Source organism: Canis lupus, chromosome 38, assembly GCF_048164855.1.
Source record: "Canis lupus baileyi chromosome 38, mCanLup2.hap1, whole genome shotgun sequence".
NCBI lineage: Eukaryota > Metazoa > Chordata > Mammalia > Carnivora > Canidae > Canis > Canis lupus.
In genome coordinates, this window is record NC_132875.1 from 21,688,628 (window position 1) to 21,828,476 (window position 139,849).

The 139,849-nt window shown below is 45.8% G+C and overlaps 4 protein-coding genes and 1 long non-coding RNA gene across 10 annotated transcripts; 4 read left to right on the forward strand and 1 right to left on the reverse strand.

The window, feature by feature from the left end:
• The first annotated feature begins 4,684 nt into the window (after nucleotides 1–4,684).
• On the forward strand, nucleotides 4,685–24,738 carry PM20D1 (peptidase M20 domain containing 1). The gene is made up of 13 exons (XM_072815110.1): nucleotides 4,685–4,914; nucleotides 7,491–7,577; nucleotides 9,231–9,463; nucleotides 9,878–9,964; nucleotides 11,025–11,158; nucleotides 11,451–11,570; nucleotides 12,275–12,350; nucleotides 12,721–12,782; nucleotides 13,018–13,096; nucleotides 14,965–15,036; nucleotides 20,596–20,764; nucleotides 23,120–23,219; nucleotides 24,275–24,738. The coding sequence occupies exons 1-13, from the start codon at nucleotides 4,767–4,769 to the stop codon at nucleotides 24,396–24,398; spliced, it is 1,491 nt and encodes a 496-aa protein (XP_072671211.1). The 5' UTR covers nucleotides 4,685–4,766; the 3' UTR covers nucleotides 24,399–24,738.
• Nucleotides 24,739–36,226: 11,488 nt separating this feature from the next.
• On the forward strand, nucleotides 36,227–62,142 carry SLC41A1 (solute carrier family 41 member 1). 5 transcript variants are annotated; one of them, XR_012025814.1, is made up of 13 exons: nucleotides 36,227–36,591; nucleotides 38,296–39,325; nucleotides 47,324–47,431; nucleotides 48,483–48,554; nucleotides 49,193–49,337; nucleotides 49,482–49,628; nucleotides 50,272–50,419; nucleotides 51,297–51,376; nucleotides 52,234–52,368; nucleotides 52,696–52,844; nucleotides 56,039–56,489; nucleotides 57,193–57,236; nucleotides 57,654–58,589. XR_012025814.1 is itself a non-coding variant. In XM_072814540.1 (11 exons), exons 2-11 carry the CDS (start codon nucleotides 38,951–38,953, stop codon nucleotides 62,043–62,045), a joined length of 1,461 nt encoding a protein of 486 aa, XP_072670641.1. In that variant the 5' UTR covers nucleotides 36,227–36,591; nucleotides 38,296–38,950; the 3' UTR covers nucleotides 62,046–62,142. The 5 variants fall into 5 exon arrangements, 3 of the variants coding, with proteins under 3 accessions (XP_072670641.1, XP_072670639.1, XP_072670640.1); XR_012025813.1 differs by having other exon boundaries at nucleotides 56,039–57,236; XM_072814540.1 differs by lacking the exons at nucleotides 56,039–56,489; nucleotides 57,193–57,236; nucleotides 57,654–58,589 and adding an exon at nucleotides 61,944–62,142.
• Nucleotides 62,143–64,285: 2,143 nt separating this feature from the next.
• On the reverse strand, nucleotides 64,286–70,250 carry LOC140626812 (uncharacterized). Its single transcript, XR_012025815.1, has 3 exons — nucleotides 70,116–70,250; nucleotides 64,943–65,025; nucleotides 64,286–64,842 (listed from the first exon to the last, which is right to left on the reverse strand). It is a non-coding gene; the product is annotated as an uncharacterized lncRNA (long non-coding RNA).
• Nucleotides 70,251–70,636: 386 nt separating this feature from the next.
• Nucleotides 70,637–78,319, forward strand: RAB29 (RAB29, member RAS oncogene family). The gene is made up of 5 exons (XM_072814542.1): nucleotides 70,637–71,160; nucleotides 73,979–74,050; nucleotides 74,925–75,106; nucleotides 76,009–76,130; nucleotides 76,458–78,319. The coding sequence occupies exons 1-5, from the start codon at nucleotides 71,037–71,039 to the stop codon at nucleotides 76,567–76,569; spliced, it is 612 nt and encodes a 203-aa protein (XP_072670643.1). The 5' UTR covers nucleotides 70,637–71,036; the 3' UTR covers nucleotides 76,570–78,319.
• Nucleotides 78,320–86,455: 8,136 nt separating this feature from the next.
• NUCKS1 (nuclear casein kinase and cyclin dependent kinase substrate 1) lies at nucleotides 86,456–119,993 on the forward strand. 2 transcript variants are annotated; one of them, XM_072814530.1, is made up of 7 exons: nucleotides 86,456–86,738; nucleotides 104,480–104,529; nucleotides 106,933–107,038; nucleotides 109,671–109,726; nucleotides 111,870–112,022; nucleotides 113,026–113,175; nucleotides 114,509–119,993. In XM_072814530.1, the coding sequence occupies exons 1-7, from the start codon at nucleotides 86,722–86,724 to the stop codon at nucleotides 114,706–114,708; spliced, it is 732 nt and encodes a 243-aa protein (XP_072670631.1). In that variant the 5' UTR covers nucleotides 86,456–86,721; the 3' UTR covers nucleotides 114,709–119,993. The 2 variants fall into 2 exon arrangements, with proteins under 2 accessions (XP_072670631.1, XP_072670632.1); XM_072814531.1 differs by having other exon boundaries at nucleotides 113,029–113,175.
• Nucleotides 119,994–139,849: the final 19,856 nt, after the last annotated feature.

The following is a 139,849-nucleotide window of genomic DNA, read 5'->3' on the forward strand; positions in this document are numbered from 1 at the left end:
TGAGTACACATGAAATGTTTACAGAAGTTGATCACCTTATAGGCTCTAAATCATTTACCTCTCAACAAATTTCGGAGAATAGGTATCCTTCCACAGTCTCTGGCCACAATGCATTGAAGCTACAAGTCAATAACAAAAAGATAACTTGCACAAAAAATAATGCCTTTAGAATTTTTTATTTTTTTTTTAATTTTTATTTATTTATGATAGTCACACACAGAGAGGCAGAGACATAGGCACACACAGAGAGGCAGAGACATAGGCAGAGGGAGAGGGAGAAGCAGGCTCCATGCACCGGGAGCCCGACGTGGGATTCGATCCCAGGTCTCCAGGATCATGCCCTGGGTCAAAGGCAGGCGATAAACCACTGCGCCACCCAGGGTTCCCGCCTTTAGAATTTTTTAAAAGATATTTCTAAATAACTCAGAGTCAAAAAAGAGATCATATGGAAAATTGAAAACAGACTGAAACAAGAATGAAAATGCTGTGTATTAAAACTGTGCAGGGAGAGGTACCTGGCTGGCTCAGACAGTAGAGCATGCAACTCTTGATCCGCCCCCCCCCCAATTGGGTGCAGAAATTACTTAAAATATTCAAAAAAAAGAAAAGAAAACAGTTGAAAATTAATAAACCAGATGTTCAATCATGTAGTTAGGAAAAGAAAACAAATAAACTCAAAAAAAGAAAAGGAAAAAAGATAGTAATGATAGTATAGCTATCAATGTTTATTGAATGGTTACTATAAGCTATGCACTCTTCTAAGTGTTTTATGTGTCTTAGCTCTATTAATCTTCCCAACAACGCCAAGAGGTACGTACTATTATTATCCCCATTTTATGGATGGGAAACTGAGACTCAGAAAAGTTTTAATTAAGTTTCACACTCAACATGAACATGAAGGAGCTTAAGATTTCAAGCCAGGGAATCTGGCTACAGAGCTTAAGCTCTTAACTACTACAAAGTTGAAATCTTAAGTGAAATGAATAAATTGCTGATAAAATATAATTTACTAAAATAGAATTAAAAAAAACAGAGGGTGCCTGAGTGGCTCAGTCAGTCAAGCATCTGCCTTCTGCTCAGGTCATGATCCCAGGGTCCTGAAACCCAGTCCCTCAGTGAGGAGTCTGCTTCTCCCTCTCCTTCTGCCCCTTGCCCCTGCTCATGCATATGCACACACACACACACTCTCTCTCTCTCTCAAATAAGTAAATAAAATCTTAAGAAAAAACAAAACAAAACAGTAGAAAGTCTGTTAACTATTAAGTAAGAGAAAACACCAGGCCCAAATTACTTCATTTTTTTAGAATTGTTAAAAAAAAATTAGATTTCTGGTCCAATTGTGTGTGTGTATAACATATATATAATGTACAATATATAATATAATATATATAAGTATATATATAATATATTATATTATATATATATCTGGTTCCCCAAGGACTCAGGCTATTTCCAGCTCAGCTCTCTGCCCTCCCCTGGTACAGAATGCACCATCATGGTCCAACATGGTTGCTAGGGCTCCAGCCATGAAAGTCTGAGCAGGAGGGAGGGATTTAAGAAGAGCATGTCCATGGGATCCCTGGGTGGCGCAGCGGTTTGGCGCCTGCCTTTGGCCCAGGGCACGATCCTGGAGACCCAGGATCGAATCCCACATCGGGCTCCCGGTGCATGGAGCCTGCTTCTCCCTCTGCCTGTGTCTCTGCCTCTCTCTCTCTCTGTGTGACTATCATAAATAAATAAAAATTAAAAAAAAAAAAAAAAAAAAAAAAAAGAAGAGCATGTCCATAAAACACTGCCTTGAATCAAACACGTGCAACACTTCTTATCCTCCATTCATTAAATGTAGTTATACTGAAAAACCTAGCTGCCAGGGTCTGGGAAATGTGGTCTTGCAGCTAGATAGCCATATGTTGAGCTAAAATTCAGGATTCTTGTTACTTAGAAAGGAGAATGGGTACTGGGGTCAGCTAGAAATTTCTACCATATTGTCTAATGAGATTTCTGAGGCTGCTATACATTTGATACCAAATCCAAAAAGGACATTATTAAAAAGAAGAGCTACAGGCCACAATCAAATTCATAAACAGAATTGCAAAAATCCTAAAAGAAAACCCAGCAGTGGGCTTATCCAAGTAATGGTTTTTCCCAGGGTGGTTTACATTTTTTAAATTTATCAATGTGATTCACTACATTAACAGCCTAAGGGAGAACCGTGTTCTGCCTGACATGGAGGCATTTTTTAAAGGTCTAATAACTTTAAAATAAAAATATAAATAAATAAATAAATAAATAAATAAATAAATAAAGATATAATAATTAAGACAGTCATATTAGCATAGAAATAAACAAAGAAACCAATACAAAAAAGTAGTCCCATAACAGGCCCGTTCACGTCTGAAAACCTAGTAAATGACACAGCTGGCACTGCAGATAGCTCAGGAAAGGACAGAATATTTAAGGAATGGTGTTGGGGAAATCAGTTATCTAACTGGAAAAAAAATAAAATTTGACCCTGACCTTATATCATTTACAAAAAGTCAATTCCAGATGGAGTAAGAACTTTTCTGTAAGAGTTTAAACGTTTTATTTATTTTTTTTAAGATTTTATTTATTTATTCATGAGAGACACAGAGAGAGAGAGGCAGGGACACAGGCAGAGGGAGAAGCAGGCTCCACGCAGGGAGCCTGACATGGGACTCAATCCCGGGTCTCCAGGATCACATTTTGGACTGAAGGTGGCACTAAACCGCTGAGCCACCCGGGCTGCCAAGTTTATGTCTTTTAAAAGACAACATATTAAGGGACGCCTGGGTGGCTCAGCGGTGGAGCATGTCTTTGGCTCAAGTCATGATCCCATGGTCCCGGGTTTGAGTCCCACATCGGGCTCCCTGAATGGAGCTGGCTTCTCCCTCTGCCTCTCTCTCTGTGTCTCTCATGAATAAATAAATAAAATCTTTTTCAAAAAATTATACATGGAGTTTTGTGTGTATGAAATTAAAGACTTTATTAACCTTGTAAAAATAAAAAATAAAAATAAAACAGACATACACCTTATATGTGAGTATTGGAGGGCATGAAAAAACCGTGAATAACCCATCAAAATACTATGAGTGAATGTCTCTGGATAGTGATTTTTTTATTTTTCATATAAAAGGCAAAAGTTTAAAACTTTTAAAAGATGACACATCAAAATTTATTTATGACCTTGAAATAGAGAAAGATTTACTAAGCAAGGAAACAAGAAGGACTAACAATGTAAGAAGTATGAGTTGTTTTCTTTATACTTTCTGGTATTCTCCAAATAATTCACAAGGGCCTAAGTGCTATATTAATTGTACAATCATAACAGTTTTTAAAAGTATAAACATTGGGGATGTGGCTGAGTTAGCTGAGAAATCAAGCATCTGATCTTGATTTCTGCTTGGGTTATGATTTCAGGATGGCAGGATCAAGCCCTAAACTTCTCAGGGAATCTGCTTGGGATTCTCTCTCACCCTTTCTCTCTGTCCTTCCACCACTCCTAAAATAAATAAATAAAATTTTTGAACAGTATTGACATCAGCAGAATTTTTAGTACAAAGTGGCTTAATGTCTATCAAACTTTAAAAACTCATTTCAACTCTAATGTTCTATACCTTAGGCTGAGTGGTGAATACAAAAATGTTCGTTATATTATTCTTTACACCTTTCTGTATGTATGAAATGTTTCATAATAGTGTTTTTTGATTGCTATTGAAAAGTAAATATATGATTGTAGTTTTTTGTTTGAGGCAATTATTTTTAGTAGGAGGAGGAGGAGGACTACTGAAAGGGAGCAAAGTACTCCCTCTCTGAGTTTTGGCAAACACCAGGAATATGAATTTGCAGCTTTGGTCATGAGTAGCTATGCAGCCCTACTATTGTTTTTTTTTTCTAGAGAATTCTAAAATATGTGACTGGTGGCCTATTAAACTGCATCAAGGGATCTAAAAGCTATTTTTTTTCCTGGTTCCAATAAACCTCATTTCATTCTCTGCGTCCTAAGGTTTTATTTTTCCAAAATGATCCTTTACTCCGAACAGCTATGAAATTTCAGTTTATGAAATACATCAAAATCATTAAAACAATCTTTCTCAAAATCCTTCAAGTATTTACCCCCTAAAACTCTGGTATCTGCAGAGCGTTGCAAAAAAATGCAGCGTTTACATTAATATCAGAAACACTTCCAGCGAATTCCTAAGGAGGAGCAAGCCCTCCGAACTGATCATTCAAAGTAGCGTCTATAGATAAAGTAATACTGTCTCAATTTCAGGTTCAATAAAGCCAGGGACCCAGAAGGCTCCGCCCCCCACCCCCACCCCCACCCCCACCCCCGGACCTGGGGGACTGGTCATCAAGCCCTAAACTTCAGAAGTGAGAAGCAGATTAAAGACTGATACGCTTTGCTGATTTTATTTAGCCTTTCCCCCCTTTTATGAGACGAGTCCTAGAGCAAGGGATCCTGAGAACCTCAGAGCAGCAGGTGAGGCCCGACGTGCACCCGCAGCGCTCACCTTTGCTCCGCTTCTGCCTGCCCCGCGGGGAGAAACAACAACTCCCAAGAGGCCCTGCGGCCCTGGGCGGGGCCGTCCCCTCATTGGCTGCTCCGCAGCTCCCGGCAAGCGGCGATTGGCCAGGCCTGGGGAGGGGGCGGGACTAAGGCAGGGGCGGGAATTGGAGCGCGGACAGGACCACCGGCGCGGGCTGGCGGGGCAGGTGCAGACCCCGCTGCAGACCGAGACGAGCGTATGGCTCCGCAGTGCGTCTGCGTGCTGGCTCTGGCGGCTGTGCTGCTGCCAGGCGTCTCCACCATGTCCACAGGGAAGGGCCGGGAGCGGCACATCCCTTCTCAGTTCAACCAAGGCGAGCGCTTCGCCATGAAGGAAGCGCTGAAAGGTGAGCCGGGTCCCTTGGCCCAGCGATGCTCGGGTATAGGTCGGTCCCTCTGCCGCCCACTCCCACCGCAGAGGGTCCACTACGGGACCTGCGGCTGCACCGCACTCCCCAGCCCGAGCCCCAGCACCTCGCGCCCGGGCGTGGGGACGCCACTCTTGTCCCAGTGCTGGCTTCTGGGCCCTCCGGTGTTCCCTGCCTCGCCAGGATCCTGCCCGAGCTCCACCATCTCCCCGTTGCCTTGGCCTTCGCCAGCCCAACCCCGGCTTTGCAGTAGCTTTTTTTTTTTTTTTTTTATGATAGTCACACAGAGAGAAAGAGAGAGAGGCAGAGACACAGGCAGAGGGAGAAGCAGGCTCCATGCACCGGGAGCCCGATGTGGGATTCGATCCCGGGTCTCCAGGATCGCGCCCTGGGCCAAAGGCCCGCGCCAAACCACTGCGCCACCCAGGGATCCCTGCAGTAGCTTTTATTTGTACCCTTAACCGTCCAAAGTGTTGACTTCTGTTAAATCAACGCGATATCTTAAGCCTGAATTATCTTTTTTTTTTTTTTAATTTTATTTATTCATGAGAGACACACACACACAGAGAGGGGCAGAGACACAGGCAGAGGGAGAGGCAGAGGGAGAAGCAGGCTCCGTGGGATTCGATCCTGAGACTCCAGGATCACCCCTGGGCCCAAGGCGGCACCCAACCGCTAAGCCACCCAAGCTGCCCGAGACTAAATTATCTTAATCTTACCTACAGTGGAGGGAAATTGAAGCTTAGGTCAATTGAATGACCTTCCCTAGGGACCTCACAAGCAAGGAGTGAGCACTGGGTGATAACATCTATCACCTGTAGGATCCACCCAGCTCCAGGGAACTCCACCAGGAGATGCGTGAGATGTTCCAAATTTCCTCTTCTAATTAAAAGACATCTCTCCCCTAGACCTCAAACCAAGGTTAAAAACTCATTTGCCTTCTCAGTCTGCATTTTCCAGGAGAAAAGAGGAAAGGTTCTGTTGCGTACTAGGTCCTATGGGATAATGAGATCCTCCTCACCATTGGGCTTAGCTCCAGTCTTTTCCCCTTTCATTAAATAATGAATTAAAAGAAACTGCCTACATAAACATGTGCTGCCAGAGGCAGGGATCAAAAGCTAGCCCTCGTGATTGAATATAAATTGTGCATGTGCCTGAGGGATTGATTGGTCTGGAGGCAGAGCAGAGCTTTCCCAAAGCATAGAACAAATAGTGAGTTCTCTGAAAGCCAGTAGGCAGCTGCTCACCAGTGTCTTTTCACCCAGGAGAAAGCAAAAGCTTTCTTAATTAAAGAACCCAAAGTAGGGACCTTATAACCATATGGCTATATGGCCTATATATGCTGTACGGCCTATATATATACCTATATAGCCACATGCCTCCTGCTCCAACTGTGAGCAGGAGGCAAAACATTTGAGTTCAGATTTTGAGTTTGTCTCCTATAGATTCATCTTTCTGAACCTTGACTTCCCCATCTATGTGGTGGGCTGTGATGTAGGGTTGATCCTGAGCAAAACTGATTACAGAGCTAAGTTCGTCTTTCAGCAGCCCACCCTTGACAAATGCACTGCCTAGATGCATTTGTTCTTCCTAGTGTGTTTTGGAATATCTAATCAAACATTCTCATAATTTATTGCATTTCCTCTCCCATTGGTGTTTGCATTTAATAATGAATCTCTTTAAAGTGTAAAGCCAGGACTCCTGGGTGGCTCAGTGGTTGAGCATCTGCCTTTGGCTCAGGGCCTGGTCCCGGAGTCCCGGGATCGAGTCCCACATCGGGCTTCCTGTAGGGAGCCTGCTTCTCCCTCTACCTATGTCTCTGCCTCTTTCTCTCTCTGTGTCTCTAATGGAAAAAATAAATAAAATCTTTAAAAAAAAAAAAAGTGTAAAGCCTTCATGGCTCAAAGGGATAAACCTAATAGCAATTCAGGAACTGAGGCATCTGGGTAAAGTGGAGAAGATTATTGAGGACTGAGGAGTTGGTTTGGGAACTCCTATATCCACCCCTTCCCAGGCATCATGTGCCCAAAAAGCTGGCATTGGCTGAGAAATCAGCGAGACTCTGGATGAGCCAGTCCATGAGGAATAAGCCTACTCTCTGCACATAAAGCCTCATTCATGTAGGGACCCAGAATGGTGGGCTCCTCTGGTTCATTGAAAGGATAATGGTTTCAGAGGCAGAATGAGGCTTAGAAACAATTTATAGCAGCTCCCCACTTAGGGTCAAAGTCCAAAATTTACTCCTGTCCACCTCCCCCCACCCACATCCATCTTGGACTTTAAGACCCATATTAGTCTAACCAAACCTGAAAGACCTGGGTTTATAGATCCCATTTCTGCTGCTTATTTCAGGACAGCCCTGAGCAGCTCCCCTCACCCCTCTAGGCTTGTTTTCCTCCCTTCAAATTAGAGAAAATAGCAGTGCCTACCTCCTAGGATTGTTCTGCCTCCCACAATAAGATCATGAACGCAAGAGAACTCTATGCACAGAGGGCTGTGGTGAAACCAGTGGTTGTTATCAACTGTACTCTCCCATGGCTCTCTGTCTCTGACAGGTGCCATCCAGATTCCAACAGTGTCTTTCAGTCCTGACGACATTAACACTACAGCCCTGGCCGAGTTTGGAGAATTCATTCGTACAGGTCAGCCACAATCTGTGGAAAGGGGTGGGAGCACAGTTCTCTTACAAAGTGATAAAGAAGCTTCTTTTGTTACTGACCAGAGGACAGTAAAAATTTCTGTGGGCGTATTTTGAGTTTATACACAGTGGGGAGGAATACAAGCTCTCTAAGAGTCAGAATGGAGGCAGGGTAGAGACTATAGATTTATTTGGCCCTTGAAACACTAAGGCACACTGTTGGGTTGGAGTTTGAACTCTCCCGATCTTTGCCCTAAATATATAACAGTCAATAAATATATAATCAAAAGTTAGGACTAGGGATCCCTGGGTGGCGCAGTGGTTTGGCGCCTGCCTTTGGCCCAGGGCGTGATCCTGGAGACCCGGGATCGAATCCCACGTCAGGCTCCCGGTGCATGGAGCCTGCTTCTCCCTCTGCCTGTGTCTCTGCCTCTCTCTCTCTCTGTGACTATCATAAATAAATAAAAAATTTAAAAAAAAAAAAAAAAAAAAAAAAAAAAAAAAAAAAAAAGTTAGGACTAAGAAAGGAATTAAAAGGCACAGCATAAAGAATAGGGTCAGTGATATTCTAATAGCCATGTATAGGGACAGATGGTAGCTATACTTGTGGTGAACAGCATAGTAGATAAACCTGTCAAATCAGTAAGTTGTGTACCTAAAACTAAGGTAACATTGTGTGTCAACTATACTCAAATTAAAAAAGAAAAAAAAAAAAAGATAGGACTAGGAATTCCTTCTTCCCGTGCAAGCTTCTGGAACTATACTCCATGCTCCTCCCACCCCTACCTCCATACACACACCTACACACCTATGTACACACTCCACCCATGCAGGCCCTTCCCCTGATTCTTTACAGGCCCGTTTCTGCGTTTCGAGGCAGTCAGCGACTTTGAGCTGTCATATCAGCTCCTCACCCCCATGTGAGTCCAAGAAGGGATGGGTCAAGAAGAAAAAGGAGACTTGCAACTCCCCACTCCCTGCATGGAAAGCTCCTGGAGAGTAGTGAGGCCCTCCTCCTAAATAAAAGAAAAAAACAGCCCCTCCAAAGTTATCTGGGGTTGGAGGAGCTGGCCTGGGCACATCAAGTGGCCCCCTCGCTAACACTGTCTGTAACCTGAGTAATTGACCCTGAGAGAATCCACACCCACACATGTAAGTGTGGCCTTGTGCTAGACAGAACAATCTTCCCTCTGTATGACACACACAGGAGTATTTTTTTAATCTCTCTCTCTCTCTCTCTCTTTGTAATATAAGGGTCATGTTTGGTTCCAAGTAATTTGGATATTGGGGACTAGTATATTTAAAATTTAACACACACTCGTCATCTGTATAGTCCTGCAGCAGATACTTGTGATGTGCATGTTACAGATCAGACCAAGCCAGATCTTGATCTATTAGCTGTTACCATGATGGAATCTTGATATGCACATTGTCACGTAGTAGTAGCACATTTAAATATGAGGAAGAGGAATTTTAGAGATTGTCCGTGCAAATCAGGAATCAGACTGGCTTTGTTCCAGAAGGCTTCCTATAGGACACTACACCTTTTTAAAAAGGGGTGGGGGGACAGGTGGACATTTTCTATCAAATCGTAAGAAAACCAAAGGAAATTGTTAAATCTGACTTTCTCTCTCCTCTTTCATCCCTTTGTCTCCAGTCTTTCCTACAATTTTCAAAACTAGGTTTATCCAACATGAAGTCATAGGAGAGTACAGCCACCTGTTCACTGTCCAAGGCTCGGACCCCAGCTTGCAGCCCTACATGCTGATGGCTCACAGTGATGTGGTGCCTGCCCCTGATGAAGGCTGGGAGGTGCCTCCGTTCTCTGGGTTGGAGCATGATGGCTTCATCCATGGCCGAGGCACACTGGACAACAAGAACTCTTTGATGGTGTGCAATGCCTTGTTTTCTCTGCTTTGGGGCACTAAGGATTCACCCAGGATGGGGATGTTCTGCTGACCCCTGGGAGGCGGGAGGTTATGGTAGAAAGAACCTTGGCTTCAGGAGATGTTCCAGCTATCACTTGGTTACTATCCTTTTCTGGGTCTCGATTTCTCAACTATGAAATAAGGACTAGAGTACGTGATATCCAGGGACCCTTTCAGCTCTGACACTGATACATTTATGCTTTTCTCCAGGTGGTAAAGGAGCTTATGCTTCCTCACATCCCATCCCCCAGGGGCCACTTGAATTTGTTCTCTTTAAAGAGAGCCTGATGCTAGCTAGCCCCACCAGCCCTGATGCAGGCAGCTGAATGTTACTGATGCCTTGATATTCCCTCTTCCCTTGTGCTTCTACCCCCAGGCAATTCTGCAGGCCCTGGAGCTCCTGCTGATCAGAAACTACATCCCCCGAAGATCTTTCTTTATTGCTCTGGGCCATGATGAGGAGGTACAACCTCTTCACCCCATAAACCATCTCTAAAACCCCTCTTTAGGGTGGGAGTGGAGGGGTGCAGTCTAGTCCAGTTTGCTCCCCAGCTGTAGGGCCTCCAGAATATGGTGTGGTGGTTTGCCAATTCCTATGGGTATCCACACGCCGGAACTATCTAAGGCCCTTGACCAAAATGCAGATTCCCAGACCCGGTGCCACAAATTTGAATTTGTTTTTAAAGGTTTTTTTATTTTTATTTTTTAGAGCAGTTTTAGGTTCACAGTGAAACTGAGAAGGTAGAGAGACTTCCCTTATGCCCCTACCATACATGCACAGCCTCCCCATTGTCAGCATCCCCACCAGAGGGGTATTTGTTACAACTGAAGAACCTACATTGATACATCATAACTCCCCACAGCCCTAGTTTACATTAGGGCTTACTCTGGGCATCCATTCTGTGGACTTGGTCAATTGTATAGTGACATGGATCCACCATTATAGTTTCATAAAGAGGAGTTTCACTGCCCTAAACATCCTCTGTGCTCTGCCTATTCATCCCCCTCTCCCTTTCCCAATCCCTGGAAACCACGGATTTTTTTACTATGTCCCTAGTTTTGCCTTTTCCAGAAAGTCATATAGTTGACTTTCCAGAAAGTCATCCAGTATATAGCCTTTTTCAGATTGGCTTCTTTCATTTAGTGATAGGCATAGATCTGAATTTTTAACAAACTCCCTGGTATTATCTGAGGCAGCAATGACACTCTGAGAAACATGGGTGTGATAGTAAGAGAACCAACAGGGAGCAAGGAATCAATGTTTTATTTCCAGTGATGTCACTTACTTTGACCCTGGGCCTGTCACTTCATCTGTGAAATGAGGGCAGTTTGGCCCTTCCAGCTGTGACTCTCCAGGGTTCTGTGAAGCAAGACTGTCTAGGCCCCTTCCTCTCCCTCCCTCACCCCGCAGGATGGAGACAGGGCAGGGAGATTCTGGAGCTCCTAGCTATGTTCAATGGGTCTCCATTAGCTATTAGAGGTCTGTCTGAGAAGGACAATGGCCATGGGTTCAATGTCTGCAGGTGTCAGGACAGAATGGGGCTCAGAAGATCTCAGCCCTGCTACAGGCAAGGGGTGTCAAGCTAGCCTTCATTGTGGACGAGGGTAACTTCATCTTGGATGGTTTCATTCCCTACCTCAAGAAGCCCTTTGCCATGTGAGTACAGTACCCTATCCCCCACCTTAGAAGGTGTTCTCACCACACTTCAGATGACCGCAGCCTGGCATCTGTAAGCCATACTGAGACAACTCTTTATTTTACTCCTCTGGCCCTGAACTCGGACCAGTTTTGGGCTCCCCCTTCCCTTTCTCTTCAAGTGTAGATTTTTTAAAGCATTATGAAGCCAAGCTGCTAGACCAGCAGACCACTGTGCAGGTGGGCTCATGGGCTCATGGGATAATTCAAGGTGGGAGGAAGTCAGGAGGACCCTCTCTGATCTCTGCTGCAGGATCGCAGTCTCAGAGAAGGGTGGGATTAACCTCAGGCTGCAAGTAAACATGACTCCAGGCCACTCCTCAGCTCCCCCCAAGGAGACAAGCATTGGCATCCTCGCAGCTGCTATCAGCCGGTAAGCAACATGGGCCCTGCTCCCTTGCCAGACTCGGGATGGAGGACCTGGCCCTTTCCCACTTTGGGTTTGAAGAGGCTAAGCTTCCTGCCCTGAAGCTGGGCTGAGAAACCACAATGGGGGCTGCAGGAAGGACAGAGCCACCAGTACCCAGGCAGGGGTCAGGGGTCAGAAAAGGATCTACCCATATTGTAAGCAAGAGCTGGCCCATAAAAGCTAGGTCAGGATGTAAGGGCTGCAGGCTGTGGGTGAGCACAGCAAGGTCTGTAACAGCAAAGCTTACCTCCAGCTGGGTTTTCTTAGCAAAGTGGGAAGAAGAACTATATTAATTCAGTTAAATATGGGTATTCTCTACCAATGTTTAAGGCTTTGTGCCCAGTGATGGGCATATAGCAGTAGAAAGAAACAGACAGCCCCTTTCCTCAAGGAACTCACAGTTACAGCAGAGACTGATAATTCTGCTACAGTGTGGTAGGTGACAAGGAGTGGTGCCAACTTGGCCTTGGTAGATAGGGACAGCATCTAGAAGTAATCCTGCTTGTGTTTTGAGATCTCCAAACAGGTGGATCGGTGGTAATAGAAGGTAAATGGCAGACCTCCTGGCCAGACCTGCTGAAAAACCCTGTCTCCCTTCTTCTTCCCTTCAGATTGCTGATCTTTAACTGGGGTTGGGGAAAGTCCTGAGAATTCCCTTTCTCTTCCAGCCTGGAGCAGACACCACTGCCGAACATGTTTGGAAGTGGGCCATTGAAAACGACATTGCAGGAACTGGCAAATGAGGTAGGGAAAGGAGCCTCACTACCCCTGGTCAGCTGTGGAAGAGAAAGAAAGAAGGGCAGAAAAGTAGTTTCCAGAACAGAAGAAGAGCCCACTGCTGACCCGTGCTATGCACATGCTCACCTATTTTCAGCTAGAGGCTGAGCCGAGACATAGGATCTGACTTCTTCCCGGGGGTGTTGGTGCTTCTCTGAGACCCTAAGACCTGACACATCCAGGCACCCTTCGGGAGCCGGTTCTCAATCATCCTTGAGGCTGCCACTGAGGGCCCTCGAGGCAGATCTAAAGCAGGGAAAGACTTGAGCCTCAGGTACAGTGACCCTGTTATGCTGACCCCTCAGAAATCCTGATGACCTGGTTTTTTGCTTTTCAGTTCCCTTTTCCTGCCAATATTGTCTTGAGAAACCTATGGCTGTTTGGGCCCCTTGTAAGCAGGTAAAGTTTTATCTTTTCTTCTCTCTCATCCTCCAAACCAAACCTACTCAGTCCCCTCTCCCTGGCTTAGCTAATCATCCCTTAGCCACCAAATGCTACATCTAATCCATATATAGGATGTCCCTCCTAGTCTTAAAGGTCTTCAAGATTCAGGAAAGTGGGTGATCTTCCAACCCATTCTTTCTCCACATTGGAAAGTTGTTCCTAATGTCTGACCTTAGTCTTTTGGCTTTAGGTTAATGGAGAGGAATTACATAACCAATGCACTGGTCAGGACCACGATGGCACTCACCATGTTCAATGCAGGAGTCAAGGTAACATCTCCTAGATCATCCCCTACACCTTTCCCTCCCTACACCCGCCCCTCCATCCTTTGGCTTTATTTCCTGGCCCCTTCTTCCTTCTCTGATTATAGTTTGAATAATAGGAAGGCCCAGGGCTGAACTGTACAGTGCTATCAGGTGGGTAATCCTCAAGAGCAAGTGTACCAACCGAGGTCTACAAACCCTCTGAAATTGCTGGCCAGATTTTGTACATGTGCCTTTTAGGGAGTGTCCATGGCCCCTCTCAGCTGCCTTGTGTCTGTACTCCTTAAAAAAAAACCATTAAAGAAAATTATACTAGTATGAAGGGGAGTTATTTGGAAGTTAATTTTTGTGAACTATACTCATTCAACTTGTTACATATTTACCTAGCATTTTGGTCATGTAGCCTAAGGTTCTAACTTTCCTACCTATCAAGGATCTTTTGATTACTCTTTATCACACTTTGGAAGATTTATTCATCTAACAAATTTAATGACTGATTAATGTATTTTCCCTTCATGCTCCCCTGAGTCAAAAGAGAGAAACTCACTCACAATTTATAAAATCTACATATACAACATCTAAAGGCAGATATTAGTCATTTCCCAAAGCACACCAAATACTGGGTAGTCTTAACAAACATGAAGTTCACTCGTAGAAATAAATTTTGAGTGAATTATTACTTTGATAGATTTTTCTTTTCCAAGAACTACTTTTTGGCAAATTGGTCTACTTCCAGTTGGATTGGCCACTAAGGGGCATCTCTGTTTAAAGGAACAAACCACAGCCACAGCCACACTGGTTAGCTTGGGCCTATGACTTTCTGAAATCTTGAGAGAAGTGAGACTGTTCCCAATGACTACCAGCACTACTTTAAGGAATGCCACCTTTACCTAGCATACAGGATGGCCTTGTGGAGGTCTGGTCATCTGGAGCCCAGGTTGAGTACAATGAATGGCACCTCAATTCCTGCCATAACTTAACTGGACAGAGTGTCAGCCAGACCTGAGCTGTCTTCACCAGCTGTCTAGAGTGTTCACTGAAATAATAATAATACTGTGTCCTTGCATGTGAATGTCATTTTATCTGTCCATAAAATTTTTATCTGTCCATTGTCACATTTGTTATTCCATTTGATCCTGTTCACAGCCCTCCTGGTACCATCATCCCCATTGCCAGTCGGGAAACAAAGACACAAACAGGTCATAATTATTCAAAATCACACGGCTAATTTGTAATAGCCCACTCTCCTGCTCCTGGTCTAGTGCTTTTTTGCACCAAACCAGTTCAAAGAAAGATTCAGAGTTGGAGTCCGTTCTATTATGGCCTCTGAGGAAAAAAATCCACTCAGAGTCTAATTCTCTTCTCTGATTAGTCTTGGGTTCTTCCTGATCAAGCAGAGAACAGAATCAAATTTTGCAATTAGAAGTGGGAAATCACTATCATCATCCCCTTCGGGGTTCAAACACACCGTGACGGGGGCCTGCAGAGGCTCTGGGTGCCCTGGCCTGAGTAAGCAGTAAAGTGCAAGAGGCATATCCAGGGCACACAGTGCCAGTGGTGCTGCATGGGGCCAGAAGAGAGAGGTCTGTGTGGTCTTGGAGAAAACAGTCTTGCTCTGAGAAGTTCTCAGTGAAACCCACCGGGACCAAGAAGCATGGAGATCTGGCCTAATGCACAGACACACCTCTAGTTCTGAACATAACCACTTGTCAAGGGCCCAGAGGAGACAAGGGCCAACTAAAAATGAAGCCCTGGACCTTTCAATCAAATTGGCTTCCTCTTTCTCTACTGGTGGTAGTTGGCCTTTGGGGGTGGGGTGGGGCAGAGGTTGGAGCTTATGTGGCTCAGGCCAGGGTTTGTGATTCTCTCTCCAGATGAATGTCATCCCCCCGATGGCCCAGGCCATAATCAACCTCCGGATTCACCCTGCACAGACAGTCCAAGAGGTAGGTGACATCTGTTCCCAACCAGTGGTTTGGTATCAGGGATGTGTGATCCCTAGGATCTGGGTATAGCTGCATTCCCAGGGCTGGCCAACCACCATTTTTCAACCAACATTGGTTGGTTTATTCAATAACATTTGTTCAACCTTCTTCAGAGGCTTCCAGGAATCTGGCTAGGATAGGAGATCTCTGGTTTGGGGGAACTTGGAGTCTGACAAATGATAACAATAGTAGCAGACATGTCCCACAGGCTTGCTTGGTGTGTGGCACTGTTCTAAGATATATGCATGCTCATTTAAAGCCCACAACCATCCTATTATCATCCTTATTTAACAGGGAAACTGAGGCACAGATCAAAAAAGCAGGTAAGTGACATGCCCAAGATTACGCATGTAACAGTCTAGATCCAGAACCACCACACCAGACCACAATCAAATTGATTAGGGATGAACAAATTGCTAAAGGACCAGTGCAGAGAAAGGGACTGTCACTACCTCTGAGGGTCAAGAAAATCTTTTCTGACCACTAGAAATCTAAGCGGGGATGTAAAGGACAGATAGGACTTTGCTAGAAGCCAGGTATTCAGAGTCAGGCTAAGGTCAAATCAGGCTAAATAAAGAGGACGACAGACCAGGCAGATATGGCAATGGTGAAAATGGAGTAGTAGCGTGGGGTTCAGAGCCTTGTGAACCATGCTGAGGAGTTTGGGCTCTAATCTGTGGACAGAGGGAACTTCAAACGGGGCCATGATGTCCTTAGATGTGTTCTTAGGGAGATGGTGCTGATGGCAATGCAGAGGAAATGCCAGAGTAGGAAGAGACGGTTGTGAAACTGTTAGAGCTTCTCAGGCAGTGGACTGAGTGGTGGTGATGGGGTGAGGAAAGGCACCTGCCACGGTGGGAGACTTGGGTTCAGCAGAATGTAATGTGTCATGGGTAAGGGGAGAGAGAAAGGCAGGATGACTCCAAGGTTTTTAACCTGGGTAGTTGGCCAGGTGCTGATGCCTTTAGCCAAGATGGAGCATTCAGAAAGTAGAGCAAGTTCAGAGAAATATAATGGTTTAGGAGTTTGAGAAGCTTATAAATTATAAATAGGCAATTATAAATACATCAGGTCTGGAGAGAGAATGAACTAGAGATACAGGCTGGGGTGTTAACATAAATGAAACCTCTAGAGTCAATAAAATCCCACAGGAAGAATGTGTAAAATTAGAAAGAAAGAGGATCGAGGACAGAGCCTGGCAGTGGCCTGCTACAAACATCAATTTAAAAATGATTAAAATCAGTGCGTAATTGCAAACTGTGATGAGTGCTATGACGAAGAGGGACCGGGTTCTAGTGGAGAATGTAAGGGGGAACCAGACCTCGGATAGGGTCAGATAAGGCTTCCCCGGGGAAGTGACACGTGAGCTGAAAGGTACAGGATTGAGCAGACACGGTGCAGAATGTTTGGCATCTGCAGGAAAGGCTAGCTTACTTAAACAGCAGGTTGAGCTAAATAGGAGTTCAGGAGACAAATGTAATCCTTCAAAAAAATGATCTCAAGAGGCAACCCAACAACTATCGAATGACTAATAACATTCCAGAATTAAGCAGGGTTAAGGGCAGGTGGTATTCCCTGAGTCTCTGATGCAGATCCTCGAGGGTCAGCCACACTTAGACTTCTGTGGTCTTTTCTCCCTAAATTCTTCCCCCTGGAGGGTTTTGTTTGTTCTCACATAGGGTGGGAGGCACACCCCTCACTGCAGGGGGGCCGGCGGGGGATGGATTGATGGCCTGCCCAGCATCACCCAGCATTCTGGGGAAGCTGGGACCGGTGTGAGCCCTGGGCTCCACTGCTTTTCATCGAGTGCCAACCTTTGTCCTCTCCCTAGAGGATCATGGGGCCAGGAAATCACTGAATTCCCCCCATTGAACTTCTTTCTACCAGTTTTTTTCCAGCCTCATTCCAACTCCATGCCCTTTCCAAGGGCTGTTTTCCACCAGCTGGGGCTTTCATCTCCCCAGCTTCTGGCACTCTTCCCTCCTGTCTATTCCCCACCAGAGTGGCCTTCCTTCCCAGTCTATCTCATGAAATCCCTGAAAGCCCCGGGCCCATCCTGCCCACCTGTCCAGCATCCAAAAGCATGCAGCATCCTTTGGTTCTGATCCCTCCCTTGCCTCGTGCCCAGTTCCATCATCAAGTTCCATGGGCTGGAACTGCTGGGCTGGATCCTGTGGGAGCATGAACAGTTCCCAGAACTGTCTTCCTCCAACTCTAAGTGGTCTCTCCCATGTTGTGGGTGTAGAGAGGTCTCCATCACCTATGTGTGAGCAACAGTCTTCAGAAATGTCATAGACTACCCTGTAGAAGGTTCGTCCTGAATGGGCCTCAAGGAGTAAAAATCAGGCCACTAGAAGATGTTTCAGGAAGCCCCCACTAGAAGGAGAGTTGGGGAATATGGCACCTTGGATGGTCATGAGCTTCTCAGAGGGTGGATGACGTCCACCTCTCTATAGAGTATTGTACCAAAGATTCCTTCCTTTCTTCATTCATTGCTTCACCAAGTGTTTACTGAGTGGCTGCTATGGGCTAGGCATTCTTCTAAGTGCTTGGGAAAATGGTGAACAAGACAGACAAGATTCCTATCCTGATGGCACTTATGTTCTAATGGGTAAGGGACAGCAATAAGCAAGTGATCAAATACAGGAACAAGTTGATTTTTTCAAGAGGTAAGTACCATAAAGAAAATCATAGGATGATGTGTCACAAAGTGATTGTGGGGTAGGCATGGAACAGCGAGTCAGTCCTCTGAGGCGACATTTACCCTGCAACCCGACATAGAACAAAGATCTAGGAATGGCAGTAAGGGCACTGGCCTCTAGTCTCAACAGAGGTGAAATGGTATGTCTCATATATACCATAGCCTGTGGAGGATATAAAAATATATCAAATTAAAAGGGGAGGGGGAGATGCCTGGGTGGCTCAGCGGTTGAGTATCTGCCTTTGGCTCAAGGTGTGATCCCGGAGTCCCAGGATCGAGTACCACATCAGGCTTCCTGCATGGAGCCTGCTTCTCTCTCTCTGCTTGTGTCTCTGCCTCTCTCTGTATCTTTCATGAATAAATAAATAAAATCTTTTTTTAAAAAAAAGGAAGGGGGAGAGGGGTGAGATACTACAGGAAGCCATACATCAGGTCATTATAGACATTCATAGCCAAGTTGCTCAAAAGCAGAATGGATTGTAACTTAGCATGGTGGTGAGCCTTCTGCCATGGAAGTATTCAAGCCCAGGCTGGATGACAGTCTGTCCTGGGCATTAGTGAGAGGCCTTGCCTTACCACAGGATGGAGGCTGGACTTGCTAACTCTAACTCTAAAGACCTTGCCAATTTTTTTGGTATCCCTTGTCCTGGCCTTCAACACATTTATCATTCACTTGAGGGAAAAACATATTTACACATAAAACAGAGGAAAAATCGTAACATTATGGTAATGTGCTGTAAGGGCTGTAGAAGCTCAGAGTGATGAGACTGATGTGCTCTAAAGTAACCTTTGAGGTCCCTCTTACCATTCATGAATCCCATCCTTGTGCCCCTGATTATTGCCCAGGGTGGCTCCTCTATTCTAAGCAAATAACTAGCATATGTTGAGTGTTTACTATGTGCCAGGAACCAGCCTAAGTACGTGACATATGCTAATTCCAGTAGTGGTCACAACCACCTTCCCAAGCAGGTGCTACTGTTATCCTTATGTTAACATATGAGCATGCTGAGACACAGAGGTTAAGGAGCCTGCTCAAGGTCACACAACTATAAGTGGCTGTCCACGGCACGAAGTGTGCTGTCACTCCTCGATTCTTGTGCCTGCCCGCCCCCCTGATCAGATCTTGCCTCTTCTCCATCTGTTTCATGTCCTTCCTTTGAATTTCTGCTCAAAGTCCACCATCACCAAGGTGATGAAAGGAATCCAAGGAGTCCATCTTAATGAACACCATCCTCTTTCAGGCCCTACTCCACCCCACCTCAACCTGCATGTGCTTTGGTGGTAGTGAAGCATCATCCTTGTGAGAAACCAGGTTCAGGTACTCAGCCCAGCGACATTAACTGTACAATCCTATTATACAGTTACTTCATGAGATAACTCCCACTGTTTTTATTAGTTCATATCTTTTAAATTTCTTGCATCCAACATTCATTGCATGCCTTTTATGTTCCTGGGGCGGAAAACACAGAAGTGAGGTAGCCCTCCTCTTGCATCAGAACCTGGCCTGTGAGTTAGCAGGAAACCTGAGCTCTTGTGGCTTCCAACTGAGGGGGGATCCTATCTGTGTGCCCTCTTCAGTTTCTGGGGGCAGGAGTATTCAAGTAATTTGGGATAACAAAAAAAAAAAAAAAAATTGGGATAGCAGGCCCAGTCCCAACCCCCACCTTCTATGGTGATGACTAGGAATCTGCCAGTTGTTTGAAGATATAGCAAGACTATGTACTAATTCTTGAATTAGAGGGTTTAGGGCAAACATGCTGGAATGAAAATAAGCTCCGATAAGTGAGTTATGCACCACCACCACCACCCCCAACTAATCCAACAGCAAGGAATTTGGTTTGGCTCAATGGTGGTTTTTAAGCCAGAAATAGGCCTCGTTTCCTTTCCAGTCTCCACTCCTAGCATGTTTCTAGGTGACACTGCCATAAAAAGAGGTACTCTTGAGTTAATGCCCCCCATAGGAGTGGTCCTCAGCTATGGGACACCCCCCTTTCTAAGGCAGAGGCAGTTCTAAAGCACCTGCTGATCAGATGGGTTGAGACCAGTGCTGGGGCTTTCCCTGGGTGGCAGGGTAGGCTTGGGGGCCACTCTAAGCCAGCCTCCCAGTCCATTTCCACATGTCTCCATGGGACCTGATCCTCAGGGTCTGGTCTACGTCCTGCCTGGGACCAGGACTTGTGCTGGATCCAGCTCTAGTGGTTTCCGACTGAATTTTCTAGGAGCTTCCTCAGGTTCCTTCCTGAGGAAAAGAGGCAAAGAGAAAACTTGAACACCAGTCCCCCCAACTCCTGACTTTTTGCCTGTGTTGAGCTCATCTTCCTGGCTCCAGGGCAGTTGGTTACAAACAGGAAGCAGGGATGCCCAGAGAGGAGAAAGAGGAGTGCGTGACCCTTTCCTCAACTGTCTGAAACTCCCAGGTTGATGTGAGGTCATCACATCGATCAGCCTGCCTCAAGATGTCTGTGTTCCCCGCTTCCTGTGGTGTCTTCTGCATTCCACCTAGCCCATGACTCAGCCCAAGAGGAAGGACACACAATTTCCTGATTTCTCCAATTCCCCACCTGCCTCAAGGCCATAAGGCAAGCCTCCTGAATGTTTAACCTAAACCTACTATGCTGTAGATCCCTTGCCAGAAAGACCCACCTCTTCTCTCTACTACAGCCAGTCAACTGAAGTTGAGGTCCCAGGGCAAAAATGAGCTCCCCTGTAAACCCCCAAGGCTCTGCCTTCCTGGAGAGAAATCAGGACTGTTTCAATTCATATAGTACTTGGACAGCAGATAGTTAAGAACTCAAACTCTCTTTGTTTGCTCCCTCAAGGTCCTAGAACTCATTAAGAACATTGTGGCTGACGACCGGGTCCAGTTCCACGTGTTGACTGCCTTTGACCCCCTGCCTGTCAGCCCCTCTGATCATCAGGCCTTGGGCTACCAGCTGCTCCGCCAGACCATACAGTCCATCTTCCCGGAAGTCAACACTATTGCCCCAGGTAATGACTTCATCAGCTGTGGCTGGAGGGAGGTGGGGGCTGGAACTGTTTCCTATCTAATGTCTACTGCCCCACCTCCACCCCAGCTGTTCAGCCTGGAAACATCTGGCTGCTTCCCCTCGTGATGAAACTGGAACTGTATTTTCCCCTTGGAGTGGAAGTCAGAAAGCAAACAGGAAAAGAGCAGAAACAATAAATTAGGTCAGTCATGCCTGGGTCCTAGCTTAACCTAGACCAGCCTTTCTGGCATGGAGGACAGGGTCAGCCCAGACCCCCACCCCCAGCTCCTCTGGAGGAGCCACAGAAGGGGCCAAGTTTCTCCTAGGCTGGTTCTGATCCTTCCTGGGACAACAGCTCAGCAACAGAGCTCAGAAATGCCTCCCCCCCTGTACCATTTGCATGAACCCCCTTCGTCTCTCCCAGCCCAAACCAGTTCCAGCAGCAGTGCCTCTGTGCCCCTTCCTTAATCTTCCAGCATGCCTTCCAAACCTATGTTGGGTAGACAGTGATTCTCCAACTTGAAAGTGGAAGAGGATTACCTAAGGAATTCACTAAAGTGCAGATTATCTGAACCTACTCCTAAAGATTCAAGCTAACCAGATCTGGAGAGCACCCTGGAATCTGCCTCTTTAACAAATTCCCCCAGAGGATTCTGAGACTAGTTGATGGCTAACTGCAGTTTGAGGATCTCTGGTCCATGATGTAAGGAGAAAATGCTCTAATGCTAAGCCTTGTGTCCAGGTTTTTTTAAATCTAGATTTAATCATGGATTCCTTCATTTAAGATTTTATTTATGTATTTGAGAGAGTGAGAGCAATAGCAAGTGTGGGGAGGGAGAGGGAGAAGCAGACTCTGCACTGAGCATAGAGCCCGATGTGGGACAATCCCAGGACCCTGAGATCATGACCTGAGCAGAAATCCAGAGTTGAGCATCAGAAACTTAACTGGCTGAGCCAGCCAGGTGCCCTGGATTCCCTCATGTTCTAGGTGCATACTTCAGCCCTGCCTCTGTGCTGGGCATGGGCCCGTAGGAGCGCATACAGTGAAGCTCTGCATCCATAAACTCAGATGTGAAAATGGCAGCCTTGGTTTTTAATCAACTTAAATCTGGCTTTAAGCCCCACTCCTCAGGAAACTCAACCTCCGGAGCTATTGAGGCCTCCAAGCACCACCCCATCACCCTCCTTCTGTATCGGGCCCTCGAGATCTTAGGTGGCAGCATAGCACGGGAGCCCCTCGGCCAGTGGTCATCGGTCCTTGCAGTTACCTCAGACATCCATTGCCTAGCTAGAAGGTCACTTCAAGTTGGAGATTTCCTCTGATTCCCTGGCCTGTTTGAAGAGTGGGATCTTTAACTCTAGACCTAAGACCCACCTCCCTGAACATACCAGGCAGCCATCCCCTCTGAGGCCTGCCACCTCTTCAGACTCCTGCCACAGAGCAGGGCCTGGGTCTCCACCATCCAGGGACCCTGGCCCTCTAGGTCCCTGATTCTTCTTTCTTGGCCCTCAAAAGCTTTCTGCACTACTCTCTCCCTTCTGGGGCACCCACCATAATCTCATTAACAGAGTTAGATCTTTACAGAAAAAAGATAGGCAGATATCAACTAGTAGAAACCCCCAAAGCAAGGGCATAGTTACCCATTGGAAACCAGGAGTGGAAAATGGAACAAAACACAAATTAACATCTCAGATCATCCCACCATTCTTTAATTGGTGCTTGAGGGGGTCTTTTCTCAGAGAACACTCCCAGTGAGGACAAGTCCTAGCCCTAGCTGGTGAGTGGGGTGAGTGGCTACTACCTTCAAGAGAGCATGATACTGGAGAATATCCTGGGACTTCCTTAACCTGAAGCTTGATTTTTAGAAGACAAAGTCAGCCTTCAGAGGATGAAAATAATAGGAAATTGTGTTCTGCTTTAAGAGGACTGCATTTTATAGCAGTAAAGCTCCCTGGAAGGTGTTTATTTCTGATCTAGGGTGATATAAAGAGAACCAAGGCAATAAAAAACTGATATCTAGATTTCTGGAGAGCTAGATTTCTGAAATAGCCCAGCTAAGGGTATAAAATGAAGGTATTGGCCTCCCTGGTCATCATGGAGAGAGGACACTTCAGTCTGGATCATTCAAGGGATAACTCACTAATACACTTGGGAGGAGGTTTCATGCTTCTGGCTGAAATGGTGTTTTATTAAGGTTTTGAGAATGGGTAGCCTGAAGGACAAAAATTCATAGCTGCAGGCTCCCAGGAGGGGCCAGGTGACGTTCTTATGATTTTCCAGTCAACCCACCTCCAATCACTACCTTGGCTTGATGGCTCACATAAAGCCCCATTCCTCTTGATTTTCCCTGTGTAGGTATTTGTATTGGCAACACAGACAGCAGACACTATACGAACCTCACCACTAGCATCTACCGGTTCAACCCCGTCTACCTGCATCCTCAGGACTTCCGTAGGTGAGTGGAACAAGTTTGAACAGGAAGGGTGAAGGAGGAGATACATCTGACCTATCCCCACCCCATTCTCCTACCAGTCCACAGAATGGGGGGAAGCCAGGGTTTGCACAAACAAAAATGAAGACATTATTGAACCCACTGGCCAACTTTCATCATTGCCAGAGTCTTGCCACTCCAGAATGTATGGGAATTGGCCACTGTTTCTCTGGGATGTAAATAATCAGATGATTGGAAAGAACCTGATGCAAGTAGGACCTTTGGGTATGATCCCTCCCTTTGGAAGAATACTTACCCTCTGGACTTCATTTTCTCCCCTAAAAAAGGAGACTCCAGATTTCTCAATTACCACTCAGTGAAATGCAGACCCATATAGGTCAAAGGTGGACACATGCTTTGAATTCTCAGAAAAAAATATACTATAGGAATCTAAGACATGATCACCAATTTTAACTGCTATGTGTGAATTACTACTTTGTGGGTTCTTCAGCATATTTGATAGATCTTAATAACAGCTTTTACGGATTTTGCTTGTTTTTTTTTAACTGAGGTAGCAGGTTGCTACTCTTCATTTCTTTTATCTTTGAGGTTACTTACATGTGTGGTGTGTGGAGGCACATTGTGAGCACAAGATCTGATGGGAAGTTTCTAGATGAAGTAGAGGCCCCACAGGGACCCTGAGCAGTCACCTCCCTTTCTTTTTATGTCCCTAGTAATGTAGGGGCCAGGGACTCTGGCCTAAGAGAAATAGAATTAAAAAGATAATTTCCCCTCTGAGGGGAAAGTATCACATAGATTTCAGAGCAGGAAACAAATGTGAACTCCCCAGGATTTTATTATTATATTCCTGCACTTTTTCTTTGCCATGGGCCGGGACCCTGGAGAAATGACCTACATGTCATCTTCTTACAAAAGGCCTCCCCCACTTGCCCACTTCTTACCCCCTAGAGACTCAAAGGCCAGTGGCTTCAGGGGATGTGAGGTAGGGGGTACTCAGTAGTAGCACTTGTTCTACAGCAATTGGCTCTCTCCTCTCTTTCCCAAAATCTCTCACTCAGCATCCATGGAATCAATGAGAAAATCTCAGTCCAAGCCTATGAGACCCAGGTGAAATTCATCTTTGAGTTTATCCAGAATGCTGACACATACCAGGAGCCAATTCCTCACCTGCACGAACTATGAGGTCGAGGAGCCAGCTGGACTAACCGTGCCTACCCGGGGCAAAGCTAATGTCGATGAAACTTTGGGTCAAAACCACATTGTGATCCATCACCCACTTGCCTTACTCACTCCTGAAATCACCAAAGAACAAGGCCAAGGGTAGAGAAGGGCTGGCAGGAACCTCTTTTCTTCCTTCCTCCAAACATCTGCATCCCTTGGCTGACCAACATTTACTGCCTTGTCAGTATCCTAGAAGTTACTGGGCTTGTTTGTCTTATACGGGTTATTTAACTGCTCCTTGTTAAGGCCTGACTTGACAAACAAAGAATTAGAAAATCTCAACTGTTTTTACCTTCTAGAAGTGTTTAATTTAGAGCATGCTTGCCAGGCTGCCCTCTCCATCACTTACAAATTTCTTTTTGCTGTAACTTCCTTTCTCTTCCTCCCCCTTCCCTTGGATTATTTAGCTGGCCCTTCATCTCTCCTCTCCTGCCCCTGCATCCCTCGCCCTGCCCTCCCGTTTATTCTAATCTAGAGCAGAACTTAGTTATATTGTGATACTACTGTAATTACCACAACACCTGGCCAAATAAAGCGGGCTATGTGGCATCAAGTGGTCACTGAGAAGTGAAACTGAGGCAGGGGGCTTTTCACTGAGAAGTGAAACTGAGGCAGCCTCCTGGTTCTGGAGGCTGGAGCCTAGAGAAGAAAACTATCCTTGGGCTTCTCCCAAGGACTCCCTGGTCTTTGCTCCCTCCCCTGTCCTGTTCCTGCCACCTGCTGCTGCTGACCCACCCCTGGAGGCACTAATCTGTGGAAACATTTCCCTGGCATATCCTATGGGCTGAGCTCCCAAGAGAAGGGCACTCATGATCCTGGCTTTCAGTGAAGCCCAGGACCAGCGGGGTTCTGGCCTTCGCCTCAGGTCCTGGTTCTGACCTATCAAAGGGAAGTGGCAGGTATGGTATGGGGGAGCAAGGAGGAGCCTGACTTGAGGGGCTGTGTCCCAGGTGGTGAGCAGAGGAGGGGCAAGCTTTGCCTCCTTAGAGGACAGCAGAGCTCCTGTTCTTTTCCTCTGGAATCCAACCCTGAGCATATTCAAGTCTGCTTAGTAGCTGCCAGGTAGGGGGCATTGGAAGGCAGCCTTTCTTGGCTCAAGGCTGGGAGCTGCGAGCTTTGTGGGTCACAAGGGAGTTGGAGTCAGAGAGGGAGACACAGAGGGCGCTGGGACTTGAGAGACTCCCTCTTTTTTGCCTCATCAAAGACTTTTCATGCCTTCCTTGGGATATGTCAGCAATAGGCTCCTTTTCGCACCCCACAACCCCCATGCCCCCAATTCCTTACCTCCCTCCCATGCCCAGGCCCGTGGCTGTGAGCTATTCCTTGGAGCTTATGCTTAATGGAAAGTGGTAGAAACACAGTGTGGGGATTATTTGAGCCTTTTTGCTACTCCCCCTAAGATTCACATTCCTTCCCTCACCCTCCCTTTTTTGGCCAACTCAGAACTTATTCAGCCTTTGTTAGAGAGTGAGCTGAAGAACAAAAATAATCCTTCACATTCATGCAGAGCTGGACAAAGTGCTTTCCTACACCTTATTTCATAAAAGCCCCATGAAGAAAGTACTATTACCCCTTCTTACAGGGGAGAAATTGGTTCTCAGAGAGGTTATACACCTAGCTGGGAGCAGATTCAAACCATGTCACCTGGCCCCAAATGCACCATCATTCCATGGTCCTAAATTAATAATGGAATCTACTTCCCATCCATTATCTTACTTAATCCTCACAATAGCTCCAAGGGGTTATTGCTCCTGTTTTATAGATTAGGCAACTAAAATTCAGAAATTAAGTAATTTGCCCAAGGTCATGCAGGTGTTGGGAGCAAAGTCTCCCTGAGTTCAAAGCCTGTGCTAACAGTACTGAAGAGGAAGGAAACAGACTCAGAGAAGTCATTGGCCCAAGATCACAAAGCTCTCAAGGGGCAGCCCCAAAATGTAAATGTCAGTCAAAAATCCCCAAGTCCAGTGCTTTTTCAGTTGTACCACACTGCCCACCCCAAGAACCTGTGCTGTGTAGCTTATTCATTCCGATCCAAGGAGATCCCAAGGACAAAGGCTGTTGTACCGTTGGCTTTGGTTCTTAGCTCAAGCTCTCTCTGTTCCCCTGGCTGACCTCTCTCTAGTCACACCTCTCCCTCTGTCTGCCAGCATTCCTTATCACACCAACCCCAGCTTCTGGGTTCAGAGTTTGGGGACAGCTGGGTCTCTAATAAACCATGGGATAACTTGGGGAAGAATGAGCAGGGGACCTTGTCCCTATTGGGTCTCACCACTCTCTTGTACTGGCAGACAAGATAGTCTTTCCAGCCTCTGGAGTGGGAAGGAAGGCCCTTGAGAGGGAACTGCTCCAAATCTCAGTTCCAAGAACACAGACCTTTCAATCCTGTGGCCCCTAAATGCTTCTGGAAAGAATGGTCAAAAGTGCTGACCAGACCAGGACAACATGAGCCCTGGGACTCTGGGCAGAAAGGGGCAATAAATCTGGAACTTCCCTCCACCCCCACCTACATCAATCTACCACTCCCCAAATCTACCTTGAAAGAGCTCTGGCAATAATCACAAGTATGCCCTATATCCCCATTGAGGACTTCGCTCAAGCTTCTTACTCACACCTTGCTCCCTGAAGACAAAGTAGTCATAAGCAAAGAGGCTGGGAAAGGAGTAAAGTCTAGCTGGAGTCCCTTGATGCTGAACCCAGGTTGCTAAAAACTTGGCCATTTTAGGTCCAATATCCTTCTCCCCGAGAGGAGATAACATAGAGACCCAAAGGTCCTACTGAAGAGCTGGACTCTTCATTTTTTTTTTCTTTGAATATTGAAATCTAAATAATTCTATAAAAATGAAACTATTTGCAGTTTTACTGTTCAGCGTCCATGTAGCTTGTCAATAAAAAGGTATCACACTTCATGTATATTACATTTAGACCTACAAATATAAAAATGTAATATAAAGTGTTTAATACCAAAAAATATCCCTCAGCCACCATGTGCAATGTTGTAAATACTACACTAGCTCATGATTACCTCCAGAACCAGAAATTGGAACTCAAAGAGGAGCGAGAAAATGGACACTCAGCACTACTGAGAAATAACATTTCATGCAGGAATCTATTGCAGTCATGGTATCTGAGAGGAAAGGTTTGACAATTTTCTTTTCTCTTAGCTAAGCACTTTGACAGCTCAGTTCCTCCTTGTACTCCAAAGCCATGTGTGTCTCCAAAGTTTACAGTGACAAAACCTACAAATCTTCAGAGCATCACATTTAATTTTTTTTTTCTTAAGACATAGGATGAGCTATGTAGAGAAGGATTTATCTGCAGCCTGAACTGTGTTAGTCTCAGGAATATGTGTGTAGGGTGACAGATTGCTCTGTGCCAACACTGAATCCTAAATGACAGAAACATCCTTATTGTTATTTTTTTTTAATGTATGTATTTGAGAGAGAGCACGAGTGGGATGGGGTAGACAGAGAGGGAGATAGAATCTCAAGCAGACTCCATGCAGAGCATGGAGCCCAAAGCAGGGCTCCATCTCACCACCTGAGATCACCACCTGAGCCAAAACTAAGAGTCTCATTCAACCAACTATGCCACCCAGGCACCCCAGGTTGTTTTTTTGTTTTGTTTTGTTTAACTTTATTTTTGAGTAATCTCTACACCCAACATGGGGCTTAAACTCAAAACGCCAAGATCAAGAGTAGCATGCTCTGTCAGCTGAGCCAGTCAGGAGCCCCCGACCCCTAGGTTTTTAATAGATTTCATTATTTTGTTGTTTCCTCAAAAAGTGAAATGTAGAGTCACCATATGACCCAGAAATTCCACTCTTACATACCCAAAAGAACTGAAAAGGAGTACTCAAATAAAAGTTTGTACAAAATAGGTTATAGCATCACTGTTCATAATACTCAAAAGGTAGGAACAACCCAGATGTCCATTAACAAATGAATGGATCGACAAAATATGTTATATCCATACTATGAACTATTTTTCAGCAATAAAAAGGAATAAAATACTGACACATGCTATGACATGGATGAACCTTGTAAACATTATGCTAAATGAAAGGAGCCAGACACAAAAGGTCACCTATGGCGTGGTGAAATGTATTTTATATGAAATGTCCACATATAAATATATAAAATATGAAATATATATATAAAATAAATATATAAATATATATTTATATATATTTTATATAAATATATATATATTTCATATATAAAAATATATGAAATGTCCACAATAGAGAAATCCATAGAGACAGCAGACTAGTAGAGCTGGGAGAGGGAAGTAAATACTTAATGAGTAAAAGGTTTCCTTTTAGGGTGCTGAAAATGTCTTGGAGCTAAAGAAAGCTGATGGTTGCACAGCACTGTGAGTGTACTAAATAAATGCCAATGGATTGTATGGTTTAAAATGGTTCATTTTTGGGATCCCTGGGTGGCTCAGTGGTTTAGCACCTGCCTTTGGCTCAGGGAGTGATCCTGGAGACCCGGGATCGAGTCTCGCCTTGGGCTCCCTGCATGGAGCCTGCTTCTTCCTTTGCCTATGTCTCTGCCTCTCTCTCTGTCTCTCATGAATAAATAAATAAAAACTTTTTTAAAAATTAAAAAAATAAAAATAAAATGGTTCATTTTTTTAATGTGGATTTTACCTCAATAAAAAAAAATTTTTTTGAAGTATTTAAGAGGTGGAGTCAACGGATGGCACTTGGTGATTGGTGGATACTGGGGAGGTAGGGTACAGGAAAGCATCAAGAATGACTTCCAGGTGGCTGACATGAGCAAATGGGAGGTGACTTCATTTACTGAGACAGGGGAAACTGAAGAAGGAGCAGATCTCTAGGAGATGACAAGCTCCATTTTGGATATGAGGAGCTGGAAGTGCTGAGACATCCAAGCCTGGAGCTCAGAAGAAAAGTCTAAGACCAGGATATTTAGGATTCATCAACCTGTCACTATAAATTGACACTACGAGAGTGGATGAGATTCACTATCTGAGGGTCTGATTGAGGAAGGAGAACTCAATTTGTAAGTTTAAATTAAAACGTCAAAAGACGGGGTAGCCCTGGTGGCTCAGCGGGTTTAGCGCCACCTTCAGCCCAGGGCCTGATCCTGGAGTCCTGGGACTGAGTCCCAAATCGGGCTCCCACAATCCAGGATCCCACAATCTGGGATCGAGTCCCCACATCGGGCTCCTTGCAAGAGGCCTGCTTCTCCCTCTGCCTGTGTCTCTCATGGATAAATAAATAAATTAAAAATTTTAAAACGTCTTTTAAAAAATTAGAACATGTCTGCAAATAGCACAGAAATTTTAAAATATAAGGCATTAAAAATTAGTCTAAATTTAAAAATATAAAGTATCTATGCTCAAGGACCTTGCTATCTACTTGGAAAAACAAAACCAGCACATCAAACAAAAAGTCCATGTAAAATAAGTGTTAAGCTGTGTAACCGATATCATCAGAAAGTACCACGTTGTCTTTTCCCGCTGTTCTCCCCAACATGCGACCAGCTATGTATTTAAAAACCTGTGACCGGGGGATCCCTGGATGGCTCAGTGGTTGGGCATCTGCCTTTGGCCCAGGGTGTGGTCCTAGAGACCTGGGATCGAGTCCCACATCAGGCTCCCTGCATGAAGCTTGCTTCTCCCTCTGCCTCTCTCTTTCTGTGTCTCTCATGAATAACTAAAGAAAATCTTTAAAAATAAATAAATAAAAAATAAAAACCTGTGACGGGATGCCTGGGTGGCTCGGCGGCGGTTGAGTCTGCCTTCAGCCTGGGTAGTGATCCCGGGATCCTGCCCGCAGGGGGGCTGCTTCTTCCTCTGCCTGTGTTGTGTCTCCGCCTCTCCATGTCTCTCACGAATAAATAAGTAAAATCTTTTTAAAAAATAAAAACCTGCTGTTCCCCCAAAATGCCACATTCTCCCTGGCCTGCCTGCCACTCCGCTGTTTTCCTCCAACTAGAATGCTTTTCTCTGTTCTGGATTCCTTTGGGCATTCACTTAGGAGTGGAATTTCTGGGGATGTGGTAACTCTATGCTTAACTTTTTGATGAAACAACGAACTGTTTCTACAGCGGTTGCACCCTTTTCCATTCTTACCAGCAAATGTGCAAGGGTTTCGATTTCTCCACGTCCTCGCAAACCTAGGCTTATTTTCTGGGGTTTGCCTTTTTTTTTTTTTTTTTTTTTTTTTAATGGCCAACCTAGTGAGTGTGACGTGGTGTTGCATTGTGATTTTCATTTTCATTTCCCTAATGACTAACCTACATAGCTTTTAAATATACCTACCTTTCTCCAATCCACGGACTTGTTTTTCACCTATTGTGTTGCAACAGCCTACTTCATAGGATAATCATTATGATTAAATGAGTTAATAAATCTACACAGGAAGATTCAACGGAAGCATCTTCATGTCTTTGAAGACTTCCAGACCCTTCCCAGACAAAGTTCAGCGTTTCCTCCTATGACAAATGTACATTTTTGTTAAAGCTTCCCAGGAGGTTCTAATATGCAGCTGCAGTTGAAAACCACCCGGCTGGGGCATCGTTCCCCAAACTGGTCAGATCATGGGAATCATCTGGGGCACCAATTAAAAGGGTGGATTTCCTGGCCTGGCACCAGATTCCGGAAACAGAATTTCTAGAAGAGAGGCCTGGAAATCCATATTGTAAAAGAAGTGCCCACAGGTGATTCCTATGACCAGGCCCATTTAGGAAACCCTGGGCTATTGGATAATCAAAGAGCAGTAAACACGAAGGGCAGTTGATTTGCAGATTAGTATCCTCTTGAATCCTGGCTCTGGAAAGATAAAGATTATCCATATCTGGCTGATGACCTACTGTAGGGATGCTGCCCTGAGACTAGCTCCCCACTGGCATCCACGGTGCTGAAGACTGTCCATCTTTAACCCTTCACAATTAGGAGTGCCCTCACAGGCTAAAAAGGCTAGACTTGAGTATGTGTCCCAAAGAGAGCCTGACCTGCCCCTTCCATATGCCTAGTCCTTGATGGTGCCTCTTCCTTTTTGGTGGAATCATAATATTCCTAATGTGCAGGAAGTGTTCCAATTGCTATGTTATCACTAATCCTCACAGCATCTCTGAAAAAGAGAGTAGTGTCTCCATTTTCTAGATATGCCTCAGAGACATAAAGCTTATCCCAGATCACATGCCTAATATGGCTGAACATGAATTCAAACCCATGTGATTACAAAACTGGGGCACATGCCACTCTGCAACACTTCCTCTCAAAGATTACTACTGTATCCCCAGTTACGGTTCACCAGGCGGTTTTGCTTGCCGCTGGGGCTTCCCAGTGATACCCAGTGATTTCAGAACTGAAGCTTTGAAATAGTTGGAATCTTCCTGCCCAGAGGAATCCAGAGAGGTATCCAGGGGACTTCGGAAAAGGGGAGCTCAGTTATAGAGAAGCAAAGGCAGTGGTAAGAGCAGCTAGCCCTGAGCACAGATGGCCACACTTCCCTATCCACAACCCCCCCCCCATCACTACATCCTCCTAGAACTGAATGAAGCCGGAAGGGGATATCACCTCAGCTCTGGGCAGCAGGAAAGAAGTTGACCTCTGGAAGAGAGATAGCAGGGGAGGGGTTATGGTGAGGGGAAAAATGGGAGGGGGCACACCTTCCCCAGCAGAAACAAAAGATAGAAAAGTTTCCAGCCATGTCCGGCTAGTCTTGTGACTCTACCATGCTGGTTAGAGGATCCAGGATGTACAGGGCTCTGGAATTTTATGATGTTTCAGGATAAGTATCCAGGTAGTCCATGGAGAAGCCATTGGTAGACTTCAGCTGTCCCTGAAGGAAGGCCTTAGGAAGACCTGAGGGTCTTGGAACATGGAATACCTAAGGATTGAGGCTAAATGAACCCCATATTAGGAAAATTCCCAAACAAGGCTGAAGCAATCTGCCCCACAGAGATGTTTCCCTCACAGGCTCCTCCACAGTACTCTGTCAGTGAACAACACCTCCTCCTTCCCCCCAGATCCTTCCCCCACCACCAAAAATCTCATACTCTAAGTGAAAATAACTGTGGTTGCTCTACGAACACCATTTCATGACACACCATCTAGCTCCTCTCCAGCCAGTCTTCTAACCCAAAATCATTCTATGTAGAAAATTCTGAGGCCACCACTAGCCTCATTGTCTTCTAGGAACCTAAGAAAGGGGTGCTGCAAGTGTGTTAGGGTGTTCCAAGGGAGAAATCCTCCTCCTATAGGGACTTCTGACCTGACCTGGTGCCTGCTGTGGCTAAGGGAAGAAAGGAGAGGACACTGGGGAGAAACACAGTGACAGAAGTGCTAGAGACAGCAACAGGCCTGGGGGAAAGACTTCCTGGAGAAGGGACTGGCGGTGATGTAATCATCTTCCATCTTCAGGATGGACATTATAAGCCATGAGGAAGTCAAGGCCAGATCTGAAAAAAAGAGTTCCCCTTGGAGAGGTGGGAATGAGACTTGGCAGCCAAAGTCCCAAGGCAGCTCCTTCAGAGAGGGAAAAGTATGTCAAAGTATAGGAGCACCTCTCGGCTAACAAGCTCTAGAAGTGGACATGTCTCGAGGCAGTAAGAGGCCCATGTGAACTTCGGGGGTTCTTGCCTGCTGTGATGCTCACCATCTTCCTGAGTGTCTCTGAGCATGCACCCCCCAACTGAGTCCCTCCTTCTGAAGCATCTGGCTGGCTTGCTACCTGCTGGTAGTTCCTGTCTTTTCATCTATGACCTCTGCTCCCTACATCCGTGGTTCTTTCTTCACAGATTGTAGCTATTTCTGCTCTTTGGGTAGGGAAGGCCTGGGTGTCTTCCCCTTCCCAAGGTCACATCTGGCTGGGATGGAAGGAAATCTGCTCCCTCCAGCCCCTTTCCATGTCTGACCCTAGGGATCAGTACAATGCAGGGCAAACTACCTGGATGAGTCTTAATTATCTCATCCATTATTCATTCAAATTCTGAGTCCTACTAAGGCCCAGGAACTGAGAATTCACTAGTGAACGAATGGACATAGAGCTCACAGTCTTGTCCCAGCAGCCCTGGGGCTTCAGAAGACCCCAAAACCAAAGCCTTCTGTATTTACATACTCATAGAAATACTTGCAATACCTAAAACCAACAAAGGACTCATATTTGAAATATTTAAAGAACTACAAAGCAGTAAGACAGAAAGCCAAATACAAAATGGACCCCCCCAAAATGGACAAAATACTTGAACAGATATCCAAATGACAAAAGATATGAAAGGGTGCTTAACCTCATTGGTTATCAGGGAAATTAAAATTTGAACCACAATGAGATGCCACTACACATGACCAGAATGGCTAAAATTTTTAAATCTTTTTAGACTGACAACACAAAGCGATGATGAAAATCTGAAGCAACTGGAACTCTAACACACTGCTGGCAGGTATATAACTAACATGAGCACTTCAAAAAAGTATTTAGGAGCATTTGCTACCACTAAACATATGATTACTCTATGGCCTAGTAATTCTGTTCCTAGGTTTATAACCAACAGAAATATGAACATGAGTGTACCAAAGGACACAAACAAAATTGTTATAGCAGCATTATTCTTAATAACCACAAACTGCGAACAACTCAAATGTCCACCAGTGGAATAACAGATGGGCATCTGAGTGGCTCAGTCGGTTGAACATCTGACTACTGATCTCAGCTCAGGTCTTGAACTGAGGGTCATGAGTTCAAGCCCTGCGTTGGGTTCCATGAGCATGGAGCCTACTTAAAAAGAACAAAAAAAAAAGCACAGAATAACAGATAAACAAATTATAGTATGTTCATTTAATACCATACAGTAAAGCAATGAAAATGAGCCGCTGCTACCACGTGTGCGTGAATTTCACAAACACAATATTGAGGGAGAAAAACCAGATGCAAAATGATACCTAATGATACCTACACAAGTGGTTTCAAAACCAGGCAAAACTATTCTGTGGTGTTAGAGGTTACCTTTGGTAAGGAGAGTGGGGTAGTGGCTGGGAGGGAAAATGGGGAGGGCTTCTGAGATGCCAGTTAGGACTTAATTCTTGATTTGGGTGTCAGTTATATGGGTATGTTCACTGCGTCATAAATTGTTGACCTGTACACTTAGGCTTTGTGCGTTTTCACACATGTATGGTATACTTTGATTAAAAACAACAACCAAGCCCACAGGAGAGGCGAACTGTTTTCAGGTGGCTAAAAAACGGAAGGTGGAGAGGGAATATGGGGAGGTCAAGATTTCATACACAGCTGGCTGAGCTGTGGCACGATTTAAAGCAGCAGGGAAGACTGTTGCATGGAGCAGGACAGGAATTGTCTCCGGCCGTTGACTGAAAAGTCTCCAGACACACCACCCTTAACTTCCCACCTAATCCTACACCCCCTATTCAATAAAGGATCCTTCTGGATGGAGCCCACTGTTTCCTAGTCTAGCAGCTACCACTGTCTCCAGGCAAAGAGACCCAGTATTTAAAGCCAAATTGGGATTCTAAGACACTGACATTTCCTCTAAGACTGCAGGCCCTTGATGCAAATGTCCCAGCCCCTAAACCAGAATCATCCTAAGTACTAGAGTGGGAAGTTCCGGTGGCCAGGCTGCACGTTTGTCACCCCCTGTCCAAAGGAACTGCCTGCTCAGGTTGCTGTGTGTGTTCGCGTGTGTCGGAAAGCGCAAAGGGCAGCCACACAGCTTCAACCCCAAGGCTGTGTTCTCCACTCTCCGGGGACATCTCTACTCCAAAGCCCCATCCAGGGGTCTGGAGTCACGCTCCAAGCTACAACGGCCCCTGAGCCACTTTCCCAGTGGGAAAGGGCAGGAAGGAACCACTGGTCACAGGTTCCACTGGCAAGAGGGGAAAACTTGGGGGTGGGTGGCAGTTCCTTTCTGGGGCGAGGTCACACCCCCTGCACAAAAACATCCCAGAGAGCGCTGGTCCTGAGTTGGCGTTGGAGGTGGAGATACCCCAGGGAGGAAGTGGCAGAGGGCGAGATGGGAACACCCCTCTGCGATCCCACAAGGTGCGTCAGGGAAAGTTTCGTTTAGCCCGCGATGGGGACCTGTCTCCCCTGTGCTGCCCCCGGGACCAGTGGGGCAGAGGAAGCCGGGTTCCCCCCCGCCCCTCCCTCAGGGGGTGCCTGCGGGACCCTAGGCGCGCGTCTGACCTCGTTTCCCTCCCGCCCGCCCATCCCCACCCCTTCCAAAACTGGGACGTTATTAAGGCCGGTGGCGTCAGGGCTGGGCCATTGGCTTGCAGGAGCGCGGGGTCCGGAGGCAGCGCGAGGGGCCGAGCCCACAGGAGCGGGCTGTGTCCAAGAGCGAGGTGGGCACGCCGTGTCCGGGCGCCGAGCGGGGGCGGGGGCGGGGGCGGGGACGGATGCCCGAGCCCCCGAGCCCCGCGCCCGGGTCTTCCCGAGGGCCAGGCTGGAGGAAACGCTCAAGACGCGCGAGGAGACGCGCCCAGGCGCGCTCGCCTGCAAAGGGCAAGGGGGGGCTCGGGGCGCGGAGCAGGCGGCCCCCCGCGAGCGCCCGGCGGCGGGAACCCGGGGCGGCGGCCGCCCGGGAGGGCCCCGCGAGCCCCCGTCCCCGCCCCCGCCCGCAGCTCCCGTCGCCCCGCGCTCGCCGCGGCCCCCGCGCCCCGCCCCCCGGCCCCGAGCGAGGGAAAGAGGCGGGGCCGAGGCTGAGCCCGCCCCCTCCCCGGCCGCGGATTGGCTGCTGCGCCTGCCCGTCCCGGACCTATTTTGGATGCGGGGGGGCTGCCACCCAGCCTGCCCCAGATCACGTTTGCCACCAGCAGCCAACCAGCCGGGCCCGAGTCCGCGGGCAAGAAGCGATTGGGGCGAGCGAGGGCGGCCCCGCGGCCCCCGCCCGGGTCCCCCCGCCCGGCCGAGGCCGTATATCCTGCCTCCGCGGCCACCTACCCTCGCGGGCGGAGCGGCGGCCTCGCTGTACCGCAGGGGCGAGATGTAGCGAGCGGGGCGCCGCGGCTGGACGCTCGCCTTGGCCGGGGGTGCGGGGGGCGCGCCGGGGCCGAGGAGGATTGCGGAGGAGGAGTGATGAGAAGAGGGGGAGCCCTGCACCCCCCGAGACCACGGGTCCCTGCTGCCACTCGCCAGGCGCCCCCTTTCCTCCCGAGCGAGAGGCAGGTCAGTCCTGCTGGGGCTGGGGCGGTGGGAGGCGGAGGGCGGGAGCCCTGGCGCGCAGCGCATTTGCTGAGTCCGAATGCGGGAGAGGCGGGGGGAGGCCACCCAGCTACTCCCCCCCCAGCTGCTCCCCCCCCACCGGGTCTGCAGATACTGAAACGGGTCTGTTTTGTTCCCTCCTCAGGGCATCCTGGTTCACTTTTGCTTCTTTCATCCCAGGGCCTTAGGCCCGTCCGAAGTCTCTTTGCTGGAAGGAGTGGGGTGAGGGACTGACCGGCCTCCCTTTCGGGTGAGGTGGCCTGCCAGGAAGACAGGAGGAGGGAGGGAGCGTCAAATTCTAGCAGACGCTGCTGGCATAGGGGCCGTGCACTCTCTCCTGCCCCACCCCCCCATCTCGTTCTGGATCTCGAGGGAGGGTCTTTGAGAGAACCGCAGGACTGTGTTTAAGGAGACTGCAAAAGGGAAAATCTGGATGTATGACCTGAGCCTATAGAAAGAGAAAACAGTTCCCATGGGTCAGTTACTGGAGTTTGAATCACCCTTTCCCAAACTGCAGTTGACTAATTGTGTTTGGAATACCTAAGTACTTGTTCATCCTACCTAAGGAAATTCTCTTTTTAAGAAAACGTATTATTTTTTTTTCTTTTCCTTGTAAGAACTGTTTTGGTGAAATGGGATAGAGTGGGATCGGGGCCTGGGGATTCCTTAAACAAGAGAAGTGGGGCCTTTGCAGCTAGACGCTTGCATTTGGGAGCAAGTGTGTTTTGGCTTATGCTGCTTTGTTTTGGTTTTACTTTTTTTTTTTTTTTTTTTTAGTTGCTGCTTTTGTTTTTTGTTTTTGTTTTTTAGAATTCCACCATATCCAACTCTCAGTAACCCTGGGGAACGGGGCGAACCTAGGAAACTGAAATGTGTGCATAATAACCAAAAGTTCTACCCTCTTCCCTTTCAAACTGAGATAACTCCCCTGTCCTATCTGACAAATCCACAGGGCCAAGAGCAGGGGGAGAGAAGTAGAGACAGAAGCCTGGATCCCAGTCAGCGCCTGAGCTTTTTGTAACACTGCTGACTCTCAAGGGCAGGAGTGGGTAGGCCTCTGGCTCTTGGCCTTGGTCTGGCAGCCCTGCCCCATTGCCCAGGGAGTCCTCCTAGTTTTGTTGTATTTCCCCCTCCCCCATGGGCTAGGGCATTTGGGGGTCTGGAGTCGTTCACTTAATGATCAGATTCTCCCTGTTTATTTGCCTCGCACAGCTGTCTTGTGACTGTAAACAATCACTATCCACAGTGGAGTATCTTTGCTGTGTGGCAGGGAGCTTGTGACTGAATTCGTAACTGACCCCACTGGGAGACCACACTGAAATCATCCTGGGTTTTTAATGATCATTCAAGAAGGGGTCTCCCCAGGACATCCCTGTCCACACCTGGTCACCAAGAAGACAATGTCAAGGTCTCCCAGGCTGGCCCTGTCTCGCTGCTGTTGACAACAGCGGTGATCCCTGCCAGGCAGTGGGCTGCCAGTTGGGAGGACCACAGGGCTAGTGCCTACTGGGCCTCCAGATGTCACAATGCAGGCATGGGTAGTTTTAGTGAAAAGGAGCAAGAGAAAAACAAACTCCTTATGCCTGTCTTGTGGGAAAGTTGTCTTGGTATGAGCTGTCCTTTGCCATGTCATAGCATTCTTTCTTGTCTCCTTCCTTCCCACATCAGGTGTTCCACACAGATTCTCGTAACTTGAAGGACCAGGGATTTAGGACAGGACAAGGTCTTCCCAGGAAGGAAGGAAATCTCTGGAGGAAAGTGGAAGGACAGCAGACACTGCCCTGGGACCAGCAGAGCCCGAGGAGCTGTGGGAGGCCAAAGGAGCCGCAGCCCTAGGCCGGGGCTTACCTTCCAAAGGATTTGAACTCAAGCTACTTTTCATGAAAGAAGGGCCACCTCAGAGGGCACCCCAGACTTGGCTGGGCTCTTCTACTCTGGATGCCCCCTGCTCTGAGGAGCCTGCTGCTCACTCAGAACCAAAGAAGAGAAGAGGCCAAATAAGCTTCTTCCCCCAGCACAGTGTTGGCCGGCCAGAGTCAGGCATCTGGACCCCCGGTGGCTGGCTGCGGAGTCTGGTGGGGAGTTTCTTGCTTCCCTCCGGCTCGTAGCTTCAGTGCTTGATGGGGCTGCCTGTCGGTGGACCAGTTTTTGCAGCACCTGGTAGGAGCAGAGAGCCGTGGGAAGAGGTCCCGCGGCGCCCAAGCCTGGGCTCACCCCAAGACTAAATTCTTTTCCCGACTTAGAGAGGGAGAGAGAAAGCAAAAAGAAACAAAAAAAGAGAGAGAGAAAGGAAAGCTCCCCCTTCCCCTCCTCCCTTCCCGTCATGTCCTCTAAGCCAGAGCCGAAGGACGCCCACCAGCTCAACGGGACTGGCCCTGCTCCCTCGCCCTGCTCTTCAGATGGCCCCGGGCGAGAGCCCTTGGCCGGGACCTCAGAGTTCCTGGGGCCTGACGGGGCCGGCGTGGAGGTGGTGGTGATCGAGTCCCGGGCCAACGCCAAGGGGGTCCGGGAGGAGGACGCCCTGCTGGAGAACGGGAGCCAGAGCAATGAGAGTGATGACGTCAGCACCGACCATGGCCCTGCGCCGCCCTCTCCACTCAAGGAGACCTCCTTTTCCATCGGGCTGCAAGTGCTGTTCCCCTTCCTCCTGGCAGGCTTTGGGACTGTGGCTGCTGGCATGGTGCTGGACATCGTGCAGGTAGGACCTGGGTAGGGCGGCTCTTGACCTTGAGCCCGGGGCTACCTTTTCCTCCTGGGCAACCGACTCTGGGAGCGTTCTCTCCACCTCCCTGTGAGAAGCAGCTGCCGCTTCCTAGAACCATTTCCCTTTGGATCACGTCCTCAAATTCTGCTTGGTCTAGTTACTTTCTACAGAAGCCTCGAGGAACCCCAGTAGCCCTGAGGAGGCGGTCAGGGCAGCACTGCTGAACAGAAGCAGAATTCCAGAGCTGAGGCTTGGAAGGGGAGAGCTGGAACAAGGTTGTTGCCTGCCATCCCTCCCGGGGCACTCCTCCTGAGCCCGTGTCAGTAGGAGGGACGCTTAGATGGGACTCCTCTTTATGCTTTCTTTTCCCTTCACTTGGGGTTTCAAGGATGCCCACAGTAAAAAGCTCAGTTTCAAGCCTCCCCTGCATCCCCCTGCTGGGCAGGAATTTGTTTGGCTGCCAAGAGGGTCTCAAATTAAGTGGGAAGGTTCTTAAAGGCGTTTTGTGTTGCTTATCTGCCTGTAACCTTGGCACAGTCTCCTTGGGGCCTGGGGGTGGGCACATGCTATCTGATGCATGATTTGGGCAGGAAGTGGCACGGGGTGGGCAACCTGGTAAGACCCAGAAGTGCTAATTGTGTGGAGTAAATGGGGACAAAAGGCAACCAGGCCTGGGCAGAACTCTCTCTCCTCTCTGCTTCTTACCTGTCTTTCATGAACCTGCCCGGGGCAAAGAGGGCTCTTTGTGAGGCTCTTGAGTAGAGTTAAGGATGTGCTCACTTCGGCAGCACATATACTAAAATTGGGTAGAGTTAAGGATGGGAATTGGCAGGATCCGGAAGCTGAGAGTCTGGGGCGTGCTATGTCGCAAGCATACTGTAGGTTTGGACTCAGAACCTTCAGGTCCAAGAGATCATTCAAGTCTTGTTTCCAGGTAAAAGGTTTTGAAGTGCAGTAAGGCACGCTGAGTGTTTTACCCGCAGGCACTGGGTTTATCAAAGTTCATCATTAGCAGGTATCAAATTCCTACTGAGTGCTGAGCTCTGTCCTAGGTACTTGGGGGAAATACAAAGATGGGAAGAGATTGGGCCTTGGCCCTTGGGACCTCCCAGTTGGTCTCTAACCATGATATCTCCCAGAAGGACATGGAACTCAGGATCATGCCAAGCCAACCCTACAAATGATGCATGTGGTGATGCAGAGTCCTGTTGGTGGATGGATGTCTCCATGCCGGTGTCCGGGGAACTGAGTGTGTTGCTTGTAGCTGGTTCTGTCAACGGTGTCCACCTGGACCACTTTGATTTGAGCCCTTAGAAGCCTGTTGATAATGAGGATGGTGTTTACGTCCTGCCAAAGTGCCTCATACTGCATTCCCTTCCCCCGGCCTACTGTCTTCAGGGTTGTTCTTCATGGTAGTTGGGAAGCCAATCTGCAGCTGGGAAGGCAGACTTTGAATTCCTCCCCAGTGGCTGTTTCACTTTCTAGGGCAGTGAGTGGCGGTAGTGGCCGGAAGAGAAATGAGACTGAAGTAGCAGTTTCTCCACCTCTTCCATCCCTTTACTGTGGCTTTGGTTCTCATTCTTAGGAGTGTTTAAGTTCTGGTTTGGTACTTACAAAGGGGTGTAGAACCAGGTTCCAGTTGTTCTGTTTTCTGGATAATAATAATGGGGTTGGGGAGCATTTGTTGAAGCATGGGTCTTCTGTAGACCCATGAGGTAAGAACCATAATCTTCTCCATTTTGTAGATAGGAAACCTACAGCTTAGACGGATTAGGTAAATTGTCCATGGTCATCTGGACTCAGAGCCTTAACCTCTTGGCCTATACCATGCCCGTGGTCGCCAGTTGGTTAAAGACTCAGGGAGGAGTCTGCTCTCCATCTTCCCTCAAAGAAAAGGGTGGATCAGAATCTGGAACAATTGGCGTTATATTCTAAAGTGAACAAGAACAAAGATTCTTAGCAGGCCCCAACCCCCACCCCATTCCCATATACTCAGAGAATTCCAGAGCTGGAAAAGGCTTCTGAGTCTTGCCCCACCCTCATCGCACACCCATGAGCCTGAGACATCGGTAGGTACACTTGGAGCCTGCCCAGCATGCCCACAGAGGGCCAGCAGTTGCCCTCGGTGTGGCACTTAGGCTCACCCCAGAGCTAGGGTCCATTTGATGTGAATGACAATGGTTTGTTTGTCCTGGTCCCCCTCCCCCAGCCTTCCTGCCACAGCTGGGTTGAAGCAGGCCTTGCAGATGGCTACAGTGATATCAGGGCAGGAGGAGGATGCAGAAAGACCAGGACATAGGACCACAGGGAGAGTCTGATTCCACAGCCAGGGAAGGCAAAGGTTGTTGGGTGGGGGTGGCTGACAATCTCAGATTCAGGAAGAACAGGATGATTTCTAGGGATTCACACTTTCATCCCCCTTCATAAGGTGCAATGGCCTTCCATGGGACAGAGCCGGAGTGGCCTAAGACTAGGGCCATCTGGAGCAGATGGCTGTAGAGTGTCCCTAGCATCTCAGAGCAAATGAGCAGAAGTCCGAGTTGGTGCCAATGTCTCTTTGGTCCAGGGCTCCCCATCTTTCCCTACTACTGCAGAAGACTCAGTCTCTTTCTGGAAGGTCATTTTTGTTGCCTCTTATCTGCTCTCCCTCCCTGCTCCACCCCAGTCAACGTGCACAGCCAGCCTCTGCAGTGAGATAAGGGCCTGGTGTACTGACCAAAATTAGAAAAAGGATACATGGACTACCATCAGCTCCAATGTCCCACCATGTCAACGTTCCTATGACTTCTAGGAAGGAAAGCAGGATTGGGCCCCACATTGGGACTGGAAGGGGTTGACTGTGGTTGGGTATGGATTTGCCACAGGTGCTCTGTGCCCTGCATCAGTGGTGTCCAAGTCTGGTCCTAGGCCATTGCAGGGCATCTCACTCCTCTTTGCCGTCAGCCTTTTTTTTTTTTTTAAGTTTTTAAAATTGTATTTATTTATTCATGAGAGACACAGAGAAAGAGGCAGAGACATAGGCAGAGGGAGAAGCAGGCTCCCTGTGAGGAGCCCGATGCAAGACTCGATCCCAGGACCCTGGGATCACGCCCTGAACCGAAGGCAGATACTCAACCACGGAGCCACTCAGGCACCCCTGCTGTCAACTTTTTGAGGGGTAGGGTTGGCAAGAGGTGGTGGAGCAATCTTCCCTGGAATTCCCAGCTGTGTTAAGATAAGCAGGACCCATAGGTCCTTATTTTAACTCACTACTACTTGCTGAGGATCTCGAGGAAAGGAGACCCCTTCCCCCAAATACCTCCTCCTCCTGCTCTCAGCTCTGCTGTGTATATGGAAGAGTCCACCACAATGAAAGTGGAGTGGAGGGCAAAGAAGCATTCCTCCTGGCTGGCCTGCTCCCAGGGCCGCTGGCACTCCTGGGCAGGATGCTCAGATCCCATCTTCCTTGACCACCTCCTTTCTCACACTTTGTGCAGCCCTGGATACCCAGGTACTGCCCTGAGGCCCTTGTCCTTGGACACCTGGGACACCTGCAGAGGGGGAAAGCCTCAGACAGGTGATCTGACTCAGTCCTCACCCTGAAAGATCAACTCCAGCCCAGCTTCCAAGGTCTTCCCACATCCTGGTGCTCAGGGGTTTTTTGTCTTCTTAATGTCTTGACTCCAGCTCTTCCTGGCTGTGCCTCTCCTCCCTGCTTCTACCCCCTGGAAGGGAGGAGAGCTCAGAGCAGAACACTCAGAAGCAGGAAAGAGTGAGTATATGAGGCTGGAGAAGGTAAGGGACAGAAAAGGCAGGATGGAAAGATAAGGAAGAGGTAATGGTTGAGCCACTGAGGTACAAGATTTCGGGTGATCACTCTGAATCAGGATTATTTTGGAGTGTGGAGGGAGCAGTCTCACTTCTAACCCCCAGAGAGCAGGGACCAATGAGCAGCCCCACTCCCTGGGAGGGACAGAGAAAGATAGGGAAGAGGCACTGCATGTCTGAAAAGCAATGCTGTCTGTAGATGCCCTCCCCCTGCCAAGTGGGGCAGCGCTTCCTGGAACATGGCCTTTTCTGTCCCCAGCAGAGCAGGAAGGCGTGGGTGAAGGCTTGGCTGACAGGTTTGACTTCAGGGGCAGGCACTCCCAGCCAGGATGAACAGGATGGGCCTGAACTAGGCCAGAGGAAGAAAAAGAGACACTCACTGCCTGCCCCTGCCACACTCTACCCGTTCAGGGGCTGCCCGGCCCCCCAAGGTGGTTCCACAGCTGTGAGGCCACCCCCCACCCCTGCCCCTGCCTGAGCTGCCTCTTTGAGAAGGTTCTGTGGGTGAAGAAAGTATGTGTGTAGGAATTGGCTACTCTGACCCAAGTGCCAGCTCAGGGCTTTGCTAGGCTGGTGGTCAGGGGGTGTGAGATCCCAGGCTGGATTCTGTGTGGGCTGGGAAGACTTCTGCAGAGGGGCTGTTACCGTGGCTGCTCGGTTCCCTTGCCTGTCTGTCTCTCAGCTCATCACAACTGAAACCCCGTACCTTCTAGGTCCTTCTAACGTGTGTACTGGAAGGCGGAGTGCTTTGGAGTGCCAATAGGGGCAGCCAGAGGGGTTTAGCTGAGCTTCCTACATTTGTTTCTCGAATAATCACAAAGACAAACAATATCCCTTACAAACAATTTAGACTGTATTCCACGCATACACTTGAAGTATTTCTTGCCCGCCTTCCTTACCGCCAGCACATACACGTCACGTACGCCGGGCAGGAGAGCCAAGCTCCGCAGAGAACTGGCAGCTTGGATGCTGGGAGGGGCGGGTGGTTTGGGGGGAGGAGGGGATATGAGGCTGGGCTCCCAGAGAAGCTCCGAGAGCCCCCCAGTCAGCCACCTCATGAGGGGAGGGGAGCAGAGGGGCCTTCTTCCCCTCTCCGGAGATGTTTGTCCAGGTTAGGTGAGAAAGGAGAGGCAGAACCGAGCGTGGCTGGCCCCCGGGGATCTGGAACCCCAGGGGTAGTAGCAGCCATGTCCAAGAGTAGCAGTGCCTGAGTTTGAGTTCCTCCAGGGTGGCTGGGGCTCACTGGGGCTGCCTTCTCTCTGGGGACCCCGCGAGTGAGAAGGGACTCAGGCATCCCTCCGGCATCTGCAAGGGGCTGGCTCTTCCTTTGGGTACCTCAGAGCTCGGCAACTGTTGCTGGGGGAGAAGGAGCAGGGAGACAGGGTTCTTTCCCATCCTTAGTCTTAGAGAGGGGCTCCCCTAAAGAGAGTCCTAGGCCCTCCCCCTGTCTGGGGCCAGACCAGGAGCTAAGGTCACGATGTGCTCTAGGCCTGGAGAGATATGCCCTCCCCTGAGATCCTGGCACTGACTTCTCCACACCACACATGCACACCCCCCCCCACAAAGAGCACTCTGACAAGAAAAGAGAAATCCAGGGGCACCTCGGTGGCTCAGCTCATGATCCTGGGGTCCTGGGATGAGGCCCCCTGTTGGGCTCCCTGCTGAGTGGGGAGCTTGCTTCTCCATCTTCTCCCACTTGTGCTATCTCAGTTGCTATCTCTGTCTCTCTGAAATAAATACAATTTTTTAGAAAGAAAAGAAAAAAGAAAAATCCTTATCTTATAGGCCTTCCTGGTGTCCAGTCTCCCCGGGTCTCTGGCCCTAGCCCCAGCCCTCTCTGATACTTCTTGCTCATCTTTATTATTTTTTTTTATTGTGATTAAAAAAAACACACACATAACAAAGTGTATCAGCTTAACCATTTTTAAACGTGCAGTTCAGTAGTTGTTAAGTATATTCACACTGTTGTGACGCAGATCTCCAGAACTTTTCATCTTGCAAAACTGAAACCCTATAACCATGAAACACTAAATTCCCTTCCAGCTCCTGGCAACTGACCATTCTACTTTTTTTTTTTTTTTTTTTAATTTTATTTTATTTATGATAGGCACACAGTGAGAGAGAGAGAGAGGCAGAGACACAGGCAGAGGGAGAAGCAGGCTCCATGCACCGGGAGCCCGACATGGGATTCGATCTCCGGTCTCCAGGATCGCGCCCTGGGCCAAAGGCCGGCGCTAAACCGCTGCACCACCCAGGGATCCCTCTACTTTTTATTTCTATGAGTTTCACTACTTTGGATACCTTATATAAGTGGAATCCTACAGCATTTGTCTTCCTGTGGCTGGCTTGTTTCACTTTAGTGTAATGTCCTTCAGGCTTATGTATGTGGTAGCACAGGTCGGAATGTCCTTCCTTTCGAAGGATAAGTAGTATTCCATGGTACGTTTATACCACTTGTACGTGTCCATTCATCTATCAGTGGACACTCGGTTGCCTATACCTCTTGGCCATTGTGGATCATGCTGCTATGAACATGGGTGAGCAAATATCTCTTCAAGACTCTGCTTTCACTTCTTTGGGATCTCTACCTAGCAGTGAGATTGCTGGATCATATGGCAGTTCTATTTTAATTTCAGGGGGCCCCTCTGTACTGTTGTCCATAGATGTTGCAGCATTCTCCATCCTCACCAACGGTGCCCAAGGATTTCCGTTTCTCCACACCCTTGTTGACACTTGTTATTTTCTGGGGTTTTCTCATAGTCGCCATCCCGATGGGTATAAGGTGATCTGTCTCATTGTGGGTTTGATTTGCAGCTGTGGGTGCTATCCTCCTTTGACTGTGGAGTGTCAATGCTGGAACGGCCTTCAGAGACCATCCGACTTGGCTTCTGAATCGTCCATTTTACAGTCAGGAGCTTGATGCCCTCATAGTGTGTCTGAGGTCCCCACGCTGGTCCAGGTGGAGGAACATTGGGGAGGTAGCATGAGGCCCATCCCTGTGGTCTCCCTGTACAGACCTGAGGCTCCCAGGCCAGTGTCCTCACACCTGCAGCACTCTGCCTCCTGACCACGACACCCTCGTCACCCTACACACACCCGCCCGGCCGTCTGCCCCCTCCTCCCTCTATTCCTAAAACAAATGAAGAACAAAGAAAGAAGTCCATGTGGCAGTCAGCACCAGAGAGGGAGATGCAATCCCAAGCTTCTTTGCGAGTCTTCAGTTTCACTTGCAACTAAAGTAGCTTTCAAATAGCCAACCCTGGCTCCTTTGGATTTGTCCCTCAGCACTCACTAGCATGGTGCCCTCTGACACTCCTTTTCCTCATTCACAGAATGGGGAAAAAAATATCCCCCATCTGAGTGGATTGTTGGACAAAATGAGAAACTATGTGTAGAGCACTTAACCTAGCACATGGTTGGCACTTACTAGCTCTTACCTGAAGGAGCTGGTGGGAGAGCCAGGCCTGATGTCCCAGGACTAGAACTCATGTCACCTGACTCCTAATCCAGTGCTCATCCTGCAGGACACTCACCTCTCCTAACCGAGAGCTTGGGGGAGAAATGTGGGGTGAGAGATGGCAGAGGAGGCCTAGAAAGCCTCTTACAGGCCAGCACGCAGAGGTTTGGGGGGCCTGGTGTTAATTCAGAGCCTATTGAGGAGGAGAGTTGCTGTGGCTGAGGCCCAAAGCCCTTGGACACAGAAACCAAACAAACTCTAATCTCCTCAGCCCCAGCCCCAGCCCCATGGAGCCCAGCTCTCAACAGCTGAGACAACACCACCCAAGGTTGAGGCCACAGAGAAACTGGGCTGAAGGCAAAGAGGTTGGAGATTGCTATTTGAGGGGGGATCACAAAGGAGTTCTGGGGTGTAAGCCAGCCCCGGGTGGCGGCTGTGTGGGCCCTCACCTCCTGTCCCCTGGCTGCAGAAAGCAGGCAGAGGGAGTGGGGCCAGGCAGGGGGCTCCCTCCACATCTCCCCATTTCTGGGTGGCGGAAAGGGGGAGCTTTGCTATTGGAGCACCATGGTCTTGGTTTGGGTCCAGGGTTCTTGGAGAAAAGGCGGCTTGTGTGCTCATGCCCTGCTGATTCCATTTCCTCCTCAAGCCCCTGATCCCAGACTATCTGTTCAATGTGATGCCAGCCGTTTGGGGCACTGAAATTCCTGGGTTCTGTTTTCACCTTGTAGCACTGGGAAGTCTTCCAGAAGGTGACAGAGGTCTTCATCCTGGTGCCTGCACTGCTGGGGCTTAAGGGGAACCTGGAAATGACCCTGGCATCGAGGCTGTCCACTGCAGTGAGTGTCCTGGCAGGGAAGCACGGGGCACACAGAAGCCTCGGGGCAGCACAGAACCAGACTGGGAGATCATTCTGGGCCTTTCCCAAGCGCCCAGGCCTGGAGTGTGGGGCTGGGGTGGGAAGGTGGAGGGAGATCCCAGGCTGGGTGTCCTGCTCCTGGGCAGGGGCTCCCTGCCTAGAGTGGTTCCCAGGCTCGGTTTCTGGATGTCCCGGCCGTTCCTGGACTCTTGCCTCACCCCCTGCTCTGCAACCCGCCTCGTGACTGTTTGTGCAGCTTTGACAGGCGAGCATCACGCTGGTCCCTCCACCTGCACAGATGGGGGCCTCCTCTGATCTCCAGCCCTACTCTGCAGCTGGGCAGGAGCAGAGCCAGGCCTTCCCAGCCCCCCATCCATCCCATTCCCTCATGGCAGCTTGCTCTTCATTAAGGGAATAGACAGAGAGAGGGCTGCTTATCACTCCCCCTTCCCACAGCCACGATGGTCGAGAGACTGAATCAGATACAGGGGCCTGGGGTGGGAAGTGGGAAGCAATAAAACTTGGGAGGCCAGGGGAGCCGGGTGGCAGGGATGTCCCACGTGGCTGCAAGTCTAGAGAAGGCAACAGAGAGAGTGGCAGCCTGTCCAGCCCACCCCAGCTTGCCCTCGCACCACCTCGCTTCTCCCCACACCATCTTGCAGGCCCGGTCCCGCACCAGCAGCTGACCTTCCCTGACCTAGAATGGCAAGCTGGCTTCCCGGTCAGGGACCAGGTCATTCTGACCCGTGCGGGAACGGGCTTCCCAGATGAGCAGTGCCCAGGGTGGAATCTGCCTCTGCTCGCAGCTGTCCTGAGAGGAGGAGGAGGAGAGAGGGGCCTGCCCTGGGAGCCCTCTCCGCGCCCACCAGCTGGAGGAGCTCGGGCTCCTTAGCTCCTTCCTTCTCCTGGCCTCCCCGATGCCACTTGACTTTCCCTGGTGGTTATGTCCCGGTCCAGACCTCCTGATCCAGGCAGGGTCCTAACAGCCTTCTCCAGCCCGGAGCTTCAGGCCCTTGCTCTCCCTCTCTCAGGCCAACATTGGGCACATGGACACGCCCAAGGAGCTCTGGCGGATGATCACCGGGAACATGGCCCTCATCCAGGTAAGAAAGCGGAGACCCGAGAGGGTGGGCTAAGCTTCCCTCTTCGTCAGGAACCTTAAAGACTGAGTACAGCCCCAGCCGGCTTGCCTTGCAAGCGAGGCGCCAGCGTCCTGCCGAGCTGGCTTCTCCCGCAGCAGCTCTAGGAGGTAACCAAGTTTCCCAGGAAAGCAGCCAAGAAGGGGAGGGCCCCAGAAGGCCCCATGTCAGCTCTCGGCTCGCAGGGGTCCACTGGGCTCGAGTTCCCACAATTCAGACTCAGGAGTGCTGGAGTGTCCTTGTCCGCTGTTGTTCCATCTCCGTGTGAGGTTCCGCAGGTTCCAGACTGGGAGTCTTCCCCCTTGAGGCCCAGGCCTTGTCTCCTGACTGAAGGCTCGGGCTCTGCTGATTTTCACCCCAATCCCCAGAGGAACGCTCGTTCAGCCAGTACCACGTCCTGGGCTCCCGCGGGGTGCGCTGCCCAGTACTAGTGTCTGGTGTGAAACTAAATAAAGACATCATTCCTGAAAGACCACACAGTTCAGCCCAGCCTGCCTCCTGGGACTGCTAAGAGCCAGGAAGAGAGCTGGCCGAGTACTCGGCAGCCTGCACTAGGGAACCCTCTGCCGCCGAGGCTCTCTGAGTTACCACTCCCACTGCAGGTGCAAGCCACGGTCGTGGGCTTCCTGGCATCCATCGCAGCCGTCGTCTTCGGCTGGATCCCTGACGGCCACTTCAGTATCCCGCACGCCTTCCTGCTCTGTGCCAGCAGCGTGGCCACGGCCTTCATTGCCTCCCTGGTCCTGGGTAAAGAAGGAAGGGAGGGGCAACGGAGTAGGGAGGGCCACCCTAGGGGTGTCAGCTGTGCCTGGCACCTTCAGTCTCTCCTTTTGTTTGTTGATACCCCTTTATCTCTTCTCGCCCTGCCCGGCCCCTCCCCTTCCTCCCCAGGTATGATCATGATTGGAGTCATCATTGGCTCGAGAAAGATTGGAATCAACCCGGACAATGTAGCCACGCCCATTGCTGCCAGCCTGGGTGACCTCATCACCTTGGCACTGCTCTCAGGCATCAGCTGGGGACTCTACCTGGAGCGGGGTGAGACTGAGGCCACCGAGGGTGTGACCAGGGTGGACTCCTGGGTGGGATTAGGAAAGATGGCAGTGAGTTTGCAAATGTGTAAGGATTTCCTCGATGTTCTCAACTATCTGGTTGGAGCAGTTTGGTTCTAACACCCCCCCCTCCACCCCCTCCCCACCCCCACCCCCACCCCTACCCCGAGCTTCAAGACATGAGGCTGAGGGGCAGGCCGCGGGGGCACCGGGGAAAGTATCTGAGAAATACATTCCTGCCTGGTCCTGCAACTCCCACTTGCCTTAGAGGAGTCAAGGTGAAAGGGTGACAGAGAGGAGCTGAAGCCTGGAATCTGCTCGCAACAGGGAGAAGGAGGGGGGGGGAGAAAGTGATTTCTGGGGATCAGAGCAAGGAACGTGGAGGCTGGCCTCTGCCCCTACTAAGCCCGGTGCCTGGGGAGCTCGCAGGTGGGTTTCCTCATCTACACAATGGACAAGGCTGGCCCCACCTCTCTCCCGGGCTTACGGGAGGATCAATGAGGTTATGTATTTACAGGCACCTAGTGTGGCGTTCCTGTGGATCTGCCGGCATGTTGGCGGGCCGAGCCGGGGGAGGCCTGAGCAGGGAGCCGCAGTGCTTACCTCCCTCTGATCTCTGCCTCTCTCAGATGACTGGCAATACATCTATCCCCTGGTGTGTGCCTTCTTCGTGGCCCTGCTGCCTGTCTGGGTGGTGCTGGCCCGACGGAGCCCAGCCACAAGGGAGGTGTTGTACTCGGGCTGGGAGCCTGTCATCATTGCCATGGCCATCAGCAGGTAGGCTCGGGTCCTTGCTACACACCCTCCCTCACGCCCCTCCCTGCCACAGACTCCCCGTGGAGCCCCAGGGAGAGGAAATGTGGTACAGACCCTAGAAATGCCTTCAAGAGTGTTGGCTCCATGTCCTTCTGTTACATGTGACAGAAGCCATCCGAAATGGGTCTCCTTGAAAAGCAGAATGTGCTGGCTTAGATAGTTAAAAAGGCAAAGCTGGATTCAGGGACACAGATGATCCATCCCATCAGGGCTCTGGCATTCTGTATGTCTCGGCTCTGCTTTTCCCCATGATGGCCCGCGGCTCCGGGTGCATACTTATTTCCCTTACTCTTACTGACTGTGGTGAGAAGAAGTCTCTCCGCAATTCCACAAAGTCCCACTCCAGAGTTTCACTGGCTCTTAGCCAGTCACAAGGCTGTGCCTGCATCACTGCGGCCTCGGGGAGGCAATGCTGTGATTGGATGGGGCTGAGGCCTAGCCATCACCGGGGCATTGTCGTCCGAACCATAGTGACTGAATTTGAGATAGGCAGTTCCTGAGGAGGAGCCGGTGCCGTTACCACAAGGGGAAGTCAATTCAGTCCTCATGGGGTGCTCACCCTGTGCTCCTCATACCAGCCTGCAGGGGCAGGTACAGGAGGCAGGGGCCTGACTCTGTGCCAGCATCTTGCTCTGGGGACACCGTGCCAAGTCTGAATGTTATAAGCAACAGCTGGTCTGGAATAGGAGGCCAGGACAAGGAGTCAAGGGGCCCTCCCCTCCCCACCCTAGGAACACTTTGCTTCCCTTCTTCCCCACGGCCAGATGGGCCCGTCATCCCTGGAACCGAGTCACAACCCTTTATTGATCTTTGTGTCACTTTGTTTTTGTCTGTGTAGTGTGGGAGGCCTCATCCTGGACAAGACGGTCTCAGACCCCAACTTTGCAGGGATGGCTGTCTTCACACCTGTGATTAATGGTGAGGTCTTGGCATCAGCTGCCGGGGAAGGGGAAGAGGACAGGAGAAGAGGTTATAGGGGCCTTTGTATCAGTCAGGATTCCGGCAGCAAGAGTATCCAGCTCAGGTAGTTCAAGACTTTACCCAGGGGGCTGCTCACGGAGCGGGCAATAGAGGAAGGATCCAGAAATTAGCAACAACCGGAAGCCACTGTCCTCAAAGGTCAGGGGGCGAGAAAGTAACGTTATAGGAGCCTAGAGAGAACACTCCTCTGCCCCCAACAGGGGTAAGATAAAAAATACCTGAGCGCCCTCTCCTTCCACCCTCTCTGACTGTGTACTAGCACCTCCTGATGAACAAACCCGATTAAAAGCAGCCAGCAAGGGAGCCTGGGTGATGCAGTCTGTAAGTCAGCCTCTCTGAGCTCAAAGAAAGGCTGAGAAGAGCAGGGAATAGGTCAGGGAGGGAGTGCGGAGAGGGCAAACAACTACAAGCACGGTTCCTAGAAGTACCAGAGTCCAGAGCCCAACCTGATACTTGAACTTGCTTCCTGGAACCAGCACAGGAGCAGGGGGTGCCCAGGTCTGCTCAGAGCTGCGGAGAGGGGCTGGGCAAGGCCAGGTCTTGTTGCCTCGGCTGTGTGGGATGGCAGGTGGCCTGAGTCGGTGCTGCTTCCTGCATCCTCAGCACCCTAGGGGCACGTGGGACTGCCACGTCTCAGTACAGGGGAGGATGGAAGCAACCTGGAAGACTCTGGAAGTGGGGGGGTGTTTGTGTTCCTTCTTAGAGTCTCGCTCTTCTCTTGGGGACTGGCAAACGTGTCATGCCCTCCCCACTCCTCACTCCCTTCACGTCTGAATGCTTATGTCTCTCTACAGGTGTTGGGGGCAATCTGGTGGCAGTGCAGGCCAGCCGCATCTCCACCTTCCTGCACATGAATGGGATGCCAGGCGAGAACTCTGAGCAAGTCCCTCGCCGCTGCCCCAGTCCTTGTACTACCTTCTTCAGTCCCGGTAATGGCAGAGTCCCAGCCTCCTAGTCCATTCCAGGCCTGGAGGGAGGGGGCCGACCATTAGTGAACTTCCCTTAAAAAACAGCTGGGACCCAGATAGGCAGCATCGCCCTCTCTGCTGGGTACCAGCAGTCTGGAGAGCAGATCCCAGGCAGGAAGACTATCCTTCCTGGGGACGCCATGGGAGCTGGGGATCTTGGGGTGCCGAGGTACAGACTGTCCGCTGCCTGCTGTTCTGAAGTGCAGGGTGGCACCTCCTGCCCGAAAGGCCTTCTGGGGCCAGGGCTCCTCCTCCTCACTCCTCATCCCCTCTCTCTCCTGGTACCAGATGTGAATTCTCGCTCGGCCCGAGTCCTCTTCCTTCTTGTGGTTCCAGGACACCTGGTGTTCCTCTACACCATCAGCTGTATGCAGGGCGGGCACACCACTCTCACGCTCATCTTCATCATCTTCTACATGACAGCCGCACTGCTCCAGGTACAGAGTGGCAGGAGTGTGGGGAGGGCCTGCCACCCACTCCACCACCGCTTCCTCTGTTGAGTAGGTGGCCAGTAAACACCGGACAGGGGCTCAGGAGAACACAGGCCGTAGTTCAGCAAAGTCACTGACACGCCGTGTGACTTTGCCCCAGTTGCTCTATTTCGCTGAGCCTCAGTGACACATTTACAAATTGAGAGGAAAGGACCCAAGTTGTTGGTTTTTAGGCAGGAGGTGTAGGGTGCTGAGCAGGTGGGCCTGGGGTGCCACCCCCACTGGCCTTGCCACAGAACTCCACTTGGCTGTTTTGCATGCTGGGCTTCCTTAGAAGATGTCTTTTATTTTTATTTTTTTTTCACCCCTCCCCTAGAAAATGTCTTTTAAATGAAGGGTTTCACAGCTTGAAAAAGTGTCAAAACCACCCCACTAGATAATCTGTAGGATCCTGTCCAGCCTTGCCATTCTGTAATATGATACACTCTCTCCCTTGTACCATTATCCCATTTTTTCCCACTTCTTATTTTGAAATAATGATATATTCACAAGAAGTTGCAAAAAATATATACAAAGAGATGCCATGTACTCTTCACCCAGTTTCTCCCAGTGGTAACATCTCACATAAGTCAGTACGGTAACAAAACCAGGAAATCACCATTAGAACAATCCACAGGGCTTGCCCTGATTGCACACACACCCGTGTGTTTGCATGTATGTTTCGTTCTCTGCAGTTGTCACATGTGTAGATCCGTCTGTCCACCACCACAGTCAAGATATGGAACTGTTCTACCATCATGAAAACCCCCACTTATGCTCTCCCCTTGGAGCCACACTTACCCTATGATACATTTTCAATTTCTCTAGACTTGACTTTTGAGTGGTAAGAACAGTCCCATAGCTCAAAACTTTTTAAAGGTTGACAAAGTGAAAGCTCCTCTTTCCTGCCTTCTTTCTGCCACCCAGCCGCCTCCTCTTGGCCATCCATGTGGTCCGCTTCTTGTATATCCTTCAAGCTTATTCTATATTTATACAAGGAAACATATAATTTTTCTTACTTTCCTCCCTTTTTTTTTTTTTAAAGATTTTATTTATTCATGAGACACAGAGAGAAAGGCAGAGACACAGGCAGAGGGAGAAGCAGGCTCCCCACAGGGAGCCCGATGCAGGACTCGAGCCCAGGACCCTGGATCACACTGAGCTAAATGCAGAGGCTCAACCACTGAGCCACCCAGGCGTCCCTCTTTTTTCTTACACGCATGAAGTGTACTCTACACACTGTCCACACCCTGTTTTTTCACCTAAGAGTTTATCTTAGAGATCACTCCACATCAATACATAAAGAGAAGAGCACCCTGATTTTCTTATGGCTGCATTCTTCTATCCTGTAGATATATATAATTTCATTTAACCAGTCCCCTACTGGTAACCACTTGTCCCCCAAGCCCCTCCCCCCAAACCTTAAAGGTTGTGTGTTGGGACATCTTAGCCAAGGCCAGACTAAGAATCAGCCAGCCATATGCTCTTTGCCCTGCAGCCACACTCCCCTTTCAAGTTGGAGTGAAGTGCACTTGGTGGGAAAGCAGGGCGGGGATGCCAAGGGTCTGTGGCTGGGGCATAGCCCTTGCCCTCTGCTGAGGAGGAGAAACTTTGGCTTCACTACCCATTACAGACACGCTGGATGTACTCTTGCCTCTGCAGTCTTCTCTAGGCCTGGGGAGGGCCAGAGCAGGGCACTTGGTCCCCTGGGTAGATCCTTCCTCATCCCTTTGCCCCCTCCTCTCAGCCATGTGTCCCTGGAATGAGGCTGGAATGAGGGCACAGCTGCTGTCAGGCCCTTCCTGAAGCATGTCCTGAAATCCTGCTGGCCACGCTCTTTATTCAGGACTCTTCTGCAGCTGCTGGGAAGGGCGCAGCGTTATGGGGGCTGGCCCTCACCCAGGGCCAGGGGCAGGCCACGGGAGCATGAGACAGCTGTGTGCAAAGCAGGGGCAGCATGAAGGATGCTAGAACCATAACCTCTGGCTGCCTTGAAGACAGGAGAATAAACAAGTTCGCTTAAAATTAGGTCTCAGTTCTGGCTTCAGGATCCCCCATGCGTGTGCTTTTCCTGCATCTGAGCCCCTCAGAGCGGAATTTACATACCACAGTTTTTGCAAAGTACAGTTAAGAGTAAAACCTCCCTCCCAAATGACTGTGTTGGAGATTTACCGGTAGAAAGGGTTTCATTCTCGTGCAGATACAGTCATTTAGGGAGCCCAGATGTCAGGAATGGTGCTGAGGGTAGAGAAGATGCAAGCCTGCCTACCCCACTCTCCCCTGGTATTCCAGATCAGGTGCTTTGCCAACTTCAAAGTGTATGTGAATCTTGTGAAAATGCAGATTCTGTTTGAGATCAAGAGCCAGACCCGAGATCCTGCATTTCTAACCGGCTTCCAGCTGCTGTTGATATACTACTGGTCCTGGGCCCACTAGCAAAGGTCTAATCGAGATCATTCTCCATCTGTAGAAATAGAAGGGAAGCAAGGGCACAGATAAATCAAAGCAGCAGATAAATCCAAAATGTCTTTTGAATTGAGATGCACTCTCTGCTTTATATTTAGCTGGCTTACCCGTAGTTCTATCTGGCTAGAGCTGTTAAACTAGACTTGCATTGTTTGAGCCCACAACAGGAGAATAGAAAGGGTCAGGAGGAAGCTAGCTTGGGATAATCGACTGTTACTTGGACAGCTGTGGGGACAGCAGCCTCACACTCTGTCCTTGTTCCGCTCTGCTCCGAGGAGAAATCCCTATGTGAAAAGCAAGCTCCAGTCCCCAGCCCCCTGCCAGGCTCCTGGGGAGGCCCACATAGCAGGTGCTAGGGTGACCCAAGAATAGGATGACCCAGAATCAGAGGCAAGAGGGCTGAGTTTCTGCAATAAGTAGGATTTAGATTAGGAAGTCCCTCTTTGGTCAATTTGGGAGCAGAATGTAATGTTGATGGCGGAGGTCCTGGGGAGTGATGCAGATCGTCTGCTCCAGGCATGTGATTGCGCAGCAGAGGAGCATAAAGGGGATGCTGGGGTGGGAAGATGAACTGTCCCAGCGTATGGACTGTGGCTAGCTGAGCCACGTGATGCAATGAATGTCTTCTATCGTGTGGCCTCTGGCTCCCCCTGGAGAGGGGATGGTTACAGGCCGGGCCCTTGTGTCTTCCCCAGGTGCTAATTCTCCTGTACATCGCAGACTGGATGGTGCACTGGATGTGGGGCCGGGGCCTGGACCCGGACAACTTCTCCATCCCGTACTTGACAGCTCTGGGGGACCTGCTTGGCACTGGGCTCCTAGCACTCAGCTTCCACGTCCTCTGGCTCATTGGGGACCGAGACACGGATGTTGGGGACTAGCCTGGTCACTCAACCTTTCCCACCCCCCCGCCCCGCCCCCTGCACTTTCTGTTTGAATTGTTTCTTTTGTTCCCCTTCCCCCACCCCACTCCACACCCCCACCTCTTTCTAGGACTTCACTTTGATACCGAATTCTCATTATTTTCAATGGGAATTTTTTTATACATTGAGCCAAGTTTGTACAGCAAAAATTCAGACAGGACAGATGGACTGAGATAAGCCGTGCAAGTAGATTTTTGAGACAATCACCAAGTGCAATTTCATGGTGGGTGCCTCCAGGTGAGGTGGATGGGGGCAGGGGTTTCCATCTGGGATCTGGGGACGTTTGGTTTAGCTTTAGCAAACTCGGTCATGGCCCTAATGAGAAACTTTTTGTGAATGGGCTCTGGTGTTTGGGGTTTGTTTTTATTTCTTCTCTTTTTCTTTTCTTTTTGATTGAACAGAGAGATAAATATCATTTTTCCCCCCCCCACCCCGCAAAATACACATTTTTCTAGAAATGGACCAACTTCAAAGCACTGGTAAGGAGATAGCTGCTCCTGGCCCCATGTAATCCTAGCCCTATCCTCAGCCCTCCATCCCAAAAAGAGTGAGGTGGACTAATTGTTCAAATTGTATACACACTCCTTACCCAGCTGCCTGATAAACACCACCAACCCCTCCCTTTGATCTTTTTCTAATTGATTGTCACATCTGAGAAGAAATGAGCAGTAGCCTGGTCTCTCTGTTGACCCATGTCCACCAATAGATTTACCAAGATCTATATCCTCTTTGGGACCAGAGGACAAACTGTTTATCTCTGTTTAGTCTTCATGTCTAATTGTCTCTCAATACTGTCTTTCCCAGAGCTTGCCAGGTTGGGTTCTGAGGTTAGGGACAGAGAGTGAGCACTTGGAGGATCGTTGGGAGGTGGAGGGCAATCAGGTGTGTTTCATTGCTAACGAGGACCTTTCATGTGGTCACTTTAGACTCTGGCACTTCCTGAAATCACTCCTGCTGTCATGCTGTGGAGGTCAGTTTTCCTCTCTCTTGGCTTCTGCCCTCATCCATCATTGACTTGTTCACCCATTCAGCAAATACACAGCCTCCCCAAGAGGAGCTCTTGTGCAGGCATGGTCTGAAGCATTCACTGAGCAGTAGTGATTGGGTGCCTACCGTGTGTTAGGTACAAAGCCAGTGGTCGGGGAAGCAGCTTTAAGCTCACCTCATTCCCCACATACAAAGGCCTTGTGCCCCTTCCAATCTGACAGAGAAGGTTTCCTTGCTAGAAGTGTTTGCATCCGTGTCCTCAAGCCAGGCTCTGCCTCTCAGTCTCCCCTCTGTGCAGTGCCGATCCCAGCAAGAGCCCCCAGCCCCATCGCTCAACCAGCAGCTCATTTCCTGGAACTACCCATCCTCACCTTTTCTTCCCTCCACCTCTCCTCCCCAGACACTCGAGAGAGGATTCAGACCCAGCAGGCTGGACAGCACCAGCTGCTGCTACTCGTCTCTGCCTAGTACAAGATTCAGGGAACACTGGAGCCTCTGCATCTGCCCCACCCACTGCTCTGACCAGATCAGAAGTCTGTCCACACTTGCATGTGTGCAAATCTGAGCATTTGGATGCGGGTTTTTTCCAGCCTCTCCAGCCACAGTCTCCCCGTAAACCCTCCTCTTTGTAGCCGCAGGCTAGGCAGTGACCTGAAACCATGCCTCATCCCAAGAACTTGGCCTGTATGTAGCTCCAGAGGCTATCTTTGCTTTCCCTCCATTTCCACCCACACCACCTTCTGGAATCTTCAAATTGGAAGGAATCGTAGAGGTTATCTGGTTGGGCTGCGTCTGGCAGAGCTCGTTAACACCAGCCCCGGCTTGTTTCTGCTCTTCCCTTGGGCCCTCTTTCAGCTTGCCTGCCACCTCCAGACACATTTGCACACACATTCTTCTTGTACAGGCACCAAAACCAAGGCCTCTGCCCTGGAGGCTGTGCCCCTGTGTTCTGTTGCCCCTGCCCCAGTCACCTCTTCCTCACCCCTGGAGTTCAGCCAGGCCACCCTGGAGACTCTGGAGCCTCCTTTGCTGAAAAAGCAGGAAAAGGTGGGCGTGCCCCAAGCCCTGAGTATGTGAGCAGAGGGAGGACCACGGGGTGGAGAGGAAAAGAAAATGAAGTGGACTTTCGTGGAAGATTCATTTCTTTTCCCCTGATTGCACAAACTGCATGTACTTTTGGCCTGGCTGCAAGGAGCAACATTGGTTTACTCTTGTATCCTTAAAAAGTTACAGAACTGTGTCTTAAGAGAATTATTTATAGTTACTATAACTGAATTGACAAATGTCAACGTAACTGATAAATTATATTTGGTAAAATAAAGAGGACGTTTATTTAGGTGGTTGCTAGTTCCTGTGTGTCTCACCCGAAAGAAAGCAGTTTGGTGGTTCTGTTTCCCCTCCTTACTCAGATGTGCAAAGGGGCCAGAGCATGACCAGAAATGAAACAGCTCTTAGATACAGAGATGTGTGATTAAACACCATACACCACACACACACGCACACGCATCAGTCATTTATCAAGAAACAGTGAGTGGTGCTCTGGGACACATTTCAGAAGCCACTGCGGTGTCCTTCCACACAGAGCCGGCCTCAGGGTACCGTGCTAAGGGGCACAAGCATCTGTGGTTCCCTGCAGAGGCTGACAATCTGGTTGGGTGAAAATTATAACCGCTCTGATTTGTCAGGTACTTACCACACGCCTCCACTGTGCTCAACCCTGTAAGCCCTTAGAAATTCATAATAGACTACAAAAGGTTTGGAGTCAGACCAGCCTGGGTCCAGATCCCAGGACTTCCGTTTGCCCCTTGTGTGATGTGAGGGAATCCGGTACCCTCTCTGAGCCTCTTCCCTTATCTGTACCGATACCTCTTCCCTACGATTGCTAGGAGACTTCAGTGACATAATGCACATAAAGCACCGCGCAATGTGCCTAGCACCCACTAAACCACCAAACACCAGTCAATATTTAAAGGGTGGGGGATCGGTCAATGACCAGGGAATATCAATATGGTGACCCTAAGGGTACATGGAGGGTAGCTATGGGAGCTGGCAGGTGGAAAAGATACCTAACCCAGTCTCGACAGTCAGGAAGTCTGGGAGGAAGCCAAAGGGAATAGGATTTAGCAGAAAGTGGGAAGAGAAAGAGCCATCCTGCAGAAGGAACAATATGCTAAGGCAGGGAAGCGAGCCTGGAGCTTAGGAGAACCACAGATAGTTCCAAGTGGCTGGAGTCTGGAAGGCAGAGGGTGCTAACGTGGCCTTCTGAGACACACACAGACACACGTTCATGACAAAGCAGTGTTTCTGAGGTGGCAGATAGGGGAGAGCAGAGCCCTCATGTCTGACTCCAAAGCCTCTGCTGGGAACCCCTACCCACCCGGGGTCCCTTTTCCCCACAGGATGCATGATGGCCTTATAGAGCATATACTAAGTGCTGAGCATTAGTCATCTCAGTTGCTTTTTTTTCCTCAGGTTTATGGAGGTATAATTGACAAACTTGTAAAATATTTAAAATAGAACATGATGATTTGATGTATGTATATGTTGTGAAAGGATCCCCCCATGAGCATATCTATCACTTCACATATTTACCCCTTTTTTTTTTTGAAAGAACATTTACAAAATCAGTGTTTTATAACAGGCCTGGGCTCTCAGACTAACTCTTCAAAGACCAATATGTTAATAAGGTTATTAAGGATTAACAGAAAGAGGATAATCACTTGTTAATTATTATTTGTATAATGTTTTAATGCACAGTATCTTATACTATACAGTACACTTTTAAATAATGGCCTCATTTGTAACTTAAATATCATTTCTAATAACTCTGCAAAATCGATGTTATCACCATTTTACAAGAGAGAAACTGAGTCTCAGAGGAGTTAGGTGTCTGGCCCAAGGTCACATATTCACACCCAGGTTTCTCTCAGCCCAGTGCCTTTCCTCTAGGCCTGGAGCCAGGTGAAACATCTGGCCAAGGTGCCCTATATAGAGAACACAAAAGCATTGCTGAAATGATCAGAAATATGGTGCCCGTTATCTCAATTTTGCCCATGAGACACTTTACATTACTGTACAATGTTAATTGTCTACTGAAATAGATAATATCTTCCAGTGGACATTTAAAAACATGCCTCCCAGGCGCCAGTCTAGCCCTGATGGTATCTTTGCAACATAATTACAGGCAACATCACCAACCCTGAGATCTGGCAGCACCAGCAGACAGTCTCTTGAAATCAGCTCTCCTTCAGCTAAAATCCAGAAACTGAATAATGGACAGTATACTGCTGTTTACTGCACTATACTGTATTTTATTACATTATCTAGCTACAGAATCTTTTAATGTGGCTCCTGAGAAAATGAATACCTCAGGAAATTAAAAATGAACATACAAATTGAAAGAAAACAGAAATTGCAGAAAAGTGAGAACAGTTTGGCCAGCCAGAAAAGACTTTTTAAACATAGTTTAAAAGACTTTATGGCAATATTCATGTTTAGTTAAGTGTGGGTGACTAATGCTGCCTGGCTATTGGTGATTGTTTTTAAAGTTAAAATAATTCCAAATAAGTTTAAATGTTATGTCATATTTGGTGCATGGCAAAAATTTCATATTTTGAATATTATAGAAATGATTTTCTCTTAGCCCCTATCAAAGGAATGTTGAACAAGTAGATAGAGAACATGGCTTTAAGGGAGCTCCAGACTGTGGTCAGCCTGGAACAACCACATGTTTTTCTGTCCTTGACTCTGCCATGGACTGTCACATGTGTGAGTTTCAAGTACGTTACCTAAGTTGTTGACTATCTCAAAAATTATTCAGAAGTGAAGTGTTTGGTTTTTAGGAGTTAGAAATCTGGAAAGAAGCAAAATAAGTCCGTCAGAGAAAGACAAGTATCACATGATTTCACTTATATGTGGAATTTAAGAAACAAAACAGAGAAACTTAGGGGAAGGGAAGGAAAAATAAAATAAGATAAAAACAGAGAGGGAGGGATGCCTGGGTGGCTCAGCGGTTTAGTGCCTGCCTTCGGCCCAGGGCAGGATCCCGGAGTCCCAGGATCAAGTCGCACATTAGGCTCCCTGCATGGAGCCTGCTTCTCCCTCTGCCTGTCTCTGCCTCTCTCTCTCTCTCTCTCTCTCTGACTCTCATGAATAAATAAATAAAATCTTAAAAAAAAAAAAAAAGAAACAGAGAGGGAGGCAAACCGTAAGAGACTTTTAACGATAGAGAACAAACTGAGGGTGGCTGTTGGGGAGGTGAGCGGGTAGAAATTGGCTAAATGGGTGATGGGCATTAAGGAGGGCACTTGTTGGGATGAGCACGAGGTACTGCATGTAAGTGATGAATCACTAAATTCTACTGAAACCAATGCTACACTATATGTTATCTCAAATTTAAATCTTAAAAACATTATAAAATGAAAGAAAGAGAAAGAGAAAGAAAGAAAGAAAGAAAGAAAGAAAGAAAGAGAGAGAGAGAGGAAGGAAGGAAGGAAGGAAGGAAGGAAGGAAGGAAGGAAGGAAGGAAGGAAGGAAGGAAGGAAGGAAGGGAGAAGAAAGAAAGAAAGAAAGAAAAAAGAAAGAAAGAAAGAAGAAAGAAATCTGTGAAAGAGAAACTAAACCTTCAAGGGAATGAATGACATGGGGTACCCAGGTGGCTCAGTCAGTTAAGCGTCTGTCTTTGGTTCAGGTCATGATCCTGGAGTCCTGGGATCCAGCCCTGCATCCAGCTCCTGGCTCCCTCTGTTGCTCCCCCCTCATTGCTCACTCGCTCTTTCAAATAAATAAATAAATAAATAAATAAATAAATAAATAAACAAACAAACAAACAAATAAATAAACAAATAAAATCTTTTTTAAAAAGAATAAATGACCTGTCAAATATGAAATATTTACTAAGATCTCTTGATTGCCAAGCTAAAGTCAGAGATGTCCTTCTGTCTAGGTTCAAGAAGGCTTGGGTGGAGGAATGTCCCCAGTGCCTGCGGTACTCTTGGGGGAACCCCTCCCAAGCTGGGAGCGCAGCCACTGATCCTTCTCCGTGCTAACTCCCGTGCTATGGAGGACAGAACAATGCATCGTGTGCCCACCCATGCTTCTACATTCCATATGTCTTGCTCTGCTTAGTATCTGGGTTATCTCCTTCCTGTATCAGTCAATGATGGCAGTCAGAGTCCTCTGAGACACCCTAGGGCATCACTGAAATTCTGCTCCAACCAAGCACAATCGCCAGGGTGCTTCTCCAATCAAGGCAGATTCTTACTCTTTGACCTCAATAAGTAAGATTCCCCGTGTCCACTTTCAGAATGAGGAAACTTAGAAAACTCTCCTTCTGGGAAGTCCCCCTAGTCTCGTCATGTAGCTTAATTGTTATTATTTTAACAATTAACCACAAGCTTAATTAAGGTAAAGGTAGACAGACACAGATTTGAATCCCACTTCTCTGAGCTGGTGGTCATAAGCAGCCTCCTTTGATCCCCTAATTGTCCCATTTATAGAATAGGACAATAATGCCTTCTTTGTGGGGCTTTTGGGCACACAGAAGATTCAATAAACAGATGCTTTTATTATTATGATATAATGTTGATTGAATGGATGGTATAGCAAAATGAGAAGAAAAATACCCAGAATACAAAGTTTGGGATGATAGAAGGAAACTAGTGAATCAAGAAGTTAATAGACCCTAGGGGCACCTGGGTGGCTCAGTGGTAGACGGTCTGTCTTCAGCTCAGGGCGTGATCCCAAGGTCCTGGGATTGAGTCCCACTTCAGGCTCCCTGCAGGGAGCCTGCTTCTCCCTCTGCCCATGTCTCTGCCTCTCTCTGTGTGTCTCTCATGAATAAATAAAATCTTTAAAAAAAAAAAGAAGAAGAAGAAGTTAGCAGACCCAGACCTATCATGGATATTAGGACCAGCTGTCTTCACAGCTTGGTCTCCACTAGAGGAACACACCATGACCCTGGGCCTGGCTTCATCCTTAGAGGCTCAGAAACTCAGTTCCATCCAGAAATCATCTCACGGAGGCCAATTTGGACCCACAAATTCGTGGAGGCCTGTGCATCAGACCAAACAGTCCCTGGATCCAACGGCGTGTCAGCGCACCCAGCACAATCGCTCCCTGGAGCAGGCTACATGGGAAGGCAGGTGATCAGAAGGTAGCCAGAGAGTTTAGCATCCTAATGAAGTTAGTTTTATTACCTGAAGATAAAATGACACCAGGTCTTGTTATTCAAGCTGCATGAGTCTCCACAATAGGGATATCTGACAAACAGCCAGATGGATATTCCCTTAAGACTCTGGTGTCTACCAGATAGAGCCCAGAGACACCTGAGGTGTCCTCTCTCTCTACCTTTGAGGTTGACCAGCTCCCCTGCAGATCGACACCTTCCTTCTTTAGATGTGTGTATACCTTCAGCCAGTCTCCTGTCTGCGGGCTTCTCATGAATGTTCTCGTTAGAGGTTAACTCTGAGGGAGCTAGGGAGACAAGGGTATGCCAAGTCTTGGTGGAGGGGCAAGGGGTTGTTGGTGGGCGGCCTTTAGGTACGATGATCTCTGCCTTCCTCCCCTCTCATAGAGTTAAAAGGTCATAGAAAATTAGAACTGAATCTTCTGTGTTGGAAGGGAACCCTTTCATTGTACAGATTCGACTTCCGCAGAGCCACGTGGACAGTTGGGACCACGCACTCAGTTCTTTAAATCAAAATTTCCCTGTCTAGCTTCTGCCCTTTTCTGGTCCTTATTTGGAGTGGAGGGGAGAGGACCCTTCCAAGGAGACAAACATGGCAATGAAACTGTAAAAACTAGAGTGTGATGTGTCTCTAGATTCTTCCAGATGCAAAGTTCACCCCAGACTTGGAGCACAAGCCTGCGGAGAAGTAAGCAGCACATCGCTCTTGGAGCCTGCCAGCCTCTCTCTAGAGGATTCCCTAGGGAGCCCTGGTGTGAAGCCTTCTGGCTGAATGCTTAGCTGGGTCACAGACATCTCACCAAGCTGCTTCCTGTGCCCAAAGCAATCACCAAAAAGTGATGATTGTTTATTTATAAGATTTATTTATTTATTTGAGAGAGCACTCGTACAGGAGCAGGGGGAGGGCCAGAGGGAGAGAGAGAGGGAAAGAATCTTCAACCCGACTTCCCGCTGAGCATGGAGCCCTACTCCGGGCTCCATCCAAGGACCAGGAGAGATCAGGACCTGAGCCGAAATCAGGCACGGGCTGCCCCAGAAGTTATGATTATTTAAATAAGCATGGAGTCTGCGGCGGAAGGACAGCCAGAGCCCCATGGCCTCACCCTTCCCTGGGTCAGTCCCTCTTCTCCTGTGTTGCTGGGCCGCTTTGCTGCGTCACTTCGGTCTGTGTTTCAGGTCACAAAGCTGAATTTTTTTTTCCTCTTGATCCTGGCATAGTGGTAGATGCTCTGGAGACCATATAAACCCTTTTCTCTTCCATCCTTAGGCAATTGCCTGGTGCTGGGTCACCTCTTTCATAAGCAGTTATTGATTCATACTGTAGGTGTCACCAGCAATTAGTGATGGAATACATCCTCTCTGTAGGGTTCTTGCCAAAAAAAATGTTTTTCCAGAATCTCACCTTGAAAAAACAGATAACCCATATTGTGCGACTGTCTATAAGACAATGACCCAGACTCTTTAAAAAGAAAGTCAATGTTATGAAAAGCAAAATAGATTACCGACTGATGCTGTTGACAGAACTGTCTGTGATGGTGGACGTCACAGCTGGGCTGTTCCCTGGCCATCTGTGTCAACTCAGCACCTTGAAATGTGGCAGATATGACTAATGAGCTGATTTTTAAATTTATTTAATTTTAATTAATTAAAATGTAAATAACCACACAAGGCTACTGGGTCCTATAATGGACACAGCATAGTTCTACATTAAAAAAAAAAAAAAAAAAAAAAAGATGAAAGAAATAAAACAGCCGAACACAACACATGAACTTTGCACTCTAGATCACAGGCAGGAAAAAATGAGGAAAAAATATTTCAAAAAAAAAAAATATTTCAATGGCCACAGATAAATGTAAATGTACACTGCGTATGACATTCTTGAGTTAAGGTGAATTTTCTTAGGTGTGACCACAGTATTTTGGTTTTGTAAGAAAATCTCATTATTAGGAGCTGCGTGCTGAAGTCCTTAGGGATGCAGTGTGTACTACTTACTTCCAAATGGTTCAATACACACAAAGAGAGCAGCTCTGACACAACGTTGGTAATGGAAACCCAGCTGCAGGACTTACTGGTATGCACTGTATTCCTCTTTTAACGCTTCTATGCATTTGAACATTTTCAAAATAAAAAGTGAGAAGTAAAAAGTAAAGAGGAGAGAGGCACACAGCCATAGGAAGGGTGATAGTAACAAAGCAAGGCTTATCACTTTCCCCAGCTTCCAAAATCCTGCGTTCCAAATACGTCTATGCAAATCAGTTGCATGGCTCTCCGAATACGCTTTCCCTCCCTCTTAGGGGAAACTGGGAAACTGCAACTTACTGTCGAAGAAATACACCCCAACCCCAACAAAGGAAGTGATGCTTCTTTGACAGAAACTCTGTAATTTGGGGGATACCAGGAACTTGCTAATCTTGCCTCTTAAATCTTTGCTTCTCACACCTGTTTTGCTTTGTTTTCAATAGGAAAGAGAGGGTGGATGGGGAGGAGAGAGAATCTTAAGCATGTTCCTTGCCCAGTGTGGAGCCCAACCCAGGGTCCAATCTCACAACCCTGCAATCATGACCAGAGCAGAAATCAAGAGTCTGACGCTTAACTGCTTGAGCCACCCAGGCACCCCACACTCCTCACACTCCTCACACTTCTGATTTGGGAAACTTTGAGGAGTTCCTCTCACAGACAACAGGCCCCAAAACCAAAATTTTGAATTTGAAGTCCTTGTTTACTTGGCAACACGCTGGTTGCTTATAAGTTGGATAATTATAAATCGGTCACATATATAAGTGTCTACAGGTCAGGCTGATTGTAAATGCTACAGGAGATGCATAAGGGCTGCAGTAATAAAAAAAAAATGTTCACGAATGAGTTGACACTTAAGTCAGGCCTTAACAGCATTTCTCAAAGTGGAATCTGATCTAGGAATCACGTTAGTACTAAATAAAAAGACAGATTCCCCTGGATCAGAATCCATATTGAACAGGTGCCCCAGGTGATTCTTACACACACAGAAGTTTGAGAACTTGAAGTGAGGGAAGAGTTAGGTATGTGAAGAGAAACCTGAAGAGGTTTCTTACCTCTGAGAGGCAAGATACCCCAGGGAAAAGGTGCAAAGTCAGAAATGTAATAGGGCTTTTGGGGATCCCTGGGTGGCTCAGCGGTTTGGCGCCTGCCTTTGGCCCAGGACCTGATTGTGGAGTCCCAGGATCGAGTCCCACGTCGGGCTCCGGGCATGGAGCCTGCTTCTCCCTCTGCCTGTGTTTCTGCCTCTCTCTATCTATGTCTATCATGAATAAATAAATTATAAAAATCTTAAAAAAAAAAAAAAAAGGAAATAGGGCTTTTAAAGAGTGTAAGTCACCTGATCTTGTTGAAGGGGGAAATTCTCATTTGAGATCAGATGAGATGAAGGTGGTTAGGGAGGGTGGGGCCAGTGCACAGAGGATTTTAGATACTAGCTCAGGGAGGTTGCCAAGTTTTTGGATAGTTGCTAGACAGTTGAAGGAGCAAACAATGATGTTTTAAGGAAATCACCCTGGCCAGCATGTAGGATGAATTGAAGATAAAAGAAACTCAAATCAGGGAGACCAATAAGCAGGTTATTGAAGATGATCCAGTTGTGAGATAATGAAAGCCTAAACCAGGAAAGGAACATTGAATATGAAGCAGAAAGTGTGGGTGAAGAAATATTTTTGAAAAAAGAATCAGAAAATGTGGTGACTGACTTTTTTAAAAGGAAGGGGCCGTAAAGTGATGTGTGTAAAAGGAAGTGTTCATAATGCTCAAGGCCTGCAATAGCAAAAAAAACAAAAATAACACTAATAATGTGATTTAAACTTTGGCTAAGGATTTGGCGGTCAATAGGTACACAAGAATGTTCAGTGTCACTCACCATCCGGAAAATACAAATCAAAACCACAATATAATATCATTTCACATCTGTCAAGATGGCTATTATCCAAAAAAGAAAAGAAAAGAAAAGAAAAAAGACAACTGTTGGATGTGGAGAAAGCAGAACCTTTGCACACTGTTAGTAGAAATGCAAAATGATGCAGCCACTCTAGAAAATAGTATGGAAGTTCCTCAAAAAACTAAAAATAGAACTATCCTATGATCCAGCAATCCCACTTCTGAGTATTTATGCAAAAGAACTGAAATCAGGATCTCGAAGAGGTATCAGCACTCCTATGCTCATTACAACTCTATTCACAAATAACCAAGATATGGAAGCAACCTAAATGTCCACCAACAGACAGATGAAGAAACGTGGTTTATGCATTTAGTCTTTTATAAAAATGGAAATTTTGCAGTAAGCAATCACATTGAATGAACCTTAAGAACATTATGCTAGGGCAGCCCCAGGTGGCTCAGTGGCTTAGCGCCGCCTTCGGCCCAGGGCCTGATCCTGAGACCCGGAATCGAGTCCTGTGTCAGGCTCCCTGCACGGAGCCTGCTTCTGCCTCTGCCTGTGTCTCTGCCTCTGTGTCTCTCATGAATAAATAAAATTTTAAAAAAAGAACATTATGCTTAGTAAAATGACCAAATCACAGAAAGACAACTACTGCATTGATTCCATTTATATGATATCTAAAATAGACAAATTTAGGAGCACCTGGGCATCTGACTCTTGGTTTTGGGTCATGATCTCAGGTCGTGGGATGGAGGCCTCAGCTGGTCTCGGAGAGCTCAGCAGGGAGTCTGCTTGGGGATTCTCTCTCTCCCTCTGCCCAACCACCACCCTGTGTACGTGCACATGCACTCATGCTCTCTTTATAGATAAATACATCTTTAAAAAAATAAAAATAAAATAGACAAATTTATAGAATCAAAGAGTAGAATAATGGTTGCCAAAAAATGGGGGGAGAAAGGAATTGGGAGTTACTAATCAATGGGCCTAAGTTTCAGTTACACAGGATGAGGAAGTTCTAGAGATCTGCTATACAACATGGTACCTCTACTGCACACTTAAACATTTGTACTTTTTGTATTGCATTACACATTTAAAAATTTGTTAAGAGAGTAGATCTTGGGGAGGGCCCGAGTAGCTCAGTTGGTTAAGAATCTGCCTATGATCTTGGGGCCCTGAGACCAAACCCCATGTTGGACTCCCTGCTCAACTGGGAGTCTGTTCCTCCCTCTCCCTCTTCCCCTCCCCCAACTCATGAGCTCGCTCGCTCTCTCAAAAAATAAACAAAATCTTTTCTTAAAAAAGAGAGAGTAGGCCTTACGTTCCTGCCACAGTAAAATAAAAAGTTTTTAAATCTCAAGGTTCAAAGCCTGAGTGGAAGGAAGAAACAATGAGACTAGTGACAAAAATAGAGAACCTGAGAAAAGGAGCTGTTTCTGTGATGATGCAGTAAGAGGGAAGCTGTGAAAGGACCTCCAAGTGGAAGCACCTTCATGGCAGTTGAACATAATTGATTGGTGGTAAAAATATAATAAAGTCAAGACTAAGAGATATATGAAGCCAAGGGCAATTCACTAAAGAGGTTGAAGAATGAGGGGCACCTGGGTGGCTCAGTTGGTTGAGTGTCCAACTCTTGATTTCAGCTCAGGTCCTGATCTCAGGGTCGTGAGGTCAAGTCCCACATTGGGCCCCATGCTCAGCACAGAGTCTCCGTGAGATTCTCTCTCCCTTGTCCCCAGTCCCTCTCACTGGTGTGTGAGCTCATGAGCTCTTCCTCTCTCTCTCAAATAAATAAATAAATCTTAAGGAGAAAAAAAAAGAATTTAAAGAATGATCAGCTCAGGGATCAAGAATCAAGCCTTAAAAAATAGCTCCTTTTGGGGGCGATGAGATGGAAAGATACCATAAAAGAAAAAGGTGATTATCATCAGAGATAGGAGGATGAACAAGAAAGCCATGCAAGAAATAAATGTCAAGGAGTAGTCAACTATGTCAAAGCCAATGGGAACTGAGAAGAGACCACTGGAAAGGATTCTCAGACATTTGGGATGACAGGTAGCCAGCCTGACCTCCCATACCTGGGTAACAAACATTTTGGGCTATATACCTTAGAAACCATGCTGATGTTCTTTCCTCGCAGGATATAAGTTATAGCCTCTCTATCAAGAGACCTGGCTGAGCTATGTTTCCCATGGCCTTGCTGTTTTCTCTTCTATTCCTGGCAAAAGCCCAGAAAATGGAGCCATTTTGCTTGCCATGGAACTCATGTCCCATTGACCCTTTAAAGATGGGACAGGTCAGAAAAGCTGTAGGCTGAAAAATTTAAGTCATTGCAAACCTGTAGTTTAATGATTACTTATGAGCAACAGCAGCAAAAGATGAAGGAAGACTCCCAGTTGATTTCCAGCTCAAATAATAGACTGGGAACTGTGGAAGTGAGAATGAGGAACTATCTACTGTTTTCCACGTTTACTGCTGTGGCCAGTTATCAGATGATACTAATTGACATTTAATGGCACGAGTTTTTCTAAGGGTCAGTCTCTTGATCAAGTGTTCCTGAACCCGACTGATGCTGGGCCATGTGGCAAATAAAAGAGCTAGCTGTCATATTCATAAGATCCCGGGTTTGTCTATCTAATGAAGAAATAGCAAATGAGCTTCGCCTGGAGCATGAAGGATGAGGCCTGAGCTTCCATTAGTAAAATAATTTATAATCTATGGAATAATTTTTAATCGTAGTTTCCTAAAACCTTTAAAGACAGTGAGACATCTACCTGGGAAAGGATTTCGGCAGGTGACCTCGCGTGGAACAAATAGCCTCCGAAAGATCTTTCTATTTCAGAATTACTTGAAGCTTCAGAACCGCTGAAAGAGGGATCCCTGGGGGGCGCAGCGGTTTGGTGCCTGCCTTTGGCCCAGGGCGCGATCCTGGAGAGCTGGGATCGAATCCCATGTCAGGCTCCCTGCATGGAGCCTGCTTCTCCCTCTGCCTGTGTCTCTACGCCTCTCTCTCTCAGTCTGTGACTATGATGAATAAATAAAAAAAAAAAAAAAAAAAAAAAAGAACCGCTGAAGGAGTTTGAAAAGCCTGGACACTTGGCGTAGACTTTTAAAAAGCAGAGTGCATAAACTACATTTCCCAGGAGGCCTCGCGGGCGAGTTTCTGCGCTCCGCCGGGTCTGCTCGCCGCGGGGTACGCTAGGAAATGTAGTGCACCGAGCCGCTCCGCACGTGATGCGCGCGGAGGAACCGGGGCCGCGCAGCCCTGGGGTCCGAGTGTGAGCCGCTCTTTCTCCTGGTGTGGTGTGTGCCGGGCGGGCAAGGCGCCCATCATCTGGCCCCTGTGAAATGAGCCGGCCCGGGGTTCGGTGTCCCGCTGGCGCCGCTCCGGGGAAGTCCCCGTGGGCGAGGCACCGCCGCGTCTGGTCCCGTTTCTCGGCAGCACGGGGCGGGGCGGGAGAAGGTGCGCGGAGCCCAGGGGCTCGGAGCTCGCGCCGGGCGCCCCACCCTGGCTGCGGCCGCGCGCGGGGAGGAAGCGCGTAGAGGTTAGAAGCACAGTTTCCCTTTCTGCTTTCCCGTCAGAGCAGCCCCAGCCGGCGGGGGGCTGCAATGCCCGACTTCGGTTGGTAGGGGCCCGGAGCCGAAGAGGTTAAAACGGGCGGCCGCCGCCTCCCCGCGAGGCCCTCCCGCCAGCCATGGGCGGCCGCGATCACCTGTTCAAAGTGCTGGTGGTGGGGGACGCCGCGGTGGGCAAGACGTCGCTCGTGCAGCGGTACTCCCAGGACAGCTTCAGCAAACACTACAAGTCCACGGTGGGAGGTGAGACGTCGCCGCTGGGCCGGGGGACCCCGGCAGGTGGGCAGCCGGGGGCTCCGCGCCCGCGGGTCGCTCCGGGTCAGGAAGCGGGGCCCGGGTCTTGCAGGCAGTGCCCGCCGGTGTGCGATGGGCGCGTTCCCCGCGGGTGTCCCCGGGCGGCTCGCCCAGCCCGCGCTGACCGCCTGCAGGGGGACGGGGCGCAGGTGTGAAGGCGAGGAGCGGGGAAGGGGGCTGAGAAAGTGCGCGATTGTTGTTTCTCCCGGCGGGGGGGGGGGGGGGGGGGACGTGAACTCGGGTCTCCTCCTGCAACCTGCCCCAGCGGCCGCCGGAAAATCTCTGCGGCCAGCCCAGCACCCGCCGGGGAGGCCTGGTTAGGTGCCGGCCGGGGTTCCTGGTAGCCGGTGTAGGAAGGGAAAGGTGCTTCGTCTGGCTCTAAGGACCCCACCTTTGTTTTGGGGATACCTGAGTGGGAGAGCCCCGGAGCCACACAGCCTGATGCTCACCAAGGCTGATGAGCTGTATTTCTGTCCACGGATTGCTTGAATAAACGCAAGCTAGACATTATTCAGGGAATCAGTCCTATCTTCCCACCCCCCTTTTCTCTCAAGCTGGGGAGGGGGAAAAAGGAAGGAAGCACCAAGGAGTTCATTCATTTCTTCCTAGGGATGGCCTTGGGCTCAACTTTTTTTTTACCCCCCCTCCCCCAAAGGTAGGGATCCTTTTGTTAAGTAGAAGGGCTTTGGCTGGGAAGAGCTGATGAAAGGGGAGAGGTAATAAACATGAAGAGAACTTTAAAAAAAAAAAGAAAAAGATTTTATTTATTTATTCATGAGAGACACACAGAGAGAAGCAGAGACACAGGCAGAGGGAGAAGCAGGCTCCCTGCAGGAGCCCCATGCAGAACTCCATCTCAGGATCGTGGGATCAAGACCTGAACCAAAGGCAGACACCCAACCACTAACCACGGAGCTACCCAGACATCCCGAAGAGAACTTTTTTTTAAGGAAAAAAAAGCCCTGCATTACTGTAAATTTTGAAGATGGGTGCTGGTGTTCGGTATGGAATTAAAAAAAAAAAATTAACAAGCATTAACAGGGAAGCTTGGGTGGCTCAGCAGTTGAGCATCTGCTTTGGCTCAGGGTGTGATCCTGGAGTCCCAGAATCGAGGCTGAGTCAGGTTCTCTACTTGGAGCCAGCTTCTCCTCCTTCTTCCTATGTCTCCACCTCTCTCTATGTCTCTCAGGAATAAATAAATAAAATCTTAAAAAAAAGAAAAACCAAAACAAGCATTAACAATGAAAATATCCTCCTTGAGAATATCCAGCAACATTTAGGGTTTGAAATTTCTAAGACTATTTCCCTACCATTCTGCCTCCCACTCCTAAATAATATGAGGACTCTTATTTCATGGATTGAGTTTTTAAAAGTGTTTCACTAACTAGTTTTTAGCAATTGCTCTGGTTTTCCTGTAATAAAGAATAATTAGGGATCCCTGGGTGGCGCAGCGGTTTAGCGCCTGCCTTTGGCCCAGGGCGCGATCCTGGAGACCCGGGATCGAATCCCACGTCAGGCTCCCGGTGCATGGAGCCTGCTTCTCCCTCTGCCTGTGTCTCTGCCTCTCTCTCTCTCTCTCTCTCTCTCTGTGACTATCATAAATAAATAAAAATTAAAAAAAAAAGAATAATTGACTCTGGCTAATTTTTTTTTCAATGTTTTTTCTAAATTACCCCTTCCTTTCATTTCTGTCACAGATATGGAAAAATGTATTTCCAGATCTGGGAAATTACTCTATTTCTGTTCCTCTCAGAAGGTTTTTTCCTCCTAGTATACTCTTTCAGACTTAACTCCTGGAGTCTCTGCATCTACAGATTTCAGCAAAACTCTCAAGCACCCTCCATGCCATGTCTTCTTCCTTGAATCCTTGGCTGTCTTCACTTTACCCTATTCCCACCCAGAATAATTCCTGCAGCCTTGTGGAGAGTAGAATTCCATCAGGGCATGTTTTTCTCATAATACATTTGGATTAGAAACCAACAGTGAAATTGAATGTGGAAGATGCAGAAGCCACCACACTTACCTCATTTCCCTTTTGCCCTATCATCCCTTCCTCTAGAAAGGAACCCCCCTAGACCCTCCAGAAACTGTTTAACCTGAGATAAGGAGTTGTTTTCCTAATTGCTCCCACCCTCCTATCCCCAGCCTTAGAGATAAGTAGTATCAAATAAATTAGTGTGTGGAGAGATGAAAAGCTGAAGACCCCTTCAGGAAGTGGTTGTAAATTGTCTGTGCCAGGGGCACCTAGCTGCCCCATTCAGAAGACCATGCAGTTCTTGATCTTGGGGTGGTGCCTTCGAGCTCCACGTTGGGGGTAGAGTACACTTAAAAAAAAAATAATAACGATGATAAAATTTTAAATGTTTATTTTATTTTTTTTAATTTTTTTATTTATTTATGATAGTCACAGAGAGAGAAAGAGAGAGAGGCAGAGACACAGGCAGAGGGAGAAGCAGGCTCCATGCACCGGAAGCCCGATGTGGGATTCGATCCCGGGTCTCCAGGATCGCGCCCTGGGCCAAAGGCAGGCGCCAAACCGCTGCGCCACCCAGGGATCCCAAAATTTTAAATGTTTAAAAAAGAATTGTCTATTCCACACTTAATGCGTATGCGGGGGCTCATCTCGGCCCACTGAGAGCTTAAAAATAAATAGATACATAGGATTAGAGTTATGTGTCTCTAGGGTTATAACTGCATATTTGATCTGAGCTTATTCATGGATTTATTTTTAAAGGTAAATTTTATTCAATTGTATATGTATTTTCAGTGGATTTTGCTCTGAAGGTTCTCCAGTGGTCTGACTCAGAGATGGTGCGGCTCCAGCTGTGGGATATTGCAGGTAGGCTGAGAAGATGGGATAGGAACAAGGGGAGAAATTTTGATTTGATCAGAAAAAGTGGGGTAGCAAAACCAGAAAGTTTTGTTTTGTTTTAAGATTTTATGTATTTATTTGAGAGAGAAAGAGAGTAGGAGTGGGGAGAAGGGCAGAGGGGCAGAGAGAGGCCGACTCCCCACTGGGCTCCTTACCCAGTGGGGGCTCAGTCCTGGGATCATGACCCCAGGACTGAACCCAAGACAGACACTTAGCTGACTGAGCCACCCAGAAGCCCCCAAACCAGGTTTGTTTCTGGAGCTGGAATGATTGAGTTGTTCGGAGGATACATAAGCTGAGATGTAGAGTATGTGTTGATATTGTCTGTAGATGCTTTGCTCTGGATGAATTTAGGGCTGTTTCTCTGTGGGTGGAGTGGCTGGCAAGGTAGTAGATTGTGGAAACCATAGATGAGTGCTCTCACAGCAGAGGGAGGGTGCTTTTTTCCAGCATTTCAGTGGATCTTAGGGAAAAACAAGATCCCCAGAAAATAGAGACAATAATAGATGACTTTTACTACATGCCAAATACTTTCCTGAGCATAGGAGATTCAATGACTCCTTAATCCTCATCACAACCTTGTGAGAAGAGCTATGGCTTTTATTCTCTCCCTATAGATAAGAAGTCTGAAGCACTGGAAGCTTCACCTACCCAAAGTCATAGAGATAATAAATGACAGAGCAGGGACTTGGACTTAGGTGGTCTGGGTGCAAAATCTGGACTCAGCCACAGTGCGTACTGCCCTCCCCCACAACAAAGATAGAAAGGGCAGGGTGTTGGAGGCGGTTCTGAGGCTGGTTCTCGGTATCACCTTCTCAAGGGCTCCTTCCTCTCTTCCCAGGGCAAGAGCGCTTCACCTCCATGACACGACTGTACTATCGGGATGCCTCGGCCTGCATTATTATGTTTGATGTTACCAACGCCACAACCTTCAGCAATAGCCAGAGATGGAAACAGGACTTGGACAGCAAGCTCACACTGCCTAATGGAGAGCCTGTGCCCTGCCTGCTCTTGGCCAACAAAGTATGTGGTCAGTCTAGGAAAATGGCCCCTGGCCTCTCTTTGGGATCAGAGAGCAAGCATATATCTAAAATGCTCTCTGATTCTGGGCCTCCATGTCCCCTTCTCAGGTTGGCAGAATCATCTCTGCCTTCTTTCAAGGGATGCTAGGACTTTTTTTGTGAAGAAGGTTGGCCAGATTTTAGACACTGGTGTTCTTAGCCATTGGTAGAAGGGGGTTTTTTTTGTTTTAATTTTTATTTTTATTTATTTTTATTTGTATCTATTAATGACAGACACAGAGAGAGAAAGAGAGAGGCAGGCTCCATGCAGGGAACCTGATGTAGGACTCGATCCCGGGTCTCCAGGATCAGGCCCTGGGCTGAAGGCGGTGCTAAACTGCTGAGCCACCCGGACTGCCCGAATTTTTATTTATTTATTTTTACATTTTTATTTATTCATGAAAGACACAGAGAGAGAGAGAGAGAGGCAGAGACACAGGAAGAGGGAGAAGCAGGCCCCATGCAGGGAGCCCGACGTGGGACTCTATCCTGGGTCTCCAGGACCAGGCCCTGGACTGAAGGCAGCGCTAAACCGCTGAGCCACCCGGGCTGCCCCTAATTTTTATTTTTTTTTAATTTTATTTATTTTAGAGAGAGAGAATGCCCAGTGGGGAGGGGCAGAGAGAGAGAGAGAGAGAGAGAGAGAGAGAAGCAGACTCCCTGCTGAGCAGGAAGCCTCATGCAGGGCTCCATCCCAGGACTGGGAGAGCATGACCTGAACTGAAGGCAGACACTTAAGGGACTGAGCACCCCCCTCCCCCGGCGCCCCCAGTGGAAAGGTTTTAAATCCACAAGTATCTGAGTAGTTGTGTTCCTATTCTCAGGAAGTTCATGGTGTTGCTTTCTATGTACTCTCTTTGCCAGTGTGACTTGTCCCCTTGGGCGGTAAGCAGAGACCAAGTTGACCGGTTTAGTAAAGAGAATGGTTTCACAGGTTGGACAGAAACATCAGTCAAGGAGAACAAAAATATTAATGAGGCCATGAGGTGAGTCACGCATATTGTTCTGGGGTTAGGCACACAGTTTACCCATCTTCTGCTGCCACTGCTCCCCACCAAATCCACCTTGGACCTTCTTTTCTTGTTTCTGAGCAAACCGGAACAGACCAAGCCACTGGAATGCCAGCTTCTGAAGGTCAGGGATGCCATCCTTTCTCCTGAGATAACGGGACGAAGGGGCATTTAAACCTCATGGCTTAACTGAATGGCATCTGGTGAAAACAGTCTGCCCTTTCTCCTTTTGTTCCATCCAGTTTATCAGGCTTTTTTGTTTGTTTGTTTGTTTGTTTGTTTGTTTGTTTGTTTGTTTTTTAGAGTCCTCATTGAAAAGATGATGAGCAATTCCAGAGAAGATATGTCTTTGTCCACCCAAGGGGACTATATCAATCTACAGACGAAGCCCTCCTCCAACTGGGCCTGCTGCTAATAGAATCTGGCTGGTATTCCCTCCCACTTTTAGGAGGTCTTTTCATCTCTTCCCTTCAGTTGCCCACCCAGCAATTTTACTAAGTACATGTGAACTGCCTCCTTCCAGCTGCCCAGTAAGGAGGACCCATCATTACTAAAGAAGGACCTGGGACGTGTGTGCATTTCTGCAGCTCTCACAAGTGGGCTCCTACTTGCTGCCGGCACCTGTGGCTCAGTTAGTACCTTCTTGTAAGAAAGATCATCTGATCCCTCATTTTGTGATCTGGGATTTTGTGGGAAGCATTAGAAATCAGCACCTGTGTTTTATGAAACATAATTCCTACCTATTTCTGTGTTTTTTCTTTTTTTTCCATTTGATGTTTGTGGATATCTCCATCTGATCTGAGTTCAGATTGGAGGAAAATGAGAGCAAAGGGCATCTGCCAAATTCATCATAGGTTATTGCTTTCAGATTCTTTCTGTCTTGGACTTTGAAGTTTAAACCTCTGATTTGGAGATGCACAAGAAGTAGGGCTGGATATCCCTGGGTTTGGGGTCACAGGAGGTAACCCAGAAACCACTGTCTTTTTGAAGCTTCTGAAGTCATAATTGGCTTTCTATTGTCTCAAGAATAGTCAAGCTTTTAAACTACCTGTTGTTTAAATGATAACATTTCTTTCCCCAAAGAAAAAATTGTACTATTAGGGTTTTCTAGTATCTCCCTACCGGTGGGGTGGGAGCAGGGTTTGTGAGGTTTCTGGGTTGATGTCTTGACGCATAGTGGTGCTGGTGACATCAGTTGGCTGTGATGCCCTGAAATAGGTCTGTTCCGTGCAGCTCTGGGAGTCTGAATGGAAGAGGGAAAGGTTAACAGAACAAAATCCTGTGGGGCAACTTGCTCCTGAGCACTTTGGGTACCTAGTACTTAACAGCCATAGGAACCAAATTTTATGTACAGACCTTTGTGTGAATGGGGAGAGTAAACAGAAAATCATTAAGTAATTTAAGTGCTGAATTGGGTAGGGTTTTTAGTATTAAATCACTTCTGGACAGCTTCATTTGTTAAATTCTCACAGGATGGTGATTTTTAACCAACCCGAAGTTATGAATAGTGTTTGTGAACTCAGAGACCTAGTGTTCTTTGAAAGATACTTACTTAAATAAGTGCCCTAAGTCAGTGGTTCCCAAATCTGACTTATGAAAACCACCTGGGAAGTTTGTTAATTTTTTTTTAAATAAAATGTTTACACTTTAAGATTTCTGGGTCCCAAACACAAACTTATGAATCAAAATTTCCAGGGGTGTAGCATGAGAATGTGTTGTTGTTTTTCAAAGCTACCCAGGTAATTTGACTAACCTGATTTGGAAAGCATTGCTAGAGAATTTGGTAATGATGCAGAGACCCAGGCATTCCCTGTGTACATGATCCCGGGCTTCCTTATGCTCTGTTTGCTCTTCCGGAGATTCTGACTTTGGAAACTACTATCCTAAGAGAATGATCACAGGCCAAATATCAGAAAGAGAATGAGAGCCAGGCCATCAGTTGTTGGTTGGCTGGTCTGTTTTTAATATCAGTTATTAACATTTGCACAATCTTTTAAGACCTTGAAGTTCTCTTTTGTATTACTCTTTTCATATAGGTTTTTATTACAATGGTTCTGAAGATAAGAGTGGGATAGCAAATTCCCTCTATGTGAAAAGAAAATTGATTTTTATTTACTGGTTTAAACCTCTTCAAAGTCACAAATAAAGGCAAAATAAGTCTCATACTCATGGTAGTAATTGGCTTTTTTTATAAAGATTTTATTAAAAAAAGATTTTATTCATGAAGTTATTGGCTTTTAATGTGAGTTTATTAAAATGCAATTTTATACAGATAATCCAAGAGTATTAGGAAATGGCGACTGTATTTTTTAAATGCCTTCTTTAAAAATGAAGGTAAATGTTATTCTATCTATTAATTTACTAGTATCGATTGCCTAATAGTCAGTACTTGATACGACATTCCAAATACTGCTTGGAAATGTGACTGTTGTGAAAATTGAATATGCTTTCTTTTCCTGTGTGCTGACTCAGGATTTACCTGCCTTTTCAAGTATTGCTGAAGGCTGGCCGTTCTGAATTTTTTTTTTAAGATTTATTTATTTATTTATTCATTCATTCATTCATTCATTCATTCATTCATTCATTCATGAGAGACAAGAGAGAGAGGCAGAGAGACAGGCAGAGGGAGAAGCAGGCTCCATGCAGGGAGCCCGACGTGGGACTCGATCCCGGGACTCCAGGATCATGCCCTGGGCCGAAGTCGGCGCTAAACCGCTGAGCCACCCGGGCTGCCCCATTCTGAATTTTCTCTCAAGTGGTGAGCATTATAGGATTAAAACTAATTAAAGAAGAAATTGAAATATAACTAATTTCTCTTTGTGTCCCTATCCGTAAAGAAAAAGGAAAAAAATTGAAGATTTTTTAAAAAGGGGGAAATAGTTACATGATTAGAAATATACAATTGTATCCTATCATTTGGATGCTATGTCCTGGTACAATTGTTTGGAACATGAATATTGTCGTAGCCCTTGCCTAGAAAAGTTGTTTTTTTTTGTTTTTTGTTTTTGTTTTTATTTATGATAGTCACACAGAGAGAGAGAGGCAGAGACATAGGCAGAGGGAGAAGCAGGCTCCATGCACCGGGAGCCCGACGTGGGATTCGATCCCAGGTCTCCAGGATCGCGCCCTGGGCCAAAGGCAGGCGCTAAACCTCTGCGCCACCCAGGGATCCCTTCATATTTGAGACAAGATGCCCCTCCAACCTCTCAGCTGGTCTATGGACAAGAAGAAGACATAAGCATTTCCTGAAGAGTGTTTTTAAGAGACCTGAGGAAGGGCTGAGAGCAGAGCTGTGTGACTGTGATTGCCCTGGCTTTGGACTTTTTTTTTTCTTTAACATTTATTTACTTATCTGAGAGAGAGCATGGAAGGTGGGGGCAGGGAGAGGGGGAGAAAGAATCCTCAAACAGACTCCTTGCCCAGCATAGAGCTCTGTGCGGGGGGGGGGGGGGGGGGGGGGGGGGGGGGGGGGGGGGGGGGCTCAATCCCAGGACCCTGAGGTCATGACCTGAGCTGAGATCAAGAGTCAGATGTTCAACTGACTAAACCCCCCAGGCATCCCTTCCCTGGCTTTGGAGTTTGAACAGAAGAGCTGAGTGATCAAACAGGCAGAGAAAAAGAGACCACAGGTTAAGTAAGACCCCTCTGCAGTAAGTGATGGTTTGATCTTTTGTTACTACTAATGAGCCAGAATTACTACCAAGATGATTTCCCTGATTCATTTGCCCTAGCTATTGCTAAGGTATGTTTGGGTTCCTTATTTTGTCCTGTCATGTCCAGATTTAACTCTTGAAATAGTCCGTCTTCTGTCCTCAGGACATTGTCCCATCTAACATGAGGCTTTTCCTGTCTGTTGCTGTCCTTTTGTAAGCAATAGTCTGCTTTTGACATGATCTAAGGCTATGATTAGATGATGGAAAAATTTCTAGGGTATTCTATAAGATCCATTGACAGATTGCCCATGGAAACCTCAGTGCCCTTTTTCCCCTCTACTCTCTTGGTTCACTATATAGGAAGAAGCTTCAGCTATGTAAGTGACTCATTTATCAAAGCCAAGTAATCCTCCAAGATGCAAGTTGGCATAGGTAGAAATCCACTAGAAAGTGATGTGTGTTGGAAAGCACTAGATGCATTTTTGATTCAGCCATAAATACATGAGACTCGAGATTACATATGGCCTTCGAGAATATATCTACCTGCCTTCTCTCTGGCTTTCAAGCATAAGTTGAATCCTCTTGAATTTCATTTGCAGAGTTTCTGTATATAACAGTATTGCTCTGTATTAGGGTTCTCTAGGAAAACATAACTAATGGGATATATATATATAAAGGAATATATATATAAAGGAATTTATTAGAAAGAAGGAATTGTCTTGTGCGGTTATGGAAACTGGCAAGTCCAACATATTGCAGAGTTGATGCTGCAGTTCGAGTCTCAAGGACGGTAGGCTGGAAGAGCTGATACTCCAGCTTGAAGGCCATCACACAGGAGAATTCTCTCTCACTCAGGGGAGAGTCAACCTTGTGTTCTATTTAGGCCCTCAACTGATTGGATGAGGCCCATCCACAATGCAGAGGGTGGTCTGCTTTACTCAGTCAACTGATTTAAGTATTAATCTCATCCAGAAACACCCAGAGTAATTTTTGACCAGGTATTTGGGCACTACGTTGCCTAGTCAAATTGACTATCACCTACACTTTGCAGTACTTCATTGTGTGGTAGTAGTGTTTTGTTTAAAGATTTATTTATTTGAGAGACAAAGAGTATGGAGTGGGGGAGTGGGAGGGGCAGAGAAAGAAGTAGAGAATCTCAAACAGACCCCCAGCTGAGTGAGGAACACCACATGGAGCTCAGTCTGACCACCCTGAGATCATGACCTGAGCCGAAATCAGGAGTCAGACGCTCAACTGGGCCACCTAGGTGCCCTGTGATGGTAGTGTTTTGGTACCTTTTCTTCATACTCAAATTTGGTATGCACTTAAAGTTTATGTGATTAGGAACTAAATACACAGTAAAGAGAATAAAGAGGAGAAAGTAGGTAGGAAGACCAAGGAGATAAGGTAGGCATTTTATGATTTATCGTGATGTGAGAAGGGCAGCTCTGTAGCACTGACGACTAATATCTAATTTGATATAAACACTTTACTCGGATCTGTGAGTTGTGTATGCTTCTTACATGATCTCTGAAATAAGAAAGCAAACAGTTCTTCACATTTATGTTTGAGGGAACAGTGTCTCAAAATGTGACTGCCTGAAAGACAGCTGGTTGAATTTGTAATAAAGTCAAGACATAACTGTAAGTCTTCAATTTCCCATCTCCATCCTGTCATTTAAGTTTTTGGGAAACATTTGACCTGAAAAACCTATTTTAGAAAATAAGCCTAAAAAAAAAAAAAAAAGAAAGAAAAAGAAAATAAGCCTAAGGGGCTCCTGGCTGGCTCATCCATAGAGTGTGCAACTCTTGATCTCAGAGTTGTGGGTTCAAACCCCATGTTGGGTGTAGATTACTTAAAAATTAAAAAAATATCTTTAAAGAAAATCAGTCCAAGCATTTATAGAAACAAAACTGACCCTCTTGGGGTTTAGAACTTCTGGTTTGTGTTAGCTTTTGAGATCATGTTCATATATGAAATGGAGACCTGTATGTTTCCATATTAAATTTGGGACCCCAGTAAGTGCAGTTTGAATAGCATGCAGAGCACTATATCCTAAGATGCTTAATCAACAAGTTCTACTTTCTAAGATATGTCACCCAAATTCAGTGTCAGTCATTATTTGCAAGTACAGGGATTTTAACATCCACTCCATTTTCAACTATTGCTGCCAGTAGCACTTCACATGGATTATTATTTTCACAATGACCCTATGGTATGTGTGTGTGTGTGTATAAATTATACACACACACACACACACACACATATATATATGGAAACTGAGAAAAAAAAAACGGAGGCACAAAAAACTCAGCCTTTACCTAAGGTTAGACAGCTAGCAAGTGGCAAACTGATTTTTAGCCTTAACCAGTGTGACTCCAGAACATGACTCTTTACTACAGAATACACTGCTTCTTCTCATCTCTTATGTGTGTGTTTTTGGTGGTGGCATCCTTGAATTTTTTCCATATAACAAATGTTCAGTATGATAAAAACAACAAGTAATTTATTAAGTGAGTAGACAGATTTTTTAATGCTTTTATCATGAAAATTTTTCTCATGAAGGAAAATGAAGAAGAAAAATCCAATCCACCTATAGTCCCACAACTCAAAACCTCTATTTACAGAAATTCACCTAACCTTAGTTAGCTCTTACCACTCTTTAATGTAGAGAGGAAGTCTGGAGTAGAAGACATATACACAAGAAAATGAAATTAAACGTTTTAATTGACTGTGGCCCAATCTTTTTCTGGCTGTGATCTGAGGGCAAAGATATATCCTCCTTACCTATCTCCAAAGCTACTTAGCCTCTGGGGTTGTAGAAAGATGAACCAGACATACAGCCTTTCTGTCCCCCCCTTTCTTATGAATATGATGGGGCAGCAAGTCAGCAGATTGGAGGTAGAAGTTTTCTTTAACTTCTTGGCAGTCTTCAGAGACAGCTTTCTGTGCTCCTGTGGTCAGTAGAAGTAGTGTCTGTCTTTAGATCTGGTTGGATGACTTTCATGAGGCCACAGAACTAGAAGTGCCCAGCACAGAGTAAGTGCTCTAAATTTGTTATAAATCTCCCAGCCAAAAAAAAATAAAATAAAATCTCCCAGCTACTATAGCATAGCCTTGAAGGAAATAGATCTTTGTTGTTTTTGTTTTTATTTAAGATTTTATTTATTCATAAGAGACAGAGGTAGAGGCATAGGCAGAGGGAGCCTGATGTGGGACTCAATCCCAGGACTCCAGGATCTCACCTTGGGCCAAAGGCAGATGCTTAACCACTGAGCCACCTAGGCATCCTGGAGATAGATCTTTGTTAGGGATAGGGAAGAGTCATAAGTCTGCCAGCCAGCATTGCCACTTCTCAGCGTCTTAAACAGGGAGAGAAGTAAAAGGCTGCTTTCCAAAATATAACTAAAATCATAGGGAAATCAAACATTGAGTTTAAAAAGGCCCATTAAATCTCATTTTCAGGGAAAAGGAATGACCTTTCTGTCTTCTTAGCTTTTTTTGTTTTCATAGTTTTGTTTTGTTTTTTTTTTAAGATTTATTTATTTATTTATTAGAGACACAGAGAGAGAGAGAGATAGAGGCAGAGACACGGGCAGAGGGAGAAGCAGGCTCCATGCAGGGAGCCTGACAAGGGACTTGATCCCGGGACTCCAGGATCACACCCTGGATTGCAGGCAGCACTAAACCGCTGTGCTACCGGGGCTGCCCTGTTTTCATAGTTTTTATAACGTTATTATGTATATTGTCCTTTCAGCATTATCTGACATTGCTTCTAAAGTAGCCTATCATATGATGTCTTTCTTTGGTTTCCAATAAACTGCTTGTGGCTGAGACATGTGCCTAGGGCAGAGCCTTTGGAGATGAACAAGAAGGAATTGACTTTAAAGACTGCATTCCAGGTTCTGGTAGCCATAGAGACAGTGCTGGAGCTCCTGAAGGCAGAATTAGTACTTGTCCATTAAAAAGTAAACTAGAAGTTCAAATCTGCAGTTACTTTCTCTGTAAGAGACCATGTTTGTTGAAATATTTAATGAATAAACAAATGTAGGGAAGATGTTAGCTGAAGCTGAGGTGAGGAGAGGGTATGACCCGCACCCTGGAAGAGAAAGAGGCCTTAATTCAGAGGCTATCAGTTGGTCTTGAACTAAACTAGAAGGGCAAGGCCTGGAAGACCTGTCCTGAACTTTTCACCTGCCTAGACATGCAGACTATGGCCAGTTCCTTTCATTACCTAATAAGTGAGTAACAAGAATATCTCTGCCTCATCTAACAATACTAAATAAAGGTATTTTCTAAAATAACAGCAATCTGCTCTCATAAAACAATCTCCAACAAAGTCACTCATGATCACTGCACTGCCCCAGTCTCTGCACTGGCATTTTGACAATCTTTCGCTTGACAATACACTTAGTCAAAATATATTCAGACGCTGATTAAGGATGCTCACTACCAAAAAACCCGGATTAAGGATGCTTACTACCAAAAAACCCAGAGGCATCGGCAAGGATGTGGAGTAGCTGGAACCCTTGTGCACCGTTCGTGGGAATGAAAATGGTGCAGTTACTGTGGAAAACAGTACGGAGATTTCCTCAAAAAGTTAAAAACAATATGACCATATGGGTAGCAATTCCACTTCTGGGAATATATCCCGAAGAATTGAAAGCAGGGGCTCAAAGAGGTCATAGCAGCATTATTCACAATAGCAAAAATCTGGAAACAACACAAGTGTCCACTGACAGTCAAATAGGTAAACAAAAAGGGGTATATACATGCATTGAAATATTATCCAGGCCCTTAAAAAGTAAAACATTTTGATACATGCTAAAACATGAATGAACTCAGGAGACATGCTAAGTGAAATCAGTCAACACAAAAGGATAAATACTATATGATTCTACTTATATAGAATAAGAGTAGACTTCCTAGAGTAGTCAAATTCATAAAAAAACAAAGTAAAATGATGGATGCCAAAGTCTGGGGAGAAAGGGAGTGAGGAGTTACTGTTTAATGGTACAGAGCCTAGGGGATGCCCGGGTGGTTCAGCGGTTCAGCGCCGCCTTTGGTCCAGGGTGTGATCCTGGGGTCCCGGGATCGAGTCCCACGTCAGGGTCCCGGCATGGAGCCTGCTTCTCCCTCTGCCTGTGTCTCTGCCTCTCTCTCTGTTTCTCATAAATGAATGAATAAAATCTTAAAAAAAAAAAAAAAAAGGTACAGAGCCTCAGGTGGGCGGATGAAAATAAATATTCTGGAGATGGATGGTGGTGAGAGTTGCACAACAATATAAGTGTTCTTAACGCCATTGAACTATACGCTCAAAAATAGTCAAAATGGTGAATTTAACGTTTGCACTTTACTACACACACGCAAATTCAAGAAAGGGTAGAGTGACACAGCCAAAGGGAGAAGATAACTTGTTTAATGCTTCACTGGTGGACTGTGCATTCTCTTCCCTTAGGGAAGGCAGATTTTTTTTTTTTTTTTTTTTAAGGAGAGACTTTGCAGGAGGCAGACAGTGGCAGGTTTGTTTGTTTATGGAGTGCATCTTCAGTTGGTTATTAACAGGCTGCCTGTGGCAGTCCCTGAAATTTATTTTACAATGGTAGAGTAAACAGTCGTTCCCATAGGGATCCTCAGCTCTACCTCTGAGAATTTTAGGCATCCAACCAATGTTCATGAATTTAAGTGGAATGGTCTGAGTTACCCTATGCTGTTTGTCTTGAGTCTTGAGCCAACGCCATCCAGTCCTACCCAAGGACCAAGTCGTTTTTCAAAAACTGAATTTCACAGATACTTTCTGCTTGCTATCCGGGCCTGTCTGTACACGGGCGACCGTCCTAGGGGCTTTGCATACATCAGCTCATTTAGTCCTAATATCCCTATGAGGCAAGTATCTTTGTTTCCCATTTTACACTTGAAAAAACTGAGGCACAGCGAGGTAAAGTTCTTCAACTACTAAGTCGTGGACCTGGGCTGCAAATCGAAACAGGCTGTGGCCTCAGAGCTCATGCTTCTAATCATTAGGCCCCTGGAGTCCTGCTGGGGACTGGGACTCTAATGACCCTGAATGTGGATCTCAAGGTCCAGAATGGAGAATGGAAACTGGGAGTGAAGTTATTCCTTGATTCTGATCCTGCCTCTCTGCCCCGACGGCGGTTGGGGCCCTTGAGGGCTAGCGCTTTAGCCAGGTGGAAAGGGCTCGTGCGTTTAAGGTCAAACATTTTGAACCTATGGAATTTCCCTCCAATTCTGAAGCAGCCCCTTAGTGACGAATCAGCTGCCTATCCCACGCGTTTTGCTATCGGCGCAGTTTCCAGAAGATCAAGGCCGGCGAAATGAGACATCATTAAACTACCACTAAACGACATCGAGCCTCACGTCCATCTTTCTTTCCAGTCGCTTCACGACGCGACCCAGAACGAATCTGCAGTTCCGGAGTGGAAACCAGGGGGCGGGCCAAACAGCGACCATTTTTGTTTTGCGGCCGTGCGCTCTCAGAGCATCTTGACTAACAGGACCCCACGGAGGAGGCGGGGCCTATCGGTGCGCGGGGCGGGGTCTAGGGGACGTGATGATTCAAACGGGCCAATGAGCTGTGCTCGTCTGGCAGAAGCCGCCAATGGCCGGCCGTGGTGGGGCGGAGCCCACAGGCCCTAGAGGGCTTGGTTGCACCGCGGCTTTGGCGCATTTTCGGCTGGTTTGATTCATCCATTTTGAAGAGACGGGGGAGCGGGGGGCTCGTCTGATTAAGGGGCCCTGGACCAAGCAGCAGCGGAGCCTGAGAAGCCAGCAGCTCGGGGTTCGGCGGCAGCGGCCCCATCGGCCGAAGTTGGGGGGGGTGGGGCGCCGAGCGCGCGGGGTGGGGGGGGTCCTGGTCTTTGGCTTCTCGACTCGGTCCTGTTTCGGCAGCGAACATGTCTCGGCCTGTCAGGTCAGTGCGGAGTCCGAGGCCTGGAGCGGGATGGAGGGGTGGGGGCGAGTGGTGAAGCCCTGGGGCACCCAAGCCCGCGGTCGGCCCTCCCGGCGCCACGCGCGGCCTCCTCCCTTTCGGGGCCCGCGCGCGCCCTTGAGCGTGGGGGGCCTGGCAGGCGCGCGGGGCTGCGCGGGGGTGGCGGCCGCGCGCCCATGCGCGCTCCTCCCCGCCCCGCGCCGCTGCGGAGCTCCGGGCCGCTCTGCCGCCTCCCCCACCCGCCGCACTGGAGCGGGCGGGGGGAGGGGTGTGGAGCCGGCGCCCCCACCCAGGCCCCACCTCCTCGGGGCCCGGCCCTCGGGGCCCAGCCCTCGGGGCCTGCGGCGAGAGCGGCGGGTCGGGCCGGGCCGGGCCCTGCTCCCCGCCTCACGTGGGGGGGGAGGGGGGGACGCCCGCGCGCCCCTCGCCCCGCGCCCCTCGCCCCGCTGCCGGCGTGGGGGCGGGGAGCCCGGCCGCCCGTCTCTCCCTGCGGGGGGGAGGGGCGCCCCGCCACCGGCCCCGCCTCTGGCCTCCGGGGTCGCCGCGGGGCCCCGCCTCCCGGGTCGGGTCGGGCCGGGCGTGGGCGGGCCCCGTCCTCTCCCCCTCCCGACCCAAGTGGGAGCCCGGGACTGGGCCCTGGAAAAGAGAGCGGCTGCTTCCTCCGCCGCGGCTCGGAGCCGCCCCCGCCTGGACCGGCCCTCCCCGGGAGGGTGCGGGTTAACCGCGCGGCGCGGCGCGGCCCAGATCCCGTGTGGTTCTCGTTCCCGCTGCCCGTCCCCCCGCTCCCCCGGCGGTCGCGTCTCGGACGTCTTTGTAACCGTCTCTTTTCCCCCCTAACGACCTAAAAATAAAAGGACTAGATTCCGGTAACCAGTAGACTCGGTTCTGAGAATCTCCACAAGTTTGCTGTGCCCCAGCGGACGGCGGAGTCGCCCTTTGCCGTCCTCCCGGCCATTGTGAGGAATGTGCCGTTTGTGGAGGGGCGTGGCCTAGCCCCGCGCGGAGGCCTGTGGGCGGAGAGCGGCGCCCGGGCCCGGAGCTGTTCCCTTCCGTGCACGGTCCGCGACGCTTTCATGTAAGGCGCTGGCGGCCTCGCAGTGACCTGAGTGGGTAAAGGTCTAGATCAAAATGTCTTTAACAGCTGTCGCTTCCCCTTCTTCATTCCAAGTTTTGTGAGAAGCGGAAGTGTTTTGACCTAGAGCTCTAGAGAGAGGTCTGGAACCCGGCGAGGGCTGGTTCCGCACCGCTCGCGCCTCCTGACTAGATCGTCCGTCTCCAGCCGGTGGCGGCCGGGGTGGGCGTGAGGAGAGCGCTAACTAGCTGCTGCCCGCTTTTCTGCCTTCTCATTTCTGCCCGCGTCTCTGATCACTCACCGTCGCCACCGGGAAGACTTTTGCCCACTTCCTGGCAAGGAGTCTGAATAGATTTTTCAGATTATAGTACGCACACGTTTGTTTGTTTGCTTGCTTGTTGGCATGAAAATTGATCAATGTACTCCTCAATTTTTGTAGAATATTCTCCTTAGGATCAGGTTAAATAGACAATATCGTAATAAAGATTTGATTCATCTGGATTGGATCTCCTGTCTCTGGAAGTAAATTAACTGTGTGGTGAAATTGGGTTTTTTTTTTTTCTGCCTTTCAACATCGGTTCACTAGGTTTTGATGACTTTTTATGTTATTGTGACTTTATTATACTCATCTGCCTGAATTCGTGTTCCCGGAATTAGATATTGCACGAACGCAACTTTTTTTTTTTCCTTTTTCTTTTTTTTCTTTTTTACTTGAAAACTTTGTTGTTGTTTCTTAATATCACCAGGTGGGGATATGTTAAGCATGGCTCTGTCCCTTTTTTTGGAGGCCTTGGGACTTCACAACTTTTTTTCTTGTTTATTATGTTGTTGAAACTAATTTTAACTGTCTATTTGCCCCTGACCTAAGAATGAAATTAATTTATTGGCTTTGTTGTTGTTTCTTAATATCACCAGGTGGGGATATATTAAGCATGGCTCTGTCCCTTTTTTTGGAGGCCTTGGGACTTCTGCACAACTTTTTTCTTGTTTATTATGTTGTTAAAACTAATTTTAACTGTCTATTTGCCCCTAACCGAAGAATGAAATTAATTTATTGGCTTCTGGGGTCACTTTCATATTATTAATTTTAAAAACAACTTGGTTTCTGATTATATACTTTAGTGATCAAAGTCTCTTTGTAACTTTAAAGTTTTTAATATACTCATGACCAATAATAAAGCAGAAATAATTAAACTTGAGTTTGGTGGTTTGTTAAATTTTGCAATAAAAAAGGTCCTGCCTTAGGGAAGTGCTTTGGTTCCAAAGTGTAAATAAAGAATCTATATTATATACCTGGGGGCATTTAATAAAAAATGAATGATAGACCTTGACCAGATATCAGAATGATCAACCTGTTTTAAAATGAACCCAAAAAAAGCACAAGTTGGAAAATAAGTGTCAGCGCATCTTTGAGGGTTTCTGCCCTTTAGTCCTATATGTAATTTTGGAACTTTTTCTGGTTTTCATATTTACTGTAAATATTTTTCATCTTAATACTAATCTGAGCTTTTAAAGAAGATTTAGAACTGTGCTAATGGCTGCTTGATACCAATTTCCGTGTGCAGGAAATAAACTGATAAGCTAGAGCAGGTTTTTCCATAGACACGTGCAACACATAACTTAAGTTTTGCTCATAGAGTGTTGCTGTCTTTACCTTTTTACTGCATCTGACTCATTGTATATAAATGAGAGCTCAAATATGTTAGGCCTTGGGTTCAATTTTAGAGCATGAAATTACAGTCTTGGAGCTAGAAGGAAATTTAGGCAGATTCCTTTTACAAGTGACTTAATGGGGACCTGGACAAGTGAAGTGCCTTGCATCACACACTGGATGCAAAGGTTGGGCCTACAACCTAGATTTCTTAATTCTCAGGACTGCTCATCCTCACCCTTATAATAATCACTTTTACCTTCTGCCTCATAAGTATTGATGTTACCGTAGTATATGGCACTTTTAGCTTTTCAAAGTGCTTCCATGATTCTTGGGAGGAAGGAATGAAAATACTATTACTTGTAAAAGAGGAGAAAGAAAGCTCAGAGATTCACTGACTTGCCCAAACTAGAAACCAGGTTTCTTGAAATTCAGCTTAGTACATATACTATGCTCCTCCCTTAATGAAAAATGATCCAAATCATTCAGAACAGTGTTTGCTTCTTTCTTCGTAATGTAAGTGTACTTGATATCTGGTTGGTTTTTGTTTAGTACTTGAGCTTGCAAGGAACCTTTAACCTTAAAGTTTAGATGTGAAAGCATAGGTTCATACTGGTTGATATAAAGTTATTTTAAATAAGAGTGGTTTTCTTCAACTCAATTTAAAAATAATTTTCAGAGATGCTTTTTAACTTAAAAGCATGTTTTTGAAAAACTAAAAGAAAAACCTTTGCAGATTAAGTCCAATTCCTTAAGTTTACCAGCGATGACTTTGAAGCCAAAGGAATTAAAATGTAGAAATAGTAGCAAAACTGTATTTAAACTGCATGAGTTTTAGCTGTTATCCTTTCTACTAGATTTGCGTTTACTGTATTTGATTCCACATAGAATGTAGTACAGGTCCACAATCCCTGTATAGTTGGAAATCATTGGGGCCATGTGTGTTTGGAAGTTTAATTTTTCTTCCAAAAAATTTAAAAGTAATGGGGCCTATACTGTGCACTAATGGGTTATCACCAGTGAGTTCAGCAGTAGTACTTATGTAATCAAACACCTTAATTATCTGTAATAAAACTGAATTTTCACAATGAAAAAAAAATGCAACAAAAAAGCCCTCTCATTGTTCAGGTAAACCTGAAACATTTGGTTTCAGAACTTTTTGAATTTCTAAATGTGGATTAGAGATTGTGGACCTTTAACAGGAGTACTTTTTCAACCTTCAGTTTTGGAAAGAATAAAATCACGTTGAAATTCAAGCCATCACTGAGCAACTTTTTTTGTGCCAAATATCCTGTCAGAAACTTTACACGTATTTCACAATATTGAAATAACTCTCCCAGCAAGGTATATGTTATTTTCATCTCCTATGTGAGGTAACTGAAGCTTGGCTAAATTAACTGGGCCAGTTCACCTGTGAAGACGTGAAAAGCAGGAATTCGGGCCCAAGTATGACCAACCCAAAACCAATGTGATCTGCCCCATGAGACACACTGCCACAGGGTATTACTCTTTTTCATGGTCGTAGCGTGTTTTGCCATCTGTGGAAGGGTTTACAATTCATAATAGGGCTTTGATGGGGAGGATCAACTTTAAAGTGGGGAAGGAGGGTGAAAAATTGTTGGAATAGGAGAATATGAAGGAGTTAATGGGAACATTAACTTGGAGAGGGAAAAGCGGTGAAATAGTGTGACACTTGGAAGAAAATGTGAATGTTAGACAAGTGGCATTGCTTTCAGTGTATACATTTTGTAACAAGAGCATTTATCCCCTGATTAAATTAAGTGATTAGATTTTTAAAGCCAACTAAAGGACACTACAAGAAAATTAATGGACTCGTTTTACATGCAAGTATAGATGCAGAAACACCAAACAGAATGTTAGCTAACAGAATCCAATGTGTATTAAAAACCTATATGGTGAAGTTGGATTTGTCCTAGGAACAAAACCTAAAATCTACTACTAATACATCATATTAAAAGACAAAAGGAGGGGACACCTGGCTGACTTAGTAGAGCATGTGACTTGATCTTGGGATCATGAGTTCACACTCCAAATTGGGTGTAGAGCTCACTTTTAAAAGGCTTAAAAAAAAAAAAAAAAAAAAAACCCTGGCACTTGGAAAGGTTCAACACCCTTTGTAAAACTCAGTATGTTAAAATTAGAAGAAAAATTAAGATTAATTAAAAATTGGAGTTGATTTAACTTGACAAGTTACAAATTAAGGTAAGTGGTTGAATTTTTAGTGTTTTAAATAAAACCGTTTGGGGGAGGTAACATGGTGCAGCAAAAGAAACCCGGGGTCAGGCAATGTGGGCCCTGGTCTCTGCTTAAGTTTATATAATGGAGATATTGCACTCCACTAGAATGATAGTAGCATGACTTTATGAAGCATTTTACAGTTTCCATAGGTTTCTTTCAACTTTAGAAATAAAGAGAAAGTAGTTTTGAATAAAGAAAGGGCAGTTGGTTTTACTAATTTTTTTTGTATGTGGTCTTTTTGCCAGAAATACAAAAGAAGGTCACCACTATACTGTGTAATTCCAGGACACCATACGTAGTCCTGTGAGTGGTGCTCCTCTGGAGTTAGAATTAGAGCCTACACAGCCAGATGGGTGGCTTTGCAAACTTTGACTACTTGAACTTAATAATGGAGCTATTGAGTTTGCTGTGAAGTGTGACTTCTGTTCGCATTTTTAAATTCTCAGCTGCAAAGATAGAAATAAATATGACCTCATTACTCCAGATTATGAAGAAGTAGCTTCTTGGATTGAAACTAGAGATAGCACTTAACAGACAGTCATGTTGTGCACAATAGAAAATAATTGGATTTAGCACAGGACCACTTTGGTCAAACTGGGCATCCCTTTTGTTTTAAAAAACCTATTTCTATCTAGATTCTGAGAAGTAGAACGGGTGGTTAGAGAATTGCATCACCATGTTTTTAAATAACTACTATCTAAATAGCCATAATTACAGGTCTTTGAAATACTTTAGGCAGAGAGACCACAGGTTGCCAGAGTGTTTCTGTTGGGTGTTGCATATTTTCAGGTGCCACTTCTTGCACGTCTGTTTTTTGAATTGTGCACCTCTCTAGTTACTTGCTAATAAGCAAGGTGATCTTCAAGGATATTTCACCCATCAAGCTAAAATGACCCAAAGATAAACTACTCGAGAAAATCAACCTTATTAGCTCCCCTTAGAAGTAAATGCACTCTGCCCTTCACTAGGCTGGGATAACAGACATGGCTGGCTGGCTTCCACAGATCAGCTGCAGCTGTAAAGACGACAATCCTTCAAGTGACTATGCCTTCCTACTAAGAACAATTCGCTAGAAGAGACTATTAGAAACTGCTGTTTGAAATTAGTAGGAATGAAAACACCACACTTCTGTCAGAGCTAGGTCCTTTTGGAGAACTTGGTTTACAACTCTAGAGCTTCAGATGAGGCGTTGCTGAACCCAATTCTACATCCAGCTTCTCTGCCAACAAATAGGGCCCACTTGTGCCCAGACGTGAGGTTATCCCCATTACACGCATTGTCACTGTACTTTGATCCTATCAAGATACTGCTTCATTTAAATTTCCCCTGGAAAAAAAAAATTTCCCCTGAAATCTACTTTTCCCCAAATGCTTTTGTCTTCCTCTGTGTGGTGAGGTACTCCACACTTGTGATGTGCCATTGCCTTCGGTGGAGTGAGTCACTAAGCCTGCTGGGCTACAGATTTGTACCTGATGGAGTTAAAATAACCAAAAGAGTCCACTGAGGTTCCCAAGACACTGCTGCAGACAGGACTCCACTGGGTGGGTAGCGTGCACATTTGAGGCCCCTTCAGCCTGAGCCGCTTGAAGCTTCTCTCCTTAAATGCATAGGTTTTACACTCAACTTACGTTGGGAAAAATCTGGCCCATGTTATTTATCTAATATTTTCTTCTACTCACGGAAATTTGTATTTGTGACCTTTAAACACAATATTTTCCTATATGGAAAGAATATGGTGGAACTGAAGATCTTTTAGGAATAGGAAGTGCCATGTAAGAGTATTTATGTATCTAGCCTGAAACATTAGCAAGTTGATTAAGGACTTAGTAAGAGATTGTGACAATGAGCTAATAAACACCTGCCTGGCTCATCATTTAAGACTCCACTCCCATTTTCTGCAGAAATTATACCCTCCATTTGAAACACGTAGGAGTGCTTTCCTATAATGTTCATTTTACTTAACTGTTTTCTTGCGTCTTGTGAGCTTTAGTTGTAAGTAACAGTAGTACAAGACACAGTCAAAGGAATAAATCTTAGCCAAGAGGAACTTGAAGCATAAGATGAATGAAACAATTCTAAGAAGTTACTCTTGAGTTCAGGTATCCTCACTTCTCTGAACTAATGTTTTTAACGTCCTGAGATACTTTAGTATATGAATAATCTTTGAGAAATAGAAGAATGGCGGGAGACAAGTGGCCCAAGTTTCAAGGGGGGAGGGTAGTGATACAGGAACTTGTAGATCTGCAGAAACTTCAGTAGTCTCCATTCTGTAGAGTTCAATTTGAACAACTACAAAGGGGGAAGGTTCGAGAGGTTGCAGCCAGCAACAATGCCCCATCAGTATTGGTTCTAATGGGCTTGAGTTGGAAAATTGGCTTTACTACTTGATAGCTTGCAGTGATAGGAAAGTTCATGAGCCTGTCTGAGCATTAGATTGTTCAGATAAAATTGAATTCATGTTAATTAACTCTTCTGAGATTGTGGGGATTAAATGAGAATTTAGGTGAAGTAGCTATCTGGTGCATCGTACTAACTGCTGTTTGTAATAATTTTAAATTCAGCATGATAAAAAAAGTCTCATAGGTCAGTAGTCTTCCTGGTGTTGGCTTTCAGGGATATCTCAAGCATTGGATTCAGATTTTGTTTTTAAAATATTGGTAATTTGAGAGATCAAAGTTAAGCAGATTTCATTAATGCAGAACTTTCTAAGTTTTCACTCGTTTAAGGAGGTGATAATATCCAAAATGATCTGACCAGGAAATCTTTAGAAAATCTATCTTGACAGAACACAATTTGGGAAAATCTGTAATGAGAAAATTCTTTAAATTTGAAATTATAAAACAAGTTTATGATCTTAGCATACTGCTTTTACTCTTTACTAGCTGTGTTTTATTTTGTGGTTCCTGGGAATATTTAGTGCAAACAAAAAAAGGTTTATTTTTTTTTAAAGCTTCACTATCGGTTTAAACAAACCCATTTATTTTTTAAAAAATTAGAGTAAAATACTGGCCCTTTTTTCTTTCTTTCTTTCTTTTTTTTTTTAGAAAGTGAGTGAGTAAATGGGGTAGGGGAGGGGCAGAAGTAGAGAGAGAATCTTAAGCAGGCTCCACGCCCAGCCAGGAGCCCGACCTGGGACCCTGTCTCATGACCTGAGCGGACCCTTAACTGACTGAGGTTTCTCTTTCAACAAGGATTTTGACAGAGCTTCACAGGAGGTCCTTGTGGGGAAAATGAAATGTGAGCAGAATGCTAGTTTGCTGTGATGGACTTGTACCTCAGTAGCCATACCCAGGGAAGACAAATCTATTTATTCATAGATTGATGTCAGCCTGAAAGAACATTTCCACTGATGCCTTAAAGGACTTTGTTCTTGGCTTATGTTGATTAAGTTTGTGGATAATACGAAGTTGAGAAAGATAATATGCTGAAATGAACTACAGAAAAGTTTTAGGTCTTGGGAAAAGGAGGCTTTAGTTACTGGAATTGCAATATATAGTACATTGTGTGATATAATAGCCCAAGAGGCAGTTGAGTTCTTGGATTGCATTATTACACATACAGAGAAGAATACGGGGAGGAAATTTATAATCCTGATCTCCCTTTGTCCTCCATATACACCTTTATGAACTATGCTATGTTGTTATGATTAGATTGGGGCACTACTTGATCAACTTGACAAAATCCCAGGTGATACAAAGGGTAACAATTAGGTCATGAAGATGCTTGAAATAAGTTATGAAGAAGGATTAAAGGAACCCTGAAGAAAAAAGTGGAAACTGTCCTATAAAGTGTAAGGGCCTTTCTTTGGGGGAGGGGTTAGATTGAATCCATGGTAATTCAGAAGATACACGTGACAGAATCAGTGAGTGGACCTGAGAGGCAGATTTCACGATAAAAAGAACTATTTCATTATTGGAATTTTCTTAGAATAAGCTGCCTTAGGAGGTCATAGGAGGTCCTTAGAATTCCCTCCTAGGGATATTTGTTGATAGGATAGCAAGTTTGGGGTAAGATTGGATTAGATCATCTAAAGTCCATTAGTTCTAGTACATATAGTACACCTCATGTTATCGTCATACCATCCTACCTCCTCCCCACCAAACTTGGATAGGTTTTATGAGTGCTTAAGCTGGGAAAAGTAAGTTTTTAAAAGAGATAGGAAAGTAGGGGTGCCTGATTGGCTAAGTTGGTAGAGCATGCCGCTCTTGATTTCTGGGTTGTGAGTTCAAGCCTCGCACTGGGGGTAGAGATTACTTAAAAACAAACAAACAAAAAAACAAACTGGGGCACCTGGATGACTCAGTCAGTTGAGCATCTGATTCTTGATTTCAGCTCAGGTCATAATCTCAGAGTTGTGAGATCCAGCCCTGTGCCGGGCTTGTCAGGCTCTGCACTAGGCATGGAGCCTGCTTAAGATTCTCTCTCTCCCTCTCCCTCTGCTCCTCAAAATAGAGAGCTCTCTTTCTCTCTCTCAAAATACTTTTTAAAAATCTTTAAGCGGGGGCACCTGTGTGGCTCAGTCATTTAAGCCTCCAACTCTTGATCTCAGAGTCCTGAATTCAAGTTCTGTGTTGGGCTCTATGCCCAGCGTGGAGCCCACTTAATTTAAAATTTAAAAAGATAGGAAATTAAAACAGGAAGAGATGTTATTCTTTTGCTGCCATGGATCAATAACAAATTGTTTTTTGTAAAGGTAAAAATAAAAATGACTTTAGAAATCTCCTTTTGCAATCCACTTTCTATTCTAGAGCAGTGGGTCTCAAACTGTTTGGATGAGATCACTGCATACGAGGATACAAATCACCTGAAACAAGTTTCAGGAACTTACTATTATTTAGATAAGGTTTTCTCTGATATTTTTCATTTGCTTGGTTGTTATTTTAATGTTGCTGATACACCAGTAAATTCATTTCAGGACCCAGTTGTGGGTTATGACCTGCCAGTTGAAAAACATTGTTCTGCAGGATCTCATTCATCTGACCAAATGAGGTATTTACCACTCAGGTGATGAGTGAAAAAAGCAATGTTGGGGGATCCCTGGGTGGCTCCGGTTTAGCGCTTGCCTTTGGCCCAAGGCATTGATCCTGGAGTTCTGGGATGAGTCCCACATCAGGCACCCTGCATGGAGCCTGCTTCTCCCTCTGCCTGTGTCTCCGCCTCTCTTTCTGTGTGTCTCTCATGAATAAATAAAATCTTAAAAAAAAAAAACAAATTTTTTTTTTTTGGTTATTTTAGGTTTCTCAAAATTCAAATTTCAAATGTGCCTTAAGTGCCTAGTGAGGAACTTGTTAAATTTTATAAAGTTAGCAAGATGGATTTTTTAAAAAATCCTTCCCTGCATTGGCCAGAACTTCTTTAGGGTAGAAATGGAAGTGTAGTCTGTTGATTGAGCTAAATAATATAATAAATTGTCTAAAAGGCTCTCCAGTTTGCCTTGAGAAAATGGTTTTGTGGTCTTCAAGTAGTATAAAGCTTAGGTTGTCAATAATTTAATATGTAATTAAATTTACTTCCGAATATATCGGAAGTTCTGCTTCCTCCTCCAGAGTTATTAACTTGTTATTGGTCTCCATATTTTGATTTGCTGGCTTGTTATAAAGTAGAGCTGGATTATATGGGCTTTTTTTTTTTTTTTTTTTTTTTCCCCCTCTATAGATGAGGTTAAAGAGAGGGGCACTTGGCTGGCTCAATTGGTAGAGCATGTGACTTGTGATCTCAGGGTCATGAGTTCAAGCCCCATGTTGGGCCAAGAGCTTACTTTTACAGGGGGGTGGGTGCTGGCTGGCTCAGTCGGTTAAATGTCCAACTCTTGGTTTAGGCTCAGGTCATGATGTCAGGATGGTGAGATCAAGCCCACCATAGGGCTCTTCAGTCTCTGCACTGGGCATATAGTCTGCTTAAGATTCTCTCTTCCTGTGCCACACACACACACACACACACACACCCCTGGTATCTCCCTCTCTTAAAAAAAAAAAAAAAAAAGCTAGAGGTTAGATAAAGTCATCTCAAAAGTGAAAATTTTCATCTTAAACACTGATGGTTGACTCTTCAGAATGTTGGTTGGAGGTACGTCAGATTTCACAAATATCATTGTTTTGGTCTTAGTTGCTGCTATAAAAGCATTTGGGGTGTAGACTTCTCAGCATTTAGTAGAAAGAAGTTGATTAGTGGAAGAAAAATGTCCCTATTGCTTCTTGAGTTTCTTGAGTTATCCACATTTGGTGCCAAAACCAGATCTTTTCATGTTCTTTGTCCAGCTTCCCACTTTACCCTTTGTTTTTGCACTTTGACCTGATGTAAAAGGGGGAACTTCTCATCTCAGAGCCCTCTGGTGATCATTCAGGAATTGGTTCATTGTGACCAAGGTACATTTAGAATCTAGATAGGAAAAAAAAAAAAAAGAATCTAGATAGATCATGTAAGTTTGTAAAGTAAGAGCACACACAGTTGAAGTTTCTGTGTTCCTATACTGTTGGCCCCTTAAACACTTGAGTGTGAACTGCATGGGTCCATTTCTATGCAGATTTATTCAGTGAATACAGCATAGCACTATAAATCTCTTTTCTCATCCTTAGGATTTTCTCAGTAACATTTTTTTTTTTCTCTAGGTTACTTTATTGTAGGAATGGAGTATATAATACATATGACATAAAAAATATGTGTCGATCAACTATTCCTGATTAAGACTTCTGGTCCACAATGGGGTATTTGTGGTTAAGTTTGGGGGGAGGGATCAAAAGTTATCGGGAATTTTCCCTAAGACATTCATTTTTTTAAAATAGTAACTTAATCATCATGTTAAAATAATTCATTAATGGGCAGCCCCGGTGGCACAGCGGTTTAGCACCACCTGCAGCCCAGGGTGAGATCCTGGAGACCTGGGATCGAGTCCTATGTCGGGCTCCCTGCATGGAGCCTGCTTCTCCCTCTGCCCGTGTCTCTGCCTCTCTCTCTGAATAAATAAATAAATAAATCTTTAAAAAAATAAAATAAAATAATTCATTAAAAGTGTTACTCATGTATGTTCACAATTGAAAGGGATTCTGGGGGAACAAGTTAGTACTTACAGGTAATAATAGCTGCTTTTTGTTGGTTACCTGTGTACCTGGCACTCACAACAATCTTGAGGGATAGGTGTTGTTACTCATGTTTTACAGGTGAGGAAACTGAAGTTCAGTGAGGGGGAAGTAACTTGCTCAAGGACATACAGCTAGTAAGTGCCAGAGCCAGGATTTAAACCCAGTTCCAAAATCTGTGTTTTTAACCTTCTGTGTTATAGTCAAATTTTTTGTCCTCTCAGGTCTGGTTGTTGTCTAGTTATTGATGCTCATTTTACACTGAGGAGTTGGCTTAGCTTTGGCATTAAGTAATGGTATTTCGAGGAAATAATGTTTCTTTGTTTTCAACTTGAAGTAGAACTTCTCATGCCCTTAATTAGACTTAAATATTACTCCTAAATATTTGTTTCCATCCCAATATATCTTCTCAATTTTTAGTTTATACAGAAGTTCATTAAAAATCCCTTTCCACCTTAAGGTAAATCTCTAGGTAGTGGAATAATATTTCTACTATTGTTTTGAAGCTTTTTAATTTATTTTCAAAGATTTTATTTATTCATGAGAGACACAGAAAGAGAGGCAGAGACACAGGCAGAGGGAGAAGCAGGATCCCTGTGGGAACTCTGATGCAGGACTCGATCCTGGCACCCCAGGATCATGACCTGAGCCAAAGGCAGATGCTCAACCACTGAGCCACCCGGGCGTCCCTATTTATTTATTTTTTAAATATTTTATTTATTTATTCATGAGAGAGGCAGAGACACAAGGCAGAGGAAGAAGCAGGCTCCCTGTGGGGAGCCTGATGCAGGCCTCGATCCCAGGACCCCATGACCTGAGTCCAAGGCAGACGCTCAACCACTGAGCCACCGAGGTGCCCCTGTTTACTTTTTTAAAGACTGTATGACAGAGAGAGAGCACAAGCAGGGTGAGTGGCAGGCAGAGGGAGAGGGAGAAGCAGGAGCCCAATTCAGGACTTGATCTCGGGACTCTGGGATCATGACCAGAGCTAAAGGCAGACACTTAACCAGCTGAGCCACCCCGGGGCCCTTGAAGCATCTTTAGAAGGCAGGAAATGAACTGAATTATTATTCTAAATCATTGTAATGAGATCCTTTATTTCAGATTCTTTATTTCAATATTCTTATCTTTTTCCTCTAACATTTATGGATGGATACATTCTTTTTGGGTGGGGATCTAGTCATCTTTTTTTTTTTTTTTAAGATTTTATTTATTTATTCATGAGAGATTGGGGGGGGGGGGGGCAGAGACACAGGCAGAGGAAGAAGCAGGCTCCATGCAGGGAGCCTGATGTGGGACACGATTACCTATCCCGATCCCCAGACTCCAGGATCAAGCCCTGGGGCTGAAGGCAGACGCTCAGCCTCTGAGTCACCCAGGCGTCCCGGGATCTAGTTATCCTTAAGACAGATTTGCTTCTATTATATTGCTTTACTCAAGTTTTCTGGTTTCTGTGATAAATGATATTTATTATGTACATGAGATATTCTGTTAATTTCGGCCATTTTCACATAATTGAAGGTAAAATACTTTGTTTCAAATGGAATGGCCTTGAATTTAACTTTGAAAAACTTTGAAAAATTTAATTACTCCTATAATAACAGTATAGTCTACATAGCAATTTTTTGTTGTTGTTCTGCTTGTTGAAAACTAGGGTAGAAAAAATTTCTAAATAGTAGCCTTTTACATTTTTTAGATTTAAAATAACTAGTTATTTTATATGGAGAAAATTAAAATTAAATTTTCTTTTATCATTAAGGGCAGTGGGAATTAAACTGAAGGCTCCTGTATATATGCTCTCTCATGATGCCCTTTCCCACCCTGACCATTTGCAGATGCCAAATCCATTTGTTCATCAAACACATATTTTTTTTTTTTTAAGATTGATCGATTGATTTGACAGAGAGCCAGAGAGAGCATGAACTGTAGGAGAGGCCGACTCCCTGCTGAGCAGGGAGCCAGGATGTGGTGCTTGATCCCAGGACCCTGAGATCATGACCTGAGCTGAAGGCAGACTCTTAACTGGCTGAGCCACTCAGGTGCGCCTAAACACATTTCTTGAATTTGGTATTTTGAATGAAAGAGACACAACCCCTGTCCTCAAGAGGTTCACATTTAGTAGGGAAGACAGACATTTAGTAGGTTATATAGTTATCAATAAAGGATTAAAGGTATTGAGAGGAGGTGAGGTATCTGATATGAGTGGGAGTGACACAAGGAGAAATGTAGGCCAAGGAGAAGCATGAACAAGTGGTAAGAAATAACTTGATGGGAGAATTACAGATTTCTGGGTTGCTTGATTAAGTGGCAAAAGATAAGGCCTTCAAAGACTTTTAAGGAGGTTGGATATTATCCACTCAAGTGTATTATAAAATTAGATTTCTAACAGAGCTCGTAAATTTGGCCTAAGAGCGAAAAATAAAAAACATTTGAATGTCTACTTTTTACCTTGATTTGTGGTTGGAAAGAAATGTTGAGGGGAAAATGTGGATGTAAGCCCATTGTTACCTTCAAGAAACTCAAATTAGTGCAGAAAACAAACAGTACAGCGATACGAGTTGAGATGTGTGGTGTAGAGAATGAAAGTGACCATTTACAATTGAGAAAAAGTTTTACCTTGAACTTTAATAATAATCTTATTTATATTTATGGCATAGGGATGCCTGGCTGGCTCAGTTGGAAGAGTGTGCCCACTTTTGATCGCAGGGTTGTTTGAGCTCAGTGTTGACTTAAATTTTTATTTTTTATTTTATTTTTTAAAATATTTTATTTATTTATTCATGAGAAACAGAGGGAGAGAGGGGCAGAGACACAGGCAGAGGGAGAAGCAGGCTCCATGCGGGGAGCCCGACGTGGGACTCCATCCAGGGTCTCCAGGATCATGCCCTGGGCTGCAGGCGGCGCTAAACCGCTGCGCCACCAGGACTGCCCTAAATAAACTTTTTTTAAAAATGGCATAACTTTTTAGATCTGTCCAGCAAATTAAGCCATTAGTTCCAGCAGAGGAGGATCTGAGGCCCAGAAAAATCATGTGATTTGCCCGAAGATCTAGAACCAGAACCCAAGATTCCTATTAACAAACATTCTGTGCTTTTTAGGAGATAATAACTTTCTGAGTGTTCCTAATGATAGATCACGGAAGTAACTATCATTAGCTAACTGCTACAAAGTTGTTTATATTGAACCCACATTTAATCTGATCAGGAAGCTAATAAGCCAGTATGTTTATTGCTCCCTTATTTTCAAAGCCTTAAAGTAGCTAACATATTTGCTCTTTTGCAAGTTAATTTCAGTTTATTCATATGCTCTTCATATGATATACCCTTGGCCATCCTTTATATAGTCTCATAGAATGTATGTATCTGTTGGCAGATGGTACCCAGAAATTGTATCATGATTTTAGTTGCAATCCCACCAGCATGGATAAATTAGAATTATTATGCCTGCAATTTCAGAACCTGTACATTAACTATTAGAGATTAAGATTTCAAACTCCCACTTTTGGGTACCATCTTGATCCTAAATGATGCAGAAAATGGTCATTATACTGTTTTTCATAGCATCTGTCAATAAAAACCACTATTTTGTTAAAATATAGTAGGCAATTAGTTATCAGCCCCCAAATAGTTTTTTAATAGAATTTTATTTTAATCTTTTTTTAAAAGTTTTTTAAAAGATTTTATTTATTTTTTCATGAGAGACAGAGAGAGAGAGAGGCAGAGAGAGAGAGAGGCAGAGACACAGTCAGAGGGGGAAGCAGGCCCATGCAGGGAGCCCGACGTGGAACTAGATCCCGGGACTCCAGGATCACGCTCTGCGCCAAAGGCAGGCGCTAAACCCCTGAGCCACCCAGGGATCCACTCTTTTTTTAAATTGTAGTAAAATCACATGAAATTTACCATCTTAATCAATTTAAGTGTACAGGCCTATAGTGTTAAATACATTCACACTGTTTTAAACTCAACCTCCAGAACTCTTTGTCTTGCAAAACAAACTATACATATCATTAACTCACTATCCCCCTCCTCTTAGCCCCTGGCATCCACCATTCTTTCCCCTTCCTTCCTTCCTTCCTTCCTTCCTTCCTTCCTTCGATTGATTGATTGATTTGACAAAGAGCATGCACAAGATTAGGAGGTAGATCTCAACCAGATTCAGCTTCAGGGCTCAATCTCTGGACCCTGAGATCATCATCTGAGCTGAAACCAAGAGTCCACACTCCACTGAGCTATCTAGGCATCCCAGATTTGATTTGATTTTAAATAGTTGCTACATCCAACAGCGGTCTCAAGCTCACAACCCTGAAATCAAGAGTTGTACGCTCTACCAACTGAGACAGCCACTTCTGAGAAAGAACCCTCACCATGCTTTCTGTCTCTATGAATTTGACTACGTATCTCATATAAGTGGAATTAATAGTCACGTTTTTAAAATTAACTTTCCTAATAGACTGGCATCGTTTATATATAAACTCAGCTGCTTTTAACAAAACATATGTAGACTATGTTTTATATTTTTGCATCTTGACTTACTGAGGCCATATGATAAGAAGATAATTCATTGCTGGTAGACTAAAGAAAAACAGAAGGCAAAATCCCTTAAGAACCTATCTTTCTTCTTCAAAGCCAAGGATATGGCTATACCTTCCTCCAATCTAAGCCCCAAACATGTTTTCAGAATTTACTCCTCTACCTTTTATATTCACATATTATAAAGAAATTCTATGTGTGCTTGAATTCTGAGCATCCTGTCTTTGGATATAAATGGTGTCTTAATCTATAAAATCAGGAATATTCTACTCAGGCGTAGGGGTAGTTGGTGGTATGTTTCTTTTAATACTTTCAGTTCACTTATTCAGTATCCATTTAGTACAGTACCTCTAAGGCTCTTTTCTCAAAGACAGGCTATATGCATACTGACATTGAAGCTTTTATATATCCCTAAAGGAGGAATTTTAAGCTTTTAGAGTATGAAGTAGGAAAATGGAAATTGAGATTTGTTCAGATTGTTAAAGATCCCTTACTTAGTAGGAAGTACTTAAAGTCACTGAGACAAGTAGATAAATAAATTTGTGGGACTTTCATAGACTTCTTAATTACCAGACCATTTAATAAAAAGCATCTCCTGACTCAATCAGTTACTTGTTTCTTCTGTGTAAGGCTTAATTTACTGTCATCATAATTTGTATATTATAATGTAACCATTATATTTAAAAATCACTTTGCCTTAAAAAAAAACACCTCAGTAATAGTTTTGTCAGGTATACACACGTCTATATATGTATAGCAGTAAGAATAAAAATGTAAAACATTTACAGTTTTTTTGTGCACATGTTATATCTCTGTGTCATTAATGAATACATATAGTAGTTTGGTGCATTTTGCTGTTTTATGCGTGTTTTGGGAGGTGAAAGGGTTTTGAGGGAAAGAATAGTATTTGAGCTATCACTGAGATGAGAACAGTTCGGAGAATTGTAGTTTGAAATACATTTGGTTTAAACTAGACCTTTCTGCAACACATGAAGGGTTTTGGGCTGAGGTGGAGACTTGTTGAAAAATTTTTACAGAGCTAGTTCTAATTTTGTTTATGAAATAGGAACGTGTGTTCTAATATAGAAAAGTCCTACATTTTTTATGATCTTAATTAGAGTCTCTTCTTTCTACAGAAATAGAAAGGTCGTTGATTATTCACAGTTTCAGGAATCTGATGATGCTGGTAAGTTTCATGATTTCAGTAAATTGTAAGTTGGGCCAACTAATAATGAAAGAATGCCAACTTAACGTACTTTTTAGATCATGCTTTTAAAATAAATTTTATTCTTTATTTTTAAACTGTGTAAATTATGTCAAGATCTGTGTCACCCAAAACAAAAGTTGAACTTGCATGGATTTTAACTTTTCTTAGTAGGTCATTGATAGTAAATACTTGAATACTTTTTTTCTTATCTGGTTTTGGATTCCACACTTTAAATGTACAATAATTCTGATGCAGTGTTCATTAGCTATTTCTCCTGTTATAATCACAGCAAAACTTGTACCTTATAGTAGTTTAAGGTTTTTGCATAATAAAATAACTAACATGAGAGTATTTGTGAAACATTTGAATTGTGAACTAATTCATCATGGAATGAGTAGTGTGTCTTAAATCTTAGCCATAAAAAGTTTCTGTAGAATATGTCCTTACTCTAATAATTTTTCAGATCCATTTGCTATTTGTTTTTTTTTTTTTTTATCCAATTTTAGTTATAAAGATATTATGTGTACTTTGGGAAATTTTAGAAAATGCAGAAATGTAAAGAAGAGTAATAACATATAATCCAGCCTCCCGGAAGAAATACTAACATTTACTAAATGCTTGTTAAATATTTGCAGTTATTCATTTAATCCATAGTAGAGCAGTTCTAATAAAATGGGAAATACTGTTACTGTTTACAGATGAAGAAATTGGGGCAGAAATATTATTCAAGATCCCTTGGCTAGCAAATTACCATTTTAATCTTTTTGTTTAAAAAGCCTGTGTCTTTTCTCTCCTTTTAAAAATATAGTTGAGGGCAGCCCCAGTGGCACAGCAGTTTAGCGCTGCCTGCAGCCCAGGGCCTGATCCTGGAGACCCGGGATCAAGTCCCACGTCGGGCTCCCTGCGTGGAGCCTGCTCCTCCCTCTGCCTCTCTGGCTCGCTCTGTATCTCTCATGAGTAAATAAAATAAAATCTTTAAAATAAATAAATAAATAAATAAATGAATGAATGAATGAATGAATGTAGTTGAAGTCTTGCTATTGAATTTGGGTTCTGGGGCGCCTGGGTGGCTCAGTGGTTGAGCATCTCCTTTTGACTCAGGTTGCGATCCCAGGACCCTGGGAACAAGTCCCATATCAGGCTCCCTATAGGGAGCCTGCTTCTCCCTCTGCCTATGTCTCTGCCTCTCTCTCTGTGTCTCTCACGAGTAAATATTTAAAAAAAAAAAAGAAGAAAGAAAGAATCTTGGGTTCTGTCTCCCTCCCATCACACTCCTACTTATGAGTATCTTTTTCCTGTTACAAAAAGTTATTTGAGAAACTCCTATTAATGGTTGTGTGATATTCCATAATGGAATTTATAATGTGTCCAACCATTTAATAATTACTGAAGCTCCAGACTGCTTCCAGATCTCCACTATTCTATATAATAGAGTAGTAAACAGTTTTAGAAGTATTCAATTATGGGGGCGCTTGGGTGGCTCAGTCAGTTGAGCGTCTGGCTTTTTTTTTTCTTTTTTTTTAAGATTTTATTTATTTATTCATGAGAGACAGAGAGAGAGGCAGAGACATAGGCAGAAAGAGAAGCAGGCTCCATGCAGGGAGCCTGATGCGGGACTCGATCCCAGGACTCCAGGATCTCACCCTGGGCCAATGGCAGATGCTCAACCACTGAGCCACCCAGGTGTTCCTAGTGTCTGCTTCTTGATTTCAGCTCAGGTCAAGATCTTAGGGTCATGGGACTGAACCCTATGTCAGGCTCTGTGCTGGGCATGGAGACTGCTGGAAGACTGTCCCTTTCCCTCTGCCGCTCCCCCCACTTATGTGCATGTGCTATCCCTCTATAATAAATAAATAAGTCTTTTTTAAAAGAATTAATCAATGTTTAAGATAGGGTAGTTTTCTTTAGTTAAAGGACTTTTGAAATTGGAGGTATTTCCCTTAAGTGTCAGTATGCTACATTTAATACTTTGGTTTTCAAGTAATTTACTTAATAACAGTAATTGTGTTAGGATTATAGAATTGTGGGCTCTCTACATTCTAAAATGCATATGTTGCTTTATTACCGTTTAATAGTTTTCAAGTAAATAAGTTGGAAGATGTCGAAACATGGCATATCTTTAAGAAATTAAAAGGGTAGGATATAAATTGGTAAGAAATATTTCTTTGGCTATGGATATATTAAATATATTAAACACATGAGGACTAGAAGGGACTGGGGTAGAAAACAATTTACTTTTTAAAAGTGAAAGAAAATTATTTGGGAAATCCTGAACCCCTCACCATTTAAGTAGCATGAGAGATATTTATAAATAAACAGTGGCAATTTCTACATGTAAAAATCATAATCTAATTCATTGAATTTGAAAAATTATCTGTTTAGATGAAGATTATGGAAGAGATTCAGGCCCTCCAGCTAAGAAAATTCGATCATCTCCCCGAGAAGCTAAAAATAAGAGGCGATCTGGAAAGAATTCACAGGAGGATAGGTAAGAGGCATTGTTAATCTGTTCGTGCTTGTGCTTACGCTGGATGTGAGGGTTGGCTCTGATCTCTAACTTGGTGGAATCTCCATTTACTCCATTTACTGTGGGAAAGTGCTTATTGTCCACTTGATGTTTTGCCTATTTCTTACTCTCTCAGGCAGTGCTTCTTGAATGTAGAGCTGAGCTGCTTTAATGTCATGAAGCTTGCTTGGACTCAACCTGGAATCCAAGGTGATCTCCAAGAATGCTTTTGTTGCTACCTCAAACTTCTGAACATAAGCAGAGAGATTGTTTACGTGTGTGATTTGTTACCTAGCATTAGTGTTGACATTTTCATTGTAGTGTTAGCAGAATGAGTGACCTCTCCCATTCAGTCACCCAACACGGGCGGAATCGGAACTAAAGCTTATAGAATCTTAAGTTGTTTCACCTGCTGAATTTTACTATCTATAATCAATTCTCCTTTGTTCAGATACCGTAATCATTCATGTGGCAGTTTCCTTTCCCTTGTTTTATAAACAAGTTCAGAGGAGTTGTGATTTTTATCTATGATTGCTTCATGAGGCTAGATATTGTAATTTTTGCTTCTGTCACAGATCTACACACTCTTATACTCAAACTTTAAGACTTTCTTAATGATGATGATGATGATGACTACCATCTATGATTCTTTTCCGGTCTCTATTATCTGCTAATTTGTATTCATCATCATTTAATTCTTTACTAGGATAATACTAGCTTAGAGAAGGGTTCAGTGATTTATCCAACGTTATCCAGCGAATGGACCAACAGGTTTTGGAACCATATCTGTTGGACTCTGTAGTCCACGTTTTAACCATTAGGCTATACTACTTCCAGATAATACTGTTACATAGGAAAGTTCAAAGAAATAAAATTTATCTTAGCAGTTCTTCCAAGATACTTAACTTCAAGTACTAAAATCTAATAAAATGAAGCCCCACACAGAAGTCTTTCCATTCTGAATTCACAGGATGCTAAATTTTTAACAGCATTTACCTCCAGTATTTTCTTTCCTAGAAAATTTCAGAAACATGGTTTTGAGGAAAAACAAGGCAAAATTATGTTGTGGGGCAACAAGTCTCCCATGGTTTTGTAGTGTATCTCTCTAATCCAGTTTTATATAGCAGCCCAACTTTGCTTCTCTTTCATTATATTCATTTTTTGTATTTCTCTTAGGAATGGATTTGTATGGCCTACTACCCATTACAATGTCTCATCAATATAATTATATATCTAGCCTAAACTTTTCTTTGTTCTAATCATTTGGTTTTATTTTTCTTTCCTAAGTATCAGGAGTGGTTGAAATAGAATTTTTATTGCCATTTGTATTAGGTGTCTTGTACAGTTTATTTCCTCAGACCGTTGTTGGGTTGAGTTTTCTACTGGTCTCTACTTAAAAGTTCAGCTTTTACTCGACTTCATTATAATGGGATTCGAGGATTAATGGTCTTTATAAACTCAATAATAAAAGAACTAGAGAAAGCAATAGTTTCTCAATATTGTGACTTGTGAATTAAGTGCTTATTTTGCATAAAAACATTTAGAATAGTCACAGGTTTCAGAATTACAATGTGCCTTGGATCAGATTGCTTAGTAAAAAAATATATTTGGTTTTTCTCTTTGTTCAGGAATCTTGGGTTTGGTAGTTTGTCATTTGAGTGTGGTCTAGATTATAGGAAATACTAAAAGAGATTTATGAGACCTGCTGTTTGAAAAAGCTATGAAGGCAGTTTTCATGGATGAGCGTTTCTTTTTTTTGTCAGAATTTCTCATTGAATCATAAAATTTTAGCACTGAAGAGTACCAAGTGATTTGCTTGAGATCATACAACTAATTAATGACAAAAACAAGACACTAGAACCCAGATTCCCAAGTTAAGATTTGTAAGGACATAAAATGTGCATCTTTGTGAGACTAAAAACCGTTTTATAAAACTTTCCATTGAGCTTTGAGGCACCTTATTTTACTTTGAGGTGTTCTTGAGCCTGACTTTTATTTTCTTCATGATACGAGGCAGATCTATGTGTTGATGTTTTTAATATATTAGAAATATTGGAGGCAAAAAATATGAGATGATTAATTGATTTATTTTCATTTTGTTTTAGGTAAGTTTTTAGGGATATTGTAGTTTATATAACTGCACTCCCAATCTCCTTTAATAATTGTGTACTAGGTGAGTTTTGCATCTGTATTTGGTGCTATTTATTTGCCTACTTTCCCACCATTCACACATTAGGTAATTTATTTTCAGTGTTTTTGTACTCTGCCTCTGACAACAGAGAATTGTATTTTTTATTATTAAATGTTCTTGTGAACCAGGCCTTATCCACAGGTGAGAAATTTTCAGCCCATGTTGAGATCCTGTCTTTTCTTCCTTTGGGTCTTTGGAAGGAGTATTTTCCAAAAGCACATAAAATTGTGCTTATTCATTAGCACTCCTACCCCTGTGAAGCTAGAGAAATAATATAACCAGCTTCATTCCTCAGCAGATTTGAATATTTCATCTACAAAAGAGGTATTCTTCAGGATTCTTCCCCTGTTAGAGATACCAGGGGTTTGTGTTCAGTTAGATTGATCTAAGACTTTTAAACTTTTCCCCTCCTTTCCTTTATAGTGAGGACTCCGAAGAAAAAGATGTGAAGACCAAGAAAGATGATTCTCACTCAGCAGGTAGCAAACAGTTTTTAATGTAATAGGTGATTGATGTATGTCTTTTTATTCACTGGACACTTTAATATGCTGTTTTATAATAATGCCGAGCACTGTGGTAAATACTGGCATTACAAAGATGTTTCCGTCTTTGAAGAGCTCAATGCTGGTGGCTTACTACAATCTCCTGTGAGGGTTTGTTAACGTGCTTACATGCTCTGTCCTACTCCAGGATTTCTGATTCAGTAGGTCTCAGTGCAACATTGGGGCTTTGTTTTTTAAAAATATTTACAGGGACACCTGGGTGCCTCAGGTGGTTAAGACTATGCCTTTGGCTCAGGTCATGATCCCAGGGTCCTGGGTTTGAGCCTCATATTTTGTCCCTGCTCACTGGGGAATCTGCTTCTCCCTCTCCGTCTCCCTCTCCCCCATGGTCATGCTCTCAAATAAATAAAATCTAAAAAAATAATACAATAAATAAAAATTTTATTTTTACTTTAATTGTGCAGATTATTCTCATGCACAATTAACATCGAAAACTATTTACATGAACAAATATCAAACTAAATAGATTTAAAAGAGTGTGAGGCACCCGGGTGGCTCAGTGGCTAAGCATCTGCCTTCAGCTCAGGTCATGATCCTAGGGCCCTAGGATGGAGCCCCACCTCAGGCTCCCTGCTCAGGGGGATCCTGCTTCTTGCCCCTCTTCTTGCGTGTGTACACACACTCTCACGCTCTCTTTCTGTCAAATAAATAAATAGAATCTTTAATAATAATAATAAAAGAGCATATATAATACTAATGACATAGAGCTCTAAAAAAGGGAGATGGTGATGAACTCTGGGGTAAAGAGCAAGCAAAGGGGCAGCCCTGGTGGCTCAGGGGTTTAGTGCCGCCTTTGGCCCAGGGCATGATCCTGGAGACCTGGGATCGAGTCCCACATCGGGCTCCCTGCATGAAGCCTGCTTTTCCCTCTGCCTGTGTCTCTGCTTCTCTCTTTCTGTGTATGTGTCTTTCATGAATAAATAAATAAAATCTTAAAAAAAAAAAAAAAGGCAAGCAAAGGATAGTTTTGCCACAAGTAGTCCTTAGAAACAGTGGCCATAGAGAAAGCTTTCTTGGCAAGAATTTTAACTCAAAAGAGTTAATAGACTCCATGGCCAAATTTCATTTGTTTTATTTGTTAAATCCTATGCTTACTTCGGCAGCATATATACTAAAATACTTGTTAAATCCTAATTACTTATTGATATTTATTTTTCTGAATATAACTCTTCTACTTATTAAGGGTTTATTCCACATTGCTCCCAACCACTTTAGTTTTGATGTACACTACCCTGCTTTTGCCTTCCTAGCTCTCCCTTTAAATGAGATTGCTATTAGCTAATATGTGGAGGGTAGACAGAGCTCTCCTAAATTCACTCCATTGAGCTGTTTGCTTTCTTTCCTTTTCTAGCCTATTATCTGACTGCCTAAGTTGAAAAGAAATATGTTTTGTACCTTAGAATAAGTATCATTGAAGGACAGTCTTCGCCTCTTCCATTTGAAAATATTTTTCTAGGGGCATCTGAATGGCTCAATTCATTAAGCTTCCAGCTCAGGTCATGATCTCAGGGTCTTAAGATCAGGAGCCCCCCGTGTCTGCATGGCGCCTAGCATGCAGCGTGCTTAAGATTGCCTGTCTCCCTTTCCCTCTGACCCCCCACCCCCACTCTCACACTCTCTTCTTTTTTCTTTTTTTAAGGATTTTATTTATTTATTCATAAGAGAGACACAGAGAGAGGCAGAGACCTAGGCAGAGGGAGAAGCAGACTCCATCTAACTTTAGTTTTTAAAAACTGTGAACATAGATCAAAATGTAATTGATAATTTTAGGGCGACGCAATGATACAAGTTTAAGGAAGCACCTAAATTCAGCTTTATTACTACTTAAAACTATATGCCCAATCTATTTTCTATGTAATAATGAGGACATAATCTTTTTCAAGTTCATTCTTTGAATTTTAGTTCCTCTTCTGTATATTTTGTAGGAATTTTTAAGTATAGAATTTACCTCGTTTGAAGGAAATATAGCTATAGGTTCTATCTCATATCGGCTTTCTTGGTCAGCCATCAGATAAATGCACAACTTTTTGATCACTGCATTATAACTTTGATATTACAGAGGATAGTGAAGATGAAAAAGAAGATCATAAAAATGTACGCCAGCAACGGCAGGCAGCCTCTAAAGCAGCTTCCAAACAGAGAGAGATGCTCATGGAAGACGTGGGCAGTGAAGAAGAGCAAGAAGAGGAGGATGAGGCACCATTCCAGGAGAGTAAGTGAAGTTGGCTTACTGGAGTCATGATTATAGTTTGTGATCTTGATTGCCTCTGTGTTGTTGTGGATGCTAAATGTTACAGCCAGTCCCTTATATTAGATATTCATAGTTAGAAGAGATCACTGGTTTTGATACTGGTTGATATTTTAAGAGGATCAAAGATTCTCTTGATTATGAAGGCCATCATCTGAACTCAAATACTAAACAAACAGTTGTTAAAGTGATAGTTACATGGTGGGTGTTGTGATTAGGATTTGTATTTTGGCATGGGAGCAACAGTTGTAGACTTCGTCCCCCAACAACAACAAAAAAAGTGTTAATAACAGAATTTAGATATTTTGCATGTTAGGTGAAACTTACATGTATTTTTGCTTTGTATTCAGCTTTCTGATTTCATTTCTTCATAGTTGGACCAGACACTCCCAATTGGTTCTGTTTCATTTCCTTGGTCTCTCTGGTACTATCAGGGAATGATGGAACTACCAAAAGTTATTTGATGGGGGAAAAGAAAGTTACATGGTGGCTTCAGTTTTTATACAGATTAAATTTTATCTCTTCCCGTTTTCAGCCAAGTCTTTTTTTTTTTTTTTAAGATCTTATTTATTTAATTTTCATGAGAGACACACACACAGAGAGAGAGAGAGAGAGAGGCAGAGGGAGAAGCAGGCTCCATGCAGGGAGCCTGACATGGGACTCGATCCTGGGTCTCTAGGATCATGTCCTGGGCTGAAGGCAGCGCTAAACTGCTGAGCCACCTGGGCTGCCCTCAACCAAGTCTTTAAACAAGTCCGTGGTGCATCCCTCATGTGCGTGCCAAACCCATCCCATGTGTGGGGCCAGTGGCCACTCCAGCCAGGTTGGTAGCACAGCTGCCACCAGAATCCAAGAGTGTTTGGCTCCCAGATCCCATCCTGCAGTCATGCTTAGCGCTGTCTCCCTTCGTTTGCTTGGAAAGATGTATACATTAAGTTGGACATTGAAATTTCTTCTTTCCTCTCAGAAGATTCTGGCAGCGATGAAGATTTCCTCATGGAAGATGATGACGATAGTGACTATGGCAGTTCAAAAAAGAAAAATAAAAAGATGGTTAAGAAGTCCAAACCTGAGAGAAAAGAAAAGAAAATGCCCAAACCCAGGCTAAAGGCTACAGGTGAGTTGTACACAAGTGAAACCAAACAGCTGCTTTGAAAAATTTCATGAACCACTAAACTTTTTCTACAGAAATTCTTCATCAGGGCTTGGCATTAGCCACATACCTAACAAAAATAGGAGCATTCTGCGAGGATCTGGTTTTCCACACTTGGGAGGATCACATATTTATAAATAAGATCTATAGCCCCTGCAAAAGTCTGGTGGCGCAGCCCCATCCCTCTGCTGCTGCCTCACACAGCGAGGTTTGGCAGTGACCGTGGTAGAAACACTGCAGCAGCATCATAGCTGCGCCTTGTGCTTTTTCCCACCAATGGCACAACCTCAGCAGCTAGGAAAGACTTGAAATTGTGAAAGAACACACCTATATATTATCTTAGGATTCACTACTGCGGCCTGATCTTTATACCATCCTTTGTATTGGCAGAATAAAACCACGCTTGGCAACAGGGTTTCATTTTCTCTGAGCAGTTGTTGTTTCTGCCAGGTATTTTCTGAGTCATGGCTAGTTTGTCATTAAATCAGAAATCTAGATTTGCTTTGTTTTTTGTGGTAGAACTGGTGGTTTTTAAATTTTTTACTCATCACTTAGTGATAGTACACATCGTGGAACTGTCAAAAGTTACTTGGGCGGGGGGACCCAGCTGGCTCAGTGGTAGAGCATGGGACTGTTGATCTCAGTTGTGAGTTTGAGTCCCATGTTGGGCATAGAATTTAGTTAAAAAAATAAAACACATCCTTAGAAGACTTTTTAGAAAAAATTTGATGACTTCAGTTCCTATTCACGTTGTTGTATCTATTCTTTTTGACCCGCTTTTTAAACATGACTTTTGGGGCACCCAAGTGGCCCAGTGGTTGAACATCTGCCTTTGGCTCAGGTCATGATTCTGGGGTCCTGGGATTGAGTCCTGCATCAAGTTCCCGGCAGGGAGCTTGCTTCTCCTTCTCCCTCTCCCTATGTCTCTGCCTCTCTCTGTGTTTCTCATGAATAAATAAATAAAATCTTTATTTAAAAAAATAATAATAAATACGACTTTTATCACAACTTTTCACAAAAAGTGAAACATGACTTATATCACAACCAACTTAGTGGTTGGTTTAAAAACCACTAAGGATAGTATGCAGTTTCTGTACCGTCCTGTTTTCTTTATTATAAACATTACTGCTAGATAGCACCATAGTGTTGGCAAGAATGATTGAGAACCAGTGCCCACTTTGATTTTTAGTCAGATTTATAGACTGCATTCTTTTAGTTTTGTTTTGTTTATAGCCAATTTTTATTAAAGATCTCTTCTTCTTTTCCCTGCCCCACATTGGTATTTTTCTTCTTCCAGTGACGCCAAGCCCCGTGAAAGGCAAAGGGAAGGTAGGTCGCCCCACAGCTTCAAAGGCATCAAAGGAAAAGACTCCTTCTCCCAAAGAAGAAGATGAGGAACCAGAAAGCCCTCCAGAAAAGAAGCCCTCTGCAAGTCCTCCACCTGAGAAATCTGGGGATGAAGGGTCCGAAGATGAAGCCCAGTCTGGGGAGGATTAAAAAAGTGATGATGGTTTGGGGAGAGATTTTATTAAAAAAAAAAAGAGAAAAAAAAAGAGAAAAAGGGGGAAAAAAAGAAACCTACTTAAGATAGAACATGGTTTTGGCTATGGCTTGACTCATGGGCTTTCAATGCTTTTTTTCTTTTTCTTAAAAAATAACATTCTCTCTCTCTCTCTCTCTCTCTTTTAAGAAAACCATTGTAAGTTTAATTTACCTTTTTGTCTATTGGTCCTCTCTTTGCCATCACCCCTCTTTCCCACCCCTTCCCAATGAAAGCCATGTCAAAGTAATCACTGGATTGACTGCTTCACCTTTTTATTCTTAATGGAAGGTATACCACAGTTGTAAAGCAATAAGATTTGAGATGAACACTATGGAAATTTTGCTTTTTGCTAAACAGTAGCAAGTTGACCATAATCAAAAAATGTAGAAGGGTTTTAGTTAAAAATGATTGCTTCTTTCTCTACCTGGACTTAAAAAAAAAATAAGTTGTCATCTAATACAAGTTTATATGTCTATATATACAGAAGTCTAGATGTCTAGAAAAATCATGATGTTAAACTTCCACTGATGGGGCAGGTAGGAGATAAGAATGAATTCTGAATTGTTACTAAAAGTATTCCATATTTTTTACATTGGGGGCAAGGCAGGGGATGGTGTTACCTTACCTTGTTTGAGGGTGTGGTTTTCTTTTTTTTGTTTGTTTTGTTTTTTAATTTCATCACTTGTTATCTCAAGAGACCCCGAGCCAGTGATCCTTTTATCCTGCTACAGTCTTTCAGGAACTTTAAAAAAAAAAAAAAGAAAAAAAAAAAAAGGACCGCCAAAACTTAAATCACTCTTGATTTCTTTATTTCATTCTCTAATAGTTCATGTTTTAAAATATATATGTATCTATTCTGTTTCTTGGATAACATTTTACCAAGGATCAAAAAAGGAAAAGAAAAAGAACTCTAGAATTCAAATGGCAAGATCTATACACCAGAGTGAATTTCTTCTTAACTGACAATGTTTAGGTTTTAAGCAAATAAAGTACCAATTAATGTGAAACTCGATCACAAAGACTTGAGATTTTTCCTTTATGAAAACAGCAAGTTGAAATTCTTTTAAGCCAAAAATATGCATTCAGATCCCATGAACCATGCTCTGTTTTTATTTGGGGATAGAACATTTTTGTCTTCATAACCTATCTTCCCATTTCTTTGGAGACACATGAAATGCATCTCTCGGCTTCCTGTTCCTACATAGATACCACTGCATACCCCATCCCCAAAGCCTGTTAGCTCTGCTCTAAGACATGATTGATTTCTCCTGGCTCTATTCTTCACTTGTTTCACCTTCTGTGCTTGGTTGGGAGTATGGTAAATGCTGCTCCCATACCTTTCAATTTGCTTTTGTCTTTTTACAGTGCCCCCTGCTTACTGCTCATGTTGAAAGCAGAAGTTTAAGGGGCTCAGAGCTAGGGAGACCCATGTGGTTAGGAGCCCATGTGCCAGCGATAACAGACTCTACATGCCTTATGAAAGCAGTCAGGAGATAGTTCTGTAGGTTTGATTCTCCATCCTGATACCACAAGCTCATGGGAGCAAGGTTTAGGGGTCTTAGCATGCTAATAAGTTGGAAAAAAATAGTGAAATTTAACCTCTGCCTTTTTTTATCTAGGTGTGCCGCTTCAATATCCTATGCAGTTTTCTTGCTATCTTTTAAGTTAGAGCATGTTTTTCTCTTACACAACATGGCTTTCTTACAGATATTCCTAGGACAAAAGGTTATTTATGGAATATTTGTACTCTGGTTTTTAAGACACTTTAAAGACTATCCTTACTCCATGACTTTTTAAAATAACACCCAGTGGCAGAGTCATTTCACTGTTGTGCACTGTGCGTGTTAGAGAATGAATTTGGAGATTTTAGTACTTGGCCAAAAATGCAAAACTTGAACATAAGTAGCAGTTGGATTATTATCTTTCATGATGGTTGACTTTAGAGTTGTGAACTTTGTCACGAGGGTGTTAAAGATTATTCTGCTTTGGTGGGTTTGTTGGGGTATCCGATTTTAACAAGAAGGTTTGTGTTCATATAGTCAAAAGACCTCCCAGTGTTTCCACCATGCACTTCAATTTTTAGGGATTTATAACTTTAAGTCCTACATTCCTAGTAACATTTGGACTTTTCTTACATTATGTTTCGTGAAGATGGGGGGGTGTCTTTTAAAACTTTAGCCTCGGTATTTTATGTAACAGTCTCTTTAATATATTAATCTGCACTAACCTCTCTATGATACACACTTATTCTCTTAGAGGTAATCCTGTCTTTTAGGTTACTTGTGTGCATTTGGTTGTGATCCCTTTTTAAAAAATTAACTCATGAGGTTGAAAAATTTCTTCTATATTTCTAATGGACTAGACAAAAGGATCTGTGTCCCCAAGTGAGACAGGCTCTGAATGACCTTTGTTTTCTCCACCTTTTTGTTGATGATTCAAAACACTCTAGTCTTCCCCTCAAATCATGCATGCATATAGGAGGACAACTGTGGTGTCTCAACTGGAAACAGGTGCTCAATAGTCAGGCTTGGTAGCGATGTCAGGACGGGTTACAAGCTAGAAGCTGACAATGACTGGCCGTTGGCACCACCCTTGACTCAACTCCCATTTTTTTCCTCTAGTGTGCCTATGGTGAAATGGCAAGAGCGTCATTCACGGTCTTGTTTGCAGTGCTCAGGAAGTGGGACCTTCACTCAGAAGGTGCTTGTTTGTGGTACCTGAATTCTCTTAGCTCTGTTAGGTTTCCCTCCGGAACATGGATCTCGGCAGCTATGCTAACGGACACTACATTCTAGTTCTTAAGATATTTCCAGACTCCTCTCTCCACCATCCACAGCTAGAAATGGGTAGCTTACATCTTACTAAATCTGTAACTTGCTGCTGCTTTTAGCCCTCCCCACCTCAAATTGGAATCAATGGAGTGGGCCCACTGGATACGCTTGAGTTTCAGTGCTAGTAGATTTGTCCTGCTTGCGGAAACTCCTCTCCCTTTCGTAGTCCCATTCTTTATGGAGCCCATGAAGGGAAATTAATGGGTGTATCTCTCCTTCGAGGAGGTAACGGTGTGAGTGTTTTCCTCTGGAAGAAGAGCAGTTGATTTCCCAGGAAGGAGCTTGGATACAGATTTTCTCCCCCCCCCTCCCCCCATAGTAACTGGTTTGCCCCATTTCAATCCTCAGTTTGTACTTACCTTTGGCACTAGTTGAAAGAGCATTTTCTTACAGGTAACAAATCAAGAGTGGAATTTGAGGTTATAATCCAGTAAAGTTTTTGACGCTGTGGATAATGGTTAGCTAGACTGACTTCAATGCTTGCTTGCTTTTTTTCTTTTTTTGTTTTAAACATTTCTTCTTTTATCCATGAACATACAAGTAACAAGTGGATTTTAGATAAAGTCCTGGTTGGGAGAAGGACGTGCTTTTCTTTAAACAAGTCTAGGAGATGCTTTGAGTTTCGTAGCAGAATTTGCCAGGAGCAACAGGGAAAGCTTTATAAAAGACCATGTTGGCCACTGTTGCTGTTCTATAGAGTGGGTGTTTGGATTTGAACAGTTCTTTTCTGTTCCTGCATCACCAGTAGCTGTTACTGTGAAGGAACTGTCACCTTAGGAGTTCAGAAAGGATAAAACCTGGGCTCTGGTCTTCAATGGCATTCAGACAGAAAAGTAATAAACATTTCATGCCACAGGATAGGGAAAATAGAACGAGCCGTTTGCTCTTGGGGTCAGAAAAGTGTCTTTTCTCTGTGCATAGAGCTGGGTTTATTTGAAAAGGGACTTAGTTTGAATATTGGGACATCAAGCTATCTATAGCAAAGTTTCCATCTGCAACCCATTTTCCTTTCATCTTGGGATAAACTTGATACAAAATGACTTTGAATCCCAAATCCCTAAGTGACACTCTTTTTCAAAGCCTAACTCACAAAATTCACAGTGGTGCTGACTGTGCATTAACCACTATTGGGAAAAGTCCCGTAAACCTGCCTGTTGCCATGCCAATGGAGTGACTGAGCTGGTGACATCTGTCTGAGCATGCTTTGTGTGGCTGGTGGAATGCCACCTTTGTGCATACACTTTGTACATCAGGGGTGAAGGGAGGGTTTTCTAGATTTATGGGGGGAGGGTAAAATTGGGATTTTTTTTTTTTTGGTTGTTCCTTTTTCAATGGAGTGTAGGGGTACAGTACTCAGCTTATGCCCTAAATAATATGTATAAAACCCTCCAAAGTATTGTGTGTGTGTGTGTGTGTGTGTGTGTGTGAGTGTGAGTGTGTGTTTGTATATGTCTGGCAAGTAAACTTTTGTCTCCGGGAAATTAGTGATTTCTTTTCTTCTTTTCCTCCAGAAGTATTTGTTACAAGATTTGTAAATAAGAGCTCTACTTAGTTTGTTTACCATGAACATGTTGCAGCAAACCTTATACACCTAATTCCTGCAAGATTTAAGGAAAGACTTTAAGACTTGCCAGGTTAAGCAGCAGCCGAGTTCTCAGTAATTGCCTTGATTCATCATCTTTCAAACTTCGTTTTGCCAGCTCTAAAACTCCCAGTCTTCCTTGATTTTTGTTCTTAATCTTCTGTGTTCTGGGCAGGAAGGATTATAGAGAGGAACCTGTTTCAATGTATTTAATTAGTCCATAGGCTGAGATGGGGGGCATCCTTTCTTAATACTACAGTGTTGCTAGATACACCGCCAGACACCTGGGGGTTGGGCATCCTTGCGATACCTTCAGGTGCTGACATCTGCAGCATGGTACTAAGGAAGTTAAAGTTTGAATGTAACCACTTTATTTAAAAAAATTTTTTTTTAATTTAAATGAAATGAGGTTGAAGTGAACATGATTTTGTTGACCATGTTCGTGAATTATAGATGCAACATGCATTGGTAGACTTGTGTGATGGTCTTTTGTGATACTTAATTTTTTACATATCCCAGTCTCTGTATGTATCTGCATAGACAAAGAAAAAACAAACTCCTGCTTTCTTTATTGAAGGGTCTCCAGGACTGCGTGTCTGCTCCTGAGCTCTGTTTTGAGTATGTGTATCCTTTGCTTGTATTTTGTATTAAAAAAAATAAGAAAAAGAACCCTTTATTGTTGAGCATGTTGGCATTGTCCCCTTTATTTTTTTCTCTTTTTGGGACATATGAAGCAAGTTATTCTTTTTCTGTATCTTTTTTTTTCTTTTGTAAACTTTTTTTGTTTTGTTTAAAAATGGCTTTATAAAAGGGCTTTTATAACCCAGATGTGTGCTCTGTGTACTTCTTATAACACTCAAGCAAATACACTAATTATACAGTTGATCACCTTGGCCTGTCAGCTCCCAGCCCAGACTGACTATAGGGGGGATTCTGCTTCCTGAACGAATTCTTTGAAACTAACAGTGACTATCACTGTTGTTGGTGAAAGAGGAAGGCATCTCTTGTCTCCAAAGTCAAAAGAAGTAACTAATACTTAAGAGTATGGAATGAAGAGGCAATAGATTGCCTAACTTTTGATAATCAAGGGAGCACTGGACTTGGTGTTAGGAGGATTCCTAGTTAGCATTTTCCCTTATGTTCACATTCAAGGTTATGAAGTTGTGAAGAGCAAAATTCTTTCAGTCATAATATATGTAAGAAGATAATATTTATACTAAAAAACAGACATTTGCATTCAATTCCAAATACCCAGATGAACTACAGTAACCTGCAGTTTAGAGCTAAATACAGAGACAGATGTATAAAATCCCTCTTGAGAATTGGGCTGATATTGTAGCTATTGGGGGCTTTTATTCTTTTCAACCTTTTCCCTGGTTCACATACTTGCCTTGTCCTCTATTAGCATACCAGCTCAGCTTGGCTTTGAGATTAAATGTTTTTGCACGCTGTTAACTCTCAGTGACTAGATAACTATTTCTTACAGAGTTGTTTGTCCCGGGTCAAAGTTGACTTCGGAAGAACCAGCCACTTTTCCTCAATCTCTAGGTGTTTGGGGCGCCTGGGTGGTTCAGTCGGTTAAGTATCTGACTCTTAATTGCGGCTCAGCTTGTGATCTCAGGGTCACGAGACCCTGTGGAGGTCTCCTTGCTGGGCGTGGCGTCTGCTTAAGAGTCTCTCTCTGCCCCACTCCCCACTCTTCCCTTCGCTCATGTGCCTACTCTCTCTCTCAAAAAACAAAACAAAAAACCATAATCTAGGTTTTATGATTGACATACCCAATTTCTGTTTCAGTACAATGCGGGAGAAATGTAGTCTGGTGTAAGGAAAACCATCAGAGGCATAAATAACCTGGAACTCCCTTGACTCCCATCTATGAGCATTACCAAACCATAATTTAATACTGTAGATGTACAGTACATTGTAATATATGAAGAGTTTGTTTATATAATACCTCCTTCAGTTTTCCCAACAACCAAGGTTGGCCGGATGTTTGCTATTCCTCCAATTTCATAGCGCATAAACGGGTTCAGGTAGGATATGGTTTGTCGTGGCTGGTATGATACAACAAAGGTTTGAAATCAGGTGAGCTTTGAGTTGTCACAGCTGTTTCTAAAACCAGCACCCCCCATCTTGTATAAGTGGGCCCCTTGAGTCTCTCTCCTTCCTGATAATAAACTTTAGAGCATTTTGCTGTACTTCAGCGTCTCAGTACTGCTGATACTTGAGCCAGTCCAATAACTAATATCAAAGATTTTTTTTTTTTAAGATTTTATTTATTTATTTATTCATGAAAGACTGAGAGACAGAGAGAGCCAGAAACAAAGGCAGAGGGAGAAGCAGGCTCCATGCACCGGGGGCCCGATGTGGGACTCGATCCCGGGTCTCCAGGATCGCGCCCTGGGCCAAAGGCAGGCGCCAAACCGCTGCGCCACCCAGGGATCCCAATATCAAAGATTTAAAGGGAAAAATGTCTTTTTGATAAGATATGAAAATCCCTTGCCAAGTGCTTCAATTTACCCAAAAGTCCTTATGGCCCCTAGCTATGAAGCTTCAAGCTATTTAAAAGCTTTTATTTTTCTGATTATGTCTTAAGATAGTGACTGTATTGAGGAAAGTAGTAGTAGTCATCTTGACTATAAATACGGCCCTATTCCTCTGCCAGTAGAGGGCAGTGTTTGTCCTCCATAGACTTAACTAAAAGCTTCGCTATGCTCCCTAGCTCATTTTATTATTACTATTACTATTATTATTGTTTTTATTATTTTATTATTTTATTATTCTGCAAGCTGTAGGCCCAATGTGGGTCTTGAACTCACGACCCTGGGATCAAGACTCATGCTGTACCGACTGAGCCAGTCAGGTGTCATCCCAACTACTTTTTACATACTGTCCCCATGGGCTCAGCGTCCTCTGTATCAGCACACCCTCCCACCTACTTGCATTAGAAAGGTTCTGTGATTGCTGTGCCCACTTAACATCCTAATGTGTGCAGCAGTGGTCTGTTCTGTATTTTAAGTGGGATATAGGATCTCTTGATTTCATGCATATCTATCTGCTTATGTTCTCTTTTCACAACTCCCAGAATCTATGTGGATAATATCCCAAGTTCAAAGGATAGGTTGAGATTTCAAAATGCAACTGTGAACTCTCGGCCCTATTTTGAAACAGGTACTGTCTTTTGAAACTGCCCTCCAGCTCAAAATCCTTGTCTCTTGCACAAGCAATACTAACACATGTTCGCATACAACGAATACTGAAACTTGGGGCCTGTGTTCCTTTATCTTGATGGCATGCTTCTCATTCCCTCCATTATCTTAATAGAATGGACAGTTACCCATTTTGACATGTTTTGGCTAGGAGAAATGGGTATTACTCATGGGTGTGCCCCTGTTTCAATATGAAAGTCCAGGACAAATATTGTGAAACAGATACTGTGCTAATTCTGGGGTCAGGGAGTGAGGGTGCACCCAGAGTTTCCATCCTAGTAAAGCAAATGCGTTCTTAAAAGTACGATAACAAAATGTTGGGAATAATAGTTGGCCTTGATTTAGCTCTTAGGTAGCACCTAGAAATGATTTGTCCAAAAATTTGGCTTTAAGGAATAGACTGTGGAAGGTTGTGTATCTATTACTAATATCGGTAATGTGTTAGCTATTAAGAGATAATATATGTGTCAAATACACACACAAGCCCTTTTAGTAGAATGTGTGAGACCACTCCCTTGGCCGATGTGGACTGTTGTGTATATAATAGTCCTTCCCACTTTGGGGAGGAACAGGAGTGTCGTAGTCTCTAAGTGGTCAGTGGTCTGACTACAAGAGATGAGGGTGGATGGTTTAGGTAAGGCTGAACCAACCATGGGAACAAGAACAATGAAGGCCTGAACTTCTAGGATAAGATTACTGATTTGCTAGCTCTGGCTGATTGGTTATGTGGCCAAAAGTGATTCCCGTCCACAGTGAACTGAGTACGTGTGGTGACATCATCAATAAAAAGGGTATAGAGACCGTGATATACATGCACCCTCACTTCAGTTCTCTTGTTCACTAATTCAGCCCTAACAGAATAAAATACTATGCCTTTTTAAAATACGGTCTGGGGACGCCTGGGTGGCTCAGTGGTTGAGCATCTGCCTTCAGCTCAAGGTGTGACCCCCAGATCCTGGGATCGAGTCCCTCATCGGGCTCCCCACAGGGAGCCTGCGTCTCCCTCTGCCTGTATGTCTGCCTCTCTCTGTGTCTCTCATAAATAAATTAATAAATAAAAATCTTAAAAAATAAAATACGGCCTGACTTCTGAAGTTTTTAAGAATGATGTCATAGCAAAGCTCTTTCACAAGACTGTCTTTTCAAGTTAAGTATTCCATTGACATTCTGTTTAGATCTCAGAACATAATCTGGGGCTTCAGTAACCTAACTTCATATCTAATGCATGCCACATCTCAGTTACAAGCTCCAAGCCCTGTCTGTTTGCTTTTTCTCTTGCCTCTGACCTAATTTACCACTATCTCTCTTTTCCTTCTCTTGTTTTTGTGAATGAATGGTTTCTACGGGGGTTAGTGTTTCTGGGGCAAAAATATTGTGTATACACGAACCGGGTATCCCTAGAAGTGGTTGGGGAGCCTGCTGTTCTATAGACAGCCACACAGCTGGCTCAAGTACAAGACAAACAGTATTTCCTGATAAACCTGGAACAATGCAGGGCTTAGGTTCCAAGCTTCATTGTAGGGAAGTGCTGGTGTGAGCGAAGGAATGCAGGGTAGATACAGCACCTCGTTAAAGAGATCGGTTGTTCTAAGCTTTATACAATGGGCCAGTCTTGGGCCATTCGAAGAAGCATTCCTCGTCTCATCTTGCTTTCCCTCATTCTCTCCCCACGCCCTCCAGTGAAGCAACAAGACCTAATATTTGGTTCAAGGGCCATTCACTTTTCTCTAGACATCACACCACTGAGCAGTCACTGAGAAGCAGATGCCCCATTCTGGGAGAATCAAGTCTAAGTGGAGACACGGTAATAATGCCAGACAGTGGACGGGCAACTGGCCGGCTTGGTCAGTAGAACATGTGACTCTTGATCTGGGGGTTGTGAGTTCAAGCCCCACACTGGGCATAGAGATAGAAAAATTAAGAAGAAAGAAAGAAAGAGAAAGAAGAAAGAAAGAAAGAAGAAAGAAAAAAGAAAGAAAAGAAAGAAAGAAAGAAAGAAAAAAAGAAAGAAAGAAGAAAGAAAGAAAGAAAGAAAGAAAGAAAGAAAGAAAGAAAGAAAGAAAGAAAAAGGAAAGAGAAAGAAAGAAAAGGAAGGAAGGAAAGAAAGAAAAAAAGAAGAAAGAAAGAAAAAGAAAGAAAAAGGAAGGAAGGAAAAGAAAGGAAAGAGAAAGAAGAAAGAAAGAAGAAAAGGAAGGAAGGAAAGAAGAAAGAAAGAAGAAAAGAAAGAAAGAAAGAAGAAAGAAAAAGAAAGAACGAAAAAGAAAGAAAGAAAAGAAAAGAAAAGGAAGAAATAAAGTAAGAAAGTTAATAATGCCAGACAGGAGAAATGGGAGTTTCTAGAACACCTGTTGCTCCTAGAGATCCCTTAGCCAACAATATTTATTAACAATGGAAATTATGGTGAATATTTCCCCAACCCAAAATTGGTACAGTGAAGACTTATGCTCTACTCCCAAATAGAAAACCCAGTCAAAGATACAGTTTGGATCTCAGTGGCATTTCTGGGATATTTTTATGGTTTAAGGAACTAAAGCATGAAATATTTAAAATTGGATTCTTCCAGAAAATGTATGTGACTAGTATAAAAAAGTACAACAGGTGTTCAGCAGCAGAGTTGGGAAGAGCGTGTAATGCCCACTCTAGCATGAGCGGTCCTTTGTGTTACCTGTGGCTGAAGTACATCGGTTTACAGGGTGCTCTCAAGCAAGTCACCTACCCACCTGCCCCCTCGCCCACCTCATGCTGGTTTCTCCTTTTTATATAAGGGGAATAATAAGGGCCTGCCTCTCCTCTGCATCAAAGGACACTATAAGAGAAAGTGGGGCTGTGTGTGCCCAGCCCCTGGGAAAGAGCTCTCTGTGCACCCCAGCAGCTGTTGGCACTGGAGGCCTCAAACAAAAGCAGCGATGTACCTCTAGGCAAGGTATGTGGTGGTGAAAAGCTCCTTCCTGCAGAACTGAAATCCTTTTAGCTTTGTCCCTGAAGTACAAATGAGTTATTTATTAGTAAGAACACTCTTGCAAAAGGGTAAACTTTAACCAACCCACAATATAGGGCAGCTTTTAAGGGAGGGAAGAGTGGCACCATCTCCCGAGTCACCTGCACCTGCTAAAAGTGTGCTTTTAGTAGTTTAAGTACACAAAACTGATTGGACTTTAATGTTTCTTCAGCCTCTCATAGGAAAAAAAAAAAAAAAAAAACCCTTTCATCCAGTGGTTACAAACTGGGCTCCTGGTTTAGGACATATGTTTCAACGAAGAAATACTCGTTTGGACGGGAAAACTGATTTGCAATACTTGTCAGTGGCCGATTTGCAGGGATATGAAACCAGCCTAGTTTTCTGCCTTTGGTCTTTCAAGTTTACTACCAGAGAGGAAGCCACCAAACCATCACTGGGCCATTATCAGGGCAGAACCCACGAGCCTCAACTGAACTGTCTCAGTGGCGCAGCGAGGCGTCCCGTGTTCTCAGGATCCTGGAAGCCTCACTCTCTGCCTCTTTGGACAGCCCCATCAGGAGGGCCTTTTACAGAGGAAGAGCATCTTGGCAACTGAACCCCAGAGACAACTACAGTGACAAGATGGATGCCTCCCTCCTCCCCCACAAATTCTCTTCAGCCTTGGAGAAGAAAGACCCAATCTCAACAGAGAGTGAGGAGGCCTTAAAAAAAAAAAAATTTGGTTTATGTAAGTTCAGTAACGGTCAGGCTATAAATCCTGACATTCTGGTCAGGAGCCTGTCATCTTACAACAATCTCTTCCATCAGATTTTAAAGAACATCCCTTGTGCTTCTTGTATAGATAAGATAATTCTCAGAAGTTGAAAGTTCCGCCTGTCATGTTATCTTGCTCAAGGAGCTAGAACGGGTCATTTTGGCTTTAGTAGAATTTTTACTTTTCTACACTCAGTGACCATCACTGAGTTCTGTTAAAGTACATGACACATGCTTCCTCTTCATTAGGCATTTTGGACAAGTGTCAGCATTCAAGGTCATGAGAACTGGATTTTTGTTCCCTCTTATGCGTGTGGTATTAAGAAAACTTAGCTGTAAACTAGGATTGCCAAAAAAAAAAAAAAATTAAAAAAAAAAAAACAAACAAACTAGGATTGCCCTCGCAGCTTTCTTGTGCAGTGAGAGCACTCGCTTGGCCACAGAGGGGCACACAAGGCAAGATTCTCGACAGGAAGGCATTCGACGGTGAAGGAATAAGGAATCCTGTCTCTTGAGGCCCTTTGCTCTACTCACTTGATGGTCTGTCAAGAAGACTTTCAAAAGAGATTTCTTTGCTTGCGTGGGGTTGTCTTCTGTTTTCAACATTAAATTCTTTTTTTTTTTTAATGTAAATTCAATTTGCCAACATGTAGTATAACACCCAGTGCTCATCACATCACGTTCAACATAAAATTCTTTTTTTTTTTTTAAGATTTTATCTATTTATTCATGAGGGACACAGAGAGAGAGAGAGAGAGAGAGAGAGGCACAGGCAGAGGGAGAAGCAGGCTCTTCGCAGGGAGCCTGATGCCAGACTCATCCATCCCAGGACCCTGGGATCACGATCTGAGACGAAGGCAGACTCTCAACCACGGAGCCACCCAGGCGTCCCTGCAATTCGATATACTTTGGCTGCCCAGAGGAAAGTGCTTTCAGCCAGTGATCTCAAGATGTGGGCTTGGGACTCACAGCTGCAGCATCGGCTGAGAACTTGTTCAAAATGCAGAGAATCTCTGGTACCATCCCAGATCTACTGAAGCAGAGACCCTGGGGTGGGGCCCGACAGGATGGCTTTCACAAGCCTTCCAGTTGATTCTGGAGCTCACAGACATTTGAGAACCACTGGTGGATTAACTCATCATGCCGAAGGATTAGTAGAACCAAATCTTTGCCGTTTTCTCCTTAGTGGCAAAGGCAACTTGGCCTACGTGATGATACTGAAACAGACCAGTTATTGCATCCTTCTGGGATTTGGCCCATCAGCACCAATGAAATCCTATATCTGCATTCTTATTTGCCTTTCCTGGAAATAATTGCCTTCATTCTTGGATGCTTCATCTCTCTGTAAGAGTCACCAAGATGCAACTGACTGTTTTCCCTTCCATGAATGCCACTGTCACAGACCTCCTTTGGCACCTCTGCTTTTTGTCCTGTGATTTAAGGATGCTGCCTGCTATTGGACTCCAGACCTTGGTTTTGAGGATTTTTTTCATCCTCTTCCTGGAAAGACAGTTGAACCCTGCAAATGTCTTTGGCAAACCACAGATGGTCATGTTCAAGAACAGAGCAGTGAGAATATACGTGGTGACATCTTTTAATAATGTCCATCTCACCCTGGGAAACTCATTTTGGCTGTCCACGTCTACTTCTGACATGTGTTCATAATGACAACGACTCCTGGTTCTGAGCGTTTGCGTGCGAGGAACCATCTTGAACATTTACAATGCCTTCTCTCCTTGAGTCCTTGGGACTGTCCACTCAGGTAATACCGCTATCCCCAATTTACAGAGGAAGGAACGGACATCTCACCATGCTTGAACCATGTACCTCAGATCCCCATAGCCCAACGACCAGATCCCCATAGTCCAACGACACTTTGCAACCTTTTTATTAACTAAGGTCAATGCTGATCAATTGTATTTTGGTTCCCTTCACTGGCTTTCCAGAATAGCCAGCCTCTAGTAGAAGCATCAGGGAGCAGATAAAAAGAGAGACACATGGAAAATCAGGGCCCTGGGCTTGAATTCTCATCCTCCACTAACGAGCCAGCTGGGCCCTCGTTTGGCAAGACGCTTCGCCTCCCTGGTCTATGTCTCGGACTGCTCTCTGTCAGTTGGAGTTGGAGTGAGGATCCCAAGTGAAACCGCCTTAGGAGGCCTCCCTGTAGTATTTCCACCCCAGGGGGAATGACAAGTTAGTAATGCTTCGGTAGCAGAAGCCAGAGCAGCCCCAGCCGGGAACTATAAAGCCTTCATTCTTGTGGCCGAGCGAAGTTACATTTCTCTGTGTTTTCTCTGGAGGGTGGGATGATGGTGCAATCTGCGTGAACAAGGGGATGAGAGGAAGGGCTGGGAACCAACCAGCCTACTTGTCCCAGCCGTTCCTGGTGCCTCATCCTCTGTGTCTCCTCAATGCCTTGCTTCAGGCTCTATCTGTTTATTTGTATTTGTCCTACAAAGTAGCTGGCAAACAACAGGCTTTTCATGTACACTTTGGTCTTTGTGGATGGAGCCAGACAGGGGCTGTGTTGGAATGCCCGAACATTTGGGAAGGGCACAGGCCAGGTCGGCCTCGGAACAGCATTCTCCCAGGGGGTCAGGTCCCCGTGATAAGGTGGTGGTGGTTGGGGGGATAGGGGTGGACACCAGAGGTACCCAATTCCCTCCATGAAACGGTTCACATGGGAGTTCTGCCTAGGACCCAGGACCACACCAATGGGGCTGGGAGTGGTGTGAGGCCCCCTCAGCCCTGCGTCTCTCAGCCCCTCATCTGCAGTAGGTCCCCACAGAGGAGGGAGTACTGGGTGGTGGGGAAGCCTGGAACTGACATCCACACCCAGGTGGACAGGCTCCAAGTGCCAGCCTTGTACGCACCCACGGGGGCCTGGGGGGGCTGATGTGAGTAGAGATTGAACCTTTAAGGTGGAACAGGGAGGCTAGTCCCACTCTCGGGGGGGGGGGGGGCGTTCTGCCTCTGGCTGCCTCCCTCCACCCCTGCAATGGCAGAGGTGTTCTAAGGCACCTGGTGTTTCTCGAATGTGGCCCTGGCGAGTGTCCCAGAGAGAAGCAGCAGGAGACCCAGTGTTTGTGTGTTTTGGAGGGCAGGAGGCTGGAAGGGGGGCTTCTCACCTCTCTGCCACCCCTCTCTCTACTCTGGTAGCCAACGGATGCCGGGATGCCGGGATCTCCAGGGTCCTCCATTCCCCCAGGCTAACTACATGCCTCTTTGAGAAAGGAAGCAGTTTCTCAGCTGGGCTGGGAACGCCCAGGCCCTGGTGCCCCGTCGTCATGCGTGTCATGGGAGGGACAAGAAGGAAGCAGCTGCCCGGTCCTCCGAGCCTCCCCCTGCCCACCCCTGCCCTGCCCAGGGGTGCTGCCCCGGGGCTCCATGCAGGATCCTCTCCCCGGGCCCACAGAGGCCTCTGTCCCAACCTGCCACTGGGCATGGCTGCGACAGGGCTCCTCGTGGGAGAGCCAAGCTGGGGATGAGATTAGGTGGTGGCCGAGAGTCCCTGAGGAAGGGGGTTGTTTATCCCGGGCCCCTCAGCTGCTGCTGAGGAGTGAGAGGGAGTGTGGCTGGCCCACCCCTGCTGTGTCCAGCTGCTGGAGATGGCTGGCTGCTTCCAGCTTGGCTGGGGGGGCAGGGGCGGGGGAGGCAGGGGAGGTTGGCGGAGGGCCCGGGCCAGGACTGCAGGATCTTCCTCCCCCGGGGCCTCCCTCTGCGGCCTAGTCCCTGGGAGGCAGTGGTAGAAACACTGTGCCACGTGGGACCGTAGGTGAGGGGGCCTGGGAGGGAGCAGCCAGGGGAGCAGGAAGCAGCTGGGCTACTGCTTCCCTAGAAAGGTTACTCACGAAGCCTGTTCCAGGATGTGAGGTTCTGGGCACCTTTCCTCCCCGCCCCGCCCCGGCTCCTCCGGAGAGAGGGAGGGGGCAGGGGACAGGGATGGGCAGCCCCCGCCACTGCTCAGCCCTCTCTGCAATCCTCCACTGGGGAGCCTGGGGCGCCTGGGGGTCCCGAGCTGGAGACCATTCCCTGGCCTCTTCTGATGTCAGGGCTACCCCCCAGCTTCTAGGTGCCTCTCCCCCTCCCAATTCTCTATTACCCAAATGCAAAGTCCGGGAGCTTGGGAGCAATCAGGCCACTGTTTGTTCCTTCTCAACCACATTCGGGCCAAGGTGGACAGAGGCAGAGAAAAGGAACAGGGGACCCAGCAGAGACCGTGAGACCCTCGAGGGCAGGAAATCTCTCAAATCTTTTTTTTTTTTTAATTGAGATCATTGTAAATTCACATGCAGTTAAAAGAAATAATACAGAGAGATTACTTATACACTTTGCTAAATGGTAACTTCTAGCAAAACTTAGTGTCATGTCACCACCTAGCATGTTGACTCGGATACAGTCCACCAACCCTGTGCAGATGGCCCATTTCACTTACCCGCTGGCATGCGTGTGCAAGTGCATGTGCGTATGTGTGTGTGTGCGGCTTAGTTTCCTACAGTTGTGTTGCCTACATACACCCAAGCCATCGCAATCCAGATTCCAAACAACTACCACACCTCAGGGAACAGGATCCCTCATGTGGTCCTGTCACCCTGTTCCCCACTGCCCATCCCTGATCCTTGGCAACCACTCTCCTGTGTTCCATTTCTAAAGTTTTATCCCGAAGATGTCATATGAAAGGAATCATATAGCAGGTCACTTGTGGGCTTGGCCTACTCTGGGCACAAAATCCCTGAAGATCCGCTCCAGCTGTGGCGTGTGTCACTAGTTCATTCTTTCCTAGTGCTGAGTCGTAATCTGCGGTGTGTTAATCCCAGGATTTGCTCAGCCATTCACCCGTCGAAGGACATTTACGTTGCTTCCAGTTTGGGGGCTGTTACAGATAAGGCTGCTTTGGACACGAACATCCAGCTTTTATGTGAACATCGAATGGTTTTCTATCAAGCGACAGCATCGTGTGGGCACATGGTGGATCCTCAGTCAGTGTTCCTTGGTAAGGACTGAGGGCAAACCGCACTTCTCTCCAGGTATGGAGGAGAACACCAGAATGATCGGGCATGATAATGGTGACCTCCAACAACCAGCCAACAGTCAGAGCACCTCTGCAGAAAGGACTGATCACAAGATGAACGGTCGTCATTAGCATCGGGCTGTTGGGATGGCAGGAGGGAAACACAAGGTAGGGCTCCATTGACAGGGGGAGAGAATGAGACCAGGTGACAAAGAGCATATGACAGGGTGCACCGATTCACAGGGAAGTCACAGAGATGCCCAGGCAGCACTAAGGGCGAAGAGAAGGGGGCTTTGGAAGCAGACCCGATTCGAACCCTGCCAGCACCACATTTTCTGTGTGGTCTGGCCAAGGTACTTGACTTCTCTGAGACTCCACTTCCTAATCTGCAAAAGAAACATAAATATTTTTCTCATAAGAAATGAATAAAACAGGGGATCCCTGGGTGGCTCAGTGGTTTGGTGCCTGCCTTTGGCCCAGGGTGCAATCCTGGAGTCCCAGGATCGAGTCCCACGTCGGGCTCCCCGCATGGAGCCTGCTTCTCCCTCTGCCTGTGTCTCTGCCTCTCTCTCTCTCTCTCTCTCTCTATCATAAGTAAATAAATAAATCTTAAAAAAAAAACATTAAAAAAAGAAATGAATAAAATAGTGTATACAGAGTTCTTGACTCCAAGTGACCCTCCCGAATAAAGGTCAGTTTCCTTCCTCTCTCCCCTCCCAAAGGGGAAGTAGGGGCAACAGACATCGAAGCTGGGCTAATCAGGAAAGACTTCGGAAATCTGGTGTAAAGGAAGCCCACAGAGGCACAAGGGTGACAGAAGGAGGGTGGGGTGTTGAGCAAAGGTGGGGCACTTGGATGCAGCAGTGCCCTGGATTAGATGCAGGCCGCCTGTCTCTGCTTCTGTGGCCCTGGCATTGCCTCAACGCAGAGCAGGACCCGGCCAAAGGGGCTCTGCCCCAAGCAGTCACCCGTTCCACCACCACTTGGCTCGACATGCCATGTTGCTTGTTTCTGCTTATGAGGTGTGCTTCTCCTTACTACACTGGGGCCTGAGATGGACAGTGGTTGCCCTTCTGTGGAACAGCAACAGGGTTGTGCTGGGGAAGAGCCTTTCCCTGCCAAGTGCAAGCGAACCGTCCACCAACCCACCCCTCCTTTCCAATTCCAAACCACACAGCAGCCAAAGTCCTTAATGCCTCCAAAGCCTTCCAGAAACTGCTTGCCCCTGCATGGCCCTCCTCCCAACCAAGAGCCTTTGATCTGACAAAGATGCTTAACCTTTTGATCCCATCATGGGACTGTCCCTAGCCCTTGGCCACTGGCAAGGGAGAAACACTACCCTCCTTACTTGTTCCCATTCTTGTTGCTTTTGAACTGGGATTAGCTCCATTTGGGTCTCTCCTCTGGAAGAGAAGGAGATTGCAGACTCTTGACACCCTGTTTCTTGTCCTTATCTACCTGTCCTGCCTCTGGTACCTCCCAGGTGCAGGCTGGGGCCAGTGGCATGGCTGAGAAGAGCCCTTGGCCTTTGAAGCCAGTCTCTAGGGTGGCAGGGGACAAGAGGACACTGTTTTCCCAAATGCCTCCTTCACCCTGCCCTCTCTGCTAGTGCTCTCTCCTGTTTCCCTTTGGGTTTCAGAGGGCTGGTCTCCTCAAGTGTGTGTGGTGGGGGACAGTGGTCATAGGGGAGACAGGAGAGGGTACAGACAGAACTCTCCTTGGGTGTATCCCCCATCCCATTTAGGCCCTCCATGCTACTCCAGTGGTCATAGAAAGCATCTTGTTTTGTTTGAAACTTCTTCTTTCACTGGATTTATTAATACTTCTTGGCAAACCCATACCTCCAGAGCGATCTTTAAAAACATAAAGATCATGTCACTCCTCTGCTTGACTCTTTGTAGTGTCTTCCTGCTGTACAAAAGTCAAATTCTTATCATCTGGTTTCTGCTCATTTCCCCACCCCATCTCTGCCTCCTTCTCTTGCTCTGGCTTTCTTTCCATTCCTGGCACTTGCCTGCTGCAGGGCTTTTGCACTTACTGTTCCATTTTTCTAGTGCTTTCCTCTCAGATCCTCCTGGGGTGAGCTCCTCCTCAGTTTTCAGGATCTAGCCAAATGTCACCTCCTCAAAAGGTTCTTTCTTTCTTTCTTTCTTTCTTTCTTTCTTTCTTTCTTTCTTTCTTTCTTTCTTTCTTTCTTTCTTTCTCTTTCTTTCTTTTGTTTTTTTTTTGAAAGGCAACTTTTTATTATTATTATTATTATTCATGAGAGACACACACAGAGAGAGACAGAGAGACAGAGGGAGAAACAGGCTCCACTCAGGGAGCCCGATGTGGGACTCGATCCCGGGTCTCCAGAATCACGTCCTGGGCCGAAGGCAGGCGCCCAACCGCTGAGCCACCCAGGGATCCCTGGGTCCTTTCTTTCTTGATCTCCGCCCCCGAAACCTCCCCACTGACCCTCTAACTCATTATTTTGTTTTCCTTCCTTCATAGCCATCTGAAATTATTTAGCTTTGAATCTGTGTGTTTCCCCTGCTAGAATGTACACTCTAAGACATGAGGACGTTGCCTGTCCTGTCACCCATGTGTCACCTGTCACCAGTTGCACTGGAAAAAGCCAGAACACTGTATATGAACTGCGCATTCCCAAACAAGTCACTCTATCTCTTTGCATTTAATTTTCCTCAGATGTTAAACAGAAGAGCTGCCGTGAGGATGAGAAAATCACATGAAAGCACAAAATAGATATGGAATAAGCACTGGTTTAAAAATAAATCCACATGGTTATCCAAAGGCAGTAAAATAGCCCCTAGGTGCTGGTGCACACTAATCTATTCTCCACTCCTTTCATCAACTTTATCATCCTTTTTATTTAAGGAGGATGACACACAAGGCAACTCTAATGCAACAAACAGAAAACCACCATCTGTGGGCCACATCCAGACCACCTCTGGGTTTTGTATGGCTCACGAGTGATGAAGCATTTTTACATTTTTACATGGTTGAAAAAAATAGATTATTCCAGGACATATGAAAATTGTATGAAATTCAAATTTCAGTGTCCATAAATAAAGTTGTACTAGAACAGAGACATGCCCACTCGTGTGTGAGCCGTCTGTGGCTGCTTTCGTGCTAGCAAGGGCAGAGTTCAGTAGTGTGGTCCCCAGAAGATTTATTATTTGGCCTTTTACAGAAAAAGCGCGTGGACCCTCAGCTGATGGTAAAAAGCGAAAGGGCTTGTCTAAGAGGCTGTTTGGCAGCGAGGAGGACAGCATGGCCTCTGGGGACCACTCCTCTTTCAGGGTCCTCTGCCTGCATGCTTCAGGAAGGCCTGCTTCACCCCTGGCCAGAGAAACAGAGGGGAGCTGCACACCTGCTAAGCCTTTGAGGGGAGAGGCCCCAGAGCAGTGCCCCACAGGAGCCCCCCACCCTGTTGCAGCTCAGCTAACCTCCCCTCCCCTTAGCTGTTTCCTGGAAGGTGGGAGGTAGGGTGGTTGCAGTGGCTTGACCTCAGGCACAGCAAACTGTCAAAGACAAAGGCAAGGAGCCCTCGGCACCCTTTCTCCTGGGAAGCTGGTCCCTGTCCATACAGCAGGCTCCGTGGTCTGCGAGCCCCCCCCCCCCCCCCCCCCCCCCCCCCCCGGTAGATTCTTAGAACAAAAACAGGAGAGCTAGCTGCTTCTAGGAAGTGGCAAGTCTGCCCCTAATGACAGGTCTCTTTCTCCAGGGAGCTTATAATCACCTTGGGAGGCTCTCCCTCCGGTGCAGGAGGAGCTGTGTGGCCCCGGGGGTGGGGTGAGTTCCCCAGGCTGCAGGGGGAAGGGGGAAGAATCAAAATGCAAATGCACAGGCTCAGGCCCTGAAGCAGCTGGGTGCTGGGGTGGGCAGGCAAAGGCGGGCAAGGGCGCGGTGCAGAAGCGGGCTGCTGCCCTGCATCGCTGCCTCGTCCTCTTCCCAGTGCCCCTCCATCTCTCTGGGAAGTCTGGAAGGCTGCGTGGAGCCCCTGCCCACTGCCCTGGGCCCTCTAAGGAAGAAAAGGCCCATCCTACCAAGACTTCTCTGGGAGTAGAGCCAGAGCCGGAGCCGGAGCCGGAGCCGGAGCCGGAGCCGGAGCCGGAGCATGTATCCTGCCTCCCCTTGCTCCGGTCCCAGCGCCTTCCACCCCCTTAAATGGCCTTCCTTAGAAGTAGACGTGGTCAGAGGACTAGGGGCTGGGGCCAGGCTCAACTGTGTAGCCCTAGCGAGTCACCTGCTACCTCTCCAAGTTCATAATACCCTCTTTTTTAAAAAAAATATTTTATTTATTTATTCATGAGAGACACACAGAGAGAAGCAGAGACACAGGCAGAGGGAGAAGCAGGCTCCATGCAGGGAGCCCGACGTGGGACTCGATCCCGGGACTCTAGGATCATGCCCTGGGCTGAAGGCAGGCACTAAACCACTGAGCCAACCCAGGGATCCCCAATACCCTCTTTTATTTTTTTTATTTATTTATTTTTTCCCAATACCCTCTTTTAATAATACCTGTCTCCCAAGGTCATTGTGAGGGCCAAAGGACGCACTGAGCACAAAAACCATAAAGCCCGGGAGGGAACATTCATGGAAGTGAGCTACCAACTTTGTGTCCACCCCTTACATGGACAGAGTCAGCCTACAGGCCCAAAGTGGCCGAGAGACATAGAAATAACCAAGGCACAGCATGTCCCGGAGCAGAGGAGGAGGAGGGCTGGGGGCTCAGACACTATACAATCTAGGAGATGTGAGTGACGGGAGGGAAGGCTGTCCCAGAGCTGGGGGGCCCTGGGGATGCTATCAACGGCTCACATCTAGGCAGCCCCCTGCGTGTGGTCTGATCTCAGCATCTCTGATAGGGCCCGGCCTTCCGGTGCCAGCCCTGGCAGTTAGCTGGAGATAGCCGTCTGCTTCCTGCCCAGGCTAGAGTAACAGCTCCTCTGGTCCCTGGCCCTCTTCTGCTCTTACCTGCTCTAGGCTGGGAGGGAGGAAGAGAGGTTTTGGAAGAGTGGATTTCAGGTGGCACCTGCCACTCCCCTCTTTTTATTCTTAGAAGGTGTTGGTGAAGTTCTAGAAACCCCCACGTGACCCCTGGGGAGCTTAGCACAAATTGGGTAGGCTGTGGGTTCTAGTCCAGCTCTGCCACTCTGTAGCCACATTAGCCTTGGTAAGTCACCCCTTCAGTGCAGTGTCCTCATCCCATAAATGCAGAACGGATACACTTGCTGTCTGGTGCCGAGAAAGGTCAGGAGCACATGGGAGGAGTCTGTGCAAGGGTTTTGAAAACAGTGCCAGTTGCATGCAAGGGACTCCTATTTTCATGGAATAGGGAACAGGGACAGACACACAGACTGGCAAGGCGGGGGGTACAGAACCTGGCAGTGGCCCTGAGATGGGGGCAGGAGGCAGGGGATGGGGGTGGGGAAGGGGACCAGGGCAGTGATTATTTACTGCTCTGTGTCAGGCACTAAGCTAACAGCTCTGTGGTTCTCACCCACCCCTGTGGGATGGGCACTACCATCCCCATTTTGCACGGGGCAACCTCGGCTCAGCAAGGTTAAATCATTTGCCCCAGGTTTACCGCTAGTGAGGGCACAGTTGGCCAGCAAGCCCAAGTCTGTCTAACTCCAGAGTCCATGATCTTTGTACCCACCAAGCCTCTAGAGAGCCTATGCTGGGTATGGGTGTGAGATTAAAAATACGAGAAGGAGGACAGGAGTGACCTGAAGCGGAGGAGGGGAGAGAAGTATTCCTCAGAGCCTGGCACGGAGCCTGGTCCACTGAAGATGCCAGGGCTACTGCCAGCCCATACAGCACTTTCATGCAACATAGGGGAAGGGTGATGCAGCCAGGAGCTTTGCCTCCTTGTGCCTGGGGAGTGTACAACAGGTACCACCGTACATGGCAGCCCTGGGAGGGACTCTGAAATTAATTAGAGGAAAGAAAAACTAAGGGCGCCTGGCTGGCTCACTCAGTAGAGCATGTGACTCTTGGTCTCGGGACCGTGAGTTCAAGCCCCATGTTGGGCATGGAGCCTGCTAAGAAAAGAAAGGAAGGAAAGAAAAATCAAACAAAATCTAGAATATAGATTCTATGGCTTGTTCTCAATACCTTTTCTGGACTTAGAGCCCAGCAGAAGGCCCTTCCTACCAATTCCTTCTGTTTCCTGGGGCTCCAGAGTCTGGGGACCGGTGGCCCTGCCCAGAACTAGGCTCAGGCCTGTGCCTCTCTTTCCCGTAGGCCTGGGGATGGATTGTGCAAAAGTGGCACCATACCCTGAGGCAAGAGGTTAGTTCACAATCTAGTTATTAATTACTCAGTTGCTTATTATCTTGAGCATTGCATCAGGACCGTGAGAATGGCTTTATAGCCACTTAAATTAGTATCAGCTCCCCTCACCCCGCAGACACGCACACAGATCCAGGTACAGTAGGAAATCCTGCCAAAAGTCACTCCAGCCCAAGCCTATTCCCCACAACTCCTGGGACAGTCAGGTCATTCCTCCAAGAGGCAAAGCTGCCCAGGCCACAGGATTCCTCCCCACCAGATCTCCAGGATGGGGCCTGCCTCAGGTTACCTCACTCATCCCTCATCCCTTCGCTATATTGCTCTGGATTCAGCTTGAGGGGACCTTTACGGAAGGATGTTAGGACTTCACACCTTACCTCAGATGCCTAGGAAGTCCCTCCTCTAGTCTGACCTCCCCTCTTGCTGCAGTTCTAGGGTTTCCCCCTCATTTGGCCCTCCTTGCCTCTGTGTTAGAGCCCTTGATGGTGGGTATGGCTGAGCCGTCTTCCTTGTATTCTCACCTTGCAGTCCAGAGAGTCAGCCCCAAGGGAGAAGGGAACGAGGCCTTCCCTGGAGCTCCTTCCCCTGCACCCTCCTGCCCCTTGCTTGACCTCTCTGTTTTCCCCACTCTGAGCTGGAGTCACAGGCGGCAACCAAATCCCCTTTGAGCTCCCTGGCCTCCCTGTCTGGGCTCTGCCCGGGCCTGCGGAGCTCCTGCACTAACATACCACCTGGGCAGAGCTGCAGAGCCATAGGCCAGAGCCGATCCCTGGCTTCTTCCGCCAGGTGGGAGTCAGGGCCCTAAGCACCCCCAAATGCCAGGCCTCGCGCTCTCACTTGCTTCTGCTCTGCCACCTCGGGCGAGTTACTTGACCTCAGTTTCTCCATCTGTAAAAGGAAGTAGGCACCAGCTTACCTTGGAGGTACCTGTGAGAATCAAACCCCATGTCTGTGAAAGTGCTTTGTAAGCTGTTAAGTATAGCACAGAACCAAGTAATTATCATTCCCTGTCACCAGCATGCTGGCCTCAAAACCCCAGCTCAGAACTTGTCAGCTCTGCCTGGCTTCCCTGGATTTAGCCCACTGAACTCTAGGATCATTTTGACCCCTGGAGTTGGTGTGTAAGCTGGAGGTTCTTGTGCTTTGCTCATAGGTCGCCGAATCACATCTTTGCAGCATTTTCTATTTTCCCTAGAAGACTGTACCGTGTACCAGGGCAGAGAGCTAGCCTCGTCTGTTCTTTCCCACCCTAGCAGGGCATCAGGGGTAGGAGGCTGCACGTAAGGGGGGATGAACAAATGGCACTGAGATTCTCTCTTACTTAGGCAACAGCCTGCATTCTTACCAACGAGCTTTCTGCATAAAAATTGAGACTCCCAGGTTAAGTGACTTGCTTTGCAGGCATCAAGTTACTACATCCTTGGGGCGCTGGGAGGCTCAGTTGGTTAAGCATCTGCCTTGGGCTCAAGATCCCCCAGCCTCCCTGCTCAGCGGGGAGTCTGCTTCTCCCTCTTTGGCTCCCCCTGCTTGTGTTCTTTCTGTCAAGTAATTAATTAATGAAAAATAAAATTAAAGGGGGGCATCCCGGGTGGCTCACTGGTTGAGCATCTGCCTTTGGATCAGCTCATGATCCTGGAGTCCTGGGATTGAGTCCCACTCGGGCTCCCCACAGGGAGCCTGCTTCTCCCTCTGCCTATGTCTCTGCCTCTCTCTCTGTGTCTCTCATGAATAAATAAATAAAATCTTTAAAAATAATAAAAATTAAAAAATAATTAAATTAAATTAAAGGGGCGCCTGAGTGGTTCAGTCAATTAAGCATCTGCCTTTGGCTCAGGTCATGATCCTGGAGTCTCCTCTCCTTTTCCCTCCGCTCCTTCCCCTGCTCACGTTCTCTCTCTCTCTCTCAAATAAATAAATAAAATCTTTTAAAAAAATAATTTTTTTTAAAGCCACAAATTTTTACATCCTAGCACAGAGCCTGACTTGTAACTGTTATTTAATAAATGCTTGTTGAATGAGAGATGAATGACTGGATACCTGGTGAGGGGTCTGGGAGAGCCCACGCTTCCGCTGGCACATGCCACCTCTCAGAGAGCAGCTGGTGCGAGAGCTCAGGGTGGGCGGGAGCCGGGAGCCAGGGTCCCACGGGTTGTCCCTCTTCTCCAGCCCCACCTGGTAGTTGGCCCCTCAGGCGGTCTGAGCTCCCCGACTAGAATCCCTGGCATTCACAGCGACCTAATCACCTCGTTGCTCCGGGCTAGAACCCAGCCCAGGTAACAAGTCTCTTTCCCAGTTAGGCCCCTACAGGGAAATTGTCTGGTTCACTCCTGAAACCCGTCTGGGGAAGGAGACAGTATTACCTTTCTTACCTCTGCCTCACTGCCCGGGAGGAGTCCCATCGGGCCTCTAACCCCCACTCAAACCCCGTCCTGACCAGCCTGTTGGGTTTT

Excerpts from the sequence above, each read along its gene's own strand:
- PM20D1 (XM_072815110.1), top strand. The coding sequence starts at position 4,767 with ATGGCTCCGCAGTGCGTCTGCGTGCTGGCTCTGGCGGCTGTGCTGCTG. Across the intron at positions 9,464-9,877 it reads ACAACAAGAACTCTTTGATG|GCAATTCTGCAGGCCCTGGA; the intron begins GTGTGCAATGCC and ends TTCTACCCCCAG. Across the intron at positions 23,220-24,274 it reads CATCCTCAGGACTTCCGTAG|CATCCATGGAATCAATGAGA; the intron begins GTGAGTGGAACA and ends TCTCTCACTCAG.
- SLC41A1 (XM_072814538.1), top strand. The coding sequence starts at position 38,951 with ATGTCCTCTAAGCCAGAGCCGAAGGACGCCCACCAGCTCAACGGGACT. Across the intron at positions 47,432-48,482 it reads CATCGAGGCTGTCCACTGCA|GCCAACATTGGGCACATGGA; the intron begins GTGAGTGTCCTG and ends TCCCTCTCTCAG. Across the intron at positions 49,629-50,271 it reads GGGACTCTACCTGGAGCGGG|ATGACTGGCAATACATCTAT; the intron begins GTGAGACTGAGG and ends TGCCTCTCTCAG.
- RAB29 (XM_072814542.1), top strand. The coding sequence starts at position 71,037 with ATGGGCGGCCGCGATCACCTGTTCAAAGTGCTGGTGGTGGGGGACGCC. Across the intron at positions 74,051-74,924 it reads CCAGCTGTGGGATATTGCAG|GGCAAGAGCGCTTCACCTCC; the intron begins GTAGGCTGAGAA and ends CTCTCTTCCCAG. Across the intron at positions 76,131-76,457 it reads AATATTAATGAGGCCATGAG|AGTCCTCATTGAAAAGATGA; the intron begins GTGAGTCACGCA and ends TTTGTTTTTTAG.
- NUCKS1 (XM_072814530.1), top strand. Across the intron at positions 107,039-109,670 it reads AAGAATTCACAGGAGGATAG|TGAGGACTCCGAAGAAAAAG; the intron begins GTAAGAGGCATT and ends TTTCCTTTATAG. Across the intron at positions 113,176-114,508 it reads ACCCAGGCTAAAGGCTACAG|TGACGCCAAGCCCCGTGAAA; the intron begins GTGAGTTGTACA and ends TTCTTCTTCCAG.